The 144179-nt window shown below is 34.4% G+C and overlaps 4 protein-coding genes across 9 annotated transcripts in view; all 4 read right to left on the reverse strand.

Annotated features, from left to right (window-relative positions):
- Positions 1–3380: 3380 nt before the first annotated feature.
- On the reverse strand, positions 3381–11306 carry LOC150093733 (insulin-like). Its single transcript, XM_090413032.1, has 3 exons — positions 11222–11306; positions 8789–8993; positions 3381–4003 (listed from the first exon to the last, which is right to left on the reverse strand). The coding sequence occupies exons 2-3, from the start codon at positions 8991–8993 to the stop codon at positions 3810–3812; spliced, it is 399 nt and encodes a 132-aa protein (XP_090269158.1). The 5' UTR covers positions 11222–11306; the 3' UTR covers positions 3381–3809.
- Positions 11307–26193: 14887 nt separating this feature from the next.
- Positions 26194–34450, reverse strand: LOC150093734 (insulin-like). Its single transcript, XM_090413201.1, has 3 exons — positions 34377–34450; positions 29898–30102; positions 26194–26506 (listed from the first exon to the last, which is right to left on the reverse strand). Exons 2-3 carry the CDS (start codon positions 30100–30102, stop codon positions 26313–26315), a joined length of 399 nt encoding a protein of 132 aa, XP_090269327.1. The 5' UTR covers positions 34377–34450; the 3' UTR covers positions 26194–26312.
- Positions 34451–47784: 13334 nt separating this feature from the next.
- Positions 47785–69298, reverse strand: LOC150093735 (bombyxin A-1 homolog). 3 transcript variants are annotated; one of them, XM_090413079.1, is made up of 3 exons: positions 69135–69298; positions 50953–51154; positions 47785–48177 (listed from the first exon to the last, which is right to left on the reverse strand). In XM_090413079.1, the coding sequence occupies exons 2-3, from the start codon at positions 51152–51154 to the stop codon at positions 47957–47959; spliced, it is 423 nt and encodes a 140-aa protein (XP_090269205.1). In that variant the 5' UTR covers positions 69135–69298; the 3' UTR covers positions 47785–47956. The 3 variants fall into 3 exon arrangements, with proteins under 3 accessions (XP_090269205.1, XP_090269207.1, XP_090269206.1); XM_090413081.1 differs by lacking the exon at positions 69135–69298 and adding an exon at positions 68686–68974; XM_090413080.1 differs by lacking the exon at positions 69135–69298 and adding an exon at positions 53239–53312.
- Positions 69299–79098: 9800 nt separating this feature from the next.
- The window catches only part of LOC150093736 (phosphatidylinositol phosphatase PTPRQ-like), a 66092-nt gene continuing 1011 nt past the window's right edge, over positions 79099–144179 (reverse strand). The window contains exons 2-26 of one of the 4 annotated variants that reach the window (XM_090413003.1): positions 136753–136840; positions 127261–127539; positions 126889–127164; positions 126404–126673; positions 126033–126311; positions 113644–113919; positions 112977–113255; positions 110497–110817; positions 106665–106795; positions 106277–106460; positions 105909–106055; positions 105703–105822; positions 103087–103225; positions 102097–102161; positions 96819–96939; positions 92085–92171; positions 91911–91992; positions 90182–90272; positions 89992–90068; positions 87496–87630; positions 87269–87388; positions 86383–86534; positions 85194–85329; positions 84210–84285; positions 79099–81200 (exon numbers count right to left, since the gene is read on the reverse strand). In XM_090413003.1, the coding sequence (XP_090269129.1) occupies positions 81157–81200; positions 84210–84285; positions 85194–85329; positions 86383–86534; positions 87269–87388; positions 87496–87630; positions 89992–90068; positions 90182–90272; positions 91911–91992; positions 92085–92171; positions 96819–96939; positions 102097–102161; positions 103087–103225; positions 105703–105822; positions 105909–106055; positions 106277–106460; positions 106665–106795; positions 110497–110817; positions 112977–113255; positions 113644–113919; positions 126033–126311; positions 126404–126673; positions 126889–127164; positions 127261–127539; positions 136753–136840 (3975 nt within the window). In that variant the 3' untranslated portion in view covers positions 79099–81156. Of the gene's footprint in view, positions 81201–84209; positions 84286–85193; positions 85330–86382; positions 86535–87268; positions 87389–87495; positions 87651–89991; positions 90069–90181; positions 90273–91910; positions 91993–92084; positions 92172–96818; positions 96940–102096; positions 102162–103086; positions 103226–105702; positions 105823–105908; positions 106056–106276; positions 106461–106664; positions 106796–110496; positions 110818–112976; positions 113256–113643; positions 113920–126032; positions 126312–126403; positions 126674–126888; positions 127165–127260; positions 127540–136158; positions 136841–144179 lie in introns of those variants that run through there. The other 3 variants (XM_090413002.1, XM_090413000.1, XM_090413001.1) reach the window with 3 other exon arrangements.

Raw genomic sequence — 144179 nt, forward strand, 5'->3', positions numbered from 1 at the left:
GGGGCACTGAAGAGATTGGTACTGTCTGTATGGGCAACATGTCTAAGAGTCTATCCACTCTCTCTCTCTCTCTCTCTCTCTCTCTCTCTCTCTCTCTCTCTCTCTCTCTCTGCATGCGTCTACTCTTTAATTAACTCCACTCTAGCACTATCCATGAAAAGAAACACAAATGATTACGTTGTCGTTGCGGTGTAAAAACATTCTTTAGAAACAATAAAAATCAAAAAATAAAGATGAAAAAACAAAAAAATTCTAACAAAATCATTTCAGCACTACCATTTCAAGTACTTCATCGTTTGCAGCACAAACGTAAATGATTCACCGACATTTAATTGGGTCAGAAATACTCCTACAGTAACCATAGTGAACTGCTCCAACTGCGCTGAGTGTTAATTCTTTCCACCACAAGGTTGGTATTTTTGCATTTGTCGACGGTCTAGGTGGCCTAATGTATGACGATCTGTAACCAACAGAGCGTGTGTTCAAATCCCACTGCAGAAGATGAACGATTTTATCTACGACTTAAACACTCTCTTCGCTTAAAAGTCACCTCTTATAAAAGTCACCCCGAACAATTTTCTTCTCCAAAAGAAATGTTCCTCTCTAAGTAGTCTAAACCTCTTGTATTTTAGCATTATAAACGCATCAGTTGGGATAATCATCAGAATGTCCGTGCTTCCTTTTAATCCTTCAAATATTTCCACTACAGGAACAGTTTCATTGCAGTCTGTTGTAAGATTAAGGGCAGTGAGGAAAAATTTGTTTGTTCCTGTGAACACAAGTAGATCCTTTTTGTTTTATAGGAAGCACACTGGTCGCATTAAATAAAATATTTCCTTATGTCTATTTTTGTTTTTATTGCTTATATATACTGTATATATATATATATATATATATAGTAGAAATATTAGTCAAATTCATGTTTCATATTAATTTTGTTACGTTTTTGTCTTTTGCATTTAGTTTTTGCATTTAGTAAGGGCACGTATTGTTTTGTGAAACTTTTGTTTCTATTCTCCTGATGGGAGCGAGCTGATTCAAGAGGTAGTGCAGGTGCTCGTTTGTCGAATGCGGCCGTTCAATGATTTCATGCGGACCTCGGCGTAAATTGAATAAATAGAAGTAAAAATATTTGTATAATATTAAATGATTTAAGAGGTTTGTATACATTCCCTGCACCTTAGCAGACATCAACTATAGCGCATGCGTTAAACCAATGCTAAATTTTAATTAGTCAGTTTCTCAACTTTGCATCAGCGACGCCCACATGAAAACGATACATTATTTTATGATCTGTACGCGGGTACTCTTGTCGGCATATTATACTTAAGTCCCATTGAACATTGCATACGTACTGGAACAAACATTGTTTCTCATGAAATTAAACAAGTCACCACTACGTACAAATCTCACGGATGCATCTTTAAGAGACATTGACAACAGTAACTCCCAATTTACCGGGGGATATCCGAAAAATTGTTGTTTCGAAAAAAAAAATGCATTATAATGCTATTTTCATTAAACATATCTATTGAACTTTATATATATTATTTCTCCATAAAAAAGCAAGTTTAAAAAATGCGACCCGCGTAAGTTTAACATTACTTCATTTGGCCCATGACTGGATTTAAGTTGTGCACCCCTGAAGTAGTGCAATTCCATGGCAACACGAGTTAAGGGTGAATCAATCTCTAAACACTTTTCGGCCTTCCGTAAATCATTTAATATCTTGGACCGTATTAGATTTTAAGCTAATATGACCCAAGATATTAAAATATTTTTTGGAAGGTTGCGAAGCATTGGTTTGCAGGTGACTCCACCTTAAAATCATTCACTCTTCAAGAAATCAAGCACTAAGAACTATTTCTGCAAGAAAAAAAAAAAAAACCACGAGAACACCTTCCGAAAAACTTCTATAAAAATAGACGCACCCGCTAGTGACACAAGATCCCCCCCCCCGAGGCTTCGTGATACAAAAAAAACATCCCCACTCCCACACATAACGGTGGTAACACTCAGGGGACAACGAACACGTACCTCTCTCATCCGACCGATAATTCTCCTCTCTGTACACACACACACACACACACGACCGGGTGTGCAGAGAAGAGTTACCCGAGGGCAACAAACGACACACTCTCTTCCTATTCCTATCCCTCCCCGAACAAGTCACCGAACAGACATCAGATGGCCCACCTCCTACCCTCAAGGGGGGGGGGGTCATAAAATTCATTTGGAGTATGCCACATCTTTTATAAGGGTTCTTCAAACAGTATTTGTCTTTAAGCCTGTTCTTGAGCGTACCCTTGTCAGGAGAGGAGAGTACCCTTCGCCGAAATATTTCTCAACGGTCGGTTACAGTATTCTGTAATCAAACATATGAAGATCGCAACGCATTACTTCTGTGTTGCTTTATCTCATGGTCTTTGATAGGCTTGGGAGAGACAAATATTTTCTTAAGAGTTCGTTCATACATTTACTAGCAATATGGGGAAGGAGACTCGATCTGTTCTTAGAGCATACCAAGAATTCTATTTACTATATTTAGTACTCTAAGATAGAGAATAGAGAAATTCTGAAAATTATGATGATTTTATCGCCTGGTGCAAGACCATCACCTTGTTTTAATAAAAGTTTACAGTGGTCGAAAAAGTTTTACGTTTGATCTCCAGATCAGCGCTCCCAGATTGTCTCATCGTTTGACCACGTACGTTAAAAATAGGTGTAGGAACAGAGTATCATAAATATTTCAATGCCAAAATTAAAAAATGAATCTTGCTAAGTCTGCCCACACTGTTATTTCATTCATAATATAAATAACCTGCTAGTGATCTCTTTCTATGAATTCTTCATTCCGCATGGGAGAGAGGCTGCTAACTAATGAGGAAACTGCTCGGATTAAGCAGAACTATTACAAGAAAAACGAAACACACTCATGGAAAAATCACACACAGTGAATTTAACGTCGTTTAATGTAACCATAGTAATACCATAAAAAATTAGTTCTAGTAATTAAAATACATTGATTTAATTTGTAGGATTCCTTTCATATCATCTTCTTATCTCAGAACTTAATATCCCTACTGCAAACATGTTTTTAATGTTCCATGTGACCCTCACGAGATCTAGTCTGCTTACCTTGACTGGATTTTGGCCTTGGACAACGCCTTGCTGTAATTAAACTCGGTTTTCTGAAATTGCCTATCAGAAAATTGTTTACAATCCTTTGATTGTGCGTGATTGGGTGATCACACATAGTCAAATGGGAAAGCTACACCGGAATCAATATTCATGCTCCATATATAGTAGCTAGTCAGGGATTCATTTAAAAATCCTATGGTTCACATTTTAAGGGGTCACTATTAATACATGACTATATATTAATCATATAAGTATATTTATTTATTGAATATTACTTTCTTTCTTGTATATAGTGCAAGAATAATAATTTACAATTAAATGGAATTCAAGTTTGAGAAATTCACATTCAGAAAGTAAAATATTATGCGCTATAGATTTAGTTGAAGAGAGAGAGAGAGAGAGAGAGAGAGAGAGAGAGAGAGAGAGAGAGAGAGAGAGAAATATTAGCAACTAAATTTAAAAAGAGCAGAGGGAATACACTACATAGAGAGAGCAGAGAACTCGTTCTGCTTATTTCTCTTCACACTGCATACAGCAATTGTCACAACACGACTTTGGACGAAGTACAACACAATGATGACATTACAGAAGCCGAAGAGAGATCACCGAGAGGCACCATCGAAGATGTTTGCGGTGAGGACTCAGCACTTCATTGTTGGTCGCTTCTTTTAGACATTGTTATCTTCTGTGTGTCGTTTCGAACTGTCGGGTACCCCACAGTATGACACCAGATCATTGTAGGTGCAGCTGTTTATACAACATTCGTCCACGATTCCTCTCGGTGATAAATAGACAGGATAATCTTTCTTGAACATGGTTTTGCTCTTTGAACGAACTTTGAGAGTTGTTCTTCCCCTCGATCCTATAAATAAATAAATAAATAAAAATCATCAGTCATTCCGAATTATTCAGGAAAGTTTTTTAATCCTAATGAACATGAACAGGTCATGCCATTTGTGCTCTTATTTACGTACGCTGTTCAATAAGTAATAAGACTATATTTATACAGAAAACAGATTACTTTTAATCGTCATCGTTTACATGGTCTTTTTCGAAGTAACTACCGTGAGACGCGATACATTTGTCTCAACTTTGCATCCACTTCTTAAACACATGTGTGAGTCCGTTTTTTGAGGATTCTTTCAAAACCGCCTCCTCAGCTTTTACACATGCTTTGTTGCTTTCGAAATGGCGGCCTCTTAGTGGTTTCTAGCTGAGGAAACAGCCAGAAATCGCACGGTGCGAGATCAGGACTGTATGGAGGGTGTGGTAGGATATCTGTGTTGTTCTTCTGCAAAACGTCCACTACACAACTAGCAATATGTGGCCTTGCATTATCGTGGTGCAATAAGAAGCCGTTCTTCAGCAATGAACGTTTCCTTTTGACGTGCTTGATGATAATCGCTGCTGTGTTAATCATTGTCTCTGTGATGGACGTTGAATGTATTCCCTGACGTTCAAGATCTTCCACATTTTGCCTTCCTTCCTTAAAAGTTTTATGCCAGCGAAAAACACTTGCCCTCGACATTGCTTCACCGTGGAAAGCTTCGCGTATCATGTTAAAAGTGTCCGATGCCGATTTTTGCAAACGCACACAAAATTTAATCGCATAACGCTGTTCCAAGGACGCTTCCATTTCGAAGACTGGTCGTACCTCGTAGGCGCGCCGATGAGCACTTGCGTTTAGTCACGTGACACTCTGGCACATCAGCCCGTATACGCCATCTATCAACCTCTTTTGTTATACAGACAGAAATATTTCCTTATTCCACAGAAATTAAGATCGTGATGAGTGGTTTCGCCACAGTAAAATTAGTCTTATGAACAGTTCACGTATATTTAATTTTTTTTTAAAATGCAGAATATTTGTTGAAATTACCAAAGCAGCGGTTTCGCCAGCTATAGTAAAAAAAACCTTCAAAAAATATTTCGCATTGTTCTATTTGCAATATTATCTGTACAACTTTCGTTGATAATAATATTAATAATTAATGTTGATTGTATCAAATTTACCACTTTTAAAATAATTTTATTTAAATAGTTTAATTTAAAAGAGTAAATATTACTGAATAATGTAATAATAATAAATTTGTTTAAAATTTATAAATTTATATCAATACGAAAACATGAATTATATTTCAATTCAATTCTTTATATAGATAAGAAGAAAACATAATTATATGAGGGAAAACTGAAAATAAACCATTGTTACTTGAAATGATTTGTATCTAATTTCAATATCTTATGAAACTACGTCTCTGAAACACATTATTGAAAATAAGGAGCAATTATCTCTTTCGAAGCATCATTACATAATATTAATGGGTTCATCACTTGAAAAATAAAGATTATTTTTGCAGCGAAATTTCCGACTATGTAAAGTAAAGAAATCCTAGTTAAGGTTAAGTAAACTGATTTTAATTTATAACTGAAGACCGTGCATGGCAAAAGATGAGAGAGGGAGATAAAAGTAATAATATTAAAATCGTAAAATGTTACAAATAGCATGAAAGAGGAAAAGTGAATTAGGTAGTAGTAGTAATAAATGTCATTAATAACGACACAAATAAGAAGAAATAGAAAAACGGTAAAGAGAGCATTTAAAAGAATGAACATTGATAACGATGAATCCTTTTTAATTAAATGGATTATGTACCAAAAAATAAGACGTTATTTCATTAGCAGAAGATTCATTAATAGCTTTGGCGTCTACTTCATGTGAGTTAGACTTGCTTTTAACAAGAACAACTTACAGTATATGAATCATAAGAGAAACTTCATATATTAATTTCCAGACAACACAACGTGTCTTTTGAGCTTATACAGAAATGACTTTGTCTCAACATTCCAGTAATAATTTTTCTGTTTATTCAATCATCTTTTAAAATATTCAGCATTGTTCACACAAATTATTTATTGATGCTTTGGAAAGATTTATTTCCACCACCCAAAGTCCTCACCAAGTGAATGTCACAATTACTTCCTTTAATTTATTTAGGAAGATATCGTAATGCTGTCTTTTAAACCAGTCTTCGGTCTAGTAGAATCTTCATGTGCTTTTGTCATTATGCCATAAGGACGAAAATGCAGGTAGCTAATAGGTAGTGTTATCTATATTCTTATTCCTATTATATTATATTATATTATATTATATTATATTATATTATATTATGTTGGCCGAGTGGTTAGCATATCTGCTTTCCAGCCAAAAGGCTGCGGGTTCGAATCGCACCGTTGGAATGGATGTTTGTGATTGTCTGTGAAAATACTAGTGGTAGTGGTTAGCAGTAGATGGCGTTGGTGTGGATGATGAAGGTAGTTGCGGTTGGTGGAGACGGAGAGTTGTAGAGTAAATGCCCTCTTTCGATGAGTCTTTGAACTCCCTGGAGGTATTACGTAATAATAATATGCATACACTGTTCTTGAGACTAGAAGCTCAAGAGGAGCGTATCTATTAATTCTCGGACAATCGGCTATTCTTGAAGAAATGAACTTCGTTTCTGAGATTCAAGAATAGTATGTATGGGCTTCAAATTCAGTTCATTCGGTTCCAAGCTCACTATAATGGACCTTCAAGATAAAAAAATATTCTTCAATTCTTGAAGTTCTCGAGTTTTTAGAAAGGTGTATATGTATATATGAGATAAAAGTGTATCTGAGTTTATATTAAAATGCTAAATGCAATTTATTCTAAACTGATTCTAATTAGGCTTAATTATGAAATGAATGGCGCTTTTTTATTTAAATTTATTTCAAAAACGTAAGATAATACTTATAGATAATAATCATAACTTAAAATTCATCTTACATTCAGTATTTTTCCACACTTAAGTACGTATTTACACCATATCTCAAATCTGTTTGCTGAAGAGATAATCGAAGTGTGATTTATTTGTTCATACTGAACATTCAACTATATACCACACTTGATGTTGTTCCTACACTTAGTCTTGTTATGTTCAGGTGCTTTTTAAGAGAAATAAGTCAATCAATCATTTTGCATGCTGGCAATTCTTGATCAGCTAACTGACTTCATGTTATGAATGAAAACCCACATCACTTGTCATGGTGCTAGCGGTTTTTTTCTCTTTAGCTCTCTCGATCTAAGAAAATCGAATTAGAATACACACACATGCAATCACATCTCCTACGAAATAAATACAGGCGTGATTAAATAAATAACAGAGCTAATACTTCATAATTAAAAATAAATAAATAAATACGTAAATCGTCTTTCAATTCATTTCATTTATTTCCCTAAAGGAACACGTGGAGCTCTTTTAGCGTTAACTAACTTTTTTAAAACACTTCCACTAGGTCATATCCTTGGAGCCTTCATGACAGCGAGTCCACTCTCTCAAAATAATCATGAATTATCAGGAGAGCAGAGAGAGAGAGAGAGAAAGAAAGCAGAAGACTGTGGCCATCACGTTGACGTAAATCCTAACACTCGTATTCTTGTCTCCATTGTGCAAATTCTGAAATCGATTTTGCAAACCTGGTAAAAACCCAACTTGCATACGTGCCAAAGTTCGACTAACTCGGGAACCAGCCGAAGATAGGTTTATGAAAAGTTTCTCTCGTCAGCGACTAAAGTCGAAACTGTATTTTCATTGGACATCCTACCGCCCTTGATGGAAACGTATTTTTCACAAGGCTACAACAGCAGCCCTAAATTAGTTATTAACCTTAAAAAAGTAGAAGTTCCTCAACTATGTGGTTGTTTTGAAATGAGATGAGGAAACTACGACTATAAATTTTGTTAATTGCATCTCTTCTTCTGGGCGGTTTGCTTTTTGCAGGATGAAAATTCCGAGTTTTTGGAAGGAAAAATTGCCGTCTTCTTATGGAAGACGGCAGTTTTCCATAAGAAGGAGGTAATTTTCCATATTACCTCCTTCAATATTTGAAAGGAGACAACATATTACTAAGGCTCCTTATTTTTACGACACATCACTGCTTAATCATTGATTCTTAATTTCTAGCAGTAAAAGGACAAACTCTTTCGATAAATATTCGATCATCCTAAAAAAAAGGATGGACGAATTATTTCTTTCTCTCGCACTCACTAATTTGCAACAGGTGCTACTCTTACTAAAATTCATTTTTCTTCCGATTGTCATCTTATTGATTATTACACTAATCCAAAATCCACGCGTTTTGGATTTTAAATATTTCCTAAGATATAAAACTGACCGTGGTGGATTAATGGAAGATGGAGCGAAGTGACATTATGGAGAGAAGTCTATGTTGTCTCATCCATTCATGTTATCAGCTTCATATACAGATTATCTCTTAAGCAGGGTTCTCAAACACACAATTTGGGGTCCTCATTCCTGCATTATTAAAATATTGAACTACTGCAAGAAATATGTTGGTAAATTCTTTGGAAAAAGCATCTGAAATCAAAATTCAATTGCTTTTTTAAAAGATTAGATAGAGAACATATAAAACCAATAGGACCAAGATAAAAAAGATTGAACCCTCGAAAGAAATGCCATATTTAAGGTGACTTCTAAAAATCTAAGAACGTTTAGTAGGTACTGGTTTACTTCAATCATAGTTTTGAAGTTATGTAAATATTTTGAAATAGAATTTCTTTTTACATGTTTCGCATCATAGAACCACAATACATAAACAAAATTACCTTTATCTGAATTATCATTTTCAATACTTCTTTTAAATAGTTTGGGGTATGAGTGGTTACAAAAAAAGATAACAGCTTCTGCAAGATGTCTGCCGCAAAGCCTGATACGACCTGTTTCCCGGATACGGTGTTCATGAGGTAATGCTAAGGCAACCAGGAATAATGTAGAATAAACACATACCCAAATGAGAAAGGTTGACCTCATCTATCGGAAATGAAAAAAGAAGCAAAAAATTACAATGTCGTTCAGCGTATATAAATGAAAGCATATACTGATATATAAATTAAAATTATTATTATTATTATTATTATTATTATTTAGTGACATCTCTAAGGAATCCGAGAGTCATCGAGGGAGGATACCTACTCTACAACTCTCCATCTCCATCACTCCATCCCCCAACACCGAACTTCTACTATTACCATCTACATCAACATCTTCTACTGCCCACCTCCACCACCACTAGTATTTTTTGTCTGTAAATTGCATGTGTTCTCAAGCAAATTAGTAACTATAAGCAACTATAAGAAAATTAGTAATATATTTAAAATATATTAAATAAAACAATAAAATAGCAAAATATTGATAGCTAAACTCATTATGCTTTTTTTTTTTTACGCGAAATACTCAACTGATTATATTTTGGGTATTATAAATTCTAAATGGCAGCGCATGCGTGCTGACTTTAAAAACAAAACTACAGAATGGAATCTGCTAAAACGCAATTATTTTCAAGTTGTCGTACTGTTTATATTTGAAACGGACATATTGAAGATTTATTTTTACTTTATTTTATTTTTCAAAGGTTGCTTTTATATTGATATTAATTAGTTTTGAATTTTGTGCAAAAAAAGTAACATAAGTTGTAGTTTTAGAACCATTAAGTTTTTTTTTTTTTTTTTGAGGTAGTTTATGATTTTTATAGTCATTTAAACAAGCTACATGTCTATTATATATGCAATTTGAGTAAAATATTGGATATAGTCATAATGATAATATTTAAGTATATACAATGCAACAAATTATGCAAATTCATCTGGAGAGAGAGAGAGAGAGAGAGAGAGAGAGAGAGAGAGAGAGAGAGCGCTCTTAAATTATCTTAATTTTCTATTCAGCTGTCAGCACGAACTCTTTGAGTATGTAACCTTCATAAGAAATTCATCGAAAGCCTAACTTTTATGTGCGCAAAACATTTCATATTAACTCGCTCTATAACTTGGAAATATGGAGTGAGAAAGAATTTATTTACGCCAGTAAACCAAGAAGGAATGATAATTTTTTTTAACTGAAAACAAAATTTTTATTTCTATAGCTGGCGATAAAATTTCGTTCTTTTTGAAAGTAAGAAACCTCATGTCCCTTAGCATACTCTTGAGGTATGCTGATAGTTCAAGAATTCTAATAGCTAAAGTTAAGGCTCATCAGATTTAACCATCTTTCCATCTGCTGAAAATAAAGTCTTTAATAAACCATTAATATAGTCAATATATATAATTAATACAATTATGTTTTAATATAATCTAATATGCTCGATTTTATATGATTGCATTTTACAAAACGACAAAGTATCACCTTAATGCATTCCTTATGAAACTGAGCATTTTAAGGGCAGAGAATATTATCTATTTGTGTAAATAATAAAGCCTTTTTGCAGGATAATAAACTTTTGTTATTTATTTTGCATAATAATATCTGTAAATTTTAGAAGACTCGAAAGATGGTGCTGTTGACAAGAATTTATGCGTTGTGGCCAAATTAACGACAAATAGACAACTAAATAGAAATTAATGCATGGTAAAAATACAACTTTCAGAATGTTTCATAATTTTTTTTCCTGTTCGAATTTAAACTCAAAACGCGAAATTTTTGCAATACTAAATGTAAGGTCTTAGTTCTTCAGAAATTATTCAGAAATGCATATTTAACGGAATTTAAAGTTAAAAAATATGTGAAAGACATTGGCTTTGTAAACTATTTAAGGCAGACGACTCAGTGAGTATTTCCAACGCTTCGTTTCCACTAACTTGTTTTTGAAAATATAAACTATTAATTTTTATGATTTACATTCAATAAACGTTTTTACTAAATATGAAGATGCAAATTATGCAAATAATATAACCAGAGGGAATGGTGAATACTTTCTAGGTTATTTGTATATTTGCATTTAAATTAGACCAACACTTTACGTGTTTTTTTTTGGTTTTTTTTTTCAAATATAAACGATTAATTTTTAAGTTTGACACATATACGACTATCATATCGGTATAAATTTTAATGTTTTCTACGCGAGATGAACGCTATTAAAAACAACTAAAGTAGAAATTACGATATCTGAAAAATTCTTAAAAAATTACGTTTAAACCATACTACTTTCTACGGAATAATTTTAAACAAGGCATTTAAACATAATGAACAGTATATGAAACACTTACGATGTTGGTTTTTAGTCAAGGTAGGTCAAATGATGGGGAGAAGAACCGTGATTGCTAACCCAGCTTGCACTAAGCTTTTGCACACACTCCAGAGAAAGAGGGTTCCCTTTATATATGGTTCAGTGATGACGTGTTTAGACAGAGAGAGAGAGAGAGATTCAGCAGACGATAAACGCCTTCCATGCGCGTCTCTTAAATTATCGCGCCACTCGATGACAAGTTGAGGTATTCTCTTTGAACCTCTCACTATCTCCTTGTGTAATCAGAAGTTTAATGTACGAAAAAATAATTTTTTTGTGACCTAAACTACAAGTATTTTTGGAAGATTGAATAACCTTTTTCTAATGGGAGAGGCTGCTTATGATTTTATATGATATCAACAATATTTCTAAGAAACTTAAAGTATTCTTAAAATTTCCTTAAATACACCTACATACGAGTTTCATGCGTTCTTAGCACTGTACTTTATTGAAATGCTTATACATACTATGTTGGATTAGCAGTTAAATTATCTGTTACACACACACACACACACACACACACACACACACACACACACACACACACACACACACACACACACACACACACACACACACACACACACACACACACACACACACACACACACACACGCACGCACGCACGCACGCACAGCTGGTAGAAGAATTCACGAATATCTCGAGTTGAAGCAATGCAACATCATACTACGTGTGTGTATTACACTTGTAATGCAGTGTTAAATTTAAATTAAACTTATTCTAAAAAAAATTGGGATTTTGAGAAAACATGCAAGTCTGTAAAGGGAACAACTTCAACTGAACAAAAAACTGAATCGGACCTTTTCATTTAATCTCTTAAATACCGCACAAACAATAAACAATTAGGAATCCACTTTAAGTAACCGCCTTGAAGCTTAGTTTACTAGCCTTGGTTACAAAATCAAAAGTTTTATTCCAATGGCGAGCCTCCATACCTCCGTTAATTTCGATAGGAGTCTTTATTTGGAAAGACCTGTGTTCGAACGCCATTTATGACGCGAGGAACTTTTATCAGGACTTTTCAGTTAAAGGTGAATTAGCTCGTCTCGTATGACTCTGGAAGTTTTTTCCCTCGAAACTTGAATATTTTCGATACTTGAAACAGGAAAACCTGTCCCCAAAACACACCTATCTACAGACGTAAAATTCTCGCCTTCGGGAATACAGCAAAGAAATGGTAAACCTGTTGCATTAATTGTACATATCCCCCCCCCCCCCAATGTGAGAATTCAATCTGTATTGGATAGGCAAGTATTGGATGGATGGATGGCACCTAAAACTAATAAATAATGCATGCAAAGCTAAACTTTTCGTCACTCCCATCCAAGATATGTATTAAACCTACAGTGCAATATTACCATTTGTACTCTGAAAGTTAGGTAAGCTGATTAATTAAAGACTGCATCATTTTAAACTCGCTTTTGGCTTCCAATAAACAGGGTTGAGGATATCGCATCGAATGATGAACATAGCAGCCACATATATACATTAATCAATATCACCGTCTTGGTGGGATTTGAATTGAGATTTTGAGGTTCTCCGACTTATTTTGAACTATTTATGCACCTAAAACTAATAAAACGTTTCCAAAATGTCTACAGTCAACTAATAAACACTTTAATCTTTCCAAGTGTGATTCTTATGTTATTTCTCGCAAAGCATCCTCAATCTCAAATTTTCTTCAATCTCGATCTTACTAGTTCTCAAACTGGAAAATATTCTCTTGGCATGAACATATTACATCACTAATTTCCTCGGCATCCATAAAACGAGTTGTCTCGTTTGGTTCAGGCATTATTTTTCATCTGAACAATTGCTTATCTCCCAGATCACGTCATTTGGAACATTGGTATTTTGGAAATATTTCCTCAAAACGTAGTTAAAGTTCCCAGTTTTTATTATTACATAGCAGGATGATTGATAACCTTTATCGTATTGATGCACTTAATTGTCCTCTCCTTAAAAGCAGTTAAATCACAGTTAAAATGTCAATACCTTTTCCAGTCTTCTTGGCTTACTCAGTTAATTGAAGAAAATGATGCGAAATGTTATTTTTTGAATCATTTTTGAAAATCATTCAAAAATAGGTTATTTTGAGTAAGTTCGCGTAAAATCTTCTACCATTAAATATACAGTTTTATTTATCCAATCACACGAGCTCATTAAACTATGCATATTACACGTTTCTAAAAAAACGAATTTTCAATCAATATCAATTAAAAAAAACTAAGTTTATTTCTTACGTGAAATGGAATCTGAAGACATCGACTAAGTTTTAAACAATGAGCGTGTTAAAATTTATTCTATCATATCTACACTACAATCTTCTACAGATGTGCATCATTACTAAATTTTTAGTACCAATTGCAATTTTCTTTTTCATTTAATTATAGTAAACGACATCACATTATTATTATTATTATTATTATTATTATTATTATTAGTAGTAGTAGTAGTAGTAGTAGTAGTAATAATAATAATAATAATAATAATAGTAATAACCGGATATTTCGATTGGGTCGAATACTCAACAAAGAAGTTCCATACTAACCATTATTCACAACATACCTATTATATATATATATATATATATATATATATATATATATATATATATATATATATATATATATATATATATATATATATATATATATATATATATAGAGCAATGCGCTAAAAACTCACCGAGAAAGGCTTAAACTATCATTATTAATACAATATCTATCACACCCTTTAGTTAAAATGATTCACTACCCTCATAGCAAACTATCCAACTTTACATCCCTACTAAGTATATTACATTTTTACTCAACTTTCATTCATGAGCTCTTTTATTCTTTCTCTCATGCCATATATTTGAAACATTTATCCTGCATCCATTTCTATAAAACCCTTTTAACAGCTTATATGTTTCCATAGTATCTTCTCTCTTCCGTTTATCAACCAATTTTTGTAACCTACAAAACTTTAATGGCGTCATCCGAAGCATTGACAGCCTCAAACTAGCCTCGTAACATGCTTCTGAATCTTCTGAACAATTTCCACATTCCCAAGTAATCGTCCAGGGGCGAATGTATTAAATCCTTCTAAAGATCATAAAGTGTTCTTTGTCGTTACTAGCCAGCGTGTGTTTAAGCATCGAAGAGCTCATCTGTGCTGTTTCCTGATTTTGAAGTATGGCCTCTAAATTTCAATTTCCTCTTAATTGAAACATTTTCAATCCAAAGCACATCTCTAAATTTCCTCTCAAATAGAAAAACCACTATCCTTCCTCTACAGTATCAGCTTATTCAGGTTACCCTGAAGTATTTATATGTTTGTTTTATTTACTCTTTCTCCCTCCCCTTCCCTCCAACTTAGCAAACAACATCACTAATTAAATTACCTTCAATATTATCAATAGTGAAGGTAATTTAATTAGATTTCAACTGGAAGATGTGGAACACTTCATATATCTTGGATGCCTCGTGACGCATCAGTTGGATCCCAAAAAAGAGATAAAAATTAGAATAGCCAGAGCAACAACTATTTTAAAAGCCATGGACAAAATAAGGAAGAACCGAGCTATAAAGATGCAAACTAAACTGCGCATTGTAGAAACCTGTATCTTCAGCAGCATGCGCTATGGATGTGAGGCCTGGGTACTCTTGAGAGAATCCGAAAGGAGGGCATTTGAGAGGAAGTGCTATAGAAAGATCTTGAGAATAAGCTAGATCCAGGAAGTGAATGAGGAAATCTACAGACGAATACAACCAAAAGAAAACCTGATCCAGAAAATAATCAAAAGGAAACTACGTCTCTTTGGCCATATATGTAGAACGGACGATGAGAGGAAAATAAAAATGCTGCTGTTTGGGATGGTTGAAGGAAAGAACAAAAAAAGGAAGACCAAACAGAGATTGGGGAGATGACATTGTCAAATGGTGCGGAAACTATACACAAACCGAGTCATCTTGCACAAAATAGAATGCAATGGAAGAATCATATCAAGATGGCATTGGATCCATGGTTGTTGTTGATGATGATTATCAATAGTGAGATTAAGCAAAAATGGATTAAGTACATACTCTTGAAGCAATTCATTAACACCTTAATCTTCGATATACTCCATCGTAAAACTACTTTACGACATATGACTGACTAATCTCTTCCTATCCATGTCACCAAACTCATATCCATCTCTATTTGCCAAAGTTTAATTAATTAACAGATCATCATGGGTATCTGTTGCAACTCTATCAGAACTAAGACTTAAATTAAACAATAGCATATTGTTTATCGGGGAGCCTGATGTGTGATGCGTAAATCTGCAATGGAACTGGCTTTACAGATTTACGCATCACACATCAGGCTCCCCGATATCCCATCTATAACATGGCAGAATTCACATTGAGGTTTCACAACCCAAGTGCTCCCAGTTTCCAAATACCAAGAGCCCGCAGTTCGTCCCCCTCAAAGCTGAGAATATTGGAACAGTCTGAAATCCTATAAATTATTACTGAATTAGAGTCAATTGGGTTCAGTTGGGTTTTGATATCGAGTGTTCGTAGAGCAGTTGGTTTCGATAAACCCTTTTGGTTGAAAGGCCTGGATTCGATTCCTGTCTTAGACGCGAAGAACCTGAGTCAGGGAGTTTCAACTGAATTTGAATTAGCATGTCTCAGGGCTTTTCTTTGGTTAAATTTTGTGTTTCATCCGCAAAATGGCTGGGTGGTTAACGTATCCAGTCTCCAACCCACAGGGATTCAGATTAGAATGCTGCCGTGCACATGGAATGCTTGTGAATTTCATTAAGTCGGAGATTATTTCGTCTTCCTACTTACTCAGTGTTTCCGATTATGAAAAAATAAATATATAAAATTACTAAAAATAGAAAAATTAGTAGCTTACATCGGCAATAATGTATTATAAATTTACAATCTTTCATGAGTTGAAGATGTCATTTAATAAAAATATTATCGAATTGTCTTCTGAAATCAAATAAGTTATGCTTATTATGATATTACTGAAATGTTGTAAAATCCTACAACTTATTACAGAATCATTTCTAGTTTTACATAGTTCTTTCTTACTTGTTGAAGATATATCTATATCTATCTGGAATGTAAATAACTATGAAAGTATATTAAGAAATTTCTCTCAGAAGTGTTTGCTGTGTAGTGCTGATTGATACCACATTTATTATTATTATTATTATTATTATTATTATTATTATTATTATTATTATTATTATTATTATTATTAAAATACCGGTGAGTCTTCTAATTTGAATTCCGTAAATTTATTACTAGAAAAAGGTTTAGAGAATATAAAAGACAGCTTAGTTGATCTTGTCCAAGAACTCTTTGATAAACAGAATAAACAAATAACAAAAAAAAAAAAAATAGAGAATATGAAGAGTAAGTTAAATATAATAATTCAACAGTCGAAGAAGTCTTACAAACGGTAAAATACATTAAAATAAGCATTAACATACTAACTGACAGGCAACACAAATTGATGAAAGACACATCCGAACTCCGTAAAGAACTTAATTCCCTAAAACTACAATACAAACTTTTAAATTAACAAAAACATAAAGATCTTGTCATAAACGGTCTTCCAGAAACTGAATCCACAGAAAATCTCGGAGATGTAGTTTTAAAGTTAGGCTATACAATTGACATCCCCCTACGGCATAATTATATTCAGACCATAAATCGAATTCCCAGGAAGAACAAAAAACAAGGCTTGCCATGACCGGCACCAGCCATAGTTCGTCAGACAAGCAAGTCCACAAGAGACAATCTCAGAAAAGCCAACAGCCTGAAAAAACAAGTTGTCATGGATTTAAACGCATCGCAAGACAATACACCAATCTTTCTATCTGAGTATTTAACACAATTCAATCAGAATCGGTTGTACCAAGTAAGAAAAGCAAAAACCGAAAATAAAAAGCTCGGAAGACTGGCAGAGTAAAACAAAAGACTCCGAATTAGTTCAAAAAGAAGACCTCAACACAACAAAAATGAATGTGAACCATCAGATAGATGTAATTACACCAGAATACATCAGCAATTGTACGTTTGACTCGCGTGATACATGGAAACAACACACAGTATACAAGCGAGAGGACTCTCAATCTTGCATATTAACATCAGAAGCATCCGAAAACATTGGTTATTGTTACAGGCTCATCTGAGGAATTACACCGGTGTTATTGATCTATTGGTCCTAACAGAAGTATCCATAACTAATGACGAAGCGACTGCTTTCCAAATTCCAGGCTTCCGACAACATAGATCATGCCGCCAAACAAAAAGAGGAGGTGGAATATTAATATTTATTAAACAAAAATTAATAGCAAAAGAAACGGCCTATCAGTTTGAGCATGCTGAAATCCTTTCCCTCGAAATCACTAATACCACCAATAGACAGCATCCCATAATACTAAATGCTATTTACAGGCCACCAAACCTAAACATGATAAAATTCTTGCACGAACTCAATTGCTGGCTTTCACGCCAAGAAATATGCTCAACCGAATACCTAATGATTATCGGCAAACTTAAACATAAATATTGCAAACGAAAACCAGAACAACACTGTACAATACCTAGATACTCTATCCATGTATAACCTAATACCAACAATAACATCATGTACTAGAGAAAAAACATTTGGAAATACTATCACTACTTCCTGCCTAGATCATATAAACACCAGAGCACCACCAAACAGTTACACTGCATCAGTCATAAAGTGCAAAGTAGAGATCATTACTTCACAGCTCTAAACCTGGACACTAAGACAATATCCATGGAATGCCCCATAGATGAAAAACAACACAAAACAATAATAGACGAAGAAATAGTCAACTACGAAATAAGAAAAACCGACTGGGAACACATGGCATCAGATTCAGCAGATATCTTATACAACAACATTAATATCTTATAAACTCACACTGGAGGAAATATGTGAGAAAACTGCAAAGAAAGTCAGAATTCATTCAAGAACAAACCCAAATCCTTGGATAACACAAAACTTAATCCTAGAAATATACACAGAAACTACTACAGAGACAAATTAACCTTTGCACAAAACAACATGAAACAAACCTGGCATCTGATCAACGATATGCTAGATTGTGCTCACAACACCACCGCCTCTGAAACCATAAAACACAGCTTCATGAAAGACGCAAAACCTATCCAGCAACTAGCAAATGACTTTAACCAATACTTTGCAGACGCCATCCAAGAACAGCACAGAAATATTCCCCCCAGTCACAAAACGTGATCCTCCACTTGGACCACAATCAAAACAGACATTATGGTTCCCAACCATAAAAGAAGCAGAACTTCTCTCTGTAATACATCAAATCAAACCAAACAAAGGCCCAGGAATTGGTATAAGACGTAAGGATATCAAGCAACATGCAGCTAGCTTAGGCCTTATCCTACTAAAATTAAAAAATAAAATATTTAAAACAGGACAGATACTAAGTATGCTAAAGACCGCCATAATCACACCCATATACAAACATGGAAAAAGAAATTTAATCAGCAATTACAGACTCATAGCAACATTACCAATTATCAATCAAATCATGGAGCGGTTTTCTGAAAAATTAGGGAACAACATCTCTCTTGTAAGACTTTACAGACGTAATTAATACCTCCTTAGACAACAACAAAATTGCCATGGTAGTCTTTATTGATCTAACTAAAGCATTTGATACACTCACACATCAAACCTTGTTAGAAAAGCTGAGGCATGTTGGAATAGATGGGCCTCTGCACAGGTGGTTTATATATAAACTACCTTCAAAATAGAAAGCATATCACACGTAGCGGGTCAAACCGAAGTAGAGAACTACCAATAACCTGTGGAGTGCCACAGGGAGCTGCACTCTCCCCAAATCTATTCAACATTTATACGTACGGTATTAATCAGCTACCTCTCAAGGTAAGATCTGATACCTAGACGATACAGCTATAATATCCATCCATAATAACGCAAGCATAGCCCAAAAAAATATGCAACATGACATAAATCTGCTCATAGAACTGGCTCACCAAAAACTCCATACACCTATACTCAGAAAAGACAAAATTAATGATATTCAGAAATCCACTGACTCGACCAGTTCATAACAAATATATAACCATATATAACCATCCAACATAAAAAACACAGAACAGTAAAACCACTACAATCACTCAGGCTGAAACAATACGATACCATGGAAATTACTTCGATGCAGATATGAGCTGAAATAGCCACATAAACCATCTACACAACAAACTCCGAACAATAACTGGCAAACTCTACAGGTTAAAAGACATTGTTCCCACACGCCTAAAAACACTAATATATACAAAGCACTATGATACGCTATAACAACATATGCTTTTTGTGCACCCTACAAATTAAATAGATTAACACTTTCATTGCCAAGCTGAAAATTGGAATTTCTTGTGGTGGCCAATTTTTTTTTTACTTTTTTATTTAGTTAGCGACGTCCACGGGATAACGCGTGATCGGCCGCTTGGTGAGAACTCGCATCGCGCGATATCGCGTGATTGGCAATGAATGTGTTAATGTCGTTACAGTACAAAATGATAAAACTGATCTTTTGGGAACAAAGAGACAATAAAGACTTTATATATATATACTGTAATGTCAGAACACAAAATACTGACAGCAAAACGTTTTTTATGTCACTATGCAGCTTTGCTAAAACATTATTTCGATGCGAACTACAGGACAGTCAGAAACACATATCGCATAACAAGACCTCAGACAACTAATTATATCACATATAAATATAAATACAATAATCACTACGGAAAGGCCACACGAAACTTCTACATCCCAGATATGATAAACAAATTACCTTTTGAATACATACAGAAATCTTACAAACTACAATAGCCTGAAAAGAGCTTTAAGGACATACTATGAACAAGAAACACGCACCCAAATATCATACAAACTTAATGAAACACAATATATTCGTTCAGGCTTCCAGTTCAGCGACGCATCAAGACATTCCAAGCTATCTTATGTGTGTGTGTGTATATGTGAGTGTGCATGGCGTGCGCGAATTTCTCAATCAACGCTGCAATGGAAATCAAACCTATTAAACATAGGTTTGAATTCGTAACTTCCCAATACAGCAAACAAACCAATAAATAATGACTAACTGGTGTCATCCTCAGATAAGCTTACAAATAAGCTTCGGGGATGAAAACTGAGAAATTACATCTCATCTCTCATCCAAGATTATTATTATTATTCGTGGAGTCCGAATATCCATCTCGGAATAATCAAGCTGCCATAGATTTATCTATCATACCTCTTCCTGAACTCATTTACAGACGAAGTACTCACAGCTGAATCTGTCAACGCACTCCACTCGTTCACCACTTTCCTTCCAAAAATTTTGATCCGCATAAGCTTATCAACCACATTATTGCTCAATTTACTTCAGCTCTCCATTTATGGACATCTCCAAGTCCCTAACTCCATCATTTTCTCCTGGAGAATAGTTCCATCACTGTGGTATCCAGCTCGTAATCTGTTATCCCAAAATGCATAAATTTATATTTTTCCACATCCGAGGAGTTGGTTTCAAATTTTTAATGCGAACTATTTTAAGGAAATATATTTTTAACGTGAGTTTTCCTTTTCATTTGAAACAGACTTATCACCATCTGTGAAAGCTAATTTTTATCAATTTGTTTATGTGCCTCTCACCCATTATGTGTTGTAAACTTACATTAGTACGGTAGGTGAGCTAAAGATATTTTCTGTTTTTCTTAATTTTTAATTTTTATATTTTAATTTATTTTTACATTATCCAGAAACTCTACTCTTGGGATTAAACATGGAACTTTCTCAAGCCGCTTCATTCCTCAAATAAGCACGCAAGTGGACTCACACTGGGCAATGAAATTCATTTTCCACTTAAAAGACAATCACAAACATTCATGTGAATGGCGGGATTCGATCCCACAATTCGATCTTTCTCCTGTGACGAATGTATTTGAAGAAATAATCTGTTTATTTCTCCTCATTATAAACTTTTTATTTCTTTCGCTCATTTAATTCTTTCTTTCCCTACCATCACTCAATTTAATTAAATTCATTTTGTTTAAAATCGCATACAACTTGAATCGTTTCAATAATTTTGCACTCTCCTCTCCTCTAACACTTTTGTAGATGTACTCTAAATTTACTTTCTTTTATAATTCCGTTAATTTAACTTTATTATTTTTTAATTAGGCACATTACCGCTTTATGTATCGTATACTATTTTCTTTAAAAACCTTATGAATAATCAGAACTTGTTTTCAACTCTTTTATTCAGTAAGATTTCCAATGCATTCTGATTTATTTACTAAAATTTGGTTTTTCACTCTCTCTCTCTCTCTTTCTCCACCCCATCCCCTCCCTCTCTCCACACTTCCAGTCATCCAATATTCCTCTCAGATTGATATCCTGTCATTCATCCAACGCCTTTTCTTTATGAAAACATCCATTCATAATAATGTGTGGATTCATTTCTAGCGCGCATATATATTTCTTTTCCTTCTGAAAAAATGAACACCTGCTTCTATTCTTAATTGTTTTTCCTTTTATTACACTTGTTTTGTTAATTGGCAGCTTTTCGGTGGAAAAACATTAGTGTAATTATAATAGTGTAAAGACAACCAGCTTCAGTAAAGAAAAGAGGGAAGTTGGGAATTGTGTTTTGAGACAATGTAAAGTGCCTTGTTTTGCTGTGAGTGGTAATGAATTTTTCAAAGAAGAGATTTTACGATCGTAGGGAGAACAAAAGAATATACTGTTCAGTTCATTCAAACTTATGGAGCAGAGTGAAAATATTTACCTGAGAATGGTTCTGGTAGAGGTGATGCAATGGACATAGGACGAACGATCCTTAATGCTACCATGCTTAGCTATCTCCTCCCCTCCCGCGTAATTTTTAGCTATTATTATATTTATGCAGTATTATAAATACGAGAAAGGGAATCAAAGCGTATGTACTTACATCCAGAGTGGATCTTAATCTACTCGAGTCTCTATGGGAAGAGGAAACTCACATGAATTTGTGCACAGAATTACCACTTGAAGGGCTAATAGTTGAAAGCATTATTGAATTAAAAGAATCCTTTTAATTCTCTCTAAATGTTAATGTCAGGTGGTAGATGACTTTCATCGTCTAATGAAACAGATTTTTTGTCATTTACCCTTCCTCTGTGCTCCTACATGCAGTGAAGGAAATTCCTCTATTCGAAGGCATGGGTGTAAAACAATTCCACAGACCAGTCACCGATTTGCGCAGGAGAGGAGATCAAATGTAATAGTAAAAGTGCTTTCCGGTCTTTTACGCACTCTACTTCTGCTGCCACACCATACCTTGACGTTGGCGTTATGTAGAATGCGGGAGAGAGAGGGATGGGGGGCACTGAAGAGATTGGTACTGTCTGTATGGGCAACATGTCCAAGAGTCTATTCACTCTCTCTCTCTCTCTCTCTCTCTCTCTCTCCCTCTCTCTCTCTCTGCATGCGTCTACTCTTTAATTAACTCCACTCTACCACTCTTCATGAAAAGAAACACAAATGATTACGTTGTCGTTGCAGTGTAAAAACATTCTTTAGAAACAATAAAAATCAAAAAATAAAGATAAAAAAACAAAAAAAGTCTAACAACAAAATCATTTCAGCACTACCATTTCAAGTACTTCAACGTTTGCAGCAGAAACACAAACGCAAATGATTCACCCATTTAACTGGACCAGAAATACTCCTACAATAGCCATTGTATATCGTGCCTGCTTCAACTGCGCTGAGTGTTGATTCTTTCCTCCACAAGGTTGGTATTTTTGCATTTGTCGACGGTCTAGGTGGCCTAATGTATGCCGATCTGTAACTAACAGAGCGTGTGTTCAAATCCCACTGCAGGAGATGAACGATTTTCATCTACGACTTGAACTCTCTTCCCTATACCGTATATCATCTCTTAATTCGACAATTCATGCACAATTTTCTTCTCCCAAGAAATGTTCTTGTCGCAGCCAGTCTGAACCTATTGTGTTTTAGCACTATAAACGCATCAGTTGGGATCATCACCAGAATGTCCATTCTTCCTTTTAATCCTCCAAATATTTCCACTACAAGAACAGCTTCATTGCAATCTGTTGTAAGATTAGGGGCAGCGATGAAAAATCTATTTATTTTAATGAATACAAAAGATCCTTTTTGTTTTATGGGAAACTCAATAGTCGCATTAAATAAATTATTTCCTAATGTCTTGTATAATATTAAATGACTTAAAAAATCACTAGATCTATATATACTGTCATTGTTGATATAAATAAATATTTTTTTATTAAAGAGAAAAAGTCTGTGCGCATTCCCCGTACCTTAACAGACATCAACTATAGCGCGTGCGCTAAACAAATATTTAAATTTCATTGGTCAGTTTCTCATCTTCGCACGAGCGATGCTCGCATGAAAACTATCCAGAATTTTAAGATCGGTACGTGGCTGCTCTTGTCTCCATAACGTATGTTGGAGTTACAACGAACATTACACACGTACTGGAACAAACATTTTCTCTCATGAAATTAAACAAATGACCACTGCGTACAAATCTCACGGATGCAAATTCAAGAGACATTGATAACAGCAACTTCCAATTTATCGGTGGATATTCGAAAAATTGTTGATTGGGAAAAAAAAATGAAGTGTATCTCATTAAAGTGCTATTTTCAATAAACATATCTATTGAACTTTAGACATGAAAAAATCAGGTTTAAAAATGCATGTAAATATATAAACAATTACTTAATTTCGCCCATGACATTTAACTTATGTACCCATGCAGTAGTACCATGGCAATGCCATGACAACTTGAGTATGGTGGATCAAGCTCTAAACAGTTCTCCGCCTTCCGAAAATCAATTTAATATCTTGAGCCGTATTAGATTTTAAGTTGATAAGAATAGAATTTCTCTTCAAAGTTTTGTATCAGATATTTCATCTTGCTATCTGATACGGCTCCCTCAAGGCCCAAGATATTAAAGTGTTTTTTGGAAGATTGCGAAGTGTTGGTTTGGAGGTGACTCCTCCTTAAAATCATTCACTCTTCAAGAAATCAAACACTAATAACTATTTCTCGAAGAAAAAAAAAACACGAGAATACCTTCCTCAAAATTAAACCACAACTCAACAAGGAATAGTAGAAAACGGAAAACCCTACTCTTTTGCCCGCTACACAAAATCTCATCTTATTACAAATATACACCTCCATCCTATAAAAATGGACCCACACGCCACAGTAAACTTCCCCTCGAGGCTTCGGAATACATCCCTGCTCCCATCAAATGATCGAAAAAACACCCAGGAGACAACGAACACATACCTCTCTCATCCCGCTATTTCTTCCCCGCCGATAATTCTCCTCTCTCCACACATGACAGGGTAGATACCCAAGGGCAACGAACACGACACGCTCACTTCCTACTTCCACCGCTTCCTGAACAAGTCACCGAACAGACGTCAGATGGCCCCACCTCATACCTCAGGGGGTCATAAAATTCGCCTGGAGTATACCACATCTTTTATAAAGGGTTCTCCTTCAAACAATATTTGTCTTTAAGCCTGTTCTTGAGCGTACCCTTGCCAGGAGCGTACCCTTCGCCGAAAAATTTCTCTGCATTCGGTTACAGAATTCTGTGATCAAACAAATGGAGATCACAACGTATTACTTGTGTGTTGTTTCATCTCATGGTCTTTGATATACTTGAGAGAGACACAAATATTTTCTTAAGAGTTCGTTCACACATTTACTAGCAATATGGGGAAAGAGACCGGATCTTTTCTTAGTGTATACCAAGAATTCTATTTACTATATTCAGTACTCTACAGAACAGAGAAATTCTGAAATTTATGATGATTTTTATCGCCTGGTAAGACCATCACCTTGTTTAATGAAAGTCCACAGTGGTTGAAAATTTTCTACGTTTGATCTCCAGATCAGCGCTCCCTGATTGTCTCATCGTTTGACCACATACGTTAACGAATAGGTGCTATAGTTTACAATCTTTCGTGGGAACAGAGTATCACAAATATTCTAATACCAAAATTGAAAAATTAACCTTGCTAAGTCTGCTCACACTTATTTCCTTCATAATACAAATAATCTGCTAGTGGATCTCTTTCTATGAATTCTTGATTTCGCATGGGAGAGAAGCTGCTAACAAATGACGAAGCTGAACGAATTAAGCAGAACTGTTACAAGAAAAACGAAACACACTCATGGAAAATCACACACAGTGAATTTAACATTTAATGTAACCATAGTAATAATACCATAAAAATTTAGTTCTAGTAATTAAAACACATTGATTTAATTTGAAGAATTCATTTCATATCATCTTCTTATCTCAGAACTTAATATCCCTACTGCAAACATGTTTTTAATGTTCCATGTGACCCTCACGAGATCTAGTCTGCTTACCTTGACTGGATTTTGGCCTTGGACAACGCCTTGCTGTAATCAAACTCAGTTTTCAGAAATTGCCTATCAGAAAATTGTTTACAATCCTTTGATTGTGCGTGATTGGGTGATCACACATAGTCAAATGGGAAAGCTACACCGGAATCAATATTCATGCTCCATATCTAGTAGCTAGCCAGGGATTCATTTAAAAATCATAGTGGCTCATTTTTAAGGGACACTATTAATAATGATTATATATTAATAATATATTTGTTTTTATTTGATGAATATTACTTTTCTTTCTTATCTATAGTGCAAGAGTAATATTTGACAATTAAATGGAATCCAATGTTTCAGAAATTCGTATTTGGAACGTAAAAATATTATGCCTATAGATTTACTAGAGAGAGAGAGAGAAAGAGATTAGCAACTAAATTTAGAGCAGAGAGCTCGCTCTGCTTATTTTTCTTCACATTGCATACAACAAATTGCCACACAGGTCTTTGAACGAAGTACAACATAATCATGACATTAGAGAAGCCGTGCGTTGTTACCAACTGTCGGGTACCCCACAATATGACACCAGTATATTGTAGGTGCAGGTATTTCTACAACATTCGTCTACGATTCCTGTCATTGGTAAAAAGGGAGAATAATATTTCTTGAACATTGACGGAGCACTTCTGCTGTTCAGGAGTCGGTCAATCTGTAGACGAACTTTGTGACTTTTTCTTCCCCACGTTCCTAAAAATAAAATTAAAAAAAAAAACCTTGAAAAAAATACGTAACATTGTTCCATATGCAATATTATCTCTACAACTTTCGTTGATAATAATATTAATAATAAATGTTGATTGTATTCAATTTACCACTTTCAAAATAATTTTATTTAAATTGCTTCATCTAAAATGGTAAATATTACTGAATAATTTAATAATAATGTAATTTGTTTAAAATTTATAAATATATATAAATATGAAAACATAATTTATATTTTAAATCAATTAATTATATAGATTAAAAAAACAAATAAGGAGCAATTATCTCTTTCTAAAAATCATTACATAATATTAGGCATTAATTTATAGTCACGTGTTTTGTACTGGTGAATGAGTGCATCACTTCAAAAATTAATATTTTTGCAGGGAAATTTCCGACTATGTGAAGTAAAGAAATTCTAGTTAAGTAAACTGATTTTATTTTAAAACCAAAGATTGTACACGACCAAAAATGAGAGGGGAGATTAATATTATAATGTTAAAATCGTAGAATGTTGCAAATGGTACCAAAGAGAATTAGGTCGTAGTAGTAAATGTCACTAATAACGACACAAATAAAAAGAAATAGAAAAACGTTAAAGAGAGCATTTAAAAGAATGTACATTAATAAGGATAAATCACTTTTAAGATTGATTTCATCTTCCTCTTTAATTAAATATATTAATAGCAAAAAAATAAGACGTAATTTCATTAGCAGAAGATTCATTAATAGAGTTGTCGTCTACTTCACTTGATGTAGACTTATTTTTAAGAAGAGCAACTCATGGTATATACATCGTAAGAGAAAGTTCATATATTCATTTCCAGACTACACAACGTGTCTTTTGAGTTCATACAGAAATTTCTTCTTCTCAACATTCCGTTTTTCTGTTTATTCAATCATCTTTTAAAATATGCAGCATTGTTCACACACAAATTATTTATTGATGTTTTGGAAAGGTTTATTTCCATACCACACGAAGTCCTCAACCAGTGAATATCACTACCTTTACTTTATTCAGGCAGAAATAGTAATTCTATCTTTTAAACCAGTCTTCGATCTCGTAGAATCTTCACGTGCTTTTGTCATTATGGCAAATTCTTCTATAAGTAGATAAGAGCAAAAGTACAGAAAGTAATAGCGTCACCCATGCTCTTCTTCCTATTATATGCATACAGTGTTCTGGAGCCTGGAAACTCAAGAGGAGCGTATCTATTAATTCTCGAATGAAAATCGGCTATTCTTGAATGGATAAAAAACACTCCGTTCTAAGAACTGAACTTCGTTTCTGAGTTTCAAGAATAATATGTATAAGCTTTAAATTCAGTTCATTCGGTTCCAAGCTCCCTATGATGGAACTTCAAGGTCAAAAAATATTCTTCAATTCTTGAAGTTCTCGAGTTTTTAGAAAGGTGTATCTGAGTGCATATTATCTGAATGCATATGTGTATATAAGATAAAAGTGTGTCTGATATATACACATCAGATACACTTTTATATTAAAATGATAAATGCACTTTATTCATAACTGATTCTAATTAGGCTTAATTATAAAATGAATGACTCTTTTTTATTTAAATTTAGTTTAAAACGTAAGATAAAACTTAAGGATAATAAACATAACCTAAAATTAATCTTACATTCAGCATTTTTCCACACTTCAGCATGTTATTTACACTATATTTCAAATCTGTTTGCTGAAGATCTGAAAATGCGTTATATTTGTGCATACTAAACATTCAACCATATAACACGCTTGATGTTCTATCATACACTTAATTGTATTATGATCAAGTTGTTTTTAAGAGAAATCAGTCAGTCAATCATTCATTTCGCATGCTGGGAATTCTTCAGCAGGTAACAGACTTCATTTATGAATGAAAACCCTCATCACCTATCATGGTGCTAGCGATTTTTATACCTTTATCTTTCTAGATCTAAAAAATCGAATTAGAACATACACAGACATGCAATCACATCTCCTAGAAATAAATACCAGGAATGATTAACCAAATAACATAGGCTGAGACTGCATAATTAAAAAATATAAATAAATAAGTAAATCCTTCTGTAGCTCCTATAATTTCCCTAACGAATACGCGGAGCTCTTTTAGCCTTAGCTAACTTTTTAACTTTTTAAAACACTTCCACCAGGTCATGTTCTGAGAGAGAGAGAGAGAGAGAGAGAGAGCAGAAGACTGTAGCCATCAAGTGGACGTAAATCCTAACACTCGTATTCTTGTCTCCATTGTGCAAATTCTGAAATCGATTTTGCAAACCTGGTAAAAACCCACCATGCATACGTGCCAAAGTTCGACTAACTCGGGAACCAGCCGAAGATAGGTTTATGAAAAGTTTCTCTAGTCAGCGACTAAAGTCGAAGCTGTATTTTCATTGGACATCCTGCCGCCCTTGATGGAAATGTATTTTCCACAAGGCTACACCAGCAGCCCTAAATTAGTTATTAACCTTAAAAAAAGTAGAAGTTCCTCAACTATGTGGTTGTTTTGAAATGAGCTGAGGCAACTACGGTTATAAATTCTTCTCGTTGCATTCATTGTTCTGGACAGTATGCTTGTTTTGAAATGAAAAATTCGAGTTTCTGAAAGAAAAAACTGCCGTCTTCTTATGAGGTCATCTTCAACCATTTGTTGTCTATATTTGGAAGAAGGCAACAAATTACTAGGGCTCCTGAGTTTTACGATACATCCCTACTTAATCACTGATCCTTAATTTCTAGCAGTAAAAGGACAACAAACTCTTCCGATAAATATTCAATCATCCTAAAAAAAAAAGGATGGACAAATTATTTCTTTCTCTCACACTCACTAATTTGGCAACAAGTGCTTACTCTTACTAAAATTCATTTTTTTCGCTTGTCATCTGATTGATTTCTACAGTATTCCAAAATCCACATGTTTTGGATTTTAAACATTTTCTAAGATATAAAACTGACCTTGGTGGATTAACGGAAGACGGGGCGAAGTGACATTATGGAGAGAAGTCTATGTTGTCTCATCCATTCATGTTATCAGCTGCATATACAGATTATCTCTTAGATTAGCATTATTAAAATAGTGAACTACTGCAAGGAATATCTTGGAAAAGACTTTAGAAAAAAAAGCAACCTGAAATCAAAATTCACTTGCTTTTTGAAAAGATTCAAACAGAAAATATATAAACCAATAAGACCACGATAAAGAGAAGCTGAACCCTCTAAATAAATGCCAAATATAAGGTGACGTGTAAAAATCTAAGAACTTTTACTAGGTACTGGTTTACTTCGATCATAGTTTTCAAGTTATATAAATATTTTGAAATAGAATTCTTTTTACATGTTTCGTATCATAGAACTACAATACATAAAGTCAATTACCTTTATCTGAATTATCATTTCCATGACTTCTTTTAAATAGTTTGGGGTATGAGTGGTTACAAAAAAAGGCAAGCGCGTCTATAAGATTTCTGCCGCAAAGCCTGACACGACCTGTTTCCCGGATACGGTATTCATGAGGTAATGTTAAGGCAACCAGGAATAATGTAGAATAAACACATACCCAAATGAGAAAGGTCGACCGCATCTATCGGAAATGAAAAAAAAAAGAAAAAAAATTACAATGACCACATACATATCGTTCAGCGTATACAAATGAAAGCATATACTGATATATAAATTTTAAAATTTATATGTAAAATACCTTTCTCAAATTGAACTATAAGCAAATTAGTAATATATTTATAGCAATAAAATATTGATAGTTAAACTCATTTTGTTTTTTGTTTTTACCCGAAATACTCAACTGATTATGTTTTGGGTATTATAAATTCTAGATGGCAATTATAAATATTATAAATTCTAGAATTCTAGATTTAAAAACAAAACTACAGAATGGAATCTGCTAAAACGCAATTATTTTCAAGTTGTCGTATACTGTTTCAAATATTAATTTCGTTAGCACGGACATATTCAAGATTTACTTTTATTCTATTTTATTTTTAAAAGGTTGGTATATGACTTTTTATTTTGATATTAATTATTTTTTGAATTTTGTGCAAAAAAAGTAACGTAAGTTGTAGTTTTAGCCGCATTAAGATATTTTTTGAGGTAGTTTATGATTTTATTGTCATTTATTGTATGTGAAATTTTAGCAAAATATTGGATATACCCAAAATGATAATATTGAAGTGTATACAGCACAACAAAATTCTGCAAATTCACCTGGAGAGACAGGTGGAGAGAGCTCTTAAATTATCTTAATTTTCTATTCGGCTGTCAGCACGAACTCTTTAAGTATGTAAACTTCATAAGAGATTCATCGAGAGCCCAACTTTTACGTGTGCAAAACATTTCATATGAACTCGTTTTATAGCTTTAAAATATGAAGTGAGAAAGAATTTAGTTACTCCAGTAACACAAGAAGGAATGATAATTTTTTTTAAGTGAAAACAAAATTTTCATTTCTATAGCTGGCGATAAAATTTCGTTCTTTTTGAGAGTAAGAAACCTCATGTCCCTTGGCATACTCTTCAGGTATGCTGATAGTCCAAGAATAGCAGACTAATAGCTAAAGTTAAGGCTCAGATTTAACCATCTTTCCATCTGCTGAAAATAAAGTCTTTAATAAACCATTAATCTATTTAATATATATAATTAATAAAATTATGTTTTAATATAATATAATATGCTCGATTTTATATAATTGCATTTCATAAAACGACATAAAGTATCGCCTTAATGCATTTCTTATGAAACTGAGCATTTTAAGGGCAGATAATATTATCTATTTGTGTAAATAACAAAGCCTTTTTGCAGGAGAATAAACTTTTATTAATTATTTTGCATAATAATATGTGTAAATTTGAGAAGACTCGTAAGATGTCACTGTTGACAAAATATGAGCTGTGGCCAAATTAACAGCAAATTATTATTATTATTATTATTATTATTATACAAGGTGCCTCCATGGAGTCAAAAGACTCATCGCGGGAGACCCAACATTGACATACTAACCGTTATTCACACAATGCCCGTCATACTTCTCCTTAAACTCATTCACAGATGAAGCATTCACAACCACCTGTGGCAACGCATTCCACCCATTTACAACCCTCCAAGCAAAAAATATAGTCCCAACACCCTTGTTAATCACACTCGTACACAATCTCCAGGGATGACCCCTCGTTCACTCCCTCCCTGCACTGGTCTTAAAAAGGTTATCAGTATCAATCCTATAAAACCTTTGAATAATTTATATGCCTCTATCATATTTCCTCTCCTACGTCTATCAACTAGTTTTTGAAACCCACAGACCTTCAATCTATCCTCGTAGGCGACATCCCATAGGCCTGCAACAATTTTCGTAACCCGCCTCTGAATCCTCTCAACCATTTCCACATCACCAAGAAATCCAGGTGACCAGATCTGTGCACAATAGTCCAAATGAGGTCTTATCAAAGCTTTATAAAGTGGGACAATCACTTCCTTATCCCTGCTTGTCAGTGTGTTCCTCAATAACCATGTAATCTGATGTGAAGTTTCGGCAACCTTTGCAATATGCCCTCGCAACTTAAGTTCTCTATCCATAATAACTCCCAACTCCCTAGCCTCATCAACTTCTTGCAGTTCAGTTCCATTAATATAGTAAACAGCATACTTGGCCACATTAAACTGGCAGCCATTTAGTTTAGCCCAAACCGTCAGCCTATTTAAGTCATCCTGCAAGATATCCACATCGTCTGAATTAACTATCGCTCTTCCCAGTTCTGCATCATCAGCAAACAAGTGGATATCTCCTTTCAAAGTATTCCTAATATCATCGATCTACAAATTAAATAATAGAGCACCAAGCACTGAGCCTTGAGGCACATCACTATTCTACTGGACTCCGCTTCACCATAAACCACTCTTTGATATCTATCCACTAGCCACCCTCTAATCCAAATCACTAGCCTCGGATCCATACCTATTTGCTCCAATTTATGCAACAGAGTTCCATGCGGAATCTTGTCAAATGCCTTTGCAAAGTCCAACAGGATCACTGAAAAAGAATTTCTTTTATCCAACTCCATTGTTACTTCATTATAGAAAGTGAGCAAATTGCTAAGGCAAGATCTACCCTTCACAAAACCATGTTGCCCCTTATAAAGTATCATATTGCTGTCTATCTACCCAGTCCTGAATTCTAATTTTTATCAATTTCTCCAGAACCTTAACCACCACTCCCGATATACTGACTGATTTATAATTTGCTACCTCAGTCTTGGAGCCCCCTTATGTAGTGGAATAATTTTCCCCTCTTTCCACTCAATTGGGACTTTACCAGAACTGAGGCTTAAATTAAACAGCCAAGTTAGAGGAGGTGCTAATTCTCTTGCGCATCATTACCTTAAAACATGGGCCGAAATGCCATCTAATCCAATGGCAGTGTTAGCATTAAGGTTCTGTAATATACTAAACACGTCAAATTCTTCTATCACTAGACTCTCATCAGTCAATGACACGTCTGGCACTGCAATATCACAATCCAGATGGTGCTCTTTAGCAAAATGATCACTAAGCAACTCAACTATTCGATTAGCTTCTGTGATTTCCTTACCATCAACATTTTTTAAAGTCATCCTTCCAAAGTTATTCTTCCTTTTACTTGCCACATAGCGAAAGAACTCCTTGGAATTTTTTTGGACTCATAATTAGCTTTGGCCTTCTTTACTATGCAGGTTACCCTTCTTGCATGTATCTTGTACTGCTCATGGGAATGCTCATCACCTTTTTCTTTATACTTATACCACAACTTTCCCTTTATCTGTAACTCTCGCTGAATTATATTATTCATCCATCTTACTCCTACTTGATTGCTCCTCCTGACTCTGGGAATACAGTCAGATACAGCTTTCATTAAATACTCCTTGATAATCTCCCATGCACCATCAACATCTCTCCCATTAAAATTCTCATGCCATAGCACTTTTGAAAGCTGACTTCTCAGCTTGTCATAATCACCAGCCTTGTAGTTCAACATATAACCCTTCTTAACAAAATATTCAGCACATCTTACAATCTCCCAAGTGAAGACAGTGGATCTAAATTACTTACTGATATGTTTTCCGATGCTATGACCAGATCTAACACTCTCAAATCTCTTGTACCTTCCATTACATGCTGTCTCTGGTAGTTATCTCCTTACAATTGTATAAACTCCAATTCCTTTGTTCCTTGAGACCATTCATAACCAAAAATTACTGCATGATAAAATTACAACTTTCGGAATGTTGTAATTCTGAAAGTTGTAATTTAAACTCAAAACGCGAAATTTTTGTAATATTAAATGTAAGTTCATGGTTCTTCAGAATTTATTCAGAATTGCATAGTTTAAAGTTAAAAAATATACGAAAGACATTGGTTTTGTAAACTATTTAAGGCAGACGACTCAGTGAGTATTTCTGACGCTTCGTTTCTTGTAAGTTTGCTTATGAATTATACTAACCTTTGTTTGTATAATTTACATTCAATAAACTTTTAAATGTGACGATGCAAGTTTTGTAAACAAAATAACCAGAAGGTCATAGTGAATACTTTCTAGGTTTATTTCTATATTTGCATTTAAATTGACCAACTCTTTACTTTTTTTTTAAATCTAAACGCTTAATTTTTAAGTTTGACACATATACAGCTATCCTATCGGTATATACATTTTTAATGTTTGCTACGCGAGATTAAGGTTATTAAGAACGACTAAAATACAAATTATGATATCTTAAAAATTGTTAAAAAATTACTTTTTCAGCCATTTCACTTTCTACGGGACAGTTTTAAACAAGGCATTTAAACAATATGCACAGTATATGAAAGACTTACTCTGTTCGTTTTTAGTGAGGGTTGTCAAATGATGGGGAGAAGAACCGTGATTGCTAACCCAGCTTGCACTTCACACCAAGGTTTTGCACACACTCCAGAGAAAGTGGGTTCCCTTTATATATGGTTCAGTGACGTTTTGTTTAGAGAGAGAGACATACAGCAGACGATGAACGCCCACCATGCTCGTCTCTTAAATTATCGCGCAACTCGATGACAAGTTGAGGCATTCTCTTTGAACCTCTCACTATCTCCCCGTGTAATCAGAAATTTAATGCACAAAAAAAAAAAATTTTTTTTGTGACCTAAACTACAAGTGTTTTTGGAAGATTGAATGACCTATTTCTAATGGGAGAGGCGACTTATGATTTTATACGACATCAACAAACCCCTAAGAAACTTAAAGTATCTTTGAAATCTAGTATATATGTTGGATTAGTGGTTAAATTATATGACACATACAATGGACAATGGACAATTCACGAATATCTTGAATTGAAGCAATGCAACATCATACTACGTGTGTGCATTACTCTTGTAATGCAGTTTTAAATTTAAATTTAAATTATTCTAAAAAAAATGGATTTTTTTTTGAGAAAATATGCAAGCAAGTAAAGGAAACAACTTCAACTGAACAAAAACTGAACCGGACCTGTTCATTGAATCTCTTAAATTCCGCAACAACAATAAACAATTAGGAATCCACATACAGAACAAGAAGTAAAAGTAACCACATTTAAGTAATCGCATAGAAGTTTAGTTTACTATTCTTGGTTATAAAATCAAAAGATTTATTCCTTTGGCGAGTCTCCATAGCGCAGTTAATTTCGACAAAAATCCTTTGGTTGGAAAGACCTGGTTTCGAATTCCGTTTATGATATGTGGAACCTTTATCAGGATCTTTCAATTAAAGGTGAGTTAGCTGGTCTCGTATGACGGTGGAGTGGTTTTCCTCGAAACTCAAAATATTTTTCCTCAAAACAAGCAAACCCATCCATTAACTCACATATTTTGAGAGATAAAATACTCACCTTGGAGGGATGCATGAGAGAAATGGCAAACCGGATGCATTAATTGCATGTAACCCCCAATGTGGGGAATCATACGTCTTATGCGGGTAAGAATTGGATGGATGGATTCATTTGGTAGCAAAGGAGTTTAATCTTTTATGACCGAAAAGGTTTTTAAATAGAGCATGCAAAATTAAAACTTTCGTCACTCCCACCTACGAAAGGTAGTAATCCTATGCATTATTATCATAAGCTGGTTCCTTATTGACCGCATCATTTTCAACTTACTTTTGGCTTCCAATAAATAGGGTTGACGATATTGCAACGAGTGATGAACATATCTGCCATCTAAATACATTAAATCAACATCCTCATCTTGGTGGGATTTGAACTCAGGTCTTACAGGCTGAAGCATCGAATGCTGTGTATTCGCCTCCAGGATGGCAAAAGTGTTTGATCGATAAAACAGAATTTTTTCTACTTCCGATTGAAATAACTTTCCAAAAACAGTATATTGCAGTACAAATTTTCGATAATTACTTTGAGGTGAAATAAAATTTCAATTGTTGAGAGAGAGAGAGAAGTAGATTCATATCTCTTAGCCATCCCTTTTTTGTTCAACGAAGAAATAATAACGTTCAAATTTGATTGAAATCTGAAAAAAAAAAACGAATCCAATAAATGTTTTCATTATTTCGATTGTTGTTATTATTATTGTTATTAATGACATTGCTTATATGATTCCGAGTTAACCGAGTTCACCACGCTCTTGTCTCATGGACTGAATTACTTACAGGACTGAGTTTCTTACTCAGAAGATAACCTTTACCAATTCCGTATGAGATCGTCTAACTGACCTTCGGCCAAAATACTGGCTAAAAGTGAGTTAGGTAACGTTCCATGCATTCTAGTAGAAATCGACTCCAGATTTCTCGGAAGAGCATGGTTGTTATGTCTCTGCAATGGATGTGCCTTTCTATTTCATTAATAGAAAGATGTGCTGGTTAAAGTTTAGAAAATGACATTGTGCCTGCAGGGGCACGCCGGCCATATGTGCAATGTGTGCGACGCACATAGGCTCCAGGATAGTAAAGGCGCCAAAGAGGAGGAAATACTTTAAAAAAAAAAAAACGTTTTTTTAAAGTGATTTTTTTATTGGTGGGGGGAACTAGGGGTGCCAACTAAAGTTTTGCACACAGGCGCCGGACACTACTGGCGCACCCCTGTGTGTCTGGTGATTCTATGGAAGTGTCTGAAAAGTTCTCGGCCTATCAATGAAAAAACATATTTATAATTTCAAAATTATTTTTATTTTATTTTATTTTATTTTATTTTATTTTTAAACATAATCTCCCTGAAGACAAATACATTAATTCCAGCTCCATTATCCAATGCCTGTATTAGTTCTCAGTAATCTTCTGCAGACTACCCCTCTACAGCTGCAATCACCTCTTGATTCGAAGAAAAACGCTGACCAACGAGGAAGAGTTTTAGTTTTGGGAAGAGACAGAATCAGAGGAAGCCAAATCTGGGGGTGTTCTAACAATTCATAGTACAGATGCCGTAATTTTCCCATTGCCAAATCATCTTTGCGGGAAGGTGCATTGTCCTGATGAAAGATGATTCGTGAGAAAAAATTCTTCAGAAAAGACCGGGACTTTTCTCACGAATTTTTTCGTTGGTTAAAAGATCGGAATAATATTCCCCGGTTACTGTTTTACTCTTTTCAAGATAATTAATAAACAAAATGCCTTTAGCATCCCATAACACCGATGCCATGATCTTACCTGCTGATTGAACCGACTTTGTATTGCTGAAAAACCGACTTCTGTCCACTGTTTTGATTGCTGATTGGATTCTGGTGTGTAATGGTGAATCCAAGTCTCATCCATAGTAATAAATCGACGCACAAAATCAGTTTTATTCTTGTTAAAACGCCCCAAGCACTGTTCAGAGATTTTCATGCGAGTGCGTTTTTGATCTGCTGTGAGCAAGCGCGGCACCCATCTTGCGCAAAGCTTTTTCATTTGAAATTCTTCATGCAAAATATATCCTACACGTTCTTTTGAAATGCCCATAGTCTCAGCAATTTCACGCACTTTGACATCCCGGTCATCCAATATTATATCATGCACTTGATCAATGATTTCTGATGTTGTTACACTTTTTTGACGTTCTTCATGTGGATCATCTTCAAGGCTGGTACGGCCACGTTTAAACTCGACAGCCCATTTCATAACTGTCGAAAACGAAGGAGAAGAGTGCCCTTATGAACTTCAAATGAATTTCTTTTGGCGTTAAACTTTCTTTTACAAAGAATTTTATAACCGCAAGATACTCAATTTTATCCATTTCAAGGGATACAGACATTTTTTGCTTCAGACAGCTGTATAAAACAAACTACTTGATACTTTTTTATATATAGAATGACTTGCAATTTCACATCGATGCTTATGACAAATGTACCAATTAGAAAAAAAATATTGCCGATAGTGTTGTTATCTATGGTCGAGGCCGAGAGCTTTTCCTACCACCCTCGTACCTGCATCTTTCTCTACCAACAAGACAGTGTGGTAAAGTATCGCATAAGTTTCACTTCTGGAGTATATAAATTACAGAGGATGAAATAGTAGAGCGAGGGTATGTGCATGGCATGGCCATTCCATACAAATTATTCTCAGTGTCCATTTCAATTAATGTATATATTTATATGTAGCGACACAATATAGTATATATTCTGTATAAATAATAATGTGTATATATAAACGGCTATTATCCGTTTGTGGAACATAAGATTGAAATCAATCACTCATTGGACCAGTTACGAATTTTATCCTATAGCAACAGGTTTTTTTTTTTTTTTTTTTTTTGGTTCTATTGAAAATTTATTCATTATCTAAGAGATATTAAAAGTGTTTAAATTCCTCTTACAAAACGTTGATAATTATCTTTACCCGTCATCCAAACAGGCAAAATTCACAAGCTCTCTTTGTATTGGTATTCAGCTTAATTTGGCTCATGAAATTAATTTGAAATTAAGTGAGAAATTAAGGAAAGTATTACATCGTTAATAATATATAATTAATAATAGCATGATAAGAAACAATGAATCATTCATTGTAGCAAGGAAATTTGCTTATGTCCAAATTACGATTTGAAGGGCGATAAATCTTTATCATCCAACTTCACGTCACTTTTCTCCTGAAATCAGCTCTAAAGTTAGGATGCACAAATCCATTAACTGGTCACTTTAATGGTAACTCTCAAATCTCTCAATTAACAAATGATATGCATCCTGTGGCTGTCAATTAATGTGAGATTACCTACATCTTCCATGTTAAATAAATCCCACAGAAAGTTTGAAGATTACAAGTGGAAGAATCTCAAAGATGTTAATGTTCAGGATTCGTATCTGATCACCGCAGTGTTTTAGGCTTAGTCTCTCTTCAAACCAAGTGTTTGCTCTCATTACTTTCAGTGATGGAGTATTTGTTGTTTTGTTGAAAAGAATAATGACGCCATAATAAATTTATTTTTACCAATGTAGGGAATGAAAAATTGTCGAGAACATCAACAATTCTACAGAACTAGGCAATAATGATTTCAAGCCTTACGAGCAGTGGAACAAATCCATACCAAGAGAAGAAGCCCCAAATCATTACACTTCCTGATCTTAACTTCATCCTTAGGAAAACTCATTCATGTTAATAAATAAATAAATAAATAATGCCCAAATACGGTCATCAGAGAAGACGAGCATGTAAGGTCATTCATCATCCTAGAGGATCGATTTCGGTCGTTTCATATCCAGATTCTTTATACTTCGGTGCATATCAATATCTCATGTATCTTCGGTTAAGAAACGTTAGTGGGATCCTGTTTTCTCTGACGGTAGAAAACTCACTGCTCGTCGTACAATTAGAGGCAAGTATCCATATGAGATCTCACTTATGGAATTTCTTGTGGCTATTCGCATTTCCAAACTCGGATACTCCGTCTGACGCTCAGCCTTTTCCAACTTTCTCAAGAGGTGCTCACTACTGTCAATCTATAATTAACCTATTTGTTCGTATCTCGGGCTTATTATTATTATTATTATCCGTGAACTTCTTCTTCTTCAACTTTTCCAAGGATATAGCTAAGGAATTAATGTGCAGTGCTTACTGAAAACTATGTGGAGAGAGAGAGAGAGATTTCAGAATGAAATATGTCCAACCCGAACTGCGATGCAGCTCTCACAATGATGTATACCATGCTTAGCACCAATTACTGAGAGTTTTTCAGGCAAACTGATCCACTCCACTCCTCCTTCAGAGCAAGGATAAAACCGTTTGTTTTTCAGAAGGGGATTACGAGCAAAAAGCTCCCCCTATTGCATTCCAAACGTGTTCTATGGAGTTGAAATATTGAGAGCGTGCTGGTCAATGGATTCGATTAATATGCTCGTTCCAAAAGTATCTTCACCGCTCATGTTTAATTTGGTGTGGCATTGTCATCCATAAAAATTAATTCTTCGCCCACAGCACCAAGGAACAAACGAACATGTTGTTGTAGAACTTCGTTGCAATATTGTTCACCAGTCACAGTCCCTTTTTTCCAGCACTTGTAGCTTGGTGCGTCCATTAAGCATAATGCCACCGCACATTATTACCCCAGCACCGCCGTATCTATCCATTTCAAGAATATTCTCGCAATGGTAAGCAGTACCAATTTCACGCCAGATCAAGTGTCGTCTAAAATCGGAGGAAAGACTAAAACGACTCTCAACTGTAAAGAACACATTAGCCCATTGTTGTCTTGTCCAGTTTTCATGGATAAAACACCACTGAAAACTTGCTCTACATACAGGGTGTTCGGGATAAATTTGACATATTTATAATTAATTATATTTTTCCGTAAGTTACATGTATTAACACACACTTCTCTTCATTTAAAAGTTTGGACCCTTCTTCATTCACATACAAGATGTCAGAAAGGATGGATAGCTGGAACCCACCTGAATCATGGAAGAGAATAACTTGTATCATGATGATTCGTGCCCGCCATCAAAATAAGGATATTACGACTGCTGCCCAATGCTCCCTGAATACAGTAAAAACAATCAGGCATGAACTAGAGACTTGCAATGGTGACTACGAGGATGTAGCAAGAAGAAAGATCCCTAGCAGACGATCTGATTGCGTTCGTACAGCAGAATTCCTCGCAAATCTGCAGGAACAGGTGTTGAAGAACCCTGGCATTGGAATTCGGGCTTTGTTCGTGGAGTTGCTAACTGTAGTCAAGCCCTGGATAACAAGGGTAGCCAATGGTAGGCCGTATGTATGGCAGCAGGATTCGGCCCCTTGCCACACCTCTGGGAAAAGTAAAAAATGGTTGTCTGAAAATTTCTACGACTTCACCAGTCCAAATGTTTGGCCTCCAAATTCCCCAGACCTCAACCCCATGGATTATTTTGTATGGGGCGCAGTTGAAAAAGACACCAATCGCACTTCCAGTAATACAAAAGCCCAGTTAATGGATAAAATTAAAACAGTTTTTGCGGCCCTTCCCAGGGAGACTGTAGCATCAGCTTGTTCGAGGTTCCGAAGCAGAATTGAAGCTGTGATCGATGCTAATGGTGGTTATTTTGAGTAAATCTTGTTGATAGTATTGTAATTAACTCTGCCTGTAATGTTTTTTTGTCAATTCATTAAATTTAATAGATACAAAGAAGATTTTCTTTTTCCTTACGAAACTGTCAAATTTATCCCGAACACCCTGTAGACTACATAGCCTGTAGTCTATATCTACATAGACTACAGGCTTTTAGGCATATAGGCCTAGTTGTCACAAATGACTTGCCACTGCTTGTTGAGATATCCGTAAATCTATACTTGAATGGAGCCGATTTGCAGCTGACCTGTCGTGATGTGTGGAATAAGTTTTTCTGTTATAACCAAATATCTGTCTTTATGCTCCGTGGTAGAACGAGGGCGACCTCTTAGCTCTGGAACACATTCCACTGGTATGGAACGCTTTCCAGAGCCTTCTACAACGCTATGTGCGTGATTCAAAACTCTCTGCCAAAATCAATAATTCTAAGGCCTTCTTCAAGCTTTCCAATGATTCTTCCCCGCGTGAAAACATCTAGATGATGTCTTTGAGACAGCATAAGACATCCAATTTTGCACTTTATTCCTTAACGAAAACAGCTTCCTACAAACACATTTTCTTCAACTAAGAAGGTAATCTTTTTAAGTGAGTACCTGACTGATCAGAGCAGTATACCACCCAGTATACACAAGTCTGTTTGCCATTTGGGATAAATAAGAAGTTGAAGCAATTGTTTCTCATAATTTTTATTTTAAACCTTTATATGAAAACAAAATATATTGCATTGGTATAGCGCAATACTGTATAAAGTTATTTTTTTTTATGCGAAATCTCATCGAGAAAGGGTTGTAAACATATAGTACGTTAGTACTATGTGACAACGTGACAACAACAACGTGACTACTCAGATGATATTTCTAACATTTAGTTTGCACCAGTATAGCGGCATGAACAAGTTGAAAGTATCTTATACGGATTAAATCGGCACACAATGCTGTTGATTCTTCATTCGAAAAAACAAAATATTAAGAATGCATTTTGATGTTTCCTGTTTAGTAAATTCATAATCACGGATACGGTCTTTCAGAACCGCAGGATGCCAACGAACATTTTGTTTAGTTCTGAATTTACAACTTTGCAAAATTATTGCAAGTGTTTTATAATTCTGAATGTTATTTCACAACTTAAAAAAATAGTCTAACCTTCTAGATTAAATAAGAAATTAATATATTGTCAAGATTGGGTAGCAGTTCTTAGATATGCAAAGCTTAAAAGTTTCTTTGTATATTAAGCGTATCATCTATGGATTTGATAAGCAAGAACTTAACGTTTACAGTTATTGAGAATATCAGAAAATGGACAATATCAGACAATTCAGACCTTGCACAAGTTTCTGCTAAGAAACGTTCTTTTCTCAGCCAATCTGAACCTCCTCGCTTTTGGTACTATAACGTACCAATTGGGATCATCACCAGAATGTCCGTTCTTCCTTTTCATCGTCCAAATATTATCAAGTTTTTCTGTGCTTCCAATGACTTTCAGAAATCCTCCACTTAATCCATTATTTCAAAATTCTCCTCCATCAAGCAAGCCTTGGTGTAAACTCAATAATGTGTAAACTTATCCAAGTAAATTTTAGCTAGCTAACCTTTAATTTCATTTTCATAAGTTTTAAACATACATTGCATTCTAGTTTTAAATGTTATATATATATATATATATATATATAACGCCATTGAATTAGGGATAACTACCTAGTAACGTGTTGGATCCCCCTCTGGCCTGATAAAGGCCACCATATGACGAGGCAAGAATTCCACAAGCTTGCAAAAAATATTTCACCAGTATAGTGACCCCTGCATCCTTCTGAGCTGTCCGGAATTCTCTCAAGTTCGTCAGTGATGGGACAAGGGCCCGAATACTCTGCTCGACGGTAACCAAAGATTTTCGATGGGATTTAAATCAGGGATTCTAAGCGGCCTCTTCATTATTTAAAAGTCAATAGAATGCTCCTGGAAACAAGCAGTAGCGATGAACAGTTGTCTTGTTGATAGACGCCATTTTCATTAAGACGCATGATGGACATATATATGGGTGTAAATGGTCGGTCATGTGTTCCACGTACCGGGATACATTGAAAATCATTGGAATACGTTCCAAAGGTCCCAAAGACGCCCAACTGAAGACATTCCAGGTTATTACTGAGTCACTACAAGCTTGTACAGTTCCGACCTGATAGGCCGGATCCATGGCTTCATGGGGTTGGCGCCATATCCACAGTCTTCCATCGGCACTATGAAGTTTAAATTGGGATTCATCACAGCAGGGGTACACGACTTGAATTTGAAGTTCTTTAGCCCAGTCAAGACTTTCAGTCCGATGCAGTGCTGTTAGAAGTGGGACTTTTGTAGATCGGCGGCTCTCGAAGCCGAGACGGTGAAGTGAACTTTGCACGGTCCTTGCACTGACTTTCTGGCTGGATCCCTCTTTCAGATAGGAAGTGATTTGAGATAATGTCTGGGCCCCTATCGGTCCACAGGATGCGAGTCAGACGGCAAAAGCCCACGATCATTCAAGGCTGATTGCCCTTTGCAGTTTGTTCGGATGCTTGTCTTTTTTGCCGGAATTTTCATATTCTGAACTGTCGTACTAGAAAATTCAAATTAGTTAACAATTTCGGAGATCGAGTGACTCGTCCGTCGGGCACCTGTGATGTGCTCTGTCAAATGCATCTAAATCCGGCTCCTTTCCCATTGCGCTTCTCCCGACGAATGCTTGGGGAAGTCAACGCTGACTTGTCCGATGTATAGTTCGATGCTTTGAACAAGACGAGGGAGTGAAAAATAACATGACTCAATGGGTGAACTCACTGACAGCAGACTTTTTTTATGCATGTATGAGACATGAAAAGACAGACTGACTTCCAGACAAAAATGTCTGGAAATCAGTCTAATAAAGAAAAATAAAGTATGACTTCCTTCTCCATACTATATTTAGTGATGCATTAAAGCTACTTGTTTTTCTTGCATTTGCAGTATGGTGTCTGCTGGGGGAGAGGATGTTTCTCACTATACAGAAACAATGTTTCCAGTCTGCTGAAAGAATAGAGTGGTGAACAAAAATCTGTTTCTTCATGTGAATAAAAGTAGATCCACGTTTTATGGAAACAAACGGGTTGCATTAGATAATTGGAATGCTGAAAAAAACGTTTAGATGTCATTTTGCCTCTTTACAAGGCCTTGATAAGACCTCACTTGGACTATTGCGCTCAGGTCTGGTCTCCTGGTTTCCATTGTGATTCTGATGTATTGGAGAGAGTACAAAGGAGAGTGTCAAAAATGATATAAGGATTGTGGAATACTGAATATAAAGACAGATTGAGAATTTGTAAACTGCAGACACTGGCAAACAGGAGTAAGAAGAGTGATAGGATTGAGAATTACAAACTTCTAAAAGGATCATACAGGATTTCAATTGATGGAATTTTTCAATGCATGGAGGGTAGAGAAAGGACAAGAGGGCATCCTTGGAAGCTGAGAATGCAAGCCGCCAAGAAGGGTGCAAGGACTAGATTTTACTCTCAGAAGGTGCTGGTGGTGGTGCGTGATTGAAATGGATTGCCATTGGATGTTGTGAGTGTAAGCGGTGTAAATGAATTCAAGAATAAGTATGATAGTGGTGCGTGTAGTAGGTCTCCCTCAATATAATAATAATAATTATTATTATTATTATATAAATATTTCCTGTCTTTTTTATTGCTGTTAAATGCTAGTCAAATTCATGTTTGATATTCACTTTGTTAAGTTTTTGTTTTTACTTCATCCCGTGTACTAAGGACACGTATTGGTTTTGTGAAACTTTCTGTCATTTAGTGTGTCTGTTTGTTTTGGTGAGGGAGTGAGCTGATTCACAAGTAGTGCAGAATTATACAATATATTGCCCGCCGGGCCGGATGTGGCCATTTAATGATTAATGCGGCCCTCGGCGTAAAATGGATAAACAGAATTAAAAATATTTGTATATTTGTATAATATTAAATGATTTAAAAAATCAGTTGACTCATATATTGTTATTGTTGATATAAATTTTTATTCAGGAGGAAAGCACGTGCTCTAAACAAATACTAAAATTTGATTAGTCAGTTTCTCAAGGTTCACGGACAATTCAACGAAAATTTATCGCAGGGAAAATTCATTGCAGGAAAAATTATCGCAGAAAAAATTCTCTGAAAGCGTTTTTCGCTAGAAGTCAGTTTGGTTTAGCACGTGTTAAGTAGAGGTGTGTGATATTTGATAGTAAATTGTATCTGAGAGATACTGCGAACTCCGATGTCAGCATAGTATTGGTTTTTTTTTTATTTACCGTTGAAAATGGCTGGAAAAATATATCAATTGGATAATCCATCAGATGTTGCAGAGATTCGGCGATTTTGTTACTCGAATCCGATGATGAGAATGATACTGTCGAATGCGAAAGTGAGAGTGATGATAGTAAATTGTATCTGAGAGAAACAGCGAACTCCGATGGCAGTATAGTATTGGTTTAGTTGTTGTTGTTTTTTATTTGTTTCCTTTTTCAATAATTTCTAGATTGTAACTGAAAATAAATAAACCATCATGTATATTTGTAGTGTTATTTTTTTTAAAAAAAGTTTTATCGCATTTCAGCACATACTAGTAATAAATGTATCTCTTGGATACACGCACACGCAACCTAAGCTGCAATTTTTTCGATCGCGACCTCTGCAGGATTAACCCTCCAACCGGCCAGAACGTATATACACGTTCAATAAATCCTGGATACGAGTCAGATCACCTGTTGAAAAAACATGGATATCAAATGCATTTGACTGTCAAATCCATTAGAAGGTGCGAAAATCCTTCACGCTGACGAAAACACTTAACCAGATTACCTCGCGTACGTAGCTACGTTCAGTTACCTATTTCCAGAAATATTTTATATTTTATATTTTATTTTATATATTTTATATTTTATAAATTCATAAAAATCCGAATCTTAAACTAAATACAGCCTCCATCTGTTAAAAATTGTTTTCTTTATTTTTTATTCATAATCTTAGAAAATTAATTCACAGATTGTGTGAAAGTTCGCTCTTTTACGATATTACCTTATAGATAATCATACATAAATCTTGAATCATATCACATAATGTATAATATCAATAACGTAATTTGTAGTTCTTTGCACTTCAACTTTCTTGGTTTCCTGGAATCACTGATTACAAATTGAAATGAACGGCTATTATGAAGTCAACTGTTATGTACATAGTTTCTGCTAATTTTGATATTATGCGGCAATTTTGAAGTAGCGATACTTTCCCTACAGTTTATCATTCGAAGTATGTATAGGTGCATGCGTCAAAATGAAATTTTATTTCCAAAGTTTTCATAGTAGAATTAAAATTGCATTTCGTCTTTGATGGCTTCCCCCTTCCAAACTATGGCACACACAAATACTGGTAGGTTTTGTGTGTACCTTCTTTTTATTGGAATTCGTTATTTTTCTAAAGTAATTGTACCAGATAACTTTTAATATTTCGATACTGAAATTAAACTGTGATTATTTCAAATGAGCAAATTTTGTATATTTTCTCATTTATATTATTTCTTGATAAATATAAATCATTAAATTATGTAATATTGGGGAAATTAATGTTTAAAAAATAGTGTCTTCATACAAAAGCAATATCAGAATAAAATTTTTTTTAAAATATTTTTTAAAAGAAATATTTTTGAAACTTTTTTTTATATGGGTAATTTTTTTTTTTTTCACATATATCCGCGATGAACTGTCCAGACACGTTTTCTCAACTATGAATTATTAATTACACATGAGAGAGGAACTTTTAATTAATGAGGGAAACTGTTCGAATTAAGCACAACCGAAGTTCATTAATTGAAATTACACTTTTCTTTTCTTGAAGAAGGAAGGTCGGTATTCAGAAAGGTGTACCCCAAACTGTTGCTTCTAGTACCACCGCTAATCTTTCAAGTACTTAAACCAAATAAAAAAGTTCTTCACTATTTTCAATTGAATTTTTGTTAATCAGCGCCATTTCGAATGCCCTATTCGTCTGTTCCAAGCATCAGCCTTCCATACTTTTAATTTTATCAAATTTTGAACTGTTAGAAGAAAATCGGAACACAACCATGCAAAGTCACACAAAGTGACTTTACGTCGTTTAATGTAACCATAGTAATACCTTACAAAAATTTAATTCTCCTAATTAAAATACATTGGTTTAATTTGAAGAATCCTTTCGTATCATCTTCTTATCTCAGAACTTAATATCCCTACGGCAAACTTGCTTTTAATGTTCCACGTGACCCACCACGAGACCTAGTCGGCTTACCTTGACTGGATTTTGACCTTGGACAACGCCTTAATGTAATCGAACACAGTTTTTGGAATCCTTTGATTGTACGTGATTGGGTGATCACACATAGTCAAATGGAAAAGTTACACCGGAATCAAATATTCATGTTCCATATCTAGTAGCTAACCAGGGATTCATTTTAAAATCGTATGGCTCACATTTGAAGGGCCACTATTAATAAAATGACTATATATTAATAATAAAATTGTGTTTATTTACTGAATATTCTTTTTTTCCTTGTCTATACTACAAGAATAATATTTTAGTATAGTTAGTATTCAAATAAAAAAAGAAACCCCATCCACCCCACACACACAGAAAAAGAGAGAGAGAGAGAGAGAGAGAGAGAGAGAGAGAGAGAGAGAGAGAGATCTGAAAAGAGAAGAGTGTGTTTATCAGGCAGAGCAAGACGGAAACTACAAAATATTTATTTTTCTTCACACTGCATACAGCAATTTTCACGCACGTCTTTGGACGAAGTACAACACAATGATGACATTACAGAAGCCGAAGAGAGATCACTCAGAGGCACCATCGAAGATGTTTGCGGTGAGAACAAGTCACGTCTTTGTTTATCGTTTCTTTTAGACATTGTTATCTTCTGTGTGTCGTTTCGAACTGTCGGGTACCCCACAGTATGACAGCAGTTCATTGTAGGTGCAGCTGTTTCTACAGCATTCGTCTGCGATTCCTCTCGGTGATAAATAGACAGGATAATCTTTCTTGAACATGGACAAAGCTGTTCTGCTGTCCAGGAGTCGGTCAATCTGTGGACGAACTTCGAGAGTGGTTCTTCCCCACGATCCTAAGAAATAAATAAATAAAAACATCAGCAACGCGAATTATTTATGTAAGGTTTCCAATCCAATTCTAATTCAGAGGTGGCGCCACCCATGCTCTTATTTATATTCAATTGTTTTTAAATGCGGAATATTTGCTGAAATTATAAAAGCACAGGTATCGCAACCTATTGTCAAAAAACCTTTCGAAAAATAATCTATTGTTCGATTTTTTGTATTTTCACTATAACTTTCATGGATAATAATAATGATAATAATAATAAATATTTAGTGTATCAAATTGAACACTTTCAAAATAATTTTATTTAAATAATTTAATTTAAAATAATAATATTACTGAATAATGTAATAATAATGTAATTTGCTTAAAATTTGTAAATTTATATAAATTTATATGAAAATATAAATTAAAATTATATTTTAATTCAATTCATTATATAGATTCGTTAAATGTTGCGAATGGTACTAAAGAGAAAAAATGAATAAGGGTGCAGTAAATGTCGTTAATTCGTTATCAATGTCCATTTAAAAGATGGACATCGATAACGATGAATCACTTAAGATTGGTTTCATCTCCCTCTTTAATTAAATGTATTATGTTCCTATACATAAAATAAGACATAATTTCATTAGCAGAAGATTCATTAATAGAGTTGTCGTCTACTTCACGTGATTTACACTTGTTTTTAAGAAGAGCAACTTATGATATATAAATCATAAGAGAAACTTCGTATATTCATTTCCAGACAATATACTTCGTCTTTTGATCTTACACAGTAACGACTTTTTTCTCAACATTCCGTTTCTACGTTTATTCAATCATCTTTTAAAATATTCAGCATTGTTCACACACAAATTATTATTTATTGATATTTTGGAAAGGTTTATTTCATTACCACACAAAGTCCTAAATTCAGTTTATTTAGTTTAAAGTTCGCTATATTTGAGATTAAAGCTCAAAAATATTCTTCAATTCTTGAAGTTCTTGAGTTTTTAGAAAGGTTAATTAACTATATCTGAGTGTATATTAATATTATAAATGCAGTTTATTCTAAACTGATTCTAATTAGGCTTAATTATAAAATGAAGGACGCTTTTTATTTAAATTTAGTTTAAAAGCGTAACATAATACTTATGGATAATAATCATAACTTAAAATTAATCTTGCATTCAGTATTTCCATACTTCAGGACGTTAGTTACACCATATCTCAAATCTGTTTGCTGAAGAGATAATAAAAATGTGATTTATTTGTTCATACTGAACATCCAACCATATAGCACACTTGAGGTTGTATCCTACGCTTAATCTTGTTATGACCAGGTTGTTTTCAAGAGAAATCAGTCAATCAATCATTTTGCATGCTGCGAATTCTTCACCAGTTAATTTCATGATGAATGAAAACACACATAATTCGTCATGGTGTCAGAGATTTTTTTCTCATTTATCTTTCTCGATCTAAGAAATTCGAAGTGGAGTACACATATAAACATGCAATTACGTCTACGAACTAAATACTAGGAGTGATAAGGGAATAACAGAAGCTGAGTCTTCATAATTAAAAAAATATATCGAGCTCCTTTTATTTCGTTAAAGGAATAGATGAAACTTTTTAAGTCTTAATTAACTTTTTAAAACAGCCCCATCAGTCTATATTCTTGAAGCCCTCATGACAGGCGTTTCAAGCGAGAGAGAGAGAGAGAATATGAAAGTATGGGAGAAAACTGCAGTCATCTCGTGGCTGCAAATCCTAACAATCGTATTCTTGTCTTAATTGTGCAAATTCTATTGTCGATTTTGCAAATGCCTGGTGAAATTTCAACTTGCATACGTTCCCAAGTTCGACTAACTCGGGAACTAGCCGAAGATACGTTTATAAAAGTTTCTCCAGTCAGCGACTACAGTCGAACCTAATTTTCATTCGACAGCTAACCTATTGATGGAAACGCATTTCCACAAGGCTACACCAGTACCCCCGAATTAGTATTAACCTAAAAAAGCAGAGGTTATCTCACCTGTGTAGTTGTTTAGGAATGAGATGCTTAATCATTGTTCCTTAATTTCTAGCAGTAAAAGGACAAATTCTTTCGATAAATATTCGATCATCCTAAAAAAAAAAAAAAAAAAAAAAAAAAGGATGGACAAATTATTTCTTTCTCTTACACTCACCAATTTGGCAGCACGTGCTACTCTCACTAAAATTCATTTTTATTCCGACTGTCATCTTATTGATTATTACACTAATCTAATGTGTAATATTTTGTGTAATCCAATGTGTAATATTTTGGAATTTAAACATTCCGTAAGATATAAAACTGACCATGGTGGATTAACGGAAGACGGTGCTAAGTGACATTATGGATAGAAGTCTATATTGTCTCATCCATTCACGTTATCAGCTGCATATACAGATTATCTCTTAAGCAGGGTTCTCAAACACACACAATTTGTGGTCCTCATTCCTGCATTATTAAAATATTGAACTATTGCAAGGAATATGTTGGAAAAGTCTTTAGAAAGAAGTAACCTGAAATCAAAGTTCAATTGCTCTCTTAAAGGAATCAACAGAAAATATATAAAACCAATGGCAGCACGATAAGGAAAAAAGTTAAAACTTCGAAAAAAAAAAAGTCAAATTTAAGGTGACTTCTAAAAAATCTGCGAACTTTTAGTAGGTACTAGTTTACTTCAATCACAGTTTCAAGCTATGTAAACATTTTGAAATACAATTCTTTTTATGTGTTTCGCATCATAGAACTACAATACGTAAACATAATTACCTTTATCTAAATTATCGTAATCAAAACTTCTTTTATATGGACTGAAGTATACGTTGTTACAAACAAAGGCAAGGGCTTCTACAAGATGTTTGCCACAAAGCCTGCTACCTCTTTTCTGGATACGGTGTTCATGAGGTAATGCTAAGGCAACCAGGAATAATGTAGAATAGGCACATACCCAAATGAGAACGGGTGACCGCATCTATCGGAAATGAAAAAAAAAAAGAAAAGAAAAGAAAATTACAATCGCCGCCATACTACTTGTTCAGCGTAATACAAATGAAAGCATTTACTGACATAACTTTTAAAATTTATATGCAAAATACCTTTCTCAAACAGAATAATAAGCAAATTATTAATTTATTTAAAATAATAAATACAGATATATTATTAATAGTTAAACTCATTTTTTAATCAAAATTTTAAACTAATTTATATTGTGTGTAATATAATTCCAGATGGCAGCACGAACGTGCTTCCATTAAAAACAAAACTTCAACATGAAATCGTCTGCCAAGTTATTTTCAAGAGTTGCTGTCTTGTTTCAAATATTAATTTATTACCACTGATATATCCAGGATTTAATTTTAATTTATTTAATTTTTTTAAGACGTTAGTAAATGATTTTTTTATATCAGTTTATTCCTTGAATTTTGTGCAAAAAGAATAAGGTAAGTTTCGTATTTATACTTATGAACAATTATTTTTTTTGATAGTTTATCATTTTTGCATTCACGCAAAATAGCTACACGTCTATTGTATCTGATATTTTTGAAAAATACTAGCGATTTAATGAGAATGATAATTTTTAAGTATAATACAATACAGCAGAATAAAATTCTGCAAATTCACTTGGAGAGAGAGAGAGAGAGAGAGAGAGAGAGAGAGAGAGTCAGCAAAACATCTGTTAAATTATCTTAATTTTCTATTTAGCCTGTCAGCACGAACTCTTCAAGTATGTAAACGACATAAGAGATTCTCAAAGTCTAACTTTTTAATTGCGCAAAAATAAAAAAAAATAAAAAATCCCGTATTAACTCGTTCTTTAAGATATGGAGTGAGAAAAAATTTATTTACGTCCAAAACCCAATAAGGACTGCTATTAAAAAAATTAAAACAAAACACTCAATTCTATAGAGGGATAAAATTCAATTCTTTTTGAGAATAATGCACTTCATGTCTCCCTTAGCATTCTCTTGAGGTACACTGATAGAACAAGACTAACAGAACCCAGACAGATTGATAGCCAAGCACTGTTGTTATGGATAAACACTAATTATAATCTTTGCGGTTTCTTTTAATCTTCTAAAAATAAATTCATTAATACAATCAATATATATAATACAATTATATTTTAATATAATCTGATATGCTCGCTTCTATATAGTTCGATTTTATAAAACTGACAAAGTATCATCTCAACCTATTCTGTGTGAAACTGTTTCTCAGCTATAAAGGCAGAAAATGTTATTAATTTCTGTAAATAAAGAGCCTTTTTGCAGGAGAATAAACTTTCATTAATTGTCTTCTGCAACACTGAGATATTTTAGAAGACTCGTAAGATGGCACTGTTATCAAGAAATACGCTGTGGCCAAATTAACAAAAATTAGACAACTAAACAGAAATTTCTCCATCAAAGAGATACAACTTTCAGAAAGTTTGATTATTTTTTTTCTATTTCAATTTAAACACAAAACGCGAATTTTTTTATTTTTTTTTAAAGTTCTTAGTTCTTCATAATTTATTCAGAATTGCATACTTAACGGAATTTAAAGTTAAAAAAATATGTGAAGACATCGGCTTTGTAAACGATTTAAGGCAGACGATTTAGTGAGTATTTCTAGCGCTTCGTTTCCTGTATGTTTGCTTATGAATTACACGACCTTTCTTTAAAACAAATAAAAACGATTAGTTTTTATTATTTACATTCGATAAACTTTTTGTTAAATGTGAAGACGCAATCTTTGTATACAGTATAAGAAGAGGATAATAGTGAATACTTACAAGGTATATTTGTATATTTGCATTTAAATTAGAGACACTCTTTATTTACATTTATTTTTCAAATATAAACTTATGAACGACTATCCTATGAGTATAAATTTTTAATGTTTGCAACGCGAGATTAACGCTATTAAGAACAACTAAAGTACAAATTATCTGGAAGATATCTGAAAAAAATTCTAAAAATTAACATAAAATTAATATTTTTACCCATTCAACTTTCTACAAAATATTCTAAACAAGGCATTTAAAACGAAATTAATAGCATATGAAACACTTACTGTGTTCGTTTTTAGTGAGGGTTGTCAAATGATGGGCAGAAGAACCGTGATTGCTAACCCAGCTTGCAGTTCACACCAAGGTTTTGCACACACTCCAGAGAAAGAGGGTTCCCTTTATATATGGTTCAGTGACGTGTTGTTTAGAGAGCGCTACAGCAGACGATAAACGCCCACCATGCGTGTCTCTTAAATTATCGCGCAGATCGATGACAAGTTGAGGTATTTTTTTCGAATCTCTCACTCCTCCCCGTGTAATAAGAAGATTAATGCATGAAAAAAAATTTTTTTTTTTTTTTTTGCCTAAACTACAAGTGTTTTTGTCACTACTCTCGGTACTTCAAACTCTACTATGATCCTCTTCCGTTCACACAGATGTAGAAGATTTGAAGGACCTTTTTCTAATGGGAGAGGCGGCTTACGATTTTATACGACATCAACAAACTCCCTAAGAAACTTAAAGTATTCTTAAAATTTCCTTAAATAGACCTACATACGAGTTTCATGCGTTCTTAGCACCGTACTTTATTGAAACATTGAAATACTTATACATATCAGTATATATGTTGGATTAGCAGTTAAATTATCTGTCACACACACACACACACACACACACACACACACACACACACACACACACACACACACACACACACACACACACACACACACACACACACACACACACACACACACACACACACACACACACACGCATGCACGCACACAGTAGGACAGTTACTAATATTTTCACTTGAAGCAATGCAACATCTTACTATATGTGTCTACTACACTTCTAATGCAGTTTTAAATTTAAAGTTTTCTAAAAAAATAGTAATGATTTTTGGAGGGAAACATGCAAGTAAGTAAAGGGAACAACTTCAACTGAACACGAACTGGATTATCCCAGTTCGTGTTCAGTTGAAGTTGTTCATTTAATCTCTTAAATATAGCAACAACAACAACAACAAAATTAACAGTTTGAATTCAAATACAGAACGATCAATAACAGCAACAACGCACTGAACTTTTATTTACTATTCTTGGTTATAAAATCAAAAGATTTATTCCTTTGGCGAGCCTCCACAGGGCATTTAATTTCGACAGGAATCCTTTGGTTAGAAAGACCTGGTTTCGAATCCCGTTTATGACACGAGGAACCTTTATCAGGTCTTTTAAATTAAGGGTAAGTTAGCTGGTCTCTTATGGTGGTGGTGGAGTGTTTTTCCTCGAAACTCGAAATTTTCTTCCTCAAAACAGCGAATCCGTCCCATGAACCCACATATCTACAGACATGAAATACTCACCTGATGAGATGCAGCAGGGCATAGGTAAGAATTGGATGGATGGATTCATTTGGTACCAAAGGATTTATCTAAAACTTAGATCGTTTTGACGGAAAAGGTGTTGAAATACTGCATCCAAAGCTAAAAGTTTTCGCCAGTCCCAACTACGAAAGATAATAATTCTACAGTGCATTATTACCATTTGTAGTCTGAAGTTTAGTTGAGCTTGTTCCTTAGAGACTTCATTTTCAACTCACTTTTGGCTTCCAATAAACAGGGGTAAGGATATCGCACCGAATGATGAACATAGCAGCCACCTAAACACATTAATTAACATCCCCATTTTGGTGGGATTTGAACTCAGGTCTTACAGGCTGAGCATCAGATGCTGTACATTTGCCACCATGATCGCAAAACTGTTTGATCGATAAAACAAACTTTTATCTACTTCTTGTTGGAGTAACTTGCTAAAAACAGTATACTGCAGCACAAATTTTTAATAAAAACTTGGAGGTGAAATAAAATTTAAATTCTTTTGAGAGGGAGTTATTTCATGTCAGATTAGTGTAGATGTGTATGTGGGACCAATATAGTATATACATGTGTGTATGTCAGGTCATGTGCACTGCACATTGTTTTATTTCTACACTGATTTCACTGGACTCCATTTACCAGATACTAATGCGCGCATCCATTGCTGCAAGCCGTTTGAGAAACATGAGTGTGTGAAATCAATCAATAATTTGACCAGTTACGAATTTTTATCCTACACAACGGGTTTTTTACGATCTATTGAAAGCTTATTCATTCTCTGAGTTAGACTTCCAGTTTCCTATTTCAAAATGTCGGTAATTACCTTAATCAGTCATCCAAACAGGTAAAATTCACAAAATCTCTTTGTCTTGCTATTCCGATTAATTTGGCTCCTGAAATTAATTTGAAAATATTTAACTAAGAAATTAAGGAAAGTATTACATCATTAATTGAAGCATGATAAGAAACAATGAAGCATTCATTGTAACAAGGAAATTTGCTTATTTTCAAATTTTGATTTTGAAGGGCGATAAATCTTTTCCATCGAACTGCACTTCACTTTTCTTCTCAAATCAGCTCTTTCTAGGGTTAGGATGCACAAATCCATTAACTGGTCACTTTAATGGTAACCCTCAAATCTCTCAATTGACAAATGATATGCATCCTGGCTGTCGATTAATGTGAGCTTACCTACATTATCCACATTAAATAAATGCCATTGAAAGTTTTAAGATAACAAATAGTAGAATCTCAAAGATTTTAATCTTCAGGATTCGTTGCTAATCACCGCAGTGTTTTTAGGCTTATCCTCTTTAAACCAAGTGTTTGCACTCATTGCTTTCAGATATGGAGTGGTGTTTTGTTGGAAAGGATAAGAACGTGCATAATAAATTTTCACCATTGTAGAGAATGAAAAATTGTCGAGAACAGCAACAATTGTACAGAACTAGACAGTTATGATTTCAAGCCCTAAAACCAGTGGAACTAATCCATACCAAGAGAAGAAGCCTCAAATCATTACACTTCTAGCTCTTAACTTCATCCTTAGGACAACACAATCAGGTTAAGAAAGAAACAAATAAATAAAAGATTCACCAGACAATCATACATGCCCAAATACGGTCATAAGATCATTCATTATTTTGGAGGATTGATTTCGATCGTTTCATATCCATAAATAAATAATGTATATTAAGAAACGTTGGCGAGATACTGCTTTTCTATGACATTTAATGGCAGAAAACTTTCTATTCGTAGATGCAGACAGACACAAGCGATCTCACTTATGGAAATTCTTCTGGCTATTCGCATCTCTCCACACGGTCAGCTTTTTCCAACCTTCTCAGGAGGTGCCGGGTCCTCTCAATCTATTAATCAACATCGTATCTCTGGCTTATTATTATCTGTGGCTTCTAATTCTTCAGCAAATTAACCATTGTGGACTTTAGACCAGGACATCTGCTCATGATGGTTTTATGATGTACGAAAACATGTAGCATTCGACTCTCGTTTCTGAAACACCGTTCACTATTTTCCTGTATTCATCTACGAAATGTACCATCGAATTGACATCCGACAAACTTCTAGTAGGCTTTCATAAGCCACAAAATTTTCACATTTGCAATTTGTAATTTTTTTGTAATTGTTTGTGTAATTTTTGTAAGTTGTAATTTTTCCTACTTAGTGCCATCTTACATGTCGACTTACAAAGTATCACTAACGATGATTTTCATAACAATTCTGCAAAATGATCTCAATATCTAGAGGTCATCTCAGTAAGTTAGTACGAAGGGTAAACTTGGTCGTATCTTCGATTATGCCCGAACGTTGTCAAACGAATAACTTCTCATAGAAAAAAAAAATAATGTAAAAATCCCATGAATAGGTTTTCCTTTAACACTCAATGGAGCTTATCTTTTTTTTTTTTTTTTAATATTCTGAGCGCATCTTTATCTCACACAATGAGAAATACTTCTCAGAGACAGCTAGTTTCCATTTAATCGAAAGAGGTTAGCACTTTCATGGTGCAATAAGAATAGTTTTTTTGCACCATCCGATTTGGAAAGACTTCGGTCTGAATTCAGCCTAGAATACGAGGTACACTTATTAAAACGTTTGAAATAAAGTGAAATTATCGTGACTTATATGAAGCTATAAGGGATTTTCCCCTTCTGAAAATCTAGATTTCCATTCCGATGAAGATGTATCAAAGTAAATTATACTTAACAAAAAGTTATATTCTTATTGTTATCGTTTACTCAAGCGTGAGTACGTGAAATATCTTCCAATGTGGCTACCTGAATATGAAGGCAGATGACTTCATATAAAACTGCTCCACTACCCGGTAATGTGGAGCAACACTTCCTTCTGGATGTATAATATGGTGACAAACCTTTTTCCTACTTATATATAGAAACTTAATTTTTCATTGATTAATTTATCAGCATTACCATTGGTCTAGCACTAATGGGATCTGCATAACCGCCAAAACTGCGCTGGGTAGTCACTCTTCGCATACTGCATGGCTAGTGACAAGCAATATATAGCCTCTCCAAGCCAGACAGTCCTACTTTCTAGTGGTGTGATTTGTTCCAATAAACGAGGCTCTGGCGTGGCGAGTATGACAGCCTCGTAAGCTTAGTTTCTCTAGTCGGAAATGCCAATTATATCTCTAGATGGTAGATGACTTTTATCACCTGGTGAAACACCTTCGCCTTTTTACTGGTGGTGTGAATCTCGTAACTGGAGAGCCAGATCCTCCTCACATTAAAATGGTTTCCATAAGTTATCCGGTATTTAATATATAGGACGGAACTTGCTGGTAATTCCTAATCTGCTAGCGAATGATTTTGCTGTTGTTGCTGTGCCAAATCGTGCCTTGAGGGAGTCCGAATAGTAGATTACAGTGGCCACTCTCATGACATGCTTGGAGAATAATTATTCCCCTCTGTGGAAGTCTTGTCCAAAAGTTCATCTGTGTTGAATGGACTAGAGAGAGAGGCTATTCAGTGGATCATCGTTAATGAATAGCCACTTCAGGCCACTCCACTTAGGCTTTTATGAAACGGTTTTTGTAATAATTAAAAAGTGGTCTTATGCAAATATCTTCTAAGCAAATTATTATTGCATAGTTTTCCTCCTACATTTTGAAATTTGATGGTATCTTCTTACATAATGAAGAGGGATAATTCTCTTCTAAAACTTCTATACCAGTGCCAGAGTACCTCAATGGATATATATAGAAGGAAGAAATGTACTTTCCTATGATTTCTTCCTTCTATTATCAACCTAAGAACTTCAAATTCCATTGTTACGTGATCCCACTGACCTTTGTGAGTTTCTCTGACTTGTTTTAAAACCATGCAGCAGCTAAAAGCAACAAAAACCACCAAAATGAACTGATATAGGCTTGAATCTTTCGTAGTCTCATTCTTATTTTATTTCTCGCAAAACATCCACAAGCTCACGTGTTCTTAAATCTAGATCTTATTTTTCAAACAGCTAGTTTGAAAGCTAGTTTTCAAACAGGCCGTTATTCCCTTTGTAGAGTAATAATAATTACTCTACAAAGATCAGGCTTTCGGAATGAAAGGGGAGCCCTGCTGATTAACTTCTTGCAACTGACTAACTTAAAAGCTATGAATACCTTCTTCAAGAAGAGATCCAACAGAAGATGCACTTGGCTGATCCCGAATAGGACAACAAAAAATGAAACAGATTTCATACTTTCTTCAAGCAGTCATATTGCCAGGAACATTGGTGTTTTAAACCATATTGGCATCACTTCTGAATGGTGAGAGGGAAAATAGAAATACTGGTGAAGGCTAAAAGATTCGCATTGCAAAAAAGAAAAAAATATTATAAAATCTGAAATATACTTTAAGATATCAGAAAATTAAACTTAAATAAAATATAAAAGGAGAAAGAATATAAAAAGGATTAAAAATAAGAAACATTATTATAGAATCAGCACAAAATTTAAAAGAAAACAAAAGGAGCTGGACCAAGAAATTATCAGAAAAAACAATCAACCTTATTGAAAAGAGAAACAATTGATTGTAAAAGGGAAAAGAGGAACTATTGAAATAACAGTAATAAATAAGACAACAACAAGGTAACTTCTTAAATAAAAAAGAAAATATTAAGAAAAGACAGGATGATATGATCCAAAAAAATTCTTGCTGAAAATGGAAACCTCAGAATTCTAAGAAATAACCTTTCATCTGGAAGAAAGAATATTATAGCTCTTGAAGACCAGAACGGAAGAAAATTATTTATCAAACAAGAAATCACAGAAGAAGCAAAAATTTCCACATTAATCTGTAGAAAAGTGAAGATAGAAAAAAAAAATTCAGAATCAACAGAAAAAGTAGATTATGACAATTCCTCTGATATACCTCCATTAGAAATCTTTGAAACTGATTAAGCATTAAATCAAATGAAAAACAATAGAGCTGCCGGAGAGGATGGTTTAATAATAGAGATGATTAAAGAAGGGGGGATATTCTAAAACAAGAATTGAAAATTCTATTCAATAAATGCATCAAAAGAGGAGAAACATCTTTTCACTATTCTAGTGAAAATGTTTTTGACTAGAATTATAACCAATACATTAGAAACAAGGCTTGATTCAATACAATCCTCTGAACAAGCTGGTTTCAGAAAGAACTTAAGTACAATAGATCATATTCAATCAATAAGCTTGCTTATTGAAAAATGCAATGAATACAACCTTCCTCTTCACATGACCTTTATAGATTTTAAAACAGTTTTTGATTGCATAAAAACATCATGAATAATAGAAGCTTTTAGAGATTATGGCATTGAAAAACAATTTATTGACATAATAAAATATATTTTATGGAAATGCTACATCAAATATCATTCGTAATGAAATAAGTGACAAATTTCACATAAATCAAGAAATAAGGCAAGGAGACACCATTTCTCCCAAATTCTTCACGTTCAAGACACAACACTGGAACATATGATGAGCAATTTAGAATGGTCCGATAAAGGAATCAATATTAATGGAATTAAATTAAATACCGTAAGATTTGCTGATGATATTCGTATTATTGCAAACAATATGAAAGTTTTAAAAGAAATTAGAAGATCTAGCTTCTATCTAGCTGCTAGCTACTAAATCTAGTAGCTACTAGATTTAGCTACTAAATCACTAGAAATTGGATTAGACATTAATTCTGAGAAAATCAAAATAATGACAAAGCAAAATTGTAAACAATGAAGAAACAAGGAGTCATGGAAGAAGTGAAAAGAATAATAGGAATGGAATGGTTAGCCTTCGGAAAACTGAAGAGATTTTTAAACAGCAAAATAGCATGACTGTTCAACCAATGTGTATTGTCTACGTATGACCTAAGAACAGAAACCTGGCCAATCAAAAAGGAAATAACAGCTAAAATGCAAAAAACAGAATACATATATAGGTAAATGGCATATTATATCAAGCAATACTTAGTCTATATTTGAGTTGTCAGTCAGCTGTTAGAATCGGAGAAGGTACAGGACGATGACTTGATGTTAAATCAGGCATGAGAGAAGGATGTACTGCTGTTGTTCATCATCTATATCAGGGGTCTCCAAACTACGGCCGGCGGGTCAGATGCGGCCCGCGATATGATTTTATCCGGCCCGCCAATTGGACTAATTTTTCAATAAGAATCCGCAAAAACAAAAAAAAAAACACGGAGTGCTGATAGAACTTTAAATAAAAATTATTGAACTTCAGGCAAATGAACATATTAAATATAAATACAAGAAAGGAAACTTGATCGATTTTTATAAATTTTTGAACTCTGAGCAGTTCCCAAATTTAAAGAAATTTGCTTGTAAATTTATCTCTATTTTTGGGACAACGTATTTTTGCGAACAAACTTTTTCCCGAATGAAATATATCATGTCAAAATAAAGAGCAAATTTATCTGATGAACATTTGAAATCGCTACTTGTAATTAGCACTGAAAAATTTGAACCTGAGTTTAATAAGATTTTAAAAACACAAACACAGTTACATCATTCACATTAATGGTTTTATTATAATTTGTGATAAAAATATGAGAATTTACTGATAGTGTTCGTTGTCATTAATATACGATAATTTAATCTCACATACTCTGTAATCAGTTTTTATCTGCTTTCAATAAAACTCATATATCTAGTTCTAGAGTTTTTTATTAATACAGCCCGCTGAACAGTGTTAAAGTACCCAATGTGGCCCTCACGACGAAAAGACATATGGATCATTTATTCAGATGGTGTTATACTTCTAAATAAACAATGTTGGTACATTTATGTTAGCATCATATGTCTTTTATTTCTTTCTTCTGTTTCCATATTCTGTATCTACAGTATCAGTATTGTAGATACAGAATATCAGTACTTGGTTGGGACTTTGTTAGGGCCCCTGAAACATTTGGGGATGAAGGATCCATGCTCAAGAAGTTTTTGGTTCGGTGCCAGAGCTCCCACCCACAATGGAGCCACACATGGATGTCCACTGCCTGGCAAGCAAAGACTGTGCTCAGGAGTGGAACACCAGGGCTACCCCGGACGCTATACCGGCACTACAGCAAGCCTAGGGTCCCCACCCCATGTCTGTTAAACATAAGACTCAAAATTGAAGAAATAAGAGCTAAAATAAAATTTTTATATATTAGGGAAAACATGCTTCGAAAGAAATTGAAATGGGCGGGACACATCGCAAGACTGAAGGACAATAGATGGACAAAAGTTATACTAGAGAGGCGGCCATATGAAGGTAAGATCACCTGGAAGACCCAAAAGAAGATGGTTAGATGATATAAGAAAAACAATTTGAACTCTTTGGCACCAACAAGCTCAGGATAGAAAAAATTGGAGAGAATTGGGAGACACCAATAGCCGGAAGTGGCTATGAAAACGCTTAAAAGAAGAGGAGTAATAATAACAACTTCAAGCGTCTATTGACATGAACATATTACATCTTTAATTTCTTCGGCATCCATAAAACGGCTGTCTCTTTTGGTTCAGGCATTATTTTTCATCTGAACAATTGCTTATCTCCCAGTTCACTTTATTGGAACATTTGGAACATTGATATTTTGGAAAGATTTCCTCAAAACGTAGTTAATGTTCCCAGTTTTTATTCAACAATCATTTATTGATGCACGTAATTGTCTATCACCACTCTCCTTAAAACTGGTTAAACCACAGTTAAAATGCCAATAATTTATCAAATTCTTGACTTACTTAGTTAATTAAAGAAAATTATACAAAAATGTTATTTTTGAATAAATTTGGAAAAGTAGTCAAAAATATGTTATTTGGAGTCAATTTGCAAAAAATATTGCAAACATAAAATATACAGTTTAGTTTATCCAATCACACGATTTCAATGAGCTATATATATTATACATTTTAAAAAAAAAAAACGAATTTTCCATCAATGTAAATTTTAAAAAAATGTTTTTTTTTTCTGACGTCGACTGGAATCTTAAGACATCGACTCAGTTTTAGCAATGAACGTGTTAAAATTTATTCTACCATGTCTACACAACACCATCTACACATGTGCATCATTGGTAAATACCAGTTACAATTTTCATTTTCATTTAATTATGGTAAACGACATCACTCTATTATTATTATTAGTAGTAGTAGTAGTAATAATTACCAGGTATCTCCATGGGGTCGAAGACTCAACACAGAAGGTCCATACTAACCATTATTCACAATATACCTATTATAATGATCTCTTATGCCTTCTGCAATGTGTTCAAAAACTCACCGCGAAAGACTCAAACTATCATTATTAATACAAGGTTCGATTCATGTCTTAGACGCGAAGAATTTGAGTCGAGGAGTTTCAACTGAATTTGAATTAGCACCTCAGGTATTTTCTTTACGTAAACCTTTGCGATTATTCCTCAAAACCGGTCAGGTGAAGAAACAACCTGGTAGTTAGCATATATGCTCTCCAATCACAGGGATGAAGAATTGAATTCTGCCGAGCGAATCGAATCAATGATAAATATTGGGCATACAATATTTGTGAATGTTCATTAAGTCAAAGATTATTTCGTCTTCTTGCTTACTCGGAGTTTCCGATTATGAAAAAAATAAATATATAAAATTACTAAAAATAGAAAAATCAATCGCTCACATCGGCGCTAATGTATTATAAATTTATAATCTTTCATGAGTTGATCACATTAAAAAAAAAATAATAAGATTACGAAAACCAATCCGGGCAGGCTTTAATGATCTCTAAGTAGTAGAGATTATTATTATTATTATTCATATAATTGATACACAGTCAAAACAAGATTTAAACAACATTATTTTGACAACAAACATTATTTAAACAACAATTTGACTGGTGATACAGAACAATTCAGATTCTGCCCAAGAATCCAAGAATAGTCTGTTCTTGGATTCAGGTAGCGTCGTGAAATATGGACTGTTCTAAGTAATGCTGTTTTTTCTAGGTCATGTGGGATCACTTCGTCGATGTTTAATTGCTGTAAATAGTTGGATAGCTTCTCTGAAGTTGCACCAAGTGCACCGATAACTATTGGGATAACTTTAGTGTGTTTAAGCCATAGTCGGCCAACTTCGATTGCCAGATCTCGATATTAATTTTTTCCAGTTCTTTGTTGTTAATGTTGTTATCACTGGTGGTTGTGATGTCAGGTCTATTGTGTTCCAAATGCTGATCAGTTTGTTCTTGAAAGTCCCAGAGAATTTTTGTTGTTCCGTTTTTCAATATTGTCTCTATTTTATGCTGCCACCAGTTATCAGATGTAGGAAAGCCATATTTTTGCATACATGCCAATGAATTATTTTGGCCACTTGATAATGGCAGTGTTTATAGTCAGTTTGAGCTATTTTGCTGCAGGCACTGATTAGATGTTCTACAATCTCATCTTTCTGATCTCATAATCTGCATTTGCTGTTATTATTGATGTTCAAAATTTTTGCTTTCATTGCATTAGTTTGTAATGCCTGTTCTTGAGCTTCTAGAATAAATCTTTCTGTTTCTTTTTTAATATGTCCATATTGTAGCCATTTCCATGTCTTGTTCACTTCTGACAACTATGTCAGACGTCCTCGGTGTCTCTAAGAAATTGGCCATGCAAAGGTTTATTTTTCCAGCCCATATACCGGTTATTTTTGTTAATATTATTATTAATTATCGAATTACTGTAATTTTCTAAAATCCTATAAATATTACAGAATTGTGTCCTAAAAATCAAATAGATTACGCTCATTATAGAATTACTGGGGCTTTGTGAAATCCTTATTGCGGAATCAACATAGTTCTTTCTTTCTTTTTGAAAGTATATCTATCTCGAATGTTGATAACTCACAAGGTATATTAAGAGAAATTTCTCTAAGAGGTTTGCTGTAGTGCTGATAGTTACCACATTTAATATTTAGTGTTACTGTTATTAGCGTTATTCGGACACCTCCATGGAATCCGAAGACCCATCGCAAAGGACCCAAGCTACCACCACACAAATATCTATCATACCTCTTCTTGCACTCATTTACAGACGAAGCATTTACAGCTGAATCTGCCAACGCATTTGACCCGTTCACCACTTTCCAGCCCAAAATTCTACTCCTCACACCTTTGTTATCCACAATCTTGCTCAATTTTCAGGGATGATCCCTTTTTTTTCCACCTCTAGCCAAATAAAATAATTCCTCTGTATGAATCCTATAAATCCCTTTCAGCAACTGAAATGTTTCTATCATATTCCCTCTTGTTCGCTTGTTAAACATTTTTTCCAACCAATAAATCTTCAATTCTATCTTCATAGGGACATTCCACAGATCACACAATTTGGTGAGCGGTTTGTAGAATCCCTAAGAAAGCCAGTGACCAGACCCGAGCACAGTAATCCATATGTGGACGTATGGCTTATGAAGAGGAATGATAATATATTTTTTTTATCTCTGCATGTTAGCGTGTTCTTCAATAACCAAGTAATCCTATAAGCTATGTTGAAGACCTTAGCAATATGTCCTCTGAATGATGTATTTGAAGAAATGTCTCCTCATTATGAAGTTACCTTTTACTTCCTTTGGTCATTTTATTCTTTTTTTCACTATTATCATTCATTTACTTAAATTCATTTTGTTTAAAATCTAATTTGTCTAATTTTATTTAATAAAACTTCATTTCTCGCTCTCTCTCCCTGCACACTTGTAAACATCCAATTTCCTACTGAAATATTCTGTCATTAATGAAACGCTTCTTCTTCTTTGTAAATATATTCATTCCTAATAGCTATATGTTCTTTTTCTTTTTGGGAAAAATGCAGCACCTGCTTCTATTCTTAATAGGTTTTTCATCATTCCACTTGTTTCGTTAATTGGCAGCCCTTCGGTGGAGAAAGAGATCTCGTTCAACGAAGTAAGCATGAGAGTAATTATTATGATGTAAAGACACTCAACTTCAGTAAAGAAAATAAGGAATTTGGGAACTGTATTTTGAGACAATGTGAAGTGAGTGGTCCTGGTTTTTTTCAAGAAAGAGATTTAAAAATGATACATTCTTCAGTTCATTCAGTTTTATGGCACAGAGTCAAAATATTTGAAATATTTGCCTGAGAGTTGATCTGGTAGAGTTGATCCAATAGGCAAAGGAGGGACGATCCTACAGGCTCGGAAGCTTAGAGATTCCCCTCCCCTTCGTAAGTTGCTTCTTATATATGCAGTATTATAAATACTAGAAAGGAAACCAAAGCGCATGTGCTTACATTCACATTGCATGTTTATTTACCAGAGTCTCTATGGAAGAGGAAATTTATATGAATTTGTGGACAGGATAACCACTTGAAGGACTATTAATTGAAAGGATTATTGATAAATAAAGATCATCGTTATTGGGACAGTAGTTAAGGTTATTAAATAAGTATGAGAAGGGAAAGGTTCTATTCTCGTTCTCTTCCAGAGATTAAATTTAGTTTTTACTACATCAGGACTACAGTACGAACATCAACATTATCCATACGGTGCATTTCCTTCAACTTGGTAATCTTTTTAAGTGAACACCTGACTGATCACAGTAGTATTCCATCCACTATTCTGTTTGCTGCTTGGGATAAATATGAAGTTGGAGCCAGTGTTCTTCATAGTTTTTATTTTAAACCTTTATATGAAAATAAAATTTATTGCAATGGATTAGCGCAAATATGAAGTTATTTTTTTTATGCGAATCTCATCCACAAAGGGTTGTAAACTTACAGTACGTTAGTACTATGTGACCAAGGATTACACAATCGGAAACCCTGCCATGGAGTCCAAGCATGGAACTTTTCAAGTCAACTCAGGGCTCCAATAAGCAGGGTTGTGGTCTTGTACTAGCGACGAAATTCTTCTGCTTCCTAGGAATAAGCAAGAGTTTGAGATAGGGAGGCGTCATAAAGTGTAATGTACACACGGTGGCCCATAAGTCACGAAGGGACTTGAAACAAAGTGGTTTTTTCGTAACTAATAAAAAACTCCGTGTTCTATATTTCATTATAACAAAAAAGAATAAAAATTATTAATAAATAAAAAGTTATTAAATGTTTAAATCATTTCGTGACTCTCAGATGACATTTCTAATATTTTTTTTTTTGCACTAGTAAAGTGCTATGCACAAGTTGAAATTATCTTATAGAATTCCTACTGATTAAAATTGGCACAGAATGCTGTTGATTCTTCATTGGAAGAAACCAAATATTAAGAGTGTATTTTGATGTTTCCTGTTTAGTAAATTCATGATCACAGATACGGTCTTTCAGAACCGCAGGATGCCAACGAACATTTTGTTTAGTTCTGAATTTACAACTTCGCAAATTTATTGCAAGTGTTTTATAATTCTGAATGTTATTTCACAAGTGAAAAAAAGAACAGTTTAAATTTATAGATTAAAAACGAAATAGAAATATATTTTACTTCGAAGTGTCAAGATTGGGTAGCGATGCTTAGATATGTAAAGCATAAAAGTTTCTTTCTATATTAAGTGTATCATCTATGGATTTGATAAACAAGAACTTAATATTTACAGTTGTTGAGAATGCTAAAAAACATTTCGCTTAGTACTGTATTTTCACGCCATGTTTAAGCGAGCTGGTACGATAACAGATACATTAAAAGTTATCGATGTCTTATATTAATAATTATCAACTTTTAATTCTGTTTTAATAATATTAATATCATTGGTACATTATTTTCATCATTTGATGAAACGACAACCTTCTTCCTTGAGGCCTTATGCGCTTGCCATTTTTTGACTTCTACCCTTCCTCTGTCTTCCTGTATGCAGTGACTGGACCTCAGATTGCGTCTACAATAACCATTGTATATCGTGACTGTTCAAAGTGCACTGCGTATTGAATCTTCCACACCTACAAAAATACCACACACCGTCCACAACTACAAAAATACCACAAGGGTGGTATTTTTGTAGTTGTGGACGGTCTAGGTGACCTAATGTATGCCAATCTCTAACCAACAGACGGTGTTTTCAAATCCCACTGCAGGGGATAAACGATTTTCATATACTACTGAAAGATCCTCTTCCTATACCATAAATTTCAGACCCCTTCTCCTAAGAAATGTTCTCCTCTCAGCCAGTCTGGACCTCGTGTGTTTTGGTAATATTAATGCATCAATTGGGATGAACACCAGAATTTTCTTCCTTTTCATCGTCCATATATTCACACTTGTTTTTTTCTGTCCTTCGACCGACTGTCAGAAATCCTCCACTTATCCATTATTTCAAAATTTTCCTCTCCACTAAGAAAGTCCCGGTGTTTCAAGAAATGGGTTTATTCTGGGAAGAAACTGAAGATTTTAACCTCGGAACTCAGAAAAAATGGACCGTAGAACTTAGAACTCCTGATATCCGTGTAATAATACTTGTTAGGGATAGATAGCAGCAACTCTCAGCTATACTTTCGTTATTTTTCTGTTATTATCTGTCTTGTTATAACCTTATCTCTACAAGTGATTATCACCTTCTTTCTCTCTAAAAAGATAGTTTTTTTTTTTCACATGATGCGAAAGTCAAAGAGTAGATTCTTGATTGGTATCTTGGCACATACGACCCGCAAACAGGCACGCGAAACACACAATTAACAGACATAATATATTGGCCTCGTGGCCCTAATTACTTCTGCTGTAATCTCAAACAACTACAATTGTAGAAACAACCGAAACATAGGAAATTCAGTGAAGTGATACTTGTATAGCTGAATAACAGGCATAATATATCGGCCTCATAGCCTTACGTTGTTTCAACCGTAATTTCAAACAACAACAAAAACAACCAAAAAACGTTCTCAGATGGCATCAAGAAATTTAGCAAATGAAAATAAGTGAGGGAAGTAAGGTTTGGATAACAAAGAAGTCGGGGGAGGGGGGGGACATCAGAACAATACTATAAGTTTGTATCTTTGACCCTTCTACATTTAACAAGAGGAATTTATCCACTTAGATTCTGATTTCATGCGTTAAGTGAAAGAGAATTTAATGTCTAAGAAGTCAAAAATAAATTTAATACTTTCAAAAGCTTTGGCTAAGCTTTAAATAGCAAACAAAAATGTTTACATTTGTTACTTATATTACTTACAGTTTTTGACAATAGATGGCTCGCATATTACTTAAATCTTCGAAAAAGAAAAAAAATGCGATGTTGACAATTCACTGAACACGACTGTATTTTGGGCGTCGTTTATCCACTATAACGCCTTTATCAAACATATCAAATTCTTTAACAACAACTGCCAAATTACGTCTTTATTAAAAATAAAGAAGAAATCGTGCACTCATTTAGCTACTTCCAGCGATGACTTGCAATTTAGAGCTATAAAAAGGTTATTTTTTTGTTTTGGGGCTGAAGAATAGTAATTTTATACTGCTGTTGTTTTTCGCTTTTACCCAATTCAGACAAACAGTGCGCAGTTATCTTTTGATTTTCTTTACACATATCTCATTGCAGAACACGTGATAGACCTAAATAGTGATCAAAGCGAACCAACTTCACTTAATAACATTACATTTTTTTTAACAAAACAATACCTTTAAATGTAGCGAAGATTGCGTGCTATAATCATAAAAAATCACACATCTTCTGCGACTAGATCTTCAAAACGGGATCTTCATAGGACAATATAAACTAACGCAACACCATCCTGATTCGTGTTATTCTAATCACAGTCTATTTCTCTTACTCGATGGCAAGGTTTTATTCTCTAATGTAGTTGAAGTGGAGATAACAAGATTCTTATAAACAAACTGCCGATGTTGTTTTGAACAAATTATTCAATGATTTTTTTATTTGATAATAAATATTTATTATAAATGCTAAACAGTTTCGCTAGATGGCGGTAAAACTCTATAGGCATTACTGATTTTGTACTATACTGTTATAACCCTTCTTTTGTATACTTATAGTTCTTTATGTACAATTTCAATAGCTATATTTTGTACATGCATTTCAAGGCCTCTCGGAACCAGCAATAAATCAATTATTTTTGTTGCTAGCGAAATACGATCTGTTTACATTGAATTGTATCCGGAAATTGATTTGCCGAGGTTAGCTGCATAATATAGATGCTAAAGTTTACCAGACTAAAGGACAGGAAAGGTGAAAAGGCTAAATATGGGCGAAATAAAAACACATTGCAGCACGTGACATTTGAAAAATACTCGATTCTGTAGATAAAAATCGCCGAGTTTTCAATGTCCTAGATCCTTGAAGGATAGCAAACAACCAGATCTTCGTTTCTCAGCTGACCTTTTTTAAAACGATTTATTTAGCAGTATAATTGTATGAAGCCTTTCTGTGAGCACAAATTCTGCCAGGAAAAAAACAAACAAACAGAAAACTCATCATTAGGAAAGGATAATTAGCAAATAGTGCTTCATTGCTGGTAATTTCCATCAGACCAGTTACAATGCGGATATGAAACACACACACACACACACACACACACACACACACACACACACACACACACACACACACACACACACACACACACACACACTCTCTCTCTCTCTCTCTCTCTCTCTCTCTCTCTCTCTCTCTCTCTCTCTCTCTCTCTCTCTCTCTCTCTCTCTCTCTCTCTCTTTCTCCTTGTATACTGCTTTTTCTATATTTCCTCCTCCCTTCCCTCTGCTCATCTGTTCACTTCTATACACCTCAATCATCATCTTTCATTTGTTGTGCTTACCTTTGGGTTCTCAGATAAATGGGATCTTGGAATACATTTTTCTAACTTTTAAGTGTCGTAAATTAAGCATCGTTGTTGATCTAAGAATGCACATTAGTTAGTGTGCAGACATTAACTAATCCCATGGCATTATTTCATTGCTTTCTATCTGTTTTGCATGTTTCGTTTTACATAGCTTAACAAAATTTTGGATTTTTAATTGGTTATAAGAATATTATCTTGCGAAGATTGGTTTAGAATTATAGTAAAGAAATAGTCATTAGAATTATTCAACTGAATCACAAATACGCCTGAAGACTTTTTTCTTAGACTTATTTTGTAAACATACAGGTTACAAATCATTAACTATTGAAGACCTTGCTTTTTACCTTTGTCTTTCAAAACACGTAAAGCTAGCTAGCAAACTATCAATTTGCAATTATTGCAGATAGCATATTCTGTTACTGCATGACCTCATTTTTTAAAATTATAAACATATAAACAACTAGGTAAAAAGAACAAACATTCGCGTTGGTATTTTGCGCGTGCTTGAATGTAGGTTGATTAATTCTTAATCTTAATGGGACTTGCTTGTTTGCGTTATACGAAGGTGTAGGTGGTACACCCGGAAATTGGATATGTTTTTAATTATAATAATGTATAAATGACTAATCGATTCTCAATTCTTCCCTATATAACGAGTTTTGTAAACGACAACAAGTAAAAATGTGATCGATTTCGATTCATACAAGTGATGATGAGAGAAATTTAGTTTCTCTCTCTCTCTCTCTCTAATATAAATAGCTCCTCCAATGGATTCCAAGGCCTCATCGCGAAAGGGCGCTCTACATCATACAACAGTAGTATTTTTTCCTATCAACTGCGTGTGTTCTGTGGCCGATTTTCCCGTATGTGAATTAAAAATCGTTTCCGAAAGGAATGGGAGTTGAGTACAGAGCAGAATAAACTGATAGTACTTAAAGATGACAATTGGGAAATAAATAACGGATAAATGAAGAGATCTTGTAAGGGAAAATATATATCCTGATATTTTTAAATATAACTAATATGCAATGAGAAGTATTGATAACGGAATGACACCAGATGATATTCAGATGGAAATTTTCAATGCAGGTGAAGAATGCATCAAGAAGAATGGAATGTCAAGAAATCCAATTTTTGCCGCTGCGCCTCGATATCACAGCGCTGTCCCTTGACATTGTTCCTTCGATTGTAAAGACCTGGATTGGTGCTCTGTCTAAGGCAACCTTTGTAATTCTTTTCCAATAATGATGAGTTAGCCAATTTCACACGGGGTTTGCACTCCGTTAACTAGAATTTTTCATCCGTGAAATGCGCCAATTGGAGTGGCCGAAAAAGGCATGCAGTTGGCGGATATAATATACTGCCTTCATAGCGTTAGCTACTTCGACAAATGCCAACCTACCCAGTCGAATTCATTTTTTTTATATCATTCTTCGTCTTAGGCAAAGTGTAATAAAAAAAACTTTGATGGATGGGTTTTGGCATTATGGCCAAAGCACTTGAGACTATAAGGCCAATGTCTTCTCTTTGGGTGCACAAATCCGAAGATTGGTTGATGGCAGCAGTATATTACTTGCATCTGCTAATGTGTTATGTCTGCTAATTGCATGTATTTTTTCTGCCAGTTTGCTTCGTTTTGTGAGAGGGAAAACTACACCTCCGCATGAGACCAGCTAACTTACTTTCAGTTAAAAAAATCCTCATAAAGTTCGTCGTATCCTAAGACAGGACTCAGATACGAGTTGCTTATGAGATTGTTTTTGTTTATTCGCAAAAGGGCGAATGTCGAGAATCCTGCGACTGCGCCAAGACAAGCTAGTTAATATTTTTTTAAAAGGAAGACAAAGGATATAGTGAAATTTTCCAAAAATTAAAAAATTACCGATACCATATTAGATTTTTCCTAATCTCTTGAAGAAACGAATAAAAAAATAATGATAGGTCAGATAAGTCATTGAAAAACATAAATGAATATTAAAAACGACTAAATAAATTCAATCAAGAAGACCTTAGCGTGTTTATTAAAAACACTCCATAATAAAATCAAGAACAATTACTCGTATAAATTTCTCATTAAAAATACAACTAGAATATTGAACTAATTATAGAAAACATAAAGACAAATCTAACCTCTTTGGAGATAGACTGACAAAAAAAAAAAAAGGGCGTTCGACTAGAGGAACTTTTCCTAGGCTTGGTTTTCAGATAATTATAGAGTTAGCTGATCTTTGACGCAAGTAGGTTTATTTCTTCTTTTTTCCGGAAGAAATTCGGTGTTTCTTCTAGAAGAAACTCAACAACATTGACCTTAAAACTCGAATAAAAGTACAATAAATACTCTTACAACAGGTTTCTTCTACAACTGCCGAAATCCAAAGAACTGTGAAGATAATGATATGTTCAGACTGGCTTCCTATTGATTTAGAGAAAGTTAAGACTTAAAAAAAGTGTGTTCATTAATTTTGAGAAATTAAAACACATTACGTTAATTATACACTATTTGGGCAAAGTTTCTTCAATTTTACTTGTGTGTCTGTTACTGAACAAATATTTATTAACAAAAATATTCTCACTGAATTGGTAATACGAGTGCGTGTCATGTTGCTAGGCGATAGTAATGCCCTAAATAGTATGTGAACTAACTGCTCAGTCAAAGCCGTAAATGAAAACCAAAATAAGCAATCTTCATCAATTGTCATTTAGTTAACTTCTTTATATACAAAGATCACTACGGAGCATGTGGCAACACCCGATCGATGACGTTAATGAAAGCGTAGTATGATCCTCTCATTGATTTTTATTCGACAGTAAAATTGTTCTGTTGGTTTTAGTGTTTAGTGCAACTCGGGACAAAACGGTTCTAATAATTGAAATGACGAATCAAGTTGATGAAGATGATGTCTGATTTCTGCATGGATGGAACGCTTTCGTTTCGAAGCCGATTTCAATGATTGGTATGCGAAGGATGTTAACAATATCAAGCTGCCACAAAAATGTAGGGAAAAAAGATACTTTTAATACCAGCCGGGGGGGGGGGAGAACTTAGCTTTAAATAAGTCTTATGTTTTCCCTTTTTTTTCCATTAACCAAAGAGAGAAAAATTCCACTTCTCTTATGATTCTCTTAAGTTATTATGATTCTCTTAGAAATCGGAAACCTCTAGATGCCTTCCAGGAAACATAGACCGACCAATTGACATCTCATTGACCCCAAACATGTGTGTGTATATTTGCACATGTAAAAGATTTCGAGGTGTCTTCCACCACAGAACTTTACAGGTTCAGAATTCCGAGGTGATAGAAAGGTCGGCTTTACTTGAAGGCCTTTCATAATCTGGTGAAAAAGAACCACTTAAAACTGTCAAAACTGTCAGGACGATGCACCTACAGCGATTGGAATATAGAATGAGAGAGAGAGAGAGAGAGAGAGAGAGAGAGAGAGAGAGAGAGAGAGAGACTTCTTTCTTAGCATCCGCAGTAGAAGCAACATCAAATTCAATTAACAAAATGTCACTCGTCCAGCAATGAAATTCTTGTTCAACTATACAAAGTCGACAATCATTTGGTCTTTGATAAGATCTTCAGTGTTGCTTTTCGTACAGTGAACTTCACTAGTTGACATGCACTCAGACAAAAACAGCTGAAATCCTTCCCCCTCCCCCCAATAACGAAACAGATGGTGGTGAATATGATGGCGTAATTGTATATCATAAAAAGAGTTCACTAAACTTTGATGTTGAGATTTTTGTTATTGCACAGATCTAGTTGAAAAGAGGAAGGAAAAAGAATTTGCTTGTATATTTATCATAATAAAGAATTAAATCTGTTTTATCGAAAAGGAAAAGGTAGTATATGATCTTGAAAATGCTTTATTGCCTCTTGATATCATGCTTTTTTATATTAAGATATCATTTTGGTATTCTTGTAATTTTCCGTCGAAAATTAAAATCTTTCAACAACGCCATGCGAAATTCTTAAACGTTTGATTGGTACTAAAAGATATGAACGTGATTTCACAAGATATTTTAGACTTTCCAAGTGACGTAACTTTATTTAGGATTTTCTACATCCACTGCAGATCCACCTTAACAAGTGAACTTATTAAATTGTAAATCAGTGATCGATTATATTTAAAGATCAAAGATTCTCCAAGCTTCTAAAATATTCCTCGAGACTTCTAAAATCTTCATCAAAAAGGAAAGTCTCATATGATATACATAACCTAGGGGCAAATATAGAATCTGCGCAATGATTGTGATCGTTGTCTGTTGTTGTCTGTTGTCTCATGATGGTCACTCTTTCTTGTACATTTTGGAAAAATCATTTAGGATACAATGTATTTCTCTTTTGGGCGTAAGCACTGACGAAATATAAACTATGAAAATCTCTTAATATAGCCTTTCGATCAAAAGTTGCCAAATCTAAAAAAAAAAAAGAAATATTTATATTTACTATCTTTAGTTTTATTCTCATTTTTGTGAAGAAAGCTCTTTTGACTTGTGTCTAGCGAACGACTTGTAAATAAATTGTAGCAAAGTATAGATCTCACAAAAAGATTTCACTTTTAAAAGTTTGTATCTTCTAATTGAGTTTTCTCCCTCTTTCGTATCGGCTTGAATCATTCAGAGGAATCCCTGGGAAAGTGAAACGATTCCCTAGGGATGTAAGTTACTCCTGTGGGTTTGAAAAATACATGCTGAGCACGTGCATCCAATGACGAAATCGCGCGGACGGAGGGAATGCCGTTTCTTAATGCAGTTACAGCAATACAGAGCAATTGAAAGGGCTATGGTGTTACCAAAAGCTCTCATGTGCACCCAGACACGTGCGTTTTTGCTGATGTAGATGAACTTTGCGTATATTTGTGTGTGCGTGCGTGCGTGCGTGTGTGTGTGTGTGTGAGAGAGAGAGAGAGAGAGAGAGAGAGAGAGAGATTGGGGACTTACTTCTAGTCATATTATTAAGATTAGCATGATGAGTTATTAAACCTTCCTCACATAAAGATAAAGATCTGGGCAAAACTTATTAAGGTTACGAGATGATGAGAACAGTGGTAAGAAGAGCGATGATTTTCTGATTAAATTTCTAACAAGAGATGAGATGCTTCGTCTACTGTAATCTACGAATTATTTCTGCTTCCCTAGTGGTAAGATAAGAAACTAAAAATTAAAAAAAATTACTAAAAACGAATTTAATCAAAAACTAATACCTTTCGAATTCTTTTAATTTTAATGGATTATAGAATAATTTTAAAGAATATAAAGGATTGTTAAAGATGTTCTTAATATATAATTAACAACTGATAACTAGAATTTATTATATCAATTTTCCCTTTAAGTCCATTTTGATGAGATGATTTCATAAATGGGACTGCCAAATACTTCGATATTTACCTTCACTGTTCATTGAAGCCTCGAAAGGTATGGCATGCTTTGTTGAGCACGAAATTTATATCAGAGCAAAATCTCCCTCTATTATTGTTTAAATTCATTACTCTGAGCAGACAGAACGCGTTATAAAGGCTTAGTACTGTCGAATTACAGTGTTTAGCAGTTGCTTACAAAATACACAAGTCAAAATATAAGAAAAGAGTGATTTTATTTTTCTTGAAAAGTCTGTAGAAATAACTATAGTTTATGGAAAGTAAAGCACGCTAAACAGATTGAAATATCTTGGGAAGAAGTTATGCGTGTTTGTGACTATTTAGATCGTGTCATAAAGATTCCTTGGTAATGTATTTAAGGGAGTGCTCAATAAGTAAACTACATAGGGGGGGGGGGAGCTGAATAATAAGAAAAACAAACATTAAATGAATTGATGGAGACAAAAATTGTCTGCATCGTTTTTCTTTGTGTGCTTTTGTGTTTTGTAATAAATATTTGTGTATGTCAGTTTAAGATAAAACAACATGTCTAACAGAAAGAAAAAAAAGCGGATGGATAGCTGAGTGAAGAAATAAAAATGGCAACTCCCTGGGAAATTTGATTGATAAGTAATTGACTGATACACAGAAGATGAAGATCTCAAGAGAAAACCAACAAACATAAATGATCTATATATATATATATATATATATATATATATATATATATATATATTTATATATATATATATATATATATATATATATATATATATATATATATATATATATATATATATATATATATATATATATATATATATTGAATGTTTAGGGTAAAAAAGTAAACATACAACAGCATATGAAAAAGATTTGTACATTGTAACTATAAACAGATAGCAAATATAGATAAAATAAATAAATAAATAAATAAATAAATATATATATATAGTTTGGTTTGTTATAGTTTGGGTTCTTTTGCGAGAAGAAAAACATCACGTTTACGGTGGTGAGAACCCTTCCACTTCGCTATAAAACCAGCTAACTAATAATAGAAGACCCTTTCTGTAATTAAAAAAAAAAAAAAAAGATCAACGCTTTAAAAACGTTGGTTGCGTATTCCAATATAAAATATCACGTGGTTATTAGATGCTCTTTTGTACCATTTTATTATGCGTTGACCTTGAGAAATCTTTATTAACGTGTGTGTGTGTGTGTGTGTGTGTGTGTGTGTGTGTGTGTGTGTGTGTGTGTGTGTGTGTGTGTGTGTGTGTGTGTTCCCTTCGTTCCCACTGAGATTCAGAAAGGCCATTGTGGCATTCCGCGTTTGCTACGCTAATGGAATGTGGAATGGTATCAAGTGAGTAGCGCACTCAGGATTTAATCTAGGGTGGGGGGGGGAGTCGAGTAGACGATTTGAGAATACGCACTACGCATCGCAAATGACCTATGACTGAGCATCTGCAATGATCGCTAATTCATAAGAAGTATAGAAATAGCAGACACGACACAATATAAATTAAAAAAAATGAATTTTAATGTGGAAAAGATTTTTGGAAAATTTTGTTATGTTTTTTTTTTTCCTTTTTCTTTGGAGGGAGGGGAGGGACCCTTGTGCACCTTCTGGGTGCGCCAATGTATCAAGTGATCCAAGGATTACTAGGAAAATATGTTCCATAACAACACCCTCCTCTGTCATCATAGATCAGGTTATTGCTGCCTTATCGTTCCCCTTGGTACTGTTGTTGGAATATCATTTTATTCACATGAAATAACAAGGGAACTAGGAGTCCGACGGATTTTTTCCAGTCCTCTGTTGTTCAGTGCTAATATTCCTCCGCCTCTCTTAAACGGAAGTCTTTGTTTTTGTTGAGAAGTGTAGTAATCTCAATGGTCATCTGCTATTATATCCCATTTAGGTCCCAAGTGTAGTTAATTCAGGTATTGACTGGTTTTATTCGTTTGACTAATTTGGGAGGCTGGTTGGCCAAAGGATTAACAACGTACCTACTCTGCAACCAAAAAAGTTACGGATTGGAATTCCGCTGCGGGCATGAATGTTTGCAATTGTCTTTAAGTAGTAGATGAATTTGATCGCCTGGTGTGAAACTACTAACCTGCTTTTTTTTTTTTTTTTTTTAAGGCTTAAAGTAGCTTGAAGAAATGTTCATGTTTGGTCTCCAGATTGAGTAAAAATAAATAAAAATATTTTTAAAAAATGAAAAAATCCTTATCACACAGGTACTTAATGTACTAAGCGTTTTGAAACTCTTCAAGAGACACGCAGAAATTGTATCACGACTGTTGGACTCGACGATCCTTCAGATGCATCGTTTTCATCAATAAGCTCTTTCTAGCCACATGCTGTTATTGAACTCAATCTTTTTGGTCTATCATACTGGCCTTGATAGGAATCGGACATATACAAACGGCAGTTAGTTTGGCCGAGTGGAATGCGTATCTGCTCAGTAACCAACAGACTGGATTCTAATCCCATTGTTGTTTAGATGTTTGTAAACGTTTTTAATAGGTGTTAGATGAATTTCCTCGCTCTGTGGGACGTAGCCACTTTGCTTATCAGAAATCTGAACCGGCTTAAATGAGTTCCATATTAGTAGAGAAAGAAACGATAGGTCCACAGTTTTCTGTGAATGGAATTCTCATTAAAATCCTAATAGAACAACATTGCTAAGTAATACTCTTACTAGTTCGTCTAGTTTTGACTGTGATTTACTTGGAGTTATGATTTTTGTGCATTATCATGCACAGTTGAAAGCAGATTATGTTTTGCCATCTATTCATATAGGTGTTCGCTACGTGTTGTTAGTGTCACGCATTTTTTGTACATTCCATTCAGCGCATGTCTCTACCTTTTGGGACTGAGTGTAGAAGAAGCTTCATTGCTGTAGTTGTGTAGTAAAAGTGGTAAGTAAAGTATGCGCTATTCTGTGCAGTGTTACTTTCCTGTGTCCAATGTCTAAGATATTGTGGATGAAAGTAACAAAATTACTTTATAATCCTTCTATACTAAAGATCACCAACAAAATGTTGCTTCAAATGTAAAGTTACGTTTACAAAAGCCTGTAAGTGAATGTAGTAAAACGTTATCTGATATGGATAGGCGTGTGTGTGGTTAAAATAGAGTCAGCTAAAGTAGGTGCATCTACTCAGCATCATCCATCAAAATAGGCCACTTTAGATAGCAAATGGATAGTGACACGAAGATAATACGCACTACATAATTGGTATGATATGATTGGTTACTGTCACATCTGTACTGCTTGTTTCTCTCATAACTTGTCTCAATTTTATAAACTGTCTTAACGCTAAAGTTTCGACAAAAACTACTTTACTAATATTAATCATATTTCCTTACAATACGTCAATGCTTGCGTAGGTGCAGCTATAAGAGATCAACTACAGAAATTTAACACTTTTAATTCTTGGAAAACAACATACAACAAAACATATACTCATGTAACAAAATATTAGCTGTACAAATATCATGCCAATATACAATTTAATATGAAATTACAAATCAAGAATCGGAATGATGTAGCAACGCATCCAGAAAAATATTCTCTGAAGAAGTGGTGACTGAATCTTATTTGTCCTCGTGGCATCATAAGAAAGATCACACTTTGCTCATATTTGTAGTGATAATTGTGCGTTTCAATTAGGCATGACCTTCGATATAAATTTGCTGTTTACAATGCAGCAAACGTATTACCTACACAATAAATAATACATCCCAGTAATCTAAAGTGTTTCGATATTTGCAATATATACATATAATGAGCACATTATTGGGTAACCCTCACACTTACACACGCTTTTCAAAAGAATACATATAATAATATTCAAAGAATGCATTAACGGCTTTCATTATATAAATATACAATTTAACAAAATTTAAAATATTGCATCAACCATATACAAGTAGCAGTGGATCGAATTGTAGTAGATACTATCTTCTCTGTATCAACATTATTGCACTTAGAGATTCACGGTGTTCTCATTCATAAGTACGAAATTATAGGCTCGAATTGCATATGTGAAGTCTGATCAAATGTTATTGAAACTCTCTGGTGGATCAATTTAGGTAATGCTGTACGATCGTGTCCTTATAACAAATTTTATTTTATTTTATTTATTTTTATGCTTTATTGCTTTACTGATCTGATCTGATTTTCCCTTTCAGTCGTTTCCGACCGTAGGTGACTTTGCCCACAAAGTATTAATGGTGAGATTTTTACAGGGTAGTTCACCATTGCTTTCCCCAGACCCCCAATTTTATTCGGGCTTTGGCCCTGCACGGCTGGAACGTATTCATGACTGTTATCCATGTGTGTGTTCACGGGGAAAGTTTGCCTGTTCTGGGGGACGAAAAACCCGAGTTTCCGGGTGAAAAAAAAACCATACCCTCCGCATGAGACCGGCTAACTCACCTTTCGTCAAAAGAGACCAGATAAATGTTCCTCACATCACTGACAGGAATCGAACCTAAGTCCGACCAAAGGGCTTTGTCTATACTGAACTGAGCTAAGGATATTGCTTCCCTAATAAATATATTTTGTTATATTTGGCATTTCTGAAAATCCTCAACAACGTCTTTTGCGTTATTTTCCATTCATGAAGGTGTTTCGCATTGTATTACATTATATTCTACTGTTTTTTTCCTGTTTCTTTGTTTTTTTTTGGGGGGGGGAAGGACCCCCTGCTACCCCTGGTTGCGCCACTGATCGTGATCATGATGACGATACAATTATTTGGGCAAACATTGCATCCTACCAGTACAGTACCCTATGTACACATTAAACAGGACATCTTGTGACATTTACCTTTCTCAGAGGAACGTTAGACTATATTCAAAGTAATTCCAGTAGTAGTAAAAAAAAAAGCGAGCAGAAACGTGTTCGCACATAAGGAACTGACAAGAATAAATTCTCAAACTATAAACATAACATTTCGGTTTTCACTTCTCAAGTCTCTATACTTGTTGATCAGACCTCTAATGCAACTCAACGCATTTTCCACTAGGAATAAGTAATTTCGAAATAGGTTTTTGAAAAATATGATATATTTCTTCTTCTCTTCCCTATAAATACTTACTCTTTCTCTTAATATATAAAACATTAGTTATTTTAGTTATTTGCAAGGTGTATTATGACTGATCAGTTGGATAGGCTGTTAGTTTGAGAAGTGCGTAATATTAATCAAAACGCCGGTGGGATTTGGGGTCGAAATAATCTTAAGCCCACCCGTAGGTTTCACATACACATTTTAAGATCATCTCTTCGATTTTTCTCCCTCTGGTTATTTATAGTGTAAACTAAATCTTTGCCCCGCTGTCTCAAGGATAGATGTGGCACATGATTTATCTCGTAGATGTCTTCGGTAACAAGACACGTTTTTGTTATTCTCTCTCTCGGGCGATAGGAACTCTCAGAAAATCAGACTAGATGCACACTTTTATCACATCACACTTGGGTGTCTATCTTGGACACGTTGGCATAAATATCTTCTGAAAATAAATAAGAAAAAAATAGTGTTAAAACACTCGAGACTATTTACTTGGTTCCAACATAGCTATACAAACAATCTTGCCGTTTCCGGAAAAAAAGGTCAATCAACATTAGAAGGAAGTAAAAGAGAAAGTTTATTTGTTATGCGACATTCCCAATTACGAGAAGTGCTTAACATTTTGTAAACACATAAATAATACATGCAGCATCTTAGTTCTATTTACACTCCTGACAAACATTATCGCAAATCTGCTCAGCAATTCTAAGCCCGAGGGAACTGCAATTAGTTAAGTAACATGAAATAAGGTTTGTCTAAAAAGAATCAGCCATTGATTATATATATTCTATGCACCGATGCATGAATCAAATTGTCTCTGAATTTTGAGAAATAAAACCGTGTACAACAGGAAGTTTGCGACACAGTTTAATAACATTTCATTGAAAGTTTTGCCAGCTTAAGAATGTTTCACTACTGGCATTATCAGCATTTTTTTTTTTAATTATACAGTAATGTGTTTATGAGGAGCATTCATAAATTTAGGCAGTTACTCGACAATTTCACCGAACAACGTGGCTAATGATAATTCAGCGCCAAAGGCAATTAATTAATCGAAAGAGTTCACCGAATATTTTCGACGAAATACTAAATGAATTCATCTAAACTGTTATTTTCCCAAAAAAACATTTTAACATTTTTAGTGCTTGCTAGTATTATAAAAGACTAATATTGAGCATGCTTGACTATCAAGATTGTACTCGCTTAATAAATCTATTCGCTGAGCATCAGTAAAATATTATTCTGTAGGTATTTCAACTCTCCTATAAAATGCAGTGATATTATATTCAGTTCAATAGCAAGAAATTTTATTCACTAAAAAAAAAATTTGAATAAGAAGATCGTATGTATTATTCTTATGTCTATGATTATCTTCATAACTAACACAAAAATAAATTAAAATGATATATAATTCGAACTATATTACTGAAGAAGAGGATCTTTTCATTTAAAGAAGATGATAACTTTTTTACCTTTCTCTCTCTCTCTCTCTCTCTCTCTGATTGTAAAGATCGCAATTTAGATGGATATTAACACTTTTCACGAATACAAAAAAAAGAAAAAAATCTATAGAATCATAAGAATGGTCTTCACTAATTTAAAGATTCTGGTAAAATAAAATAATATATTCATTTGAATAAAAAAATAGAGTATATTATAGATTCATCCTTATTTCTAGCCGGATATAGAGAAACTTAAAGAAAATTTCGAAAATTGACTACAGAGCTTATGAGAATACATCCCTCATTATCGGCGTTACTTTGGCTTTTACTACCAAAAACACACACACGAGCTCTACCTGGGAGCCCGTATATTCGCCTAGTTGTCTGAGTGGTTAGCGTATCTCCAACCAACTGGCTACGGGTTCGAATCCTACCGTGGGAATGCTTGTGCTTGTCGTTAGGTGGACGATAAATATTACCACCCAATGTAAGACGACCATCGCCTCGTTTATTGGAGGCCTGAAATGGCTTGTTCCATGTTTGGTTTCTAGAGCAGGACTCCAGGACTATGTAAAAATCAATAAAATACAAAAACATAAAATTGATATAAAAGATAGAAATAAAAATCCTTAGACCAACCACTCACGGTACGAATGTACTATAGGCTTACAACGTTTCGTGAATTTTAGCCCCATTAAAAACAATTTCTAATGAAAAGCTATAATTTAAGTATATATTTCAAGTGATCAATATTCAGTAGTCTTTACAAATATTGGCTATCTGTTACAGTGGCGTAGCTACGAGGGGGAGGAGGGGGGGAGGTCCTCTCCGGGCGGCACTTTGCGTTTAAGAAATCTTGCCATACTGTCTATAGAACAGCAACTGAGTGGTAGACTTAGCCAATGTAATCGACGATTTTGCTAACAGAAAAGCAAGAAAAATAACATTTTAGAATGTTGGAATTAAAGTTTTACTTCAAAAATAAACAGTCTTTTAATTTATTTCCCTATACGTCGTATTGACTTTTTGTAGTATTTTTGGTGTGTAATGAGAGGGGGCGGCAAACTCGAGTATCGTCCCGGGGGGCAAAAGCTCTAGCTACACCACTGATCTGTCATATTCGTACCAAAAATATTTATATTTTTGGTACGACTCTCTTCTTAGAAGAATGATTTGAAGTCCCACTTTTCTACGTCAGCAGTTATATATTTGAGGTGGCATGTAAAGAAAACAGAGTAAAATATCGCATTGCTTCAGTCGAATAATTATGATCAGGACATTTCTCTAAATAACAAGTCATCTGGTTATAAGTTTGATATAGCGTTTTAGAATGCAGAAAGTGTCAAGAGCGAATTTACTTTAGCCAACATTTTCTTAAATGTTTTTGGAGGCTGAAAGTTTTTCAGGAAGTTCAGTCATTATTTTAAAATATATTATTTTACATAATTTTAAATTCTTTTGTACTATGTGTTATATGCAATACTATGTGTTGTACTGCACAGTTACAAGGATAAAATTTTAAGATTTTTTAATTTTAAACAGTGGAATATAATAAAGCGCATTTTATTCTACATAATGTTAAAGTGTATTACGATTAAAAAAAATGTTTAGTGACAGTTGATGCAAGTCAAACACATAATTTATTTATATTTATGAATTTTAAATACTTTTAAAATATTAAGGAAAAATCACTGGCCAAAAGAATTCCGTTTTTATCTCATTTTACGCATGCGTGTGAGTGTTGACGTCACCCATATCGCCATTCCAATAAGGAAATTATGCAATAATGTTATTGCATAATTTCCTTATTTTTTTTATTTTATAATGCTCATTTAAACTTGTAAAATGCTAGATAGTTGCCAATATTATTTATTCCTCGATTTACATTTACAGTTCTTCTTATTTCATGTATTGCTATAATCCTTTATTTTACTTCGTCAGGATACATCAGTGACAGTAGCGACATCTAACCATGGAAAGTGGAAATTGTGAATTTTCTCATTTCTTACCTTCCACGAAGTTGCACTTGAATTGTTGGTCTTCTATCATATCTCGAACGCATTCATGAATGTAAATGTATTGATCCTATAAAGAGACAAATGAATTTTTCAACATTAGTAAAATTACTTCATTTTTTGCAGCTTTACAATTTCTGATTAGGGCAGTTGAAATTTTAATGAGAAATATATTTCGTAAGGACATGTTTCTTTTCTTTTTTTTTTTTCCCAACAGACTTTAATTTCAAAATACAACAAAGAACTATTTACTCTTTTTAAAAAGTTACTAGATATTCTCAAAGCGTCGTTTGCATCAGTACTGCTTGTATTTGTTATAGAAATTTTATTATCAGTAGCAAACACTGATCCTTATAGTCCTTATAATAAGGACTGGCTTAAAGGGGCGAAGCAAGAATGCTTTTCATATTCCCCGTTATCTGTAGAGGACAGTGTAAGGATAAGGTGTTATTGAGCTATTAATTAAAGCTCTGATCATGGCAGGAGGGTAACAGCAATAGCCGAGCCTCAGATAGAACTTCATTGGCTACAGCATTGCTATCCATTACCCTCCAAAGGTATTGGATTGAAAATCAATCACCGCATCTCACGGTCGATTGATTCCTCATGAAAATCCGTCACATATATTAATAAATCTTACTATAAAATATATGGTGTTTTAATAAAAAAAATACTAAAGACTGAGTAATTTTTATTTCATATGAAATTTAGGCACAAAAGGCTTTATTTGTATAAATAGTCTTCAGATCCCTCTTTATTATTAAATCATCCTTTATATATTAGGATTATCAATGGTTAATAATGTATTTTTTTAATTTATTACAGTTGTAAATTACAAATTATTAAAAAAACACTAAAATCATAACTTCTATTAAATATTATCAATGAATAGCGTCAAAACGAAACGTACTTTAAAATTCAGAACTCGTTATCGCCAAAAAAAAATATGATGTATTTTTTTTATGAAGATTTTATTACCTCGGTTTGGACCATGTTTGGCCGATGGTCCCTCATATCCAGCACTGTTTGGAATATATCAACGGAACTGTGAACTTGAATATGTTGCATTAACCTGTCTACAGCAATAAAGGTTCCCGTTCTGCCTACACCAGCACTAGCAAGCAAGAAACAAAACACAATTTTGTTAAATATTAATTAATTACATTGGTCATAATGTTTCGAACTAAATTACCTTACCAGAATGTAAAAGTTAAATATGGAGAGCAACGAATAAAAACATATCTATTTTTACAGAAAAGATCTCACACAGAACTTAAAAAAATCATAAACAATAAAAAATAAACAATTTTTCGATTTCAAGAATATCACTCGTTTGGCTTTATTTCTTCATTCTTCATAGTAACATAATATTATGATCAACTTCCTGATAAATTGATTGAAATGCATTCTTCTTGCATATTTCATTGGATATTATCATTGGATCATTTCATCCGTTCTCCTAAACGTTTGATCCAATATAAGTTCGGTGAATGACGTCATCAGCGTTACGTTACGACTCTGGTATTAATTGATTACATCAACAATGATAAAGCTAATTTATATTTATCCATACCATAACAGCTTGGGTTATCGTAAAAAAAAAAAAAAAAAAAAAACACCTTGAGTGCGCACGTGCACGTGTGTTTTTAAAGAAATCTACACGATAAACAAGAACGCTCGAGATTTCGTATTAGTGTACTAAACCATCGGAGCTGTCAAAAGCAATACATGGATTTAAAGAGCTACTGAAAACAGCACAGGGGATTAACGTTTGTAGAGTAGCAGCACGAAATGGGAGAAAATAGCTGCGAATCCCTAGAATCACTGAGCAACACATGGATTACAAGACACAAGGGGGGTCCCATTAAAACCCCAACACAGCGCACTTGTTGATGTTGTTTAATGGAAAATGGAAACCAAACGAAGTTCTAGAATTCAATGAAATAAACACGAAAGCAAGCATTGATTTAAGGGTTATAGGATGCTTGTAATGATCTGCTGAATGCCAAAAAATTAGCCACCCAATCCTAAAAATTCTAAACATTTAATATACGGAATTAATAGTACTATATAAGAACTGATTTAAATTGGTTCATCTGTGGTTGTTGAAGCAAAAATAATATGGAATAATCTATTTTAAGAGCTTCAGAATGAAATACATTTTTACCTGCAGTGAACAAGAAGGGGTCCAACATCTTTATGAGGCATGTGATCTCGCACAGCTCGTACGAAGTTAATGAGAGAAGCAGTGTCATCAGGACACCCGAAATCTTTCCATGTTGTAAAGTGCATTTGTTTTACTGTTCTTAATTTGTTTCCCTGAGAAGAGAGAAAAAACATCGTGAAATTTAAATATACACCGCTACAATTGCCACTTCAATATAAGAAAGCATTCCTACCATAACTATTTAAATTAAATGCATACCAAAGCAATTTCCAACGAACTAAAATAAATATATGATTACATTTATTAAATTTAATTAATGTTTTGTCGTAAAAGGGTTCCAATGGTACGACAGCTTAGTTACAATCATAGTTGCCATTTTTTTACGTACACAGCAGAAACCACCATGTGTTTGCACATTTTCCATGGGACTGTATTAAAAGAAAGGAGATCGCAAAGAAAATCGCTTTCTACGCTGTCCAATTGACCAAATAATGAATCCCTAAAACTCGGACATCAAGATCATAAAATCTCGAGATCGTGGAGGTTATAACAGATTATTTTTCGGTGATATTTCAAAGGTCTCGTGGTATGATACTGACGACAGCATTTTGGTACTACTAAGCAAAGACTAAGTAGTTCCAATGATCTTAACTTACTTGATAACCCCGAATAGATTATAAAAAAGTTATTGAGAAAGGAGTAAATATAGAAAGAGTGGTATGATGTCTATTTTTCCTAAGAGACCTATTAAGCTAAAAACTATGGAATTTGATATTTGAATACGGTAATGAATAATCAATGAGATATGATAGTCATAAGGTGGAGTTTGGAAAATACGACTTTGTTCCATCTATGGAATTAGATGCTTAACTGGAAATATACTCACTAATTGTACTTCGAATATCCTGATTGTAAATCCTGTAAGGAAGGATTCGGAAACCATGTTCACTTTCAGATCTCCATAATGTTGACTCTCTTTCTGTGGCCAATATTCTGTACATTTAGCCTACGAGAGATGTAAACAGTATGAAACGTCTAAAAGAATCATCTAAAACTTAATACTATTTCTAAATTCCACACTGATTCTTTATAACCATAATTAACTGCACTTACCTTTCCTCTTTCCATGCATTGTGTTAGCATAACTATCATGGTAACATTCTGTTCCCATACCATTCGCCAAAAATCATCCACAGTATGAGGCAAAGGTCCTTGGGTAGCAATGTATTCACGATGGGAAGAGAATCCCTAAAATATGTGGAAAATACCTGCATTTTTATAGTGCTACACCGAAGTGATATTTATTTTTATAAAATTAGTAAAATAAATGGACTGTGTAGCTGGGACATATATCTGTATGAAGAAATCATCATCATCATGGAAAATTATCTCAAAAGCACATTAAAATAGACTGAGAGAATGTACTATAGCCTTCCCTCAGTCTTAGTCGTTTTTTTTTTTTTTTATCAATCTGTACACAAAAAAGGTTTCTAAACCTATGGCGCATTAGCTGTGTAAGGACATTAAGAAGAAAGAAAGACTGTCGGTATATTCAAGAGAAGAAGCGGAAACTAAACTGGAAAGATGGAGAAAAGTAATGGAAGAGAGAGGTATGAGACTGAGCAGAAGTAAGACAGAGTATATGTGTTGCACAGTGGGCGGCGACGGCCAGGAGACAGATCTGGAGCTGGAAGGAAATGTCATCAGGAAGGTGACGGACTTTAGATACTTAGGTTCAACAGTGGAAGAAGATGGAGGAGCTGAGAAGGAAGTGGGATGCAGAATACAAGCGGGTTGGAGGAACTGGACGGAGATGGCTAGAGTGTTATGTGATAAGAGGGTGCCGATCAATCTGAAAGGCAAAATCTATAGGACAGTAGTGAGGTCAGCTATGACGTATACAATAGAAACTGTGGCCCTGAGGAAAAATAACATCAGCAAGGTGGAAGTAGCAGAGATGAGAATGCTTAGGTGGATGTGCGGTGTGACCAGAAAGGATCGTCTGAGAAATGACTATGTCAGGGGAACAGTGAAAGCTACGAACTTAGGAGCGAAGATACAGGAGGCAAGGTTGAGATGGTTTGGTCATGTGATGAGGAGGGAGGACAAATATGCAGTAAGAAGGGTCATGCAGATGGATGTGCAAGGAAGGAGAAAGCGTGGGCGGCCAAAGAAGAGATGGAGGGAGCTGGTAGAAGAGGACTTGAGGGTGAAGAACTTAGATGTGGTGACAGCCCAAGACAGGAGGATGTGGAGGAGACTCATCATCAGCAGTGACCCCCCTTAAGTGGGAGAAGCTGCAGAAGAAGAAGAAGAAGAAGAAGAAAGACTGTCGGTTTATTTCATGAATATCTAGAGGTTGTAGTCCTTAAAGAAAATAAAAAGGTGTGAGATTGTTCCACACACTATATATATATATATAGTGTGTAGATGAGAAAAGGATCTTGAGCAGAAAAAGATCTTGTGCAGGGTGAAGAGGATATACCGATGTATTGAATGCACTAGGAAAGGCTAGAGGTGGACATAGAAATATAATCTCTCCTGAAGATCAGGGTATCAACAAAGATAAATGGAAGTGAACTGAGATGGTTATTACGAAAAAAAAGATAGGATTATGTCTGAAAGCTTTGGAGCTCAAAATTATCCTCTCCCAATAAATATGGTGATGAGAGATCAAGGCTTCAACAGTTCTAGAAGGCGTGAGTACTACGAAGTTTCGTCAAATGAAAAAGACAGGATGGAATATTGTCATCAGCTAAACTATGGATAAGATTTCAATTAGCGAGAGATTAGTTATATATAAGAATATGCGAAAGTACAGGACCCGGGATTACTTGAGAATTGGTGAGGAAATCGGAAGAGAAGAAGTTATCCATCATGACTAGTGAACGACCAGAGAGGAAACTGGAAATTCACTTGCAAAGAGAAGAAAGCAAATCATATGATAGCGGTTTGATATGAAGGTCTCCGTGCAAAACCCGATCAGATATATTGTCAATGTCAAGACTGACCACTAGAGTTTCCACAATGTTTTGATGGCTTGTTTAAAATGGTAAGTAATATCAGCCAGAAGGTTTCGTGCATCGAGAATGACAAAATCCATATTTCTTGTCATTGATGACTGTGTTGATGACTTTATCCAGAACAGATGAGGACGATGGAACGAAAATATGATAACCGACTATCTCTCTTTTGTTGAAACAGCCAAATATAGACTTCTTTCGTTGCTGCAGAGTAGATACCTGATAAGGAAGAAAGGGTTCAGATAATATTGGATTGGTGATAATTTTGAAACACAAACTGTAGGCATAGTTGGGTATGATACGATTAGAATCAGAAGACATGTTGCATTCAACCTATTCATAAGTGAACTCCTTAATAGTGGTGTATATCTAAGCTATTCAGAATTCTTCTGAGACATTCAGTTAACTGTTCCTGCTGTAGAAATTGGAGATACTTTTTCTTGATTATCCAGACAGTAATTGGAAGAAGAAGAATATCAGTACGTCTGCTTTATCTTTTGATAATGATATTATGGTGGCACCACCTCTTTCTCATCTGAATGTGAAATGGATGAAAGTATGAAAGGAATGATGGGGAGATACTTACTGTGATGTAGCTTGCGTTGATATAGTCTGATCCTGGCTCATCATCCATTGGAAGAAGTTTCACTCTCGAGTGATCGACTAAAATAAAAAAAATTACTTTAAAGGAGATAACTGAAATACAGAAAACGATGAATAAGAAATTAAAATAATTTATCTATATGAAGATTTTTAAAATGATTTCCGTTACTTACAAGGAAGAATGTTAACCCATCTGTTTTTCGGTCTGTTTTCTTCCATTTTTGCTGCATTTGCTGGGTGTAAAGGACTGGAAGCCTTTAGTTCCTGAAGAAGTGAATAATTACGAATCACGTGGTTATTTTAAATGTAACCCAAACATATGAATTGAATTATATTAAAGCTTAATTACTGTAAAATTTAAAAATACTTTAGATATTGAGTCGAAGAACTACTGAGTCACATAATGCACAGTTGAATCAATTTGTGCTTTTTTTGTATTGGTTGCAGCAATCCAAGCAGAACTTTTCTTAAAAGGTTAATTAGGTTATAAACATTGCAAAATATTCAGCAAGTACGAGTTATCTCCCTTTGTGTGATGATGATTACTCACGAACAATATTTGGTGTGAGATTCAAGATGCAAGAATGTGTAAAAGATTTAAATTCTAGCAAAATAAAGTTGAACAATCATTGAAAAAAAATCATCGAAAAAATTATTGCTAAAGTCATGGTTTTCTCCATGACTTTAGCAATAATTGAAATGCGAGAAATTTGAATGTGTGTATGGACATTTTCAAGCTACAGGGTAGATACCAGCAGAATAGGAGAGAATAAAATAACAACATAGAACAGGAAAATGCTATCAGGACCAGGCGAATACACCAAATTTGGAAAAGTCAAAAGGGTCATTGAATATTGCGTGTTTAGAATAGTAAGAGGACAATTAAAATACAAGAGAGCCGTTACAGTGGAAAAAGAGACGGAAGCTGAATGGAAGAGAAAGTATGATTGTTTTTAAAACCACTTTTGGATATGTCGGTAATTTGCTTGCAAGTAACAGTAAAGAAGGATGACGATTTCGATGAGAACCATTTGGTTTTGATCAGCCTCTGCCACATTGCATGGGAAATGAAGGCTTAGATAAAGAACTAGAATTTAAAATAAAATGAGTGATGAAGATTTCAATATTAATGTATTTTTTCCGTTTTGTTATTTTTTAAGTGATACAATCAGTGCAAATGTTTGAACAATAAAACCAAAAACAAATTCAACCAAGGACCTGGAACATAGAGTGAATTTGTCCGCAGTTTGTCCCGCTTGGCATTCTTACAATGCTACACAACGCTTGAACGAGAGTGCCTGTGTAAGATTGTAAGTTGGAAGCTCTCTGATATGGTACAGAAGAGAGAGCATACTCACAAATGTTCTATGAACAGGATTAAAGAGCTTGCAATTGGGATAGATGAGTAGTGCTCGTAGAGGCTGAAATTTGAGTTTGTGTTAGGAAAAGTAGGGATCGTTTTATACCCTGCTGATTTTGTTATAAGAATCTGAAAGGTTCGTGAAGGTTTTTCCTTTTTCTAGATGCAATTGATTTCTTTTCTTAATTTCATTCAATTTAAATACGGTTTAAATTGAATTGAAACTTGGACTGCCATGACATATAGAGTCACAGATTCCTTACTAAACTATAAACTGGAGAATTTAATCGAACTCCTCTGCAAATTGATTATGTCCTTAACAGTACCGGTATCCGGAGAATTCACTGAAAGACAATTCATCGAACGACAATTTATCGAGAAAGCAATTCACCGAATCAACAATTCATCGACAACAGTTCTCGAAAAGTTCATCGAAAAAGCAATTCCTCGAAAGGCAATTTGTTAAATATAATAAGTTAATTTAGATCTTATTTACAAAACAGAAAGTGACTTTATAGTGATATTCTTGAGTAAGTACTTACGTCAAATTCTTTAGAGAACTTAAGTGAAGAATCGGACATGAGATCTCTGACGTAAGCGGAAAAGTCGCATAACTTAGCAGGTCTGAAACGAATAAAGAAAATAGTAAAATGTTATGCGGGTTAATACTGTGTATTCTAACAAGCCACTCTGAATACAAATAGAAGACTACATACCTGGAAAGCATGCAAGACATATTACTTATCACCACACAGTCTTCCCTCACTTCTGAAATAGACGGTCCCTGCTGAGATTGGAATAGCCTAAATTTATAAAGAAAATGTTATCAAAAGAATTAATAGTTAATAAAAGACATTGTATGATTTAATTAAATTACCTAAATTTTTAATTGTCTTTTTATTTTATTGATATTTATATTTAGACACCAATAACTTTTATTCATTTAATAAATATGAAATTCAAAACTTTTTCCTCTCCAAATAAAGGGTCAATCGACCGTGAGATGCGGTGATTGATTCATTCAATCCAATACCCTTGGAGGGTAATGGATGGCAATGCTGTAACCAATGAAGTTTAGCTGAGGTTCGGCTGTTGCTGTTACCCTCCTGCCATAATCAGAGCTTTAATAGCTCAATAACACCTTATCCCTACACTGTCCGCTACAGATAACGGGGAAGATGAAAAGCATTCTTGCTTCGCCCCTTTAAGCCAGTCCTTATAAGGACTATAAGGACTCCAAATAAATTGAAATAAATTGAAACTCAATTTTTGAATTACTTGGCTCCTCTATTACTAAATAAATTGGAAGAAATGATGATAAATAAGCAAGAGATGTTTAGTAAATACATTTGTATGGTTTTCTATAGTGATCTCTGTAAGTTCAGAGACTGAAAATGAATTAAGCCTTGGAAGAAAACCTTTTTAATATTGCTCAACTTCACATTTTAGATGTTCATTACCTATTATTAGATGTGTTCTGCTAATCTAGAAGTATATTTATAATCAATGTCATAAACTCCAATCTCGTTGCTATTCTTCATCGGGGCAAGGATAACCATGTGAACTTCAGTGCTTTAAACACACAGTCCTTACCATTTTCTTGCAAGAATGATTTCATCTCACTTCCACGTACTTTTCTCCGTCCAGACACAAACATCTCAACTGCACAATTTAGTATACTTTTCCACTTAAGACACCACTTCTCGCCTGCACATCTTCTAATACTGTATAAATAGCAGTGGCGCACCCAGAGGGGGAGCCAAGGGGCCCTGGCACCCCCAAAGAAAAGGAAAAAACACTAGAAAAATTTCCAAAATCTTTTCCTAATTAAAATTCATTTGTTTTTATTTATGTTGTGTGCTACTTATGAATTAGCGATCACTGCAGATGCTCAGTTATAGGTCGCATGCGATGTGTAGTGTGTATTCGCAAAACGTCTACTCAACTCGCCCTCCCCCAAAGGTTAAATCCTGAGCACTCGGCCCCATCCAAGATTAAATCCTGAGTGCGCCAATGATAAATAGTAAATCTGCCTAACATTGGAACACTGCTTATCCATTTGAGATGTTGCACCAAAACCTCTCTGTTGTTCAGTGTTATACAGAAAAGGCAATCCGATAATCGATAACCCTTCTCTCACACACTCACTCCAATCTCTTCTTCCTCCCACAGACTTTCGATTTCAGCTTTCTTCTATAGGAAATTTTATGTTCTACAGAACTGGTCAGAACTAATAACAAAAGCAACATCCGTTTATCTTCCAATCCGAAACTTGCTTCCTTCTTTTAATTCCAATCTACCTTTACACTTTGGAACAGCTTCCCTCACTCTGTCGCTCTCGAGAGGCAGTCTTCAGATGTTCAAGAAACATATCCGTCTTAAGATCTTTCGTGTGGTGTCTGATATATTATAATAATAATTCCATTCATGTTGGGCGAGAAAAGCTGCTTACTTACTGATCTCCAGAAGTTAGACTAAAACAGTTCCATACACTTCCTATGGAGAACGAAAAGGTGTGAGAAGATTTATTTATTTTTATAAATAAATGAAGAATTGATTTCATTGACACTATTAGGCAAAATACTTACAAAATTAAAATGACAATTACAGTAAATTCAAAAATTTTTCCTCTCCGAAATAAATTGAAAATCGAAGAGGATAACATATTCTGTATGTGAATTCTCATTCTTTGATTAATTGGCAAACTGGCAGTCAAAGTAACGTAATAACTAATAGTTATCCTATTAGTAAAATGATCCTGTTTCTCACTGTTAGATCCTTTCAAAAGATCCTGTTAGTCACTATTTTATTCGTACACTCAATGACACATTTGGAAAAATAACTTTTTTTTCTCCATCTATTCCTTTGAGGCGAATCAATTTTCTTTCAATCAGGATTTAATTACCCTATTTTACATGAACACGAAAGTATGTTTTTATTTGTCTTTAGTTCCGAAAATTTCTCATAAAACAGACAAACAGGAGCGCATGCAAGGAGGGAAACTAGAAGCAAGAACCGTGATGTAATACACGACAGAGAACACTCCGTTTTTAAAATATCCAAATATAATTTGACGCAAAATTGACCAAATAAAGCTTAGCAATAGTTATGCTTTAATATTTTAGTTAATGCCAAGAAGTTAACCTAAATCCTTCCCTAAAGCCGGGATAGATTCTAGAAAAGCAAAACCAACAGACTGAAAGGCACCCACTTTAGATAAAAAAAAAGTTTCAGAACAAATAGTTTGATGGAAAACTTGTATACTTCTTATGCTATTCTTTCTATATCGAAAAAAAAAAACATTTTTTTTTTCAATAAACTGCACAGAGGAAATTCGATTACTCTATCTAATAGATGAAAGGAGTCTCGCGCATGATCTCAACCCCCCCCCCCCCCTAGTTAAACTTCTTGTATTTACGAAGAGGCGCCAGTCTTCTAAGCCCTGTATAAACAAACGAGGACCTCCTCACTGTCTTTGGACTGTTGGGATTACCAAGAAATCAAGTGCCAAGCGTGATTGATAAATCAGAAATATTAAATTTTGGATAATCGTTTAGATTTTCAATTTCCTAATGATAATTCCGGCTATTTCAAAGTTTGCCTTGTGAATATTTTAATTGCGATTATGTTAGATAAATATCAAATGTTCTGTTAAAAAAACGTTTAAATTTCTTGACCATAAAAGCTCTGGAATGACTTTTAATGGGATTATATTGATCAAGTGCATATAATAAACAACTACGTTATACCAACTAGTTTCACCAACTAAGGCTGTTGGCTTCTTCAGGGTACATAACTGATGTAAGGCAATAAAAAGTAAAAAAAACGGTTACAAACTATAATCAACCGATTCCAATTATATTAGACAAAGACTATTAATAATTTGATTATATAAATTGAATATAGTTTGTAACAGTTTTTTACTTTTTAGTGCCTTACATCAGTTATGTACCCTGAAGATGCCAACAGCCTTAGTTGGTGAAACTAGTTGGTATAACAAGGTAAGAGTTAATTGTAGAATTAACTTTACCACACGTGTAAGTTAATTCTACAACATGTTTGTTTACAAAATGGTTCGTTGTTAAAAAACAATTAGTAGCTTATCTTACCTTTAAGTTTTATATGTTTATTCCGAATCTGAGTAACAAAAAGCATTCGGAGCGGGTCTAACACAGAGGAAAAGAACGTTAGAGCGAGCAATCCATGATAGGAATGATGGATGATATTCATTTTTGAAGATGCGATTAATTCAATTTTATTGAGGAATAAAAGTTGTATTATTTTAATGATTACAGAGTATATTCAGAGTTAATTCAACTTGGGAAATATGAGCACGTACATGAAGAACTGACAACAGCTACACATATCCGTGGGTGAAGAGTTCGAAACAGTGTGTATAAGCTTGGTGTGAGTGGTCCCCATTCTTGGAGAAGCAGAAAATCAAAGAGATCGACTGGTACTGGCAACTAATTTTCGATTGCTCTCTCTTTTCTAAATAAAAACTTTTCCTGTAAAACTTTTTGTTTAGAAAAGAAATAACTTTTTTTTTTCTTTCTGTTCTCATTCAAAACGTTTGATATCGACTCTTTTTCTAGTTATCAAGGGATTAAAATGATTCTGTAGAAAAAAAAAATCCCATTCGCTGTTAATATAAAGAGTACGGTATTATAATATTTAGTTTGATTGCATAAATAAATAGTTGATATTTTTCCCTAACAATAGTTTACACCTAAATCATGATAATAATTGAATTCTTAAGACATGAGTAATATTCTATTATTAATAGAATACTTTTTAACCCACTTACGCGCCACATCACAAAATAGTTTTCACGACAATGGATGCCATTTATAATCATATGAATCCAAAAATATTTTGTTGAAATTCACTATTTCAGGATATATAAAACTAGTAGATATGCAAACTACACTACCAGATACACGTTTATTGTTTTCTATAGCATTTATAATTAGATGGAATATTATCCTTCAATGTTAGTGTTATTGAGTTTAAAGGTTAACTTACTTCATGGCCAGTTATTTAATCTACGTATCTAAATTGCTGATGAAGGTTATTCAGAAATAAACAACAGACTGGAATGGGACTAGAATTAACCAGAATTTTATAAGGTTAATACTACGCTGATAGAAATAATAAAAATGTTTCTCCGAATATGATGTGAATCAGTAACACAGAAACCATTCATATTCCCATGAAAAATTCATAGAAAAATCTTAATATTTTTACGGACACTTCATCGAACCTTCATGGATGATTAACGACTGCTGGTGAATTCTCCCAGCATGCAATTGTAAATTCCCAATCAGCCTCGTACTGTTTTTCAAGCTGCTTGAATTATGCTGTAATACCACTGTTATGATTCTAAAAATAAACAAATTGAATAAATTAATGAACCAAAGACAGCTATTCGCGAACTGAATGACACTTACTTCACTTTTTTCTTATTAATTAAGTAGAATCCTGCACCTGTAGCTCCAGCAATGAGAATCAGTAGCGTTATAACTAAGCCTGCTATGAGTCCACTGGGATCTTTGATTTCTTCGTCAGCATCTGATAAAGTAAAGCAAGATAATCCGTTTTCAGTACATCAAATATTATTGATATAATAAACGCATTTTAAATTTAAATATTAAATTTAAAGTATGAAATTGCAAGTATGAAATCCATTATTTAAATATTTACGCTTGGATAAAGGATTAAACCGAGAATAAAATTTCTTGGCACATTTAATTTAATGTTAGAAAATGTACTATGCCATAAAGGAGAACTGGATCATAGAATTCCACAAGAATGCGGCGAAAAATATCCCAGAAATGAAACCAAAGGCGAACGTTTTTATAATTACTTATAATAATAATAATTTTGAGTATCTTGTACGGTTTTTTATTTGAAATCACCCACTTCAAGTGAAGCATAACTAAAAATATAATTAGTCACTTGAGTCTTTTTATATCAGATATTATAAGGAAAGTAGGAAAAAAAAGTAAAAGCTAAGAATTCAAAACCAATACGAAAAGAATCGGACGTACGCATAAAAAATGACTGCTTCGTTTCTAATTCTGGCCTCAGCTTTAAGGTCTTGTGCTATATCATAGTAACACAGCAGTAATAATGATACTTCCTATTACCATGTAGGTTCCAAAATAAACGATATTAAATGAACAGTATTCGCTAACCTGTTCACACGAGCACATTTATGGCCGAAGTGGAACTTCTAGTATTAAATTACACAATTAATAAAGTGGAATTACTAAATTAAATAAATCTACCAAAATACAAATAGAAAGGATAACAAAAAAGGAAGACAAAATTCCACACACACACACACAGAGAGAAAACTAAGTGAATCAACAGAAAAATTGACCTTCATAAAACAGATGACTAGAACCACCATTACACTTCCGGTGACAGCAACAGCCATAACGTCTATCGACTGAGGACTGTAATACAACCCAATAATGGTGGCATATTTAAGTATCAAAAGTCTGAGAGATCGTATCGCGGAAAGAAATTTAAGCCGACAACAGATGTTCTCAGCTTACAACAGCCTCCATCAACGATTTATGTTACACCATTGGACTCCATACTACATGAACTGACTTTTTCGGGACAGAAGAACGAAAACAGAAAAAAAAAAAATTGAAAAAAGAAACATTAAAAGAAGCATAAAAATTCACTTAATTAAAGATTCTCAAATATTTACACGAAAAGAAGATCGGGATATGCAATCTCGCGTGCTTCCGATCAGCTAACTTACCAGTACAACTCCGTAATCACTCCCCCCCCCCATAAAATTATTGTAAAATTTCTCAATATGGAAAGACAATATGCATGTGAACTGTGAACTCTCTATTTTAAATACCAACATAGGAAGCTTAGGCTCACCTTCACAGCAATTGGCCAATCACACTTCCCCTAACAATTACATGCAAATACAGAAGTAGATGTTTATGACATTAATCATTTTCGCACATAATCGAATCACACATAAGCGAAGCTTCACCTCCTAAATCACAAATACCTGTAGAATCATCCATCAATCATATTAAATAAAAATTCCAATCAACAACACTTAAAGCATCAGTAATAATAATAATAACCCCAAATTGGTGATTATCTAATTGATACCCGTTTTCTACAGCATCAGTGCCATCTACAATCAATGTATTCATTAAAACTCTACGTATCAAACACCAATCGTCAGTAATAGTTTTAAAAAAAAGATCATAGATTACATTATCTCGCAAAACACATAAACTGGAACAAACTATTCAGGTTGGATTATGCAATAACTTTATATGAAAGCTCTCCACAATGCTTAAAATACTCAAAAAAAGTACTCAAAATATGCCTAGGAAAATAACGATACTCTAAATAACATCTATTAGGGAGATTGTAAACAATTGCTACACAATCGAAATATATAAGAAGTAAAAAAACAGCCAAAATAAAAAATATCAATTAAAACGAAAATGTTCTTAACTGCTTCTACTCTTCTGGTTAAAAACATTGATCTATAAATCACTGAAACCAACCAAGTTGTTTATAAATTACAGTTTTCAAATTTCGATGCTCTCCAGCGACGAGAAACAAAGAAAGTTGCTATTGTTATTAGTTTCTACAAGTTATAAAATTCCTTCTAAGAATAGGCCTTCTAGGCATTTATTACACTTCATGATGTACCAAGCGACTGTGTTGTGACATCATCTACCTGTCACGAAAGTGAAACGTCACCAATGCAAATATATCTATACAATGGTAAACAAAGAAACGCAACCTACAACAGGCTGAGAAACAGATAAGAGATGAGTAGCCTAAGAATAACAAATACAGATGAGTTTTCTACTTTGAATTCTCTGAATTTATTCGAAAAAGGACTAGAATTAAAAAAAAAAAACTTAATTACTGCTGCAAGCAGAATGAACAAGTAAAAAAATAATAATAACGAATACCACATCTTTGTTAATAATAATAATAATAATGCAGTGAAAATGCGTACGATGCTTTATATAGCCCTTATAAGGACTGGCTTAAAGGGGCGAAGCAAGAATGCTTTTCATCTTCCCCGTTATCTGTAGAGGACAGTGTAGGGATAAGGTGTTATTGAGCTATTAAAGCTCTGATCATGGCAGGAGGGTAACAGCAATAACCGAGCCTCAGTTAGAACTTCATTGGCTACAGCATTGCCATCCATTACCCTCCAAGGGTATTGGATTGAATGAATCAATCACCGACTATGTAAGTAAAGGTGAAATCTCAAAAAATCGGACGATCTCTAGGCCATTCCATAGTGGGCGAAAGACCGTCCATATCTCAGCATTGGTTCCACTCAGTGACGGGCTTCCCCATCACCGAGCAGAACCGCTCAAATTCCGAAGAAAATCATTCACCGACAAAGCCCCTCAACGTTCCACTCTCAGACCAGTTTAATAAGAAAAAAGTTTAGCAAACTGTTCCAAAAAATAATTTCCTTAAAATTGCAGCAAAAACTTTAAAAATCTCTTCAATGTAAACAAAATCTCATCATGAGAGGCCTCCCCAATCTTACGCCAACAAAAACACTAAGAAAAACAGTTTTAAAATTAAGACGTGCACTTCTCTAGAACCAAAAGATATTCGGTCTGTTAATCGATCCGCCCCCCCCCTCCTCTCACAAAATAAGTAAACAACAAAGTTCAATCGAATCATTCCGATTTCGTGACCACATTTTTATTAAAAAAAGACTGTTTTTTAAAACTAAACAAGTACTAAAAAAACAAACCCGACAAGTTTCGTTAATCGTCAGACTAACATATTCAGGGGTAAAGAGAACTAACAGTTTAAAGCACAAACTATAAACAATTACGAAAAAACAAGTTCATTTATTGGTATTATGAACATCAAAAAAAAAAAGTTGCCTGTATCCATCCTGGTCGTAGTATCCATATTGCAAACAAAAAACAATGCTATTCAAAAGAGATAATCTAATAAGAGGAAGTAAACTGGGGGAAAAAAACAGCCGAGAGACACGATGGTAGCATCGTGTTTCTTGAGAGAGAGAGAGAGAGAGAGAGAGAGAGAGAGAAAGAAAACGGACTGTTCATTCTTCATATAAACATCAGAAGCATTAAAAAATATGGGCTTATGTTACATGCTTGTTTGAAGTATCCTATTGATGTTATTGATATATTGATGCTAATTGAAATATTCGCTACCTAAATAACGAAACAAATACCTAAAGAATATCAGACTTCTAATTACAGAATCGGATGGGCGAGGACTAATATTTACTAAACATAACTTAATACTACAGTAATCATTTCAGAACTGAGTAGAAACAAATGGTCTTATTAGACTGTGTATTTACTTTATTCCAACGTTAAATCTCACACGAGATTTGACACACGAAGGCAACAAAGAAAATTGGCCAAACAGGCCAAAATCCTTGGATAATACAAAACATAATTTTAGATACACAAAGAAAGGATGCACTTTGGAAACAGCTTAAACAACATTTATTTAAGTACAGTTTAGAAGTGAATCCAAATGAACCAGGAATTCCTTTACAAGGCAGATAAGAAACACGGAAAGAAATTATTCTGGAGATAAACAAACCACCGTACACACAAAATTATACAAAACAAAATTAGTATTTGATTAACGAGGTACGGGATTGCATTCATAAAGCCATTGAAACCATAAAACAGCATCATAAGCGAGGCCAAATCTTTCACACAGCTAGAAAATGATTTAAACAATTACCTTGTGGATTTCATTCTAGAAATACAGAGAAAACATCCCCCCATTCCCAAATTCATCTTCCATTTAGGACACCTTCAAATCGACATTGTAGCTCTCAACCATAACGGAAGAAGAATTGTATTCTGCAGGTAATCAAATTAACCCAAACAGGGGTCTAATTATCAATGGCATCAGACCAAAAGATGACCTTGTTACACTAAATTTATAAATACCATATGAAACATATAACTAATATTTGAAAATGGATGATATTAAAGACCACAATAACTACGCCTATATAAAAATAGGAAGGAAAATCAAACCTAGTCATCATCAGTAGACTCACGTCTACGTTACCAATTATGAATGGGATCTTACTTAACAAATTCACTGCATAGACAGAAATTTTTTGCAGGCAAACAGACATGAGCACTTAATATCTATACAGCCCATCTACGGTGTCAATTTATAACGAATGAAGCGATACCCAAGAAAACATACAGCATGAGATTACTCTGGTAACCATAAGCTCCATCAACCTGAACACTCAGATAAGACAAAGTTAATGATATTCAGAAACCCACTAAGCCAAGTTGGTCCCAAGTACTTACGGGTCCTTATTAATTCGACATCCATAAGCTGCACACATTAGTAAAATTACCAATATAACCTTAAAATAAATATTATATATCACCAGGATCTTTATTACTACTTACTGAATACCTTAAATTTTCTTTTAAATTAAATATAACTTCAGTAAACACGTTATTCTTATATACTGTAGTTATAATATTTCTACATGCTGGATCTTAACTCAACTCAAAATTTAACCAAAGCTTAATCAGAATCAAAGTGCTATTCTGTATAATAATAAGCAGCTAGTCGTATTTCTGTCTTTAAAAACTACATGAAATATTTCATATTTTTCTGTTAATTAAATCAATGAAGTTGAGAAGGCTTTTCTTTCATGTGTGAACAATCACTTACCAGTTATGATGTACAACAGATTAGTTTCAGAGAATCCTCCGTCTGTAAATCCACGAACTTTGATCCTATGAAGGCAGAAGAATATTTAATATAGTATCGTAAGCTATTCATGTAATTCAGCTGCAGTTTTTATTTTGCGTCATAAAAAAGTGTGTGCTATAAATTATGAATTACAATAATTTATGGGATATACAACTCAATTGAGAGTAATTTTGTGTTAAAGGTAATTATCAGTACAGACAGATTTATTTAAATTTATATTTGTATTACTATTACTATTGTATACTATAATAAATATACTGTAATAAAACTTACTAAATACTAAATATTTAGTATTTAGTAAGTTTTATTTAATGTTTTATTTTAACTTTTAAATATCTCTTAAAATGTGTTTGTTCTTTATATTAATCATAATTAAATATCTCTTAAAATGTATTTGTTCTTTATATTAATCATAATTAAATATTCTATCTAAAAATACTTGATTATTGCAGAACGGCTGATGAATTAATTAAACTATTTTATAATTTTTTTTTCAGGAAATAAATGTTGAAGTTTGTTAAGCATTCTTCATATATATATATTACATATTAGATATGGTTTAAAGGCTGTGAAATTTTTATTTACAATTTCATTCTGAAAACAAATTAAGAATAATCTTTGATTTTTAAATTTTTTATAAAGTTTCTTCATAAATATTATTTGCTACCATACGTTACTTTTTTATTAAAAAAAGTAATAGGTTGGTTTCTAAAGACATTGATTTCAATAATAATTTTAAGACGGTGAAAAATTTGACACCAATTTTAAAGTCTGATTTTAAAAAAAATTGGATTATTGTAATCCTTGTACCTCAATTATTCGTAGTCGTCTTAAATTATTTCTTTCTAGCTCTTCCACAGAATTTTTATGTTTCATTTAATTTTCTTTTTTTGGTTAAAGAAAGATTTTTTTTTTTTTTTGAAAGTAAATATTGAATTAAATACTGACCAATACGGTGTTCCAGGTTGTAGCTCACCATTGCAGTAATCCAGAGGTCGCTGCGAACAGTTATCTTCAATGCCCAAACGACAAGTTAAATCAGTAGTGTTGTTTATATCTGTGCAACCTAATGGATCGTAGCCATTACCTATCAGGATAAACAAAAAAAATAAATAAACATTAAATACGTACTGAGTTCATCTTCAAATGTATCATATATTTTGCAACTTTGTTTTTTTTCTACAATAATTGCATTTGCTATTTATAGCGACTTAAAAACATCAAAATATAATCGTAATCAACGAACAGATTAATAATAATTTTGCAATTAATATTAAATATTTACTTAAAAATGAATCAGATAATGAAATATATTTTCAAGCTAAATAATGTAAATAAAAGGAAGCTTAATGCATAAATTTCGGGGAAAATAATAAAAAATAAAGTCGTAACTTATTTTTGCAAAAATAAATTTGATATAAACAGTTTACATTAATATTCTTGGAAAGCAGATAAGTAAAAGATTAGTTAATTAAAGAAGTGGGCTACAAAGAGGAAAACATATTTGTTATCCCAAGCAGGGTCAGGGTTTTTGATTCAGTTAACCTTTGACAAGGTCATCTGGGAGAGAAGGATTTTAAATGTTTGAAGTACAGTTTTTTTTATTTATTATTTTTTTTTTAGCGAGATTATTATTTTAAAAACGTTGCTGTGGAAAATATTTATCTGTTGGATCAGCAGGATTAGTTCAGTGAGTGTTTCGTACCTCATGAAGTCTGCCAAAGATAGCGAACGTGTTTTTGAGTTCGTTAATACTTGACATAAAGTGCCCACCTGTTTTTGATTCCGGAAAAATGAAGATAACTGTAATTATAGATACCAGACATGTCTGATTCTGGTGACGGTATAAAAATAAGAAATCCATAAAATAAAAATTTAATCCCCATTATTGTTGAGATGAGAAAAATCTTTTGATCTGTTCAAAGAAAAAAAGTTGAAAACTCAAATTATTACAAAACAGTTGCACGCGCTTACAATATCATGGATGTTTAATTTGGAAAATCCATTGAACAAACGATTACATAAAGTGGAAATGGCGCCGTTTATATATTATTTACTAAACTTTTTTAAGTATTAAAAAAGTCAAACCATTCACAGTATATTTAATTTACATTAAATATGTGAATATTTAATGTAAATAGGAAGAAAATTTTTTTTCCTTTTTTTTTTTAATCAAAATCTCCTATAATGCCAAATCTTGCAAATTACAAATTCGTGAAATAAATTGCAAGAAAGTGATGGAGCCTCTGCCTTATTTTTCCCCTACTAAATTTCAATGCTATGATTAAAAAAAACAGTCATATTTTTGAAACAGTTTATTTCCTATGGTGATTCTACAGTCGTGAGCCTCTTTTACGGGAGGTACGGCACCACCTCAATTCAACCCCCCCATTTTTTAATCAGTGTTCGGGACCGGCATAGCTGACAATTCCGACCTTTGACTGGAGGGATCATCTTAGGTATTCCTGATTGTATCCGTGTGTGTTCACGGGTCCGGTTTGCCTGTTTGTGGGATGAAAAACCCTAGCTATACTTGGTAGAAAAACCCTGCTGTCCACGCCCAAGACCGACTAACTTGGCTATGGCTGAGGAAGATCCTTGAGCTCTTCACGTCGTCGACGGGAATCGAACCCAGGACACTCCTTCCCCACGCATATGCGCAGATTCGAATACGGGTCCAGGAGGTAAAGAATCTTCATCAGGACTTTTCAGTGGAAAGGTTTTATTCATTCGTATGGGGTTTTCTTTTCCCTCCTATCTCCCTCGTCCCTTTTGGGGGAGGGGAGGGTGAGCCCTCTTAATGAGGGATTAGGTATATATTTTTTTATGACTGTAAATCCGTGTGCGTTCGCGGGATGAAAAACCAGCGTTTTCGGGCGAAAAAATCGTCAACCTCCTTCGTATGAGACCGGCTAACTCACCTTTAGTCGAAAGAGACCAGATAAAAGGCGTTTTGTTCGAAAGAGACGTCCTTTATCTGGCCTCTTTTGACCAGATAAAGGACGTCTTTGTCTGGTCGGCATGACCCAGGTCATTCCGGCCAAAGGGATTCGTCTATACCGACTGAGTTACGGAAGCTCTTCAGTGGAAAGTGACTTAATAGGGAAGTGAAAGAAATTTTTCTCCTGGAAATTTTTATATATTTTTTGTTTGTTTTGTTTTATAATCAAGAAAAATAGGCAAATCAACAAGAAAAGCACAGGCAGTTAACAGGCAATAAATAACTTTAGTTGTTTCAGCCGTTATTCTATTTAAGCAAGTGCAGTTCTATTGCTGGAACAGATAGGAACCATAACAAGGAATTCTCTGCTAATTTATGTAGCAAGTGCAGTAATGCGACTACTATTTAAAAATAGTACTTAGAAAATCGCAGTCACATAGTAGCAATATCTCGCTGTTATACCAATGTTTTTTTTTTTTTTTTTTTTTTGTTGTATAATATTAAGAAGTTTTGGGAAACTAGAGATCTAATGCGGTAAACCTATTATTAAATTTCTGCTGGGAACTGGTCGTGTTGCGCACTAAGAAAATTTGTATTTGCTAAGTGAATACCAAATTCCCTACCATCAAATGGATTCCATTTTTCGGGTGTTGCTTGATAGAATGTTAGAGAAGAGTTCTTCTGAACCTCTATCCATTTGGGTGCATAACCGATGTCTTCTAAGGTCCCATGCCGACGTGTATCTGTAAATAAAATATAAAAAAATAAACACATCCGTGGTGAACTACACAAATTGAAATCTCAGAATTTGACTTAACTATGAACTCACTCATTTCTTCTCCGGATTTGATCACCAGCACGGAATAATGTCTAATATCACCCATTTCTGAAGAAAATAAGTCTTCCTTTAGTGAGAACAATACCACGTGCTTCTTCACTGCCTTCTTGGTTAGATTGGTAGCAGGAAGAGGAGGAACTGTGGAAAAGGAATATAATTCGTCTGAGATTATTAGTTTCATTTGAACAATCAAATGATTCTTCAGATTAAAATTGTTGATTACAAAATTGTCAGTTAGAAACGAATCGTTTTAGATTAATATCTACAACAGAGAATGTATAATCTAAACTCGTAACTCAAAATCTACTTTTTTTTTTACACAAAAATCCGAAAACGAAAAGCCTTAACAGTGTCCTCACCTCCTGCAGGAAGAATGCATCCGCTATATACTCCAATCTCCCCTTGTTTTGAAATATCTTGCACTGTAGCCCACATACGGAAAGTGTATTCGTATTCTGGACGCAAGCCGCTGATCGTGTAAGAGCTTGAGTCACAACTGTTGTTATCATTGACTGTACGCTCATTGGTTTCAAAGTGGGCATTCTAGAAAATTCATAAAAATAGCGTCTATTAAACATCCAAATAATCGAGATTGAAATTCACATCTTATCTGATTTTTTAAAACTAAATGCACAGCATTATATGCGTGTAAATACGAGTAGAATGATGGATTTATGTCGTTTCACGGCTAGTTAGTCTCATCAGGTGACAATTTCAGGTGAGTAAACAGCAGAAAATGAATCTTACCTTTTGACCCAAATACTTAATGACATAGCTCTGGATTCGCCCATTTCTCTCGACAGGTGGCGCCCAGGAAAGAATAACCGATGTGGGAGAAATATCACAATTGGCAGAAATATTAGTAGGTTCCGAAGGAACTACAAAAAAAGAGAGAGAATATTATTTTACACACACACACACACACACACACACACACACACACACACACACACACACACACACACACACACACACACACACACACACACACACACACACACACACACACACACACACAAATTGATTTCAATATTTGAATTTACAGCCTTTTTGGCCTTTTGTATTGTTAGAGCTTATTTGTAGCATTTGTCATAAAGGAGTTGTCGTCGTTCACACATAAAATTTCGTATTCTTTCGTTTAATTTTGCTACTAAAATTCTCTCATTTAAACTAAGATTTACAGAGAAACTTTAAAGCGATTCTAAATGCCACATTTTATTTAATTTCATAGAGCTAGAATAGAATTATTAGGACAGGCATACAGACAACTAGAATCTTTACAAGGCGTTTATGCATTGCTGCGAAAATGTTGATTATTACGATTATTACGATTTGAACAGATTGAAATTCAGTCCACGAGTTTTCTATGTAAAAGCATAATTGTCTGCGTTAAATATTCTATTAATATTCTCTGAGAGAAAAATAAATTCTGTAGACGAAAGTGTTTCCCAGAATGTGAAACGCACTGAAACTTATAAAAACTAATTTTGTTTTATTATCAATGACGATATCACTAACTCGAAATGGGTAAACGATATCTTAGTGTGGTTTCGCTCTCAACTGTCACTGTTGATGAATGTGGCGAGATGAGCGAAGCCTCGAGGATTCTCTTATGAAAGGATGGAGGATTTATTAATAGAATTGCTATTTTCTGTTTAATTAAAGAATTGTGAATGTGATAAAATTGTGAATGTGATAAAACAGTTTCATTCATTATTCGTTTTCATCACGTGTCCTACCACAAATACCATTCTTCTGTCAGCGAGAGAGATTTCGAATACAGCTTTTGACTTCACAAATCTAGGTCCATTTGCACAGATACTCCTAAATTCAGAACATTGAACGCCGGATCCCTTAAACTTGGACCACATAAATCTCTAGACTTACTAGGTCACTTTATTTTATAGTTGGACCCATTGTCCTTCTAGATATTTATGAATGTTTTCTCTTTGGGTATTATTGTGATTGAAAAAAATTCAAAATTCTACGAGTGGCGAAAAATTCATCGTCATTTGAATTCAGGTATTTGCCAAATTGGAGGTGGGTGGGAAGTTACACAGTTCACTGTTACAGAGGCACTTGTCGTTGTTGGTATATAAACGTGTGATTGATTTCATCCTCATCCCCATCCCTAACTGAGGAGAAAAAAATTGTACAAAATACTTCTTTGTTATAAGGGCCACGATGTGTAGATTTATGTTAAATGAATTTGAAACAAATTACTACACGTGCTCTTTGTTCAATGCCTAGTCTTAGGTTTCATTGGCCGAGTCTCAATATTTGTAAATCGAGAAAAAACAGACACGTGACTGTTATGAAGTTGCCTCGTAGATTGCAGTCGCGTGAAAATAAGCTGGTGCTACAGAAATGTTGATGTTGATTATTGGCATAGTTAGGGAAGATTTCTTTCAAAATTTCCAAATGAGCAAACATTCATTGCTATTTAGATGAGTAAAGTTTCTGCCTCCGGACTTCCTTCTTTCATTTTATATTCCTTCCTTCTTTTTGAGTCAGCTTTCTGAGTCCTCCCTATCCTTTTCTCTACTTCACTCTATCTCAACTTCTATCCATTTCTGCTTTCTGTTTTATTTCTCACTCTTTCCTATCCTCCTCGATGCTATCCATCCATTTTTCTCTTTCGCTGTTTTCTTCTTTTACTCTTCTGTCTCTCATTAATATCCATTCATCCAGTATACAGCATACTCTTTTCGATTTTCATTTAACGTGCCCCAAACCACCTTAGCCCAAGTTCGTTTATTCTTTCTATTATTGATGTCACCTTCGACCTTCCTAATCCTTTCTTGCTTTAACATTCTCATTTCTACTATATTTGATTATTCGTTCATGCTTTCGTTTTATTCTTCCAGAATTACTAAGAGTAAATCTGTGATAAGCCAGGACTTATAACAGATTTACAGCTATTCCTCGTCAATCGTACTGGCATCCACTTTACAAAGAATTCTGCTATTCTGCTGTTCATGTGTGACAATTCCTTTTCACTTCTTTTTTCATTTTCCAAAACGACTTAGGAACCACTAATCCAAATTATTGAAACTGACTCCTTGTAAAACACAATACAAACACATAGAAGGACATCTCTCCATACTTTGAGCTTTGCGAAACATATTTCGGGATTCATACAAGAGAACAATATTATCAGTAAACATCATACATCAGGGCATCTGATCTTGAATCTGTTTTGCTAGTTTATCCAAAATTCATTTGAAAAGATGATGTCTGAGTGCTGATCCATGATGTTGATCAACATTAATTCCTGGTTTCTTTATGGGCACTTTTAACATATTGCTAAACATTCACACGTATCTTAGATTATTTTAATATATTTATTTGGGACTAATTTATTTGGAGTAACTGCCATTTTATTTCTCTTAGAACTATCGTGATTTTTCGGTTCTTGACCTTTTGATTTTTACTTCATTTAATGGAAAATGAAAATATTTGTTTTCACATTGAAGATGTAGAAAACAAATGTTTTCTACATCTTCGCGTATGAGGAGATAAGTTATCTTACTCTTAGTACATGTCATTTACATTATTTCTCAGTTGATGTTTTATTCTTTTTTTTTTTTTTTTTTTGCTAATTTGTAATTTTCCTTTTTATCTACCATATCCTCTTCCATCCAGGCTTCGATCTTGCTCAAATTCAGGATACCAATCAAAATGTGTAGCGTCTTCTCCAGCCTTCCAACCCAAGTCATCCAGAACCTGCAGATTTCAGGTAGGTTAAGAAGTTGCCTTTCAGATCTGAACAGCTAAGCCACGATTATAAGGTGTATGAAGCATAACATTACAAGCGTCGAAAAGTATCGTCTTGTGTGGAATTAGATAAGGTGAGTGTAATACACATACATTATCTGATTATTTTCTTCTAGTCTGTTCGCATGTTTTTCTGACAGTGTGTCTTTGCGATATTCTTGTTTTGCTTCCGAAGGTTCGTTTGACATAGGGTGTGGTGATTTTATTGTCCGGGGTTCAACTTGAATCAATCAATTTGAGCGATGTTTTTTTTTCTCGTTTTTCTTTTTTTATTTCTTTAAGAAATCAACACGTTATGAGTAAAAAAATCATCCTGCAGCTTATTATTATTTTATTATGAATTATTAATTCATAATAAAACATTGTCAGTTAATATTCCACGAGTTCAACAAATGAGCACCAATTGTAGAACACCACCAAGTGACGAAAAAGGGCAATTATGCAAAAAATTAAAGCAAAAATTGTAGAGCGCCACCAAGTGACGAAAAAAGTGCAACAATGCACAAAATTAAAATAAACATTGTAGAGCGCCACCAAGTGACGAAAAAGCGCAATTATGCAAAAAATTAAAACAAAAATTGTAGAGCGCCACCAAGTGACGAAAAAAGTGCAACAATGCACAAAATTAAAACAAAATTGTCACAATTTTTGTTTTAATTGAATAAAATAAAATAAAATTGCAACAATTCACAAAATGAAGACTAATGGGTTTTTCTTTTTTTTTTTTTAAAGCTTGTTGTCATAACTACAATACAAAGCGTAATTACTATTTACTATTGATAGAGTACAAATACAAACATACCTGCTGGGTTTGTCGTGAGTGTGTTTGTGGACTTTACTGGCGATGAGCTACCCGCTTCTGTACTAGCAATGACCATAAAGTAATATTCAGTATATGGGCTTAGTCCACGAACCTTAGCCATCCTGTTGAAACAACTAACCTCCTCTTTCACTGTTTCGTTTTTAACATTGTAGTTCGTGATGGGAGTACAAGACTTTCTACTTTGGTAAACCATTATGATGTAATGGGTTGGACCAGGACAGGGTTCTGGAGGAGACCATCTCACCGTCATTTCTCTATCTTCGTACGATGCAATTCTCAAGTCGCTGACAGGATTAGGCACTGAATAAATGGATTACTATGTTAACTATTTATCATGGATTGAAAATCATAGGGAAAAAAATAGAATATTAATATTAAGGAAGAAAGCAAGTGATAATATTCGACAAAGAGATTGCAACGCCTACATTCAAGAATAAACATTTATTACACGTAGGAATTAACTCCTGATTTTATAATAATATTTTAATTTCTTTCAAAATAACAATTCGATTTTTTTTTATTTTTTACTTAATCACATTCAAGATTTCTATGCCCCTTTCCGAACTATGTTAACTTCAACTTATGCTTTACAAAAGATGTTTTAAATTATCAGCATCATCCTCCCCCATTTAACAACCACACCTATGGAACAAGTGTTCTTTGATTTATTTTTAATGTGAATTTCAGCTAGTCGGGATAAATGCCGGTTAATTCGAAAACCACATTATAAAGATCAAATACAGAATATTTTCTAAGCCAATTAAGGCTTCCAATAAGCAGCTGGATACACTGGTATAAGTTTTATATAAACTTATACCAGTGTATCCAGCAGTTACTTCCTTCCTATTGTAATCACATTGATAAAAGTCCGTACGCTTTTTTTTTGGAGGGGGGGGGGGAAATGGACTGAGTCCTTGACTCTTTATCCCTTCATCTGATTGAAGAAAATCTGTGGATGGGATGTTATTGAGCTATAAAACTATAAAACTATAGAACTATAAAACTTCATTGGCTACGGCATTGCCATCCGCTACCCTGGATTCTTCTCTGATTAATACTGTCCGTACGCTTTTTTTTTCTGGTTAGATAGGCGAAGCAAGAATGCTTTTCATATTCGGCGTTATCTGTGGAGGACAATGTAAGGATAGGGTGTTATTGCGCTATGAGAGCTCTGATCATGGCAGGAGGGTAACAGCAATAGCCGAGACTCAGTTAGAACTTCATTGGCTACAGCATTGCCATCCATTACCCTCCCTGGGTACCCATTTAGTCGCCCCGTACGGCATGCATGGGCTGCAGTGGGATTAATAAGTAAAGCCACCTCTAAAAATTAAGACGATCCCCCCCGGACCACTCCCTACGAGTAACCGAAAGATCATCCAATTCAGCGTTGGTTCCACTCAGTGGCTCCCCAACCGCTGAGCAGAACCGGTCGTATTCCAGGGAAAAGCATCCAACGACAAGATCCCCTCACGGGCCACGCCTTCCCCAGAGATTCAAAATGCTCTCTCATTGCAACCCCCCCCCCCCCGAAACTAAGCCCCCCCCACTCACCGGGAGTGACATTCGAGAGTGACGCTATTCTTATCTCAGCCACCACACGGGGAATTCAGTAAGCTTGAAATATTTACCTTATATATATTTAAATATTATTTAATTTATTTTTAGTTGTACAATTTTTTTTAAATTAAAAATACATTTTAGCAAGTTTTAAAATTTTAATTAAAATTAAAAATTATTATAGCTTTGTCTTAATTATTGTAGCAGTGTTATAGTTTAATGGAACTAATGAAATAAAGTTAATAATTATCAACATATATGATGGCAAAAAACCTTAAGATAGAAATCTATAGTACATAATAAAGTCAATTTATTGTGTTTGCATTTTGCTCATTTACTGTTATTATTAGAGGCCTCCAGGGGACTTGCCAAGGAAGGCTGCACATTACTCACAGCAGCTTTCATAACTTTTCAAAAATATAAGCCATTCCAACATCCCAATGTAATCTTTAACATTCCTGTTTGCATTCTCTCCACTGTATATGCATCAGCTGGAAAAAAAAAACGTTTTTTTTTTATATTTTTTTATTTTTAATGCCCAGATCTGCGCAAATAGTCCAGATGAGTTAGTATGAAGGCTTATAAAGTGACAAGATGACCTTATTTTGCTTAAAACTCATTTTTTTAGCTGTACCACTATTATTATAAGGAAAAAAAAGATGCGTTTCATCAAGAGTCATACAGTTGTGCCATCTTGTGTGTTAAATACCAACTACCATTAAAGAAACAATTTTAATAGTTTGATCTGAGATCAAAAGAATTATATTTGCTTAATAATATTTTATAATTAATTATAAAATTTAAAGAACTTTAAATTTAAAAAAAATAAACAATGTATCTGGATATATTATAATAAATCAACATCAAAAGATTTTAATGGAATAGACCGATATACTTGCCTGCAACTTTTGTCCTGGCTATCACCGGTGTAGACCAATGTCCGCGTCCGGCTTCCGTTTCTGCAGCTACACAGAAAATATAATCTGTAAACGGAAGTAAATTTGTAATATTGATATCAGTATCTTTCCCATACACCATCAGAATTGATGTCGTTTCAGTGTGGTAACCTGCGATATATCCAGTTATAGGTCCAGTAGATACCTGTGGAGGATTCCACTTCAAAATTGCAGAACTATCTGTTGTGTTCATGATTGTCAGATCCTCGGGTGGATACGGTACTAAAAAAATAAAAAATAAAAAAATAAAAAAAAAACACGAAAATATTGTAATTTTATTATTTTAAAAAAAGCATTGACTTATATAACATTTTATAGATCATAGAAATATTATAATTAATTGTTGTACACTTTCCGAGTATTCAGATAATCAACAAAGAACTTAAACTAAACATTCATCAAATTCTAAGCCCTTATTACATCTTGTAAATATTTTATTTAATTGGAAAATAATATTTAGAAAATTTTATTAATTTTCCAACTGTTATGAAATGAATCCGTCAGATGGCAGCACTATGTTACATAGAATGATACCATGAGTCATCTAGTTGCTAACATAGAGTCGCCATTATATTCAAGTCCGATTATATTTCTGGTTACATTTACTCACCTCCAATGGAAGTGGCTTGCACTATAGGAAGGGACCAATTTCCTCTTCCGGCCTTTGTAATCGCAGCTACGTTAAATGTGTAGTTTCTGTACGGTTGTAATTCTTTGACAGTTGCATAGGTTGTGTTGATTTGAAAAGTGCCGTATAGGATTCCATAATTCCAAATAACAACATACGAATCGATTGGCCCCGTATCTTCAACTGGATTATCCCATATGAGATCCACTGTGGTGTCGGTGACATTTACAGCCTGTAACCGTTGTGGAGGATATGGAACTAAACACACAGACGCACAGGAAAAATAACGTGAGGAAAAATAATAAAGAACGAAAATAAATAAATAAAACTAAAGGGGAAAATAAATAAAAATAAATAAAAAATAAAATAAAATAAATCAAAGAAATTAAAAAAGTAAATAAAATAAATGAATAAAAACCAAAAAAAAATGAAAGAAGCAAATAAATCGTTATTATTAGTAAATTAAATTTGCTAAATTCATATTATAACGAGTGCTTAATTTCTCTTGCATGTTAATTTTTCATACTGTAACGAATATAGAGACTGAGTTGCCTACGAGGGTGGTCGGAAAAGTTCTCGGCCTCGACCATAGATGGCAACACTATGGGCGAGATTTTTTTTTTCTAAGTTGGTACATCTGTCATAAGCATCCGTGTGAAATTGCAAGTCATTCTATCAAGTCGTTGGTTTTATACAGCTGTCTGAAGCAAAAGTGTTGTCTCTATCCCTTGAAATGGATAAAATTGAGTATGTGCGGTTATAAAATTCTTTGTAAAAGAAGACTTAACGCCAAAGACCATCCACGTATTCGCTGTCACTCTGCGATATATGACAAAAAAGTAAGCATGTATTCTTGAAGAATATAGAGAGAAACGTAAGACTAATTTATGTATAAATGTAGCTAAACAGAAGTCATGGAAAGGCTTTGTTAAGAACACACAAAGGTTAAATATTATGAAAATGGCAAAATCTTCTGGAAATTGGTTTTAAAATGTTAGCAATAGAGGTAAGATTATTATAAAAGGAATCAGAGATGATAATGGTGATAAAAAATTGAAGATATTCTGTATGTTTGCAAGAATATCCTGGATTTTGTTTTCCGAAAAAAAAAAAAAAATCATCTGGGATGAAAAAATCAGCTGAAATGAGAAAATACAACCGGGGTATATGATAAACCAGAAATGTCCCAATACGGAGGCATGCAAGTTCAGGAGATCTGTGCAGTAGGTAGAATTCTGAATGATTTTAATAGAATTCTCAATGTACCAATCCACAGAAAAAAAGAGGAAAAAACTAAATACGAATATATCAGAGAAACTGTTTTAGTGAATGTTGCAAACGAAATTTATGCAAGTGTATTGAAGAAGAAGTTAAAACAATGTGGAAGAAAACCTGAGGGAAGAACCAGTTAGGTTCGATACATACAGAAATTGTTTGAAATAGATTTTTATTTTAAGATAGTTGACACATCATTGGAATATAACTGGGATCCGTATTTAAGTTTTGTACAACTGCAAAAGACACACAGTAAGGTGACAATAAAAAGTTATGCAAAATCTTCAATTATATGTTGTAAATAGGACATTATTTAGAAGAATATATATCCCATACTTAAGTTAGCAGTTACATCATAGGGTGTATTAAAAGACTATTTGATGTAAAATCAGATGTCAGAAAGGGGTGTACATATTTCCACTGTTATTCTACATCATCGCAAATCTATGACATATGAGTTGAAGAAGGTACGTATCATATTATGAGGGCAAGTGACATTAGATCTCTTATCAAAATTGGGGAGCATTCAACTCACCTATGTTTTTATGCAGCTGGCGATCATCTAAATATATCCAGTACAAGTAGTACTGGATATATTTAGATGATCCCCGCAAATGACCCCGCAAATGAAGATAGATAAAATCAGAATAATAAATTAGTGAAATCATTAAACTAGCATTGTAGAGGACGAACTACTAGAAGAACAAAATAGTTTCGAAAAAGGCCGATCCTGCATAGATTGAATTTTTACTTTAAAATTATTAATAGAAAAGAGAAGAGAATTTCAAAAAGAAACGCACGTGGCCTTTATTGATTATGAAAAAAGTCTTTGACAAAATTAGTAAACAAAAATTATTTAAAATATTAACCGATTTAAATATACGAAACCAACTTTTATAATCCATTCAAGAAATATATACAGGAAATAAAATAGCAGTTAAATTAGAACACATTTTAGAATTGAAAGGTATATCAAGAGGGGTACGACAAGGATGTACCCTCTCACCTCTGCTTTCCAATATATAAATAAAATTATATTAATCTGGAAACAGTATAATCCATTAGGTATACAAATGACCCCGCAAATGAAGATAGATACACTACTATTTGCAGATGATCAAATAGTATTAGCTACATCAGAAGATGACTTACAAAGATCATTAAAATCATTAAATGATATCTCAGAACAATATAATATGACAATATCTAAAGAAAAAAACAAAAATAGTGGCTTTCAAAAGAGAAAACCTAATCAGAAGTCAAATAGCGATAGATAATAAAATATTAGAACAAGTAAATACTTTCAGATACTTGGGATGTGATTTATCATACGAGGAAGAAAAAGACATAGACACTAAAATATCAAACTTTGTCAAAGTAAATGACATAATAAATAATATTTGTAAGCCATCCCTAATACAAAAACACACTAGAATCAGACTATATAATGTCTTGTCAAAACCATCTCTACTATACGGAAGTGACCATAAACAGGAAAGATGAAAAACGAATTCAAACTGAAATTTCTCAGAAAAGCAGCTGGATATACCAAGTGGGACCACAAAACAAATGAAGAAATCTTACAATCCCTGAATATAAAACCAATTAATTACTACATAAGACAGTATAAACAAAATTGGATAGAACATTTAAATCGAATGGACAACAGCAGACTACCAAAAATATTATACAGATACAAAATAAGGGGAAAAAGAAGAATCGGAAGACCAAGAAAGAAATGGCACGAGACCAGAACAGGCTACTTGGCCTAAAATCCATGTTAGGAAGTAGAAGCAGATTAAACTAGCATTATACAAAATGGTGTTTAAACCAATTTATGGTTCTGACAGCTGAATTAGAAATAAAACTGATGACTAAAAAAAGCAATACAATTAGAAACAGCACATGTTATGAGAGTTCTGAGAAAAGACATATAAACAGAGGACATCAATGGTAGAATGGTGTTAAAAACGAGGATTTAATATTGTGAGCATTCTATGTGAAGAGAACTGGTCTAAGGCTGTCACTTAACTAGAATAGGAAAAGAAATATTAGCAAAATAAATGTCTAATGTCAGAACAAGAGGGAAAAGAGTCACCTCAGCACCTAGATGCTTTTATTAATAACTTAGAAAATAATATTATAACACCATTGGACACCTGCAAAATAAAATATTCGTTTAGAATAAAATCATTCTTAATCATGGATTAAGGATGATTATAACAGGAGCTAATCTGATATTGATTGTGATATAAGTTTATATATTTCATAAATCTCGAAAAAAAACACAGATGTCGCCAACATCGATGTTGGAGACATTTCATCAATGTCATGCGCAACTTTTTTTTTTTTTCTCATTGATTTCATTTGTATTACGATGCGTATCTTTATGTCCAGAGAAAACGTTTTAATTTTTAAAAAAATTTAGTTTTAACGTCTGAATAATTTTAATAGTTTATTTTATTTTATTTTTTTTAAATTATGAACTGAAGTAGAGCGTCGTTTTCTAGTCGGAAGGAAGGAAGAAAAAAAAAAGAAAGAACGAAGAGGGAAGTTAGTGAAGTTAATAAAGGAAGTGCCACTCCCTCCTATCCGGGAACTGCCGTTTCACAAGGATCTAATCAGAAGTGGATTAACAGTGAAAGATATTTGAAAGACGTAACGAAAACTAGAAAAAAAAAAAAAAAAAAACTGCTACGATAATAATAAATCGTGGTAAACGAGATGCCCAAAAGACAACAGCGTTAGTATTGAACGACTGATATAAAAATTATAACATAATAGCCAATTCAGATATTAAGGAGGTATTTAATAGGAAAATGAGGAATTTCTGTACGACTTTTCATCTGAAGGTGAGTTAGTTAGTCTCATACGAAAGTGGAAGGGTTGTTTTCTCCCAACACTCGAGTTTTATCTCACACGAGCGGCAAACTGGCCAGAAACCCGTAATTAAAATATATCATCGACTGTACTCATAATTTAAGGTGCTTCGATAATTCTAACAAAAGCAAGCATCGAGCAACTAATGAGTCAGTAGATATGGAGGGGGATCTCAGCGGATATGACTAAGTAGTTTGCCCTGCTGTAGGTCAATTTTTTGCAAAGGAAAGCATCATTTGATTCCCAATACGTACGATTTGGTTGAACGGGGATGGGGGGAAAAGTCCCTTCCTCTAGACGATTTGAACTCGGGCCTTAAATCACTTGACACGAGTCGAGAAAACTCAATAATTAGATTAGGATAGAATGCAGGGAACTAAAAAAAAATTGTTAATGTTAATTAACTGTTAGATTGTGAAAAAAAAATCAGATCAGTTCTCAGCAATTGTTCCATGTCTAAGAAACATTCATATTTTTTCAGGGAAACAAATGTCTTAGGAATAAGTAATGCATTTTGAATTGCTTATTCCTAAGACATTGATAGAGTTGCGCCAAGGAAAAGAGATGGGTATAAATTGGTAGATAAAATGTAGAGAAACGAATCATTAATTGCAAGATAATTACGAAGTCTGTTTGAGGTCTTATCCAAGTATTTGTCTTCCTATCTCAAAGATATAAGATCTCTAACAGGTGTCACGGATATCGTAAAATACATTAAACAGGCTAAGTGGAGATGGGCTGGCCATATTGCCAGATGCAATGACGGGAGATGGACTATAAAAACAACAGAGTGGAGACAAATGGATGGAGCAAGACAAAGAGGAAGACAGTGAATGTGAATAAGGCGGAGGAATGAGGAACAAGTTGCAGGAGTGGGTTCGATAGGAGAGGCAGAAAACCGAGTGGTCTGGAAAACCATGGGGGAGACCTTCGTCCAGCAGTGGACAGATCCAAAAGGTTGAAGAAGAAGAATTTATATATATATATATATATATATAAATTGATCCTCCATAAAGTTAGGAGGATCAAATTCGAAGCGAGTAGACAGGGCAACAGAATCCATGATCATAAGAAACATTTTGCGCAGAAAAAATACAACGATAATCTTATCCGTTGCTAAAGCTAACTCTCAATCAATCTATTGTAAATGATGTCATGAGATTATAATAACGGCCGAACACGTTATAAGTGGAAATCTAGAAAAGGGAATTGTCGATGCAGATAGCCAAACGACTGTAAAATTTAATGGAAAGTACGAGGAACGGAGGTCATCTTCGAATTTAATGGACGAGAACGACTACCAAAGCAATCTTCAAATATATATTGGGGTTGGTTCCGAATATAATGGATTCTGAATATCCAGAACTAATAGACAGAGAATAAACATTAAATGTGTTCAGGACATAGAAGTAAAAAGAATTCTTTCAAAAAAGCCACAAGCCAAATAAATACAGCAATTCAAATTTACTCTTTATTTATGGAGATGGTTTTCGACTCTCTCTCTCTCTCTCTCTCTCTCTCTCGCTCTCTCTAATAATTGAGAACAGAGTGATATTCTTGGAATAAGATGTCTATATCGACCATTCGTTGAAACGAACAACAAACGTCCTTTGGTTGGATATACTTGAGTCTATCCAAAGACCTCGCTCATTTTTCCTCCACTTCAGTAGCATACGTTGTACATTTTGGTACATTCATCATCATCATCATCATCATCATTAGTGTTCTGTCTTGACAGGTCCAATGGTATAACTCAGCAGATTCTCTTCCCCCAATTTCCTCTGTCTCTTGCTTCCTCCTTCATTTCCTGATATCTTCTTGTTCCCATTATATCATCAAGCATCGTTAGTCATCTTCTTCCTCTTGGTCGCTTTCCTTTAATTTTCTCTTCTATCATTCTTTTCAGTAGGCTGTCTCCTCTTAATACATGTCCTATCCAGTTATGCTTTCTTCTTCTTATGTCTTTAGTAAATTCCTCTCTTCTTTAACTCTTTGTAATACTTCTTCATTGGTGATTTTTTCAGTCCACTTTATTTTCTCCATTCTTCTCCATAACCACATTTCAAATGCCTCCAACATTTTAGCTTCTTTCTTCCTAATTGTCCATGTTTCTGACCCGTATAAGGTCATACTCCAAATATAGCACTTAATAAGCCTTTTCTTTAGATTTTTATTCATTTTATTAATAAACAATTTTTTCTTGCTATAAAAGGCATATTTTCCCTTGTTAATTCTTTCTTTTATTTCCATGTCACATTTTCCATTTTCTTGTATTATACTACCAAGGTATTTGTATTGTCTCACTTGCTCTACACTTTCTCCCTTCATCATCATCACCTTGATACTTCCTGGGTTCCTGGAGAATCTCATCACTTTTGTTTTCTTTGCGTTAATTTTCATACCATATTTCTTGCATATATTTTCAAATTTTTGCATTAGGTGCTGTAGTTCATCTTCGGTATTAGCTAATATTGCGTGATCATCTGCAAATCTAATATTTTCTATTGTTCTTCCTCCAATGGTGATTCCTCTTTCCTCTTCATAAAATGCCTCTTTTATCATTTCTTCTGTAAATATATTGAAGAGCGTCGGTGACAGGCAGCATCCCTGTCTTACACCTCTGCCAATCACACATTTTTTAGTTTTTCCTACTTTTGTCTTTATTATGGTCGTCTGGTTCATATATAATTCAGCTATTAACCTTCGGTCTCTCCAATCTAAACCTATTTTGCGTAATATTTCCATCAAATTTTCCCATTTCACCATGTCAAATGCTTTTTCAAGGTCGATGAAACAAATATAAACTTCTTTATTTACTTCTATATTCCTTTCGCATATGGTCCTCATTACTCCAATTGCATCTCTGGTTCCTCTGTCTTTTCTAAATCCAAATTGATCATCCCCCGGAAAATACTCCACTCTATTATACAATCTTTGATTTAATATTCTTAGCAGTACTTTGGAGGCATGTGAGAGTATGCTCATAGTTCTATAGTCACTGCACTTAGCAGGATTGCTTTTCTTTTCAATTGGTATAAGAATACTCTCTGTGAAATCTTTAGGCCATACTCCTGTTTTGTAAATGAGGTTGCAGAGTTTCCATGTTTCTGTTATACCTTTGTTCTCCAGTTGTTTTAGGATTTCACTAGGTATTCCATCCACTCCTTCCATCTTTCCATTTTTTAATTCCTTAATTGCTGTTTCTACTTCTCTCTTTAGTATTTCGGGATCTTTTTCTTCTGTTACACTAAACAAGTTTCCATCTAATACACTTAAAGAGAATGCACATATCAACTTTAGAACTGATAAATAATTTCATGGCTTTCTTCTCTTCATAAAAACGTATTTATGAGGAGAAGACTTCGTGAAGAAGACAAGTCTCGAATCTTTCTTCCCTTAAACAGGCAACCCGACCCTGTGAACACACGCATATATCACTTTGTTTCATGATCGTTATTCCCTGGTAATACAGCATGCTGCTATCCAACCAACCGTAAGATTGAAGACTGAAACAACAGGATGCTATTGGATGAGGGAGGCAACGGGAAACCATCTTGTTCTATAACAATTTCCTAGTCAAGTAGCATTGCTCCCCTCCCCTCCCACCACACACACACACACACATACAGTCTGATTTACAAAGAAGGAAATGACAATAATTCAAAAGGGTATTAGTCTGATATGTCACCGCTGTGTCAACCACCAGGGAGTGTCACCAGAACTAGACAACACCATCACTCATCGCTGAACGACATGCAATGTATTACACAACTGTCCACCACCTAATTGCATAATAGTGGTAAAGATGACGCACTGTGATTTGCTTCCAATATCAACAAAAGTTTGTATGATTTATTTTGCAATGGATTACGTGAAATCTGTCCATTTCAATTAACGAATCAGGGGTCGGCAACCGGCGGCGCCCATGCGGCCCAAACGTGCATTTTTCGTGGCCCATAAAAGGTTGACGATACTTATATTCCACGTGGCCCGTATGTTGAATTATTTAAATAATACATTTTTTAATATGAATAATAAATTAAAAAGAATTTTATACTTCGTGATTTCGCCGTGCAACTTGGCGCGAGTCAACCGTGTGAGTCCTTATGAGTAGGGATAACATAAGCGAGTTCATCCGACGACAACCGACATTTTGACGCACTTTTGCAGTCGCGTTCCCTGGTTCGTATTTTAATATAATTCAATAACATTAACGATTATTTTTAGAGGATATATATTTGTTAAAAATAATTTCAAAAATGGGTTCAAGAAAACGTAAAATTGCAGATGAAGGAAGAAAGTTTAATGATGAATGGAACAGCAAGTACTTCTTTATTGAAAATGGGGATAAGCCCCTTGGTCTTATTTACATAAATGTTGCTGTTATGAAAGAATATAATATTAGACGGCATTACTAGAATGTCGTACTTTATCGTGTAATCTCGAAATTTAAATATTTCTGTGTTTTTTAAGATTGATATTATAAAAATTGCTAACTTACGTATTTTTTTCACTCATTATTTTCTCTTAATTAAACGCTTGCGGCCCGATTATTAAAAATAAACGTTGAATGTGGCCCTCGAGTCTCAAAAGGTTGCCGACCCCTGTTTTAAACTATTTGGTTTGTTACTTCTTTTAATTGGTAATTATGTAAATTAATTCAATTAACATGATCATTTTATCATAAATAAAGAACTGATGTATGAGAGAAAATATCTAGCTGTCTCCTTTCTTGAAGGCATTCATTCTATATATTTAAGACTCTCAATTTCTATGAGAGCCTTATCATCCTCTCCCCACCCTCCATAAAATTCAAAATTCCATTTACTGGTTCTCGTTCATGAACCCTTTCAGAATTTTGTAGGTCTTTATCATAGCATCCCTCTTTCTCCTGTTTGCTAGTGTCTGCAGTTCACAAATTCTCAATCTGTCTTCAAAATCTATATTCCACAGTCTCGTCCTCCTCCTCCTCCTCCTCCTCCTCCTCCTCTCTCTCTCTCTCTCTCTCTCCACTGTATTTGCATTGCCTCAAAACCAGTATTCTACACTTGAGCACGAATAGTTTAGGGGAGTCACATGAAGATCACATAAGTTGCATTGCCAATTTTTTATATGGATTCTGAACATCGCTCCGTATCTACTAGCACTCCAAGATCTCTAGCCTAATCAGTTGCTGTGAGCAAAATCCTGCCATGTATAATATGGCATTGAATATCTCATTATACCAAAGTTCATGACTTTACATTTATAACATTGAAATGACAGTCATTTTCACTCGGCTTGTTCAAATCATTTTGATGTGCTTCATGCCTTTCGTATTCTTGATTACCTTTCCTTTCTTTGTATCATCAGGCAAATAGCCCTGTGTGTCACATGTCAAATACTTCCCAATATCATCAATGTATAAGTTGAATAATAATGAACCAGGAACAAATCATGTCGTACATCACAGGTTACCTCACAGACCCACTCCGCATGCACCCGTTTTTATATCTATCAGTTAACCATCCTCTTATGCAAGCTAATAACTTAGAATCCAAGCTTATATTCGACAGCTTATACAATAATTTTCCATGATGTATCCTGTCCTAAGTTTTAGCAAAGTCCAAAAGTGTCATAGCGTATCCATTTCCCTTATATAACTCAACCGTAACGTTATAAATGTACGCCACTTATTCAAACATGACCTCCTCTTACTAATGTTAAAAATATATATCCTGCATATTCTTCATTGCGAAGTATCTGTCAACCTATTTCTATATGCGATATTATCTTTCCAATTTTTCTGAAATCTTCACTACCACCATACCAGCGATACTGATAGGTCGATAGGTAGATGCATCATCATTGCACTACCCTTGTGAAATGGGATTATCCGACATTCTTTCCACTTCAGTGGAATCTTCTTTATACAGCCAGGTTAAAAGTACAGCCAGTTCAGATGAAGACCCTTTTGGCATCCATGCTAATATTTCATCATCCCTTACTGTCGAATTCTTATTCAATTTATGCAACAGCTATAGTGCCTCCTCAAATACACGTCAGCGTTTTTATTGCGTGTAGAGGTAGCATTACGTTTCATATCGCATACATCAGGTTAGAAGATCTTAGTAAAATGGGAATTTATTACGTAAACAATAACAACCTCTTCTGCATCTGCTATCTCCATACCATCCACAATGATAAAAGTTATTCTTTCTATTACTTGCTCCATAAGATAAAATTATTTCGTATTGTTTTTTTTTTTAGCTTGCAGTGCCAGTTTTTCATGCTCCGATTTAGCTTTCCATTCAACAGTTGTGTCTCTTCTGGAGTGCTACTTATAATTTTCGCAATTGATATCATTCTTATGTACACGGTATTCCTTCCCATCATCTTTTTCTTAAGAATTTCTTACTTAATACGATTCCACTCCTATCTTATTCTTGGAAGTCTATGGACAAATGCCGATATTACATCATTGATGTATTTTTGAAATGATTCCCACGCATACTGCCAATATCCCCCCCCCCCCCTCTAGCAATGGCAGAGAACCTATCACACTCGTCAGCTTTTCATAATTTTCTGCTTCGTACTTCAACATGTAACTTTTTTGTTTTCTGTATTGAACATGCATATACAGGGTATCCCAAAATTCACGCAAGATTTAAATTTAGCGCCATTTGTGCGGTAAAGTGTTGCCAACGAGGAAAAAAAAAAGACAGCGTGACAGCTGACAGTTCAGGGTTATTAAAAATGGAGCGCTACACGAAAGAACAACGCATTTTCATTGTTGAGCAATATTTTAAAAATAATGAAGGTTTGGCAGCTACAGTTCGCAATTTTCGTACAAAATATGGTCGGAATAGTGATTTAACTTCATCAACTGTGAAAAGATTAATTAAAAAATTCAAGGAAACTGGATCAATTAGTGATCTTATACACTCTGGCCGTCCTTCAACAAGTCGTTCAACAGAAAACATCGAAGCAGTTCGTGAGAGTGTTGCTGAGAGTCCAGGAACATCAATTCGGCACCGTGGTCTTGAACTGGGCATTTCGAGAAGCTCTCTACAGCGTATTCTCACCAAAGATTTGCATCTTTATGCTTACAAAGTTCAATTGACTCAAGAACTGAAGCCTACGGACCACACAGAGCGAAGAGAGTTCGTTGAATGGATTATGGAACAACAACAACAAGTGGATGTTTATTTTTCGAACAAAATCATCTTCAGCGATGAGGCTCATTTTCATCTTGATGGCTTCGTTAATCGACAAAATTGTCGCATTTGGGTTCAGAAAATCCACGAGTGATTGTTGAGAAACAAATGCATCCACAACGTGTCACTGTTTGGTGCGGATTTTGGGCTGGAGGCATCATCGGTCCATTCTTCTTCGAAAATGCGGCTGGCAAGGCAATAACAGTTAATGGTGTGCTCGCTATTGCGACAAGATAATCCAGTTTTTTGTGCCTAAATTGCAAGATATGGATGTGGACGACATGTGGTTTTAACAAGACGGTGCCACATGCCATACAGCCCGAGAAACAATTCAATTACTGCATGAGTCATTTCCTGGTCGTGTAATTTTGGTGATCAGAATTGGCCGCCCAGATCATGTGACTTAACGCCGTTGGACTTTTTTCTTTGGGGATTTTTGAAGTCTAAGGTTTATGCCAACAAGCCCACGACCACCCACGCTTTGAAGGAGGAAATTGAGCGCTGTATCAACGAAATTCAGCCGCATTTGTGCAAAACGGTCATGGAAAATTTCGACAAAAGAGTGCGTATGTGCCAGCAATGCCGTGGAGGCCATTTACCCGATATGCTATTCCATGCATAACCCTATACTGTATACTTTATGAATCAATAAGAAATTACAATTTTTAATTAAAAACATGTGTTTTCTATCAAAATTACTTCTTCCGTGAATTTTGGGACACCCTGTATTTAGGTATGTAAAAGGTCACTAGAGAACAATCGATGTTGTCATCTGAGAGAGAATTACCTATTGAAATAGAAACCCCCCCCCCCTCACCAACAATAGGCGGGATTCGGATCCTCAGGTTTTTCAGATTTGTAAAGGTAATGCTAAGAATAAAACAACAAAATATCAACATGTCTATTTTGTAATTAGTGATTCATTGTTAAAATTATATTTTATGTAAATGTTCTTTAGCATTTACAATACAGTTTTAACTAGTCGGTTAATTTAAAAAAAAAAGGCAAAATAATTCTTACCTCCGATAGCAGTTCTTTCTGTGACATTTTCGGACCAGTGACCTCTACCAGCCGTTGTTTCTGCCGCTACTTTGAATACGTAATTTTTGTAAGGCAACAAACCAAACACTGTCAGAAATGTGTCATTGGTTTCTACTTCTTGGACTTCAGTGTTCAGAGAAGAGAAAGATACCACGTATTTTGTGATGGGACCGGTTTCTTTTTCCGGTGGTATCCAATGGAGGTTTGCTGTAGTATTGGTGAGGCCAAGCACCATGAGATACAATGGTGGATAAGGCACTACACACAAAAAAGAAAAAAAAAAGTTAACGAGGGCTGGAAACCTATAAGGAACAGAAGAACAAGAAAAATACTAAGTAATAAGTACTAACCTCCTACTTCAGTCATCACCAGTACAGGATTTGACCAATTTCCCCTACCGGCAGATGTCGCTGCAGCTACTATGAATGTATAATTCGTGTAAGGAAATAGGTCTTCTACGACAAGCCCTGGTTCTTTGGTTGTGTTGAATTTTGTTTCTCCAGATGTCCAGCGAATATCGTATTTTTCTATTGGGCCCACAAATACTTCCGGAGGAAACCAAGTAAGGTTAGCAGTGGTGTTGGTTACTGATATGGTCAGATTGATTGGTTGATTGGGAACTGCACAAATAAAAAAAGTAACTTGAAAACATACTTAAAACTAATGAGCAAATGCAGTATGACAAATAGTTAACAATAGCAACAAATCAAATCACAGAGCAGTCAGAAGATTTGGCAGTTTTGTGATTTGAGGCTGACTTCTGAATGAAAACTGAAGTTATTTTCATAGATATCTTAGTGATAAATGCTGATTAACGTTTGGGTGATACACTTACTTCCAATAGCAGTTTGTGTGGTGACTGGTGTCGACCACTCTCCTCTCCCTGCAATAGTGTAAGCAGCCACTGTAAAAGTGTATTCCGTGTAGGGATGCAGATTGATTACCGAAAAAGGTGGCCAAGTCTCTATTATTACCTCGTTAATAGATGAACTGTTATATTGGACGGCGTAGGAGGTAATAGGGCCTCTATTGTAGGCGGGATCGTTCCAAAAGAGAGTTACACTTTTATTGGTCACATCAATGATCTGAAGATCTTTTGGTGGATATGGAACTGAAACATACGACAATTAATATTGTTACTGAGTTATGCTGATCATAATGAAATCATTACTAATACTGTTCACTTAGAAATACAACAAATACTCACGTCCGATGTTGGTTCTGTCTGTTACTGGAGCCGACCATCTGCCCATTCCAGCGTTTGTCCAAGCACATACTCGGAAGGTATAAGAAGTGTACGGCCACAGGTCCTCTATAACGGCAGATAGGTCGGTGTAGTTTTCCATCAGATCTACGGACGACGTGCTGTTGTACCAAACGGTGTATTGAGAAATCGGTCCGGTGTATTTGATTGGAGGGCTCCATGATAGCAGTACGCTGGTGTTAGTGATATCGGACAGCTGAACTTGGGATGGAGCATGAGGAACTGAAATAAATACAAGATAGCGTTGGATCAGGAGAATATTTGTAATTTAACGTATGAGAGGTGTGACACTTATACGGCAGGACTCCGCAACTAATAAAAAATACCTACCCTTACATTGATGACTTTCTTAAGATAAGTAAAAAGGTAACAGGTTTTGCAACCAGATTAGGTGGCCGACTTACAATTGGGATTTATTAGTTTGATGCAAAAGTGTATCTACTTTTCAATGGATACTGGTTGGCCGAGTAGTTAGCGTATCCGCTCTCCAGCCCGAGGCTGCGGGTTCGAATCCCGCCTAAGACATGGATGCTTGTGATTGTCCGTGCAAAAGGGCATTTGGGACACTAATACTTCTGCAGTTAGGCCCTCCGAGGGGCCGTAAAACTAGGCAAGAAACTAATGAATAAGGAGTCTAGGGCACCCAAAGCTGTGTACTGGTCAAGTCAAGGGGGAAACTAGCCCCATCCAAGTACTAGCTAAGGGATTAAAACAAATCCAATTTTCCACCTTTGTGAAGGCAAGAGACAACTTCTGAAAGATTTTGTAGACTAGACTACAATGCAAAAAATTCTTGACTTTCACATTATTTTCAAGTTCGATTTAACTTTATAATTGTTATACTTTTGGCTAAACAAATGTCTCCTTTTAAAATTATATCTGATACTTCAAACTAGGGCGAACACCTTAAGTATACACGCATTTAGAAATGCCGCTATCATTGATTGGCTTGCTGATTGCTGTAAATTACACACACAGTAATATAATCCTGCAACATAAGCACACCTCATCAGGAATATCTTTATTCAAATATAAATAAATAACGGGTAGTGTTTCTCAAAACAAAAGATGATAATTTATCTTAATAGCACTATCCTCCTTACTATTTGAATTATTTATTTCAACCCACCCATTTTATATTTTATGACTTGGATATTCATTTTAATTCAGTGTTCTACGAGCTATAATTCTCATTAAATAAATATATTAAACTTCATTCGACAATCATGTTAATATTTATATTGTAAGAAATATATACATTACTTATGCTATAGTTAGAAATATAATTAAAAGGTTATTGTCCTACTACATTCCATAATGTAACGACACCTTTTTTTAAAACTCTTATAAACTTTAGTTCAACGACGTCAACGTTTTTCATGTTGTAGTATGTTGATTTTTAAATAATCTAGAGCAGGGATTCTCAACCTATGGTTCGCGTACCACTGGTGGTACAAAAACAGAGTATAATATAAAATAAAAGGGTAAATTAACATATTTTTTACTCGCAACATGAGGTGAGAATTAAAAATGTATGCACAAATATTTAACAGTTCTACTTAAAATATTTCATGCAACTAAATGAAAACAATTATATTTTACATTATCATTAATAACTTTTGTATAAGAATATACAAAAATAATACGGAAGTTCAATTTGAATTTAATAAGTATTAATCAAATGACAATGACAGAAAGTAACTCGTATATATTTGATCGGACAACAACAGTTTGTCCGTTGTAAGAAAGTAGTGGTGTTAGATTATTGTCTTTGAATGTGAGATTTTATTTGTGAAATTATCATATTTATATGTAATTTGTGCCAGAGGATAGAAACCGGAACATGAATAAGTGGTTAACGAGCGGGTCCTCAAAAAGATCCAAGGGAGAAATGAGTGTAAGCAGGGGAAACAATTCTTCTCTGCCAGAAGCCACCATTTCGAATCCTAACCAACCGAAGGAGGACATCATTGTACAAGAATGCAACAAAAAGCCCCGTACAACACAACGTAAATATAATCTTAGTTATTTATCATATGGTTTCACATATATTGCATAAGAAGCCGCACCTGTTCCCCAGTGTGTGATTTTTTATGATTCCATTATCCAATGAGACCGTATCACGAAGAATTTCAGATTTGTCTTCAAATGTTAAGGAGCAGTTAATAGAAAAGTTCAGGCTAGTAAATATTTTTCCATACAATTGGATGAAACTACTGACATTACCAGCATGGCCCATCTTCTTACGTATATAAGATTTATAGATGGGAAAACAGTGAAGGAAGTGTTCTTGTTTTGTGAACCACTGCCTGCTCGAACAACCTCAGAAATATTTTCAAAATTAGACCAATTTATGAAAATGAATGATACAGAATGGAATAAACGTGTTGGTGTTTGTTCTGATGGAGCATGTGCAATGGTTGGAAAACACAGTGGCGTCGTTGCAAGAATTAAAGAAGTAGCTCCACAAGCAAAATTTATCCATTGTAGCATTCATCGCTACAATGTACAAATGGGTGCTGAACATGATTCTCTTTTACTTCACCCCGAAGTTAGGTGGCTGTCGGGGGAAAATGTATCGAGCTGCCTGTTTGAACCTCGTTCAGAAGTGCAGATTTTTTTCTCTGACAAATCCCCAGAGTCAGACTTGAATTATTTCACTGATGAACTGTGGCTTGCCCGGCTGGCTTACCTGGCAGCTTTATTTTGCCACCTCAACCAGCTGAACATGAGCTTGCAGGGTGCTCGTGCTTTCTTATTCTTGGTACAGGATAAAACTGCGGCTCTTAGGAAAAAAAACTTGGTTTCATCATTAAAGAAATCGACACTGGAAACACGTGTTCCTTTCCATTATTGGATGCTTTCTTAACTGAGAATGAAATTCTTCTTCTTTTTAGTGAACTGGCATTGAATATAAAGAACCATCTTGGGAGTCTAATCACAGATTTCAAAGAATACTTCCCTGAAAACCTGGCTTCAGAATTTTGGATTAGAGAGTCTCTACTAGTATTGTAGAGAAATGCTTATTTTGCCCCTGGGACCAACAAATCACTCTTTTCCAGAATAAAGTTATTCTGGAAAATACACACACACACACACACACACATATATATATATATATATATAAACTGAAGTGCCATTGAATTAGGGATAGGAGATGCTATGCAAGCTCTGTACAGCAACTGCCACATTTGCACGCATGCGTAGTCGAAACTGTGGTTATACTTAGCTGTCAGCGTTGGCCTCCACAAGCATTTATGATGAGAAAAGCGCGGGATTTAGTTGCATTTGACAAGGCAGATCGTAAGTGCCCAAGAGATGGGTTACTCAATCTCCGAAATTGTCAAAGAACTTGGATTTTCGCGTACGACAGTTTCAAGAGTGTTCCGAGAATATAAAAATTTCGGTAAAAAAAAAAAAAAAGCAGCTGGACAAACTGCAAAGGACAACCAGTCTGGAATGATCGTGGGCTTCGCCGTCTGACTCGAATTGTACGGGCCGATAGGGACCAGACATTATCTCAAATCACCTCCCATCTGAACGAGGGTTCCAGCCGGAAAGTCAGTGCAAGGATCGTTCACTTCACTGTCTTGGTTTGTAGAGCTGCCGACTTGAGAGAATCCCACTTCTAACGGCACGACACTGGGCTAAACACCTTGCCTGGGCTAAAGAACATCAAACTGGATAGCCTGGAGTGAGCATGTCAGGTCGGAGCTGCCAGAAATGACCTCGGGTATCTTCAGATGGACGTCTTTGAGACCTTTGGTGCATGTACAATCGACTCTTAATGCCTCACGGTACGTTGAACTTATGGCCGAACATTTACATCCATTTATGTCCATCATACATCCCAATAGAGATGGCATCTATCAGTAAGACAACTGTTCATCTCACAACTCCAGGCAGGGTACTGATTGGTTCCAGGAGAATTCTGTGGACTTTGAAATAATGAATTGCCACCTAGAAGCCTTAATTTAAATCCCATCGAAAATCTTTGCAGTATGTTTATTTTTAAATAAACAGCTGGCCGATTTGTTAGCATATCCGGTCTCCAACCAAAAGGCTGCGGGTTTGAATCCTGCTGTGCGCATGGATGTTATGATTGTCTGTGGAAAAACTAGTGGTGGTGGTCGGTGCTAGATGGCATTGGTGTAGTTGCGGTCAGTTAGTGGATTGAGTGGTGGAGACAGAGTTGTAGAGCAGGTGTCCTCCCTCGATGAGTTTTTGAACTTCATGGAGGTACCAAATAATAATAATAATAATAAAATAGTCTAGAGAGTAGTTTTAGTAAAATTAAATAAATAAATTTATTTATTTGGGATTTTAGACACTAGTAGTATTGAGGTCACTCTGAACCAGATCATGATCAAGATAAGATAAGGATTCGTGCCGTGATTGGTCAGACACTCTGAACCAGATCAAGATAAAGATAAGAAAAGTATGGAAGCCTTGGAATTTCCCTGGGGGGCACATATGTCTGTGACATCATGTTGTGTGTTTTGGTTCGTGTATGGAATTGTGGGTGATGGTTAGAGATAAGATACAGTATAAAATCCTTGGAATTTCCCAGGTTGACACATCCGTCATTGACGTTACGTTGTGTCTTTTTTTCAAGTGTGGAATTGTGGTTCACATGTGGCATTATGGGTAATGATTAGAGATTGGAATTCTGGAAGGATATTTGGTCAACTGTTAGCGTCATTGGCTTGATTGTGTAATATTTGTCAATATAAGCAGTAAACATTTTCTAAAATAATTAGTTACTGGATATCACTGGTGTCGTCCCCCCCCCCCTCAAACACACAAACACATTTTTTCATGTTTACATTTTCTAAAATAATTATTTACTGGATATCAGTGGTGTTCCCCACACACCCCTCAAACACACACACACAATTTTTTTTTCATGTTTACATTTTCTAAAATAATTAATTACTGGAATCTCAGCTTTACTGCTTTATTTTTCTTTCACGTTTTTCTTGTAAATAGGTTGTAGTTTAGACATTTTTTAAAATAATTAATAAAAGAATATCAGTGGTGTTCCCACACTCCCATGAAACACTTTTTTTTCTTTCATGTTCACATTTTCTGAAACTAATTAAATGTTACCTTTATTACAAGTTCTAAGCAGAATAAATATTCTTAAATATGGAGAACACATCAACGATACCTTAATTGTTCACATTTCAGTTTACAAATACACATTTATTTGACTGAAATATTATTTACAAATATACTCACAATGAAAAATTCAAACATGTAATTACCTACAAATATTTCACAATATTTGTCTCTCTTGCTATTTTCCTGAAGAAAGAAAAATTCCAAAGGGTTTTGGGTTCGCTCATTTTTTTTTTACTTTATGAGTTACACAAAACAGTACAGTATGGCACACACACACACACACACACACACACACACACACACACACACACACACACACACACACACACACACACACACACACACACACACACACACACACACACACACACACACACACACACACACACACACACAGACAAGACATTCTGGTGTCCTCCTCAAACACACAAACACATTTTTACATTTTCTAAAATAATTAATTATTACCGGATATCAGTGGTGTTTCCTCTCTATCCAATGTGACATCATTGAGTTGAAGTTAAAAGTTATTGTCGTGGGTATGTGTGACTTTTTGTGTGTGTAATCCTGGGTAATGGTTAGAGTATGGAATTCTTACAAGTGAGATGAGGTTTTATTTTTGTTGTTGTTCACAGTGTGACATTATGTTTTTTTTTTGTTCCTGGCATTAATTTTACAGGAGTGATATATTTTTTAAACTCATTTATTATGTTACTTATTTTTTCCAACACAAATAAATAATTATTTATTCTTATTTCAACTGAATATTAGGTCTGGTACTATAATTGTCAACTTAATTCCTCTGTTAGAACTTCCAAAGATTATACTTTAGACTCCCCTATTTTTCTTTTGCTTTAGTAAGTGTTCAGTGAAAGGAAATGAGATAAACAAGGATTGGAAGTAAAGTAAAGTCACCACTATCCTCTTCTGTTAATTTTCACACTGTAGCACGATGACAGGTTGCACTAAGACTTGGTAATTTGCACTCGTAATTGTTGTTGTTTTTTTTTGCATACCATATTTCTTGAAAACAATATGCAACATCAATGTCGACCATAAAAAAAACGTCCGTTTCCACTTCAACTCAATGACGTCACATTGAACAGAAACAATAATCGAGTGCATTTTCGGTTTATTTACTGCAGTTCGTTCTTTCAGGCTGCAGATCGTCTTTATGTGTGTGTATGTGTGCTATTCTGTTTTGTGTATTCCATAAAGTAAAAAAAAAAAGATCGAACCCAATTAGATTTTTCTTTCTTCAGGAAAATAGCAAGAGAGACAAATCTTGTGAAATATTTGTAGGTAATTACATGTTTGAATTTTTCATTGTGAGTATATTTGTAAATAATATTTCAGCCAAATAAATGTGTATTTGTAAACTTATATGAACAATTAAGGTATTGTTGATGTGTTCTCCATATTTAAGAATATTTATTCTGCTTAGAATTTGTAACCAAAGTAACATTTAATTAGAAATGTAATAGACTTTTTAAGATCTTAAATATGACATTAAAACTAAGTTTCCTGTAATTAATTATTTTAGAAAATGTGAACATGAAAGAAAAAAAAGTGTGTCTGTGGGTATCTGGGAGACACCACTGATAGCCTGTAATTAATTATTTTAGAAAATGTCTAATTACGATCTATTGACAAGAAAAATATGAAAGAAAAAAGCAATAAAACTGAAATTCCAGTAATTAATTATTTTAGAAAATGTGAACATGAAAGGGAAAAACATTTGTGTGTGTGTATTTGATGGTGAGATGAGGAGAACACTACTGATATTCAGTAATTAATTATTTTAGAAAATGTAAACATGAAAGGAAAAAAAACGTGTGTGTGTTTGAGGGGTACACTACTGATATCTAGTAGTTAATTATTTTAGAAAATGTAAATAGGAAAGAAAAAAAATGCGTTTGTGTGTTTGAGGGGGGGAAGGGCACTAGTGATATCCAGTAATTAATTATTTTAGAAAAAGTCTACTGGTATATTGACAAATATTCTCCCATAGTTCCAATGTCCACCCAAAGACCCCAACACCTGACCAAATATCCTCCCAAAATTGCAATCTATAATCATTACCCATAATGCCACACGCAAACAAAAAGCTCATCTCATGTCAATGACAAACACACCCACATCCCAGAATTCCACACCCTGACCATTACCCACAAGTTCACACACGAAGCAAACACACAACGTGATGTTACTTCTCTAATTCTTATCTTATCTCCATACTCTAACCATCTCCCAGAATTCCATACAGACCATACACAAACCAAAACACACAACGTGATGTTACTTCTCTAATTCTTATCTTATCTACATCTCAATCTTGTCAGAATTCCATACTCTCACCATTACCCAGAATTCCATACTCTAACCATCTCCCAGAATTCCATAGTGGAACCTTTACCCAGACCATACACAAACCGAAACACACAACGTGATGTCACTGACACATGTATCTCCCCCCAGAGAAATTCCAAGGATTCCATACTCGATCTTATCTCTAACCATCACTCACAATTCCATATGCGAATCATTACTCACAATTCCATATGCGAACCAAAATACACAACTTGACGTCACAGACAGATGTGCCCCCAGGCAAATTCCAAACATTCCATACTCACGACGTCACTGATCTTAGCAAACAATGATGTCAAGAAGCTTTATCTTATCTTGATCTTGATCTGGTTCAGGGTGACCCCAATATTATTGACGCCATCACGGGCCCGCACGGTGATGTACCCGTGTCCCATCACCACAGCTGAGCGAATTTCTTTTCAACCGTTTCTCAAGTATACTTGCATAGATCTTGCCAGGAACACTCAGTAGGGAAATACCTCTGTAATTCTCACATGCAGTTTTATTTCCCTTTTTATATATGGGTACTATGAGAGCCAATCATCGGGAATTCGTCCCTCTGTCCAGACTTTCTGACCTATGCAGTGCAGTCACTGTATGGGTTTCCATACTTGTGAAACATTTTCTTGTGGAGTCCTTGCCTCGTCGTGTGGCAGCAATTATCAGTGCCCGAGAGGTCCGCGCGTTACTAAGTAGCTATCCCTAATTCAATGACACATCAGTGTGTGTGTGTGTGTGTGTGTGTGTGTGTGTGTGTGTGTGTGTGTGTGTGTGTGTGTGTGTGTGTGTGTGTGTGTGCGTGTGTGCGCGTGCGGCGTAGACTAGTCCGAAATCGTTCTGCGAGCTTAGGCTAAAGGTTTTTTGAAAGGCTTGTTAGCTATAAAGTTGTAGAGCTTGATTTGTGCTTAAAGCAAATAGGAATACATTTAAAGTAGCGATGCAAGAAGTAGCAACTTCGATGCGGTTGACACCTCACTCCACACACACACACACACACACACACACACACATACACACACACACACATGAGTTTGATTTCCCAGCTGAAAATAACTACCTGGTGTAATGTCAAAGTAACCCGCGATCAATAAATGCATATTTTATTCTCTATAATACATATTTGGACAATACATGAGATCCAACTTGCTATCAGTTATCTCAGTAGATACAACACCGAGTCAACCCCTTGAGTATATATCAGGACACTGATAAACATAAAGGACTTGACTATTATCGACCATTGACTATTACTATATTATTATTTGTCCACAATGAATAAACACCTTCGTATCATGGTGATACATATTATATTAGGACATCAACACACATACAAAGGATCGAACTTACCATCTGCCATCGTTGCTACAATGATGGTTTCTTCTATGGAAATTAAGTCAATGATGACTTTAACACTGTAATTCACCGAAGGACACAGGTTTTCCAAATTAAAAGTTTCTGAAAAATTGGTCGCATTTAAGTAGGGTAACTGTCCCACCAAGTTTCCATCACAGTCAGGAGATTCTAATGCAGAGTAATTGACGAACATGGCATACACTCCAGCATGATAAAAGTCAACAGACAGGGTTATAGAGTTAGAAGTAGCATTAACAAGCTTTAAGGTTATATTGGAAAAGGATGGAAAAAGAGTAGAAGCAATCATTGCATTAGTGGTAAAAGCGGCATTGGAATGCGTGTTGTTGTCAGTTTGGATATCATTTGTTGTTGTGATGGACATTGGTGGAGATACCGAGCTAGCCGATGAATCATTTGCAATAATTAATTCAGATGTAGATAAAGGAATTGAAGAGCTGGTAGTATATGTTGAAGGATCGGGGTTCGATCTTTTCAACCTATGCTGTTTTCCAGAGTTACGTAACTGGAAAAGATTTTCTGTCCACGTAAATTCTAATTTCGCGAAATCAGTCCTGGAAATATTACCACTACGTTTCCTTATGCGACCCAGCCATTGATCTTCGTGGGTTGTAGCAGAAGTCAAAATTCTTGAAGGTTCCTGGTGTTTATTGGATGCCTGCGAACAGAAAATATAAACATAAACAAGGTGAGAGAAGCAAAAGTTATAAAAATGTGCACTTTTTTAACAAAAGTTAAAAAAAAAAATGCATTTTTAATATTTCTGTTCAACTTTATTAAATAAACATTTACAGATAAAAAACTAAAGAAATTCCCGCAGATTTTATATCAAATACACCTTTGCTAAAATCTGAAAGGTGTACTTGTATAGTTATATGAATAAACCGCTGATATTATTTTATCTGATAAAGCATGGCAAATTATCAGTTCTGTTTTTAGTTCACAAAAAAAGGTTGAATATTTGAGATAATAAATATCAAACAAGATAGAATTCTTTAAAATGAATGGTCATTGATATTACAATAATTGTGAATGCCTGTGTTCTTTATCAGTCATTTTCTGGATTTTTTATCGAATTGTTTCTTTTTATTCAATATTGATATCTGGGAAAATACAAACTTTCATGAAATTGTTAGAGTATAATGATTTTACGACTGTGTGTATTGCATTCAAATAATTTAGGACACAATTTTGAAATAGCAGCCACATAAGAAAGAAATTAAATGCATTGTAATACCAAAAAAAGCTTTTTTTTTTCTCACTCATTCCTGTTTTTGTTTGCATTGCACAACTAACGCACCAATCAAAGGTAAGAGAGGTGAAAAAATGAACGAAAGAATATAATTTGATGTATTTATGATTATTTCTTCATGAAATATTTGTTTTTGCTATGAGTAAGACATTTCACAAGTTGCTTTGTCACCTCGGTTCATTATTGACAAACTATTATCCGTATATACATATTTGTTTTGTAATAACTGAATTGTCTTTCCTTTGTGTTACCCAACCTCTGAGTTGTGAAGTACTGGGTTGGGAGACCTGTCATTCCTCACACTTAGTTCGTAGTTTAGAATATATATAATAAATATAACTATATTTATTGTTATATCGTCCATCATACTAAATCAAAACCAAATAATTTCTACTTTCCTTTTGAAATAAATGCAAATAAAATGTTACAGATTATGTAAAAACGACGTTCTGTCTTTTCCTTATTATTTAATACCTCTCTTTAAAAAAAAATGAATTTTTAGTTTATATACGTTAAAGATACGAAGAAATTTTATACTTGGTTTTAATATTTTTCCCAAGTAATCAAAACAAAAGTTTTGCGCGTGAGATATATTCATGTCCGAGCTACTTGTATATAGAGACTAATGACTTCCTATCACTTGCCTTACTATATGTCCCATAATGCAAAGCACCCCCCCCCCTTTCAGGCGTGTATAATGCAATGCATAATGGATAGGGCCACTATCTGGACCAGTTTCGACCTTTATTGAGGTCTCTTCAGTGGGAGCCAGACTCGGGAGAGATGCCAAGGTTGAAGTAATGCAGAAGATATATATATATATATCTCATATACAAGTAGACAAAAGGTGCTTGCCTTTCTTAATAAAAATCTCTGGATGAAAGAAAGATGTCTTGGTATCTTTAACGTATATTACACCCAAGATAAAAAAACTTTCTGCATCTTTCTCTCATCCAGAGATTTTTATTAAAAAAGTTAAGCACCTTTTGTCTAGTTGTATAGGATATATATATATATATATATATATATATATATATATATATATATATATATATATATATATATATATATATATATTCTGCATTAAAACAAATGGCAATGCTGTAGCCAATGAAGTTTTAACTGAGGCTCGGCTATTGCCGTTACCCAACCATGACTAGAGCTTTTTAGTTCAATAACACTCCATCCACACAGATTTACTTCATTCAGATGACGAGATAAAGAGTCAAGGACTCAGTCCATCGCCCAGTTCTTATAAGAATAAGAACTTCAACCTTGGGTTGGTGAAGGGAGTAAATAATTTATTTGACCTTGGAGGGTAATGGATGGCAATGCTGTAGCAAATGAAGTTCTAACTGAGGCTCAGCTATTGCTCTTACTCTCCTGCCATGATCAGAGCTTTAATTACTCAATAATACCTTATCCCTACACTGTCCTCTACAGATAACGGGGAAAATGAAAAGCATTCTTGCTTCGCCTCTTTAAGCCAGTCCTTAGACTATAAGGACTGGCTTAAAGAGGCTATAAGGACTATAAGGACTAAGGACCTTGGCATCTTTCCCGGGTCTGGCTCCCACTGAAGAGACCTCAATAAAGGTCGAAACCGGTTTGGGTAGCGGCCCTTCCCATTATGCATTGCATTATACACCCCTGAATGGGGGCGGGGTGCTTGGCATTATGGGATACATACTAAGGGAAGTCATTAGCCTCTATATATACAAGTAACTCAGACGTCAAATATACATGCACAAAACTTTGTTTTGCTTACTTGGGAAAAGGATTAAACCAAGTATAATTTTTTTTAAAAAAAAAAAAAATATATATATAGGATTAGCAATGTATGGACAAGGATTAAGGAAGAATCTTTTAACTGAAGAGCTAGAAACTGTAGTTGTCAAAGAACCACCTATTGGGGAAGTTTATTTTCCAGAAAATAATGCAGATTGTATGAAATAGAAAGAAAGGGGGGGGGGATTTCGAGTGTTTGCAGTTGGACCGGAACAGTCTATTATGTAGCTGCTACTTTTATTTTAAATGACTTAGCGGAAAGTGGAGAAATGATGTATGCCCGTGTGGAGCAAGAAACCCATGAAAGTACTTGTAGAAAAGACACGAGACTGAATGAAACACATCACCCGTGACAGTGAAGAGAAAGAAAGAGAGAATCGTTTATCCGAAGAGACCTCGAATTTTGGGACATTTTTCGTGCACCATATCCCAAATATGAGAACAATATTCTGATTTTGGGCGGATTTGAGATTTGGACAGAGTTAGCAGATAAATTTGTGAAACAAATCATTCTTAAATAGGATTCTCGTAATCTTATCACGCGCGATACTAGTAAAACTCAATCGTGTCTTAGATCTCCTGCAAGAAAAGAACCCTTCCTTTGCAGTCTTGTTTTTGACAACAATAATATTAACTCTAAATGAAAAAACAAATCTATCCAACCATTGAATACAATTCTCCTATTTGGGGGAGTGACCCTAAGAGCTCCCTAAAACACGTAACTCAGCACAAAAGAGCACGATTTTTCATGATCGCTCTCTTAACATTTCGCTTCGAACCTTTTCAGATGTCCAAATTCTGCCACTTGCATTTTTACAAATATTTTCATGGTCACTATTCATCAGAAGTAGCAGCGATAATTCTCTCCCACTCTTCTCTAAATCTTTTAAAACGCACGAAGTGGCTAAAAAACATTCCTCTTCAAGTCATCTCCAATTTTTTAGAGCAATTGCTTCTTCCTCATGCTGTGTTTGGAAAAAGTCTCATCTCTCATGTTTTCGCTGCATGCTGTACTGTATATTTTTGCTGATATATCGGTAATGGTTGATCTAGTAAATGGGGTAACGATTATAAGATTATTGCCTTTTTAAAATCGTTTTTATCGGATATTTTAACCGTAGTTGAACCTGATGACTATTATTTGTGCCATGGTTAATTTTAGTGCACAGTGCGAATGTCTAATGCAATTGCCATGTGGTGGCCTTTACAGCACCGCTTCAGAACAACATTACTCGGAGAGTCAGGATTATGCACTGAGGCTAAACGATCAGGAAGCCTCCTGATGCGTTACCATCAAATGTTCGGTTGGGTGTATTATTTGGCGACTGATCTGCTGAATCGTTTTATTGCCGTATCCACAAACAGAGGATCCGGCAGTAAATCTAGCGTGCTTTTGAAGGATATCACTTCATTGCATGAAAAGGAAGGATTAGAAATCAAATCGCATAATGAGTTCTCTATCTTAAGATTTAAAAATTGGTGGATTACGAACTTTATCTGGGTTGAATCCTCTTGGAAACATTTTCATCGAGTCCCGCTTTCTTTTAATTAAATATCTTTTCGCCAATAATTATTTTACATTAAGTGTTATATGAATTAATAACTTTATGTACAGAAATGTAATAATAATTGAATACGTTTTAGGACAAACTATTATGATGTATCCAAGAGGATTATGGTATATAAATGAATATGTCACGTATACTGTGGATTGTGTGGTGTGGAGTGACCTCTTGCGATGAGTTCTGGGACTCGATGCATGTGCTACGTGCTAATGATAATAATAATAATAATAATAATAATAATAATAATAATAATAATAATTATTATTATTATTATTATTATTATTATTATTATTATTATTATTATTATTATTATTATTATTATATCTATTATTAATAAATATTTAGAATAATATAACTTTAAAAGCAAACGCATCTCTCATTTGCATAATTTAAATTATATTATTAAGATCTGAGCTTGTTTTTGCGCATTTTTTTTTATGAATAGCTATTGTCATTTCATAAACAGAAATTTATATAAAGCGGGTAAAATTTAGTATAACTAGAATTACTTAAATCCTAAATAAAATAGTAAATGTCACATTTATTTTATTAGTGTTTCAAATAGTGAATTTTATCGATTTTTAATTCTAACCAAATCCAAATTTATTCACCAAAATTGGTGCAAAATTACTTGTTGGCTCTTTCATCCCGATGTGTGTAGTATGTTGAATAAAACCCGAGTTTCCAGATAGAAAGAAAAGGAAATACACTTCCACCGATGTGTAAAACCCGCTAATAAGTTATTGTGAAAGTTCCTCACTTCCTAGAAAAAAAAAAAAAAAATTCAAACACAGTTCTTTCCAATTCAGCACTGCGGAAGCATCATTTTGAGTATACGAAGTCATATTAATTATTATAACTAGCATATGCCACTTAATTTATACAATTATAGTTGATCAAATGAGATTTGAAATTCCCGCTAACGTATTACTGGCAAATAAAAAAATTTCTATAATTATTTGTTTAATTTAAATAGCATTCGTGGAAAAAAATATATCAATGTAGTATAGCGAACAGTGGTAGGTACTGGCTACAAATTATGGGATTGAAATTGTTATTTGGACATGGCATTTTCATCCTATCTTTGACGAAACACGCCTTCAATGTGTGGTAAAACGTTTGCCTAATTATATTTAAATAGAATAGATTTCTATGCTAGCGTACATTCAAAATCACAAACCCAAATTCAAAACTAAACCTAACTGGAAAAATAAACATTAATATGTACAACCAATGTGGTTGGTGTTGTACTGTATACACCTGCAAAAGATGTTTCATTTTCAGTATACATTGTGCTGCCTTTGTATATATTAATTTCAAATTAATAGCAGTTTTTTATTAGCATCATTTAAAAGAAATTGACTTCTTTCTAGTTCACAATTACTGTTTAACAATTCTGATAGTTGAGGATTGATCTTTCCAAATTTTATCACTTTAGATCATTATCATTATACATTAATTAAGTCTTGATATGAACTCACGAACGAATTCGAATGGCGTTTTGTAAACAGCTGTTTGTCTGAGTGCAAAGGTTTGTTTGTAAGTTGATGTAGAAACAGTATCTAATGTATGAAACGATGCTTGGGGTCACGAAGGTTTGCACCATGACCTATTCCTTGACGATAATGGTGAGAATAAAATATACAAATGGATAAAACTGCAAACAAAATAATAACAGCGTGTGTGGAACAATCGAAAAATAATAGTCAAACTACCCTTTAAAGTTTAAACGAATGAATGATGGTGATGAGGATGATAAAAGTATGCAGTACCATTAAAAATATAAAGTGAAATAAGTAATAAACAAAATATAGTATTATATAAAACTAAAAATCGAAGTAGAATTAGTTAAATAACCTTTCAGTAGGGCTAAAATAAAAACTGCAATGAAATATTATGGAAGAAAATGGAGGAAAATAGAGTAGTAGATGAAAACACAAATAGAATTAAAGGACTGAGAGTAAGTTAAGAAAATCTTAAAGTGAAGGCCAAAGAAAACAGTCGTGGATAAGAAAATAGAATTCAAGTTGTAGAGTGAAAGCGGAAATAAAATTAGATTGAATTATTGGCGAATTAGATCACTAGGAAGTAGGTGGGGGGGAATGCAGGATGATGTGCGAATGCTTTTTTTTTTTTTTTTTTTTTTTAAATCGTTGTTTGCTGTCGTGTTTTTCGAGATATCCAACGTGCATTTTGGACAGATAAGGCATTTCCTCACTGACAGCTCATGTCACACACAGTACAATATAATCCTTCAGATCTTGATAAGCTTTGGATAACAGTATAACAAAGAAATTTACAGTCCATTCATCATCTGACCTTCAGAACTAAAAAAAGGAGAGATTTAAAACCATGCGAACGTACTGCATTCAGAGCCGGAAGTTCGTAGTCTGTAGGGGAAGGTGGAGAAATCTCTACGAGCGATGAAATTGTTACAAATATTCATCATTTGTACTTATACGTAAATCTTCCCCACCCTCTCTTTTAGTGGGATTTCCCCACCGTCTTTTTTCGTAAATCTGCCAAAGCGATAATCACACGAAGGCTGTAATAGAAATGGATTTCCCCACCCTCTTTTTTTAGATCAAAAGACAAACATCCCGAGGAAAATTCTCTCACTTCCATTTGACATTAGGATTCCATCTTAGTGACCTATTTGTTAAAATAGTTGGAAAATTTACTTCTCCCATTTTCCTTAACCAATGCTCCTTCCTTAGGCGTAAATGAATGCTAAATCCCAGAACTTTCTCCTTCCTTTATACGGAAAGGGTTAGGTGCCATCTTGACGACTATTTCTTTCTAACTATATATTTATTTTGTTGATTTTTTACGATCAGCCATTTATCAGATCTTTCTGTCTAAATAGTAATTATTGTTAGGATGAGGTTTGAGGATATTCCTAGTTAAATTACCCAACGTGCCAAAGGAAAGAACTGCATAGAGAGAGAGAGAGAGAGAGAGAGAGAGAGAGAGAGAAACAAAACTTATTCAATCGCTGAGTGACATTTTTGACAACACAAGTACGAACAATGACAGTGGATCACATTTCGTCACGCTGTTGGGAAACACCGGAAGTAGTAAAAATACACTTCTTCAAATTCCCTCGTTTTTCCACAATTGCAACATTACACTTCCGGTTAGAACAAAAGTTAGGTCTTCACCTTAGTTTTAATAGGTCTGTTTTTCTCTCTACACGTTGCCCGTAGCAACAGGAAAACAACAGGAGAGCTGATTATGTAGCAAACGATATTAATGAACTAAATCGAGCTTACAAGGTGAAGGGGTTTTTACTCGGCAATTAAAATCCTCTCGAAGAATCCAACCCGAATGACCCGGCTAGGAGTATCAAACTACATGCAGCTCGCGTTACACTTTCACATGTTCCAAGTACC

Source organism: Typopeltis vanoorti, chromosome 23 (genome assembly GCF_054136105.1).
Source record: "Typopeltis vanoorti isolate ZY-2024b chromosome 23, IOZ_Tvanoo_1.0, whole genome shotgun sequence".
Lineage (NCBI taxonomy): Eukaryota > Metazoa > Arthropoda > Arachnida > Uropygi > Thelyphonidae > Typopeltis > Typopeltis vanoorti.

Excerpts from the sequence above, each read along its gene's own strand:
- LOC150093733 (XM_090413032.1), bottom strand. The coding sequence starts at position 8,993 with ATGAGGTCAACCTTTCTCATTTGGGTATGTGTTTATTCTACATTATTC. Across the intron at positions 4,004-8,788 it reads AAATGATAATTCAGATAAAG|GATCGAGGGGAAGAACAACT; the intron begins GTAATTTTGTTT and ends ATTTATTTATAG.
- LOC150093734 (XM_090413201.1), bottom strand. The coding sequence starts at position 30,102 with ATGCGGTCGACCTTTCTCATTTGGGTATGTGTTTATTCTACATTATTC. Across the intron at positions 26,507-29,897 it reads AAATGATAATTCAGATAAAG|GAACGTGGGGAAGAAAAAGT; the intron begins GTAATTGACTTT and ends TTTTATTTTTAG.
- LOC150093735 (XM_090413079.1), bottom strand. The coding sequence starts at position 51,154 with ATGCGGTCACCCGTTCTCATTTGGGTATGTGCCTATTCTACATTATTC. Across the intron at positions 48,178-50,952 it reads TTACGATAATTTAGATAAAG|GATCGTGGGGAAGAACCACT; the intron begins GTAATTATGTTT and ends TTTATTTCTTAG.